This window comes from Equus przewalskii, chromosome 15 (assembly GCF_037783145.1).
Source record: "Equus przewalskii isolate Varuska chromosome 15, EquPr2, whole genome shotgun sequence".
NCBI classification, from domain to species: domain Eukaryota; kingdom Metazoa; phylum Chordata; class Mammalia; order Perissodactyla; family Equidae; genus Equus; species Equus przewalskii.
Genome location: NC_091845.1, coordinates 84,867,271 through 84,973,127, shown reverse-complemented (window position 1 = coordinate 84,973,127; position 105,857 = coordinate 84,867,271). Strand labels below are relative to the sequence as shown.

At 47.4% G+C, this 105,857-nt stretch overlaps 2 protein-coding genes and 2 long non-coding RNA genes across 5 annotated transcripts; 2 read left to right on the top strand and 2 right to left on the bottom strand.

The window, feature by feature from the left end:
• Window positions 1-11,897: 11,897 nt before the first annotated feature.
• LOC139076028 (uncharacterized) lies at window positions 11,898-15,523 on the bottom strand. The gene is made up of 4 exons (XR_011527247.1): window positions 15,290-15,523; window positions 15,142-15,195; window positions 13,670-13,796; window positions 11,898-12,682 (listed from the first exon to the last, which is right to left on the bottom strand). It is a non-coding gene; the product is annotated as an uncharacterized lncRNA (long non-coding RNA).
• Window positions 15,524-18,927: 3,404 nt separating this feature from the next.
• Window positions 18,928-35,377, top strand: SIAH2 (siah E3 ubiquitin protein ligase 2). The gene is made up of 2 exons (XM_008521467.2): window positions 18,928-19,483; window positions 34,759-35,377. The coding sequence occupies exons 1-2, from the start codon at window positions 19,067-19,069 to the stop codon at window positions 35,314-35,316; spliced, it is 975 nt and encodes a 324-aa protein (XP_008519689.2). The 5' UTR covers window positions 18,928-19,066; the 3' UTR covers window positions 35,317-35,377.
• Window positions 24,642-71,431, bottom strand: LOC139076027 (uncharacterized). Its single transcript, XR_011527246.1, has 2 exons — window positions 71,175-71,431; window positions 24,642-25,109 (listed from the first exon to the last, which is right to left on the bottom strand). It is a non-coding gene; the product is annotated as an uncharacterized lncRNA (long non-coding RNA).
• Window positions 71,432-75,429: 3,998 nt separating this feature from the next.
• Window positions 75,430-105,572, top strand: ERICH6 (glutamate rich 6). Of its 2 annotated transcripts, XM_070576338.1 has the most exons (14): window positions 75,430-75,739; window positions 76,268-76,325; window positions 80,412-80,503; window positions 83,214-83,276; window positions 83,578-83,633; window positions 83,740-83,856; window positions 86,552-86,665; window positions 87,598-87,755; window positions 88,400-88,470; window positions 89,344-89,489; window positions 95,380-95,465; window positions 96,895-97,050; window positions 99,493-99,721; window positions 105,243-105,572. In XM_070576338.1, the coding sequence occupies exons 1-14, from the start codon at window positions 75,469-75,471 to the stop codon at window positions 105,504-105,506; spliced, it is 1,881 nt and encodes a 626-aa protein (XP_070432439.1). In that variant the 5' UTR covers window positions 75,430-75,468; the 3' UTR covers window positions 105,507-105,572. The 2 variants fall into 2 exon arrangements, with proteins under 2 accessions (XP_070432439.1, XP_008519677.1); XM_008521455.2 differs by lacking the exon at window positions 75,430-75,739 and having other exon boundaries at window positions 76,268-80,310; window positions 105,243-105,568.
• The last annotated feature ends 285 nt before the right edge of the window (window positions 105,573-105,857 follow it).

The following is a 105,857-nucleotide window of genomic DNA, read 5'->3' as shown; positions in this document are numbered from 1 at the left end:
GCTATTAGTACAAATTGAAGAGTTAGCCAGTATGAGCCCAAATAACACATTTTTATGAACTATAAAGGTATTTTTCCTTGAGTCTTTAGGAGATATTAAAGCAGTGAGCTGGGTCAACCCTTCCAGCACACAAGACCATCCACTGCTGAAATGTAAGGAATAATGCTATATAGAAACTATAACACTATGTAGACACCTCTATAGTGAGATGGGAATAACCCTCAGTGGCCAACCCACAGTGTCTTCCAAAACAGCTCCCGAGATAAGCTTCTTAGTTGTCAAAGAGGGAATCTTGTCTTCCACTCTTGACGCTTCTTCCTTCCATACGAAAGAAGTTTCACTAGAGCAGCAGTTCTCAAATTTTTGGTCTCAGGATCCCTTTAAATTCTTAAAAATTATCAAGGATCCCAAAGAGCTTTTGTTCATCTGGGTTATACCTACGGCTATTTCCCACACTAGAAGTCAATAGTGATGAATTTTTAATTATTTATATATGAATTCATTTGAAAATAATAATAGTTTATTATCATTTACAAAACCCTGCTCATAGCATTTTAATTGCACAGTTGATCTCTTTGGGGAACAAGCTGCTTACAGCAGTGACCCTGGACCAGCAGGGGACATCTGACCCAATCTCAGACAATCGGATGCTCTTCCCTGGGAATCTGACACAGGTCTGGTTGAATCCTCTCCCCTAAACAGTAGACACCTGTCTTAGCTGCTTGACCAATCTGTCTGGGGAAGCAGGCCCTCCCGGAACAAAGGGAAAGTCTGCCTGGGGCGATGCCTTCTTGGCGGTGCGCCCCCATCTTCTGGAATCAGCGTCAGAATTTGGGTTTGACCATCCAGCCCATGGCAGGCAGTCATGGTGGGACTGCCAGTCAAGGTGCACTTCCTCCCAGGCGTGAGTGAGAGACCTGTTAGAAACTCAAATATTCTTCCTTAGAATCCGCACCTTGAGCTGAGTGACTCTGAGGCTGAAGTTGAATGATCATTCACCCTAAACGCAATCCCAAAGAGACGGCCTGGTAGTTCTTGCCACCTGCTTCCTCGTTCTATCAAAGACCACAGTTCATCCGTTTTTATTCCTGTTCTCTAAGCTACCCCATATCCTCCAAAAAAAATCCCTTTTGCTGAAACCAGTTCCTGTTGCTTGCACCAAATGACTCTCATTGATGTAACCCCAAAGACAAACTTGTGGTTCTACCCTAGGAAGCATGAACTGCTTACAACTCCCCAAATCACAATTTTCCAGCCTTGAAAATGTTAGGATCCATCAGGCGCCCATTATACTTCATTGAGGCCCAGGATGTGTGACTTGCGCATATTTTCAGGGCCGCTGCATTTACTTCCATACCACCCGCTGTTAGCCACCATGGGAAATCTTTCCACAGCCATTTCCTGGGGAAGCCATGATATTTCCCAAATGCCTGAGACATAACCTTTTAATTATTGTTGGACAGAGGAAACATTGTTTGCTGGATTTTTATATCATGCTTTTAGCACAGAATATGCTGGGAAAATGAGCATTTATGCTTTGGTGCCATGGCTGACCGAAGCCATGTAAATCCACTAAGTTATTTACATATGGTGGAGAGCGGAAGCCGGAGAAGTCTGAGCCACGACACGCATGTTGAGTTTACTATCCTGCTGACTGCACGGGCCAGTCTCTGCATGGGCCACGAAGTCTGTATTGTTTCTCCACAGTCAGCATCATCAAGCTTCTCATCACTGAACAGCGCTTGATGCAGTAGGGATTGAAAACGCACTATACAGCGTTCAGGGTCAGGTGAATATCCCATATGCTGGGGGCACAACCCCAGATGGCTAAGGAATCAGGCATGTAGCAAAGCTGAAACTAGCAGGCTGGTGGGGACAGTGAGCAAGTGAAGAGCTCATGCCTCATTTCAAGGGAGGAGGCTGACACGCCACTCCAGATAGCTGGAGGCTGTCCTAAAAAGGGATCTGTCAGCTTTGCGACCATAGGCAAGTCTCGCATCTTCACTGCATTCTGCTTTTCACATCATGGAGTGGGGACAGAAACAGAGTTGCTTTGAAGTTCAAATGAGATAAGAGTATTGAAACACGCTTTGTAAAACGTTGACAAGGATGGGTTACTGTAACTGTCTAGGTCATAGTAAAATTTAACAGCAAAGTTTATAGGCCCTCGGTGTAATTACTGAGTAACACAGGGATGAAAGTTGCCATGGAATTCTGCTCTGTAAACAGAAGACACTCTGCAACTTTGATGGGTAACAGAACTAAGAAAGTCAAAAGTGTTAGCACAGTCACACCCAGGCAGGGGGACGGAGGGTCAAGTCTGCAATATGAAAACAATGGCCCGATGGTGATGCCTGTGCTATAGACCTGGCATAGCCATTTCATAAGCAGTCTGTTACCATTATTATTATTTCCTTCAAATGTTACATTACTGGCTACAGTTACAACGAAGTACATCCTGAGACACAGCCAGGTCAGGGTTAGCAAAGGCAAGAAGACTGAAGCTCCTCTGGGACAGCTGCCCTGCATGCGCATGCTCAGTCTTGAGAGTAAGCAGAATGGTGGAGGGCAGGCCGAAACCCAGGAGAAAAAGTCAAAACAAAAATTTCCGCCCCCCCCCCCCCCCGCCCCGCCCCAAGGAAGATTAGCCCTGAGCTAACATCCGTGCCCATTTTCCTCTACTTTATATGTGGGACGCCTGCCACAGCATGGCTTGACAAGTGGTGCAGAGGTCCACACTCGGGATCCAATCCGGCAAACCCTGGGCTGCTGAAGCAGAGCGCACGAACTTAACCACTGCACCACCGGGTGGGCCCCACAAAAAAATTCTTTTAAAAAAGGATTTATGTCTTAAAAGTTCTCATCACAAGAAAAAAAAATTACAACTAGGTGTGGTGATGGATGTGAACTTCTTGTGGCGATCATTTCACAACACAGTCATGCACCATGTAACGACATTTCAGTCGATGACAGATGGAACATACAACAGTGTTCCCCTAAGATTAGTACCACATAGCCTAGGTGTGTAGTAGGCTATATACCATCTCTGTGTGTGTAAGTACACTCTGTGATGTTCGCACAATGACAAAATCACCTAATGATGCATTTCTCAAAATATATCCTTGTCATTAAGAAATGGGTGACTGTGTAAACAAATATCGAATTATTATGTTGTACACCTGAAACTAATATATGTTATATGTCAATTATGTCTCAATTTAAAAAGAAAAAGGATTTGTGGGCTGGATTTGACTTGCGAGCACTCCCTTTACAACCGTTGGTCCAAAGGTTGTCTGCACAGAGCACACACAAGGACTGCATTTCTGAACTAAATGCCGGGTGTATTTGCATGCCTTGCTAAATGCCTCCTCTCGTCCAACACTCACAATGATCCTACTAAATAGGTAAGAGTATCCTGACTTGCACTTACAAGAAACATAAGGTTCAGGCATCTTAAGTATGTCCCCCAGGTTACATAGCCAATTAGTGGTTTTGCTGAACTTTGTTCCCAGGAGTGTCTAAAGCCCTTGTTTTTTCCATGAAACACCAATGGCCTACACATCCACGTTGCACAGATACTAGATGTTATGTTCAGCCCACGAAGCTTTAAAAAGGTTGAATTCATTACAAACATTCAACAATCAAGAATTTTCATGTAAAAATCTGGATTTCCAGGGGCCAACCTAGTGGCACAGGGGTTAAGTTTCCACGTTCTGCTTCGGCGGCCCAAGGTTCACTGGTTCAGATCCCAGGTGCAGACATGGAACTGCCTGTCAAGTCATGCTGTGGCAGGCGTCCACATATAAAGTAGAGGAAGATGGGCACAGATGTTAGCTCAGGGCCAACCTTCCTCAGCAAAAAGAAGAGGATTGGTGGCAGATGTTAGCTCAGGGCGAATCTTCCTTAAAAAAAAAAAGAAAAATCTGGATTTCCAGCTTTAGGGGAGAGAAAATACTGCACTCTCTGGCAACTGTGGCCATGCTGGAATATCTGGCAACCTTGATGTACGGCTGTCGTCGGCCCTGTCCACAGGGCTGGTTGGGGGCCTTCCCCCTTTGAAGTGCCAGGCCTGCCCCATCATATCCTACTGACTCAGAGCAGCTGGCTTCATTTGCTGACTCAACTTGCCTGCCCTCGTGGACACAGCAGTTGGTCCCATCCCCCTTCCATCCAGCATGTGTTTCCATCCCAGACAAGGGGAAGCTGGTCCTTCTCCTCTAGTATCCCTGGCAGGAAGTGTGAGAAGTGCTGTGAAGCACACACTGCCATATAAAGTACAGCTAACTGGCTGCGGGGTTCATTTGAGCTGTGTGTCCATGGCAATGTTTAGGGTCTGAATGCTGCTTTCATCAAGGTCTATGAAATCAGTATGTCCTTCCCTTTGCATTCTGACCATAAAGGAACGTGCATCTTTATTCAGACTTTAGTCTTGCAAATGGCCATTTTACTCCAAGACTCACCAGAGGAGGCACAGAACTAAATCTGTGGGACACATGACTTTTCTGAGTTTGAAGCCGGCACACAGAACCTCCTCAAGGGCACTCATCAACGGCCAGCGAAACCAACACTGCCTCTTGACCAACTGCAAATTCTAAAAGCCAGTAAGGTCCCTCCAATGATGTTGTCGACTGAAATAAAGAGTCGGGGTGATATTAGCGAGGAGTTTATTCAATAATCTGCACGAGGGGTTTGAACCCCGGGAAACAGTTTAACAGCGTGCTCTGATGGAGCTGCTCCGAGGGGCATGAGGTTAAGTGCAGCTTATGTGTCTTTCACAAAACAGTGTACGTTCAGGGAAGAGAAAAAAAAACTTAGAGTTCATATACGTTAAAAAAAAAACAACACACAAAGGATAGAGTACCTCTGGGCTTTTCTCTAGATTATACATTGAAGGTAACATAAACAAGAATTCCTTGGTTATACATCAAAGTTCGAAGATGCTAGCGCTGTCTACGTGTGGAGGGAGGCATGGACCACTGTCATTCATTATTCCCGCAATCTCTAACAAACGCAGAGGGGAAATGCGAGAGCCCGATACCTTTATCTCTTCCCGCTGTGGATCTGTCCAGCTGGTGTCTTCAGCCATGAGATGCGGGGCTGCAGGGTCATTTGAAACCGGCTGACGATGGCCTGCACGGCTGCCTCACAGGACAGCACAGGTCTTATTGTACTGACGTAAAGCCTATGCAATTTGCTTCTTAGATTCGCCCGTCAGACCAGGGGGAGGGGTCCCCCAGATCTGTCCACGATACCTAATATCCCACGTTTGAATCTTAGAGTGCCAAGAATCATTTTGATCTACACAGGTCAATGGACGTACAGGCCAAAAAAATACATAGACGTATATAAACACACACGCACATACATACATACAAACACATACACATATGCATACACACACAGACACACAGACACACACAAATGTGATCAAATGACATAATTCACTGGCGACTGGTTTTGCCTTGCTTCTCCGAAGTCTTCCCTGACGAATGCAATCTCGCCTGCAAGCCGTGCCCTCTCAGCAGCCAGGGGCTCAGTCTGAATTCCATTACTCCGTACTTGTTGAATGCTTAGCTCTCGGAACTGAAGTGCAGAATTTAAGTGCTGAAGGGAACTTAAAGATCATTTAATTCAGGCCTTTCATTTTATAGATGAAGAAACTGAAACTCAGAAAATTTAAGTGATTTGCCAAGGTCACAAAGATAGCTGAAAAAGGGCATCCTTGACCCATTCCATGGTCTTTCCACTCCGACATGCATCCATGTCCTACGCAACCTCCCAAGTACGCTCTGGAAATGGTGTGGCCCGGTCATGACGTCTGGAATTTACTTTTGGATACCTCAGCTCAGACAGTGGCACATAAATGTGTTTGCTGGTCTTGATGTACACTCCAGGGACAGCTGGCTGCCCTAATCAAGAACTCACAGCCAGCATTTAATCAACATGGCTCACACCCCAGAGGAGCATCACAAGACTGCAGCTGCCTTCAATCAGCACCAGAGGCTTTGCTAATTCCAGTAAGTGTTACTAATAGGCTTTCAGTGGTGAAATTAGTGACTCATTTGTTAGCATCATGGGCACTATAAATGGGTTGCCACTGGTGAAACTGGTGCTGTTCACGACAAAGTGTTTTGGAGGTACTCCTCACCTTTCACAATCCAGGTAAATCCTTCACCTCGGCCATAAGGTTGGACCCCCGAGCTAGAATCAGGAATGGCCCATGTCCAGCCCTGACTTCAGAGCACTCTGGTTGGCTGATGCCACTATAGGGTTACCTGAATTCCACCCCAGCTGGGGCATCTGCCTCAGATGAAACCTTCATACAAGGTGTGGTTAGAGTCCCTGTGGAGGAGAGAACTGGGACTTCCTGAGGCTACAGAACAGGTGATGTGAACGGTTCCTGAGCCTACTTCCTAACACATCTTTCTTAAATAAATGTCTATTTGTGTGTAGAACTTGACTGAAGATTGCTTTGAATATAAACTAGTTGGACTGTCAGGAAGTATCCACTGTCACTTACCTCTAAGATTGGTGGCTACTGACACCTATCAGAAAGAATCTAACAGTTGTGAATGACTATTATGAGTTGACTGCGTCCTTGAAAAACTCATATGTTGAAGTCTGAACCCCTGCCACCTCAGAATGTGACCTTATTTGGAAATAGGATCTTCACAGAGGTAATCAAGTTGAAATGAAATCATTAGGATGGGCTCTAATCTAATATGACTGGTGTCCTTATAAAAAGGGGAAACTTGGAGACCGGCACAGACACAGGGAGAACACCATATGACATGAAGGCAGAGATCAGGGTGATGTGTCTATAAGCAAGGAACACAAAGATTGCCAGCCATCCACCAGAGGCTGAGGGGAGGCATGGAACAGATTCTGTCTCACAGCCCTCAGAAGGAACCAGCCCTGCCAATACCTTGATCTTGGACTTCCAGCCTCCAGAACTGAGACAACTGTGAGACTGTCGTTGAAGGCACCCATTGGGGGGTACTTTTTTACAGAAGTTCCCACAAACTAATACAATGAACAATTAAGCTTAGGTCTGTTTGTAGAAAGGCTCCAAAAATTGTTGGACTGATGAGTCAAATTTAACAAGGGTTACAAATAGCTACTCACTGGGCAATTCCCAAAACATCTGATTGCATTAAATTGTACCCCTACTTAAAAATCTACCGAAGAAACTTGATAATGGAAGGATGAGGTTGACTCCACCTACACCCGCTGTTAATGCTCTCTACCCAAAGTCAACCAGAAACACAGCTGCAGTCAAAGTTGTTAGTCTCGTTGCAACAAGGGAGAACGCACACCAAAGGGAGCCGTGGAGGTCTCAGTGAGAGGGTGCTAGAAAGGCCTTATAAGATCTGGGCTTGGTGATGATCTGGGGGTAGTTCAAGGAAACGGGCTTTGCTGTTAATTGGATGCTGTCAGGAAGCAGGCTGATTCTATTATTCAGTATTTTAGTAATTCTCATCTAAGAGGAAGGAACAGAGTGAAGTGAGAGCTGTAACTGGTAAAGGAGCAACAGCCACTCATACTAGCCCATAAAGGGGGGAGTTTTGTGGTTTGGACAAGGTCCTTTTTTCGTAGATGTTCAGACATGATTATGGGGTCGTTGTGTTTTTCTCCTGCTCCATTGCGGTCACAGAGTGGCCTGCATGATGCTGGTGTTCTGTGACATTGTTGATGTCCGACAGGAGAACACCGAGGTTTCAGCCGTGAGTGCCAGGCCCACTCCCGTCACGACCTGGTCACCCCTGATCAATCTTACCATCACTAACAGTCGTGCAGCTGGATAAGGTGTCTGCAGAGGGAACGCAAGAAGAGGTATACCACATCATCTCGGAAGCACTCTTGTCAAAAAAGAAAAAAACTCATCTGAATCTAATTGAGCCTCTAGACCAGCACTATCCAGTAGAACATAATACAAGCTATAAATGTGTTTTAAAATTTTGGGGGCCGGCCCGGTGGCGCAGCAGTTAAGTTCACATGTTCTGCTTCTCCGCGGCCCTGGGTTCGCCGGTTCGGATCCCAGGTGCGGACATGGCACTGCTTGGCACACCATGCTGTGGTAGGCGTCCCACATATAAAGTAGAGGAAGATGGGCACGATGCTAGCTCAGGGCCAGTCTTCGTCAGCAAAAAGAGGAGGCCTGGCAGTAGTTAGCTCAGGGCTAATCTTCCTCAAAAAAATTTTCAGTGGCCACATTTTAAAAAGCAAAAAATAAAGAGGTGAAAATAATGTTTAAATGTATTTTATTTAGCTAATATATCCTAACTATTATCATTTTAATATGTAACTAATAGAAAAATATCAATAAAATATTCTACATTCTTTTTGACTGAAGACCTGCTTTGAAATATGATGTGCGCTTTACACTGAGCATGTTTCAATTCAGATGAACCACATTGAAAATGCCAGTCACCACAGGCGGCCAGGGGGTGCCACATGGACAGCAGCTCCAGACCTACTCAGAGTTTTGTGGAAATGTGAGAAATAGAGGAACGCCTGTGTCCACCAGAGAATAACCAGTCTAATGTAGAACCGGTGAAATTCTATGTGAAGGACTCAGTTTCTCCAACAAATAAATGGTAAGGGAAAATAAAAGGAGGGGGGAGACTCATAGATGAGAGGGTTCTCACGGGACATATTAACCAAATGCAATCTGTGGACCCTGTTTGAATGTGGATTTGAAAAAACAAACTGGAAAAAGACATTTTTGTAGTCATTTTGGGAAAGTGAATACCAGAGACTGTCTTTCAGATGATATCAAAAAATGGTTGTTAATTTTGTTGGATGTGATGATGTTATTGCGGTTATATTAAAGAAAAGTCCTCATGTGTTAAAGATATACACTGAAGTATTTACGTGTAAAATAATATCATATCTGGAGTTTGCTTTAAAATACTCCAGCAAAATAAAAAAAGGAGGAAGGAGGTAAACGAAACAAAAATGGCAGAATGTTGATATGATGGGCGATGGGTACCTGGGAGTTTATTATACTATTTTCTCTATTATTGTGTATGGTTTAATATTTCCATAGTAAAATGTTAAAAATCAGTGTAACAAAAGGAAAAATAATCTACCTTTAGGTTTATTATCTTAGTTGTGGTAAAGTTTCACTGCTGCATACATAGGTCAAAAAGTGTCAAATTGCACACTTTAAACATGTGTGGTTTATTGTACGTCGATTAAACCTCAATAAAGTTGTTCAATAAAACAGTCTGTTATAGAAACACACTTACGCGGGAGCCCCAGACAGAAGTTTTCACATACACTACCTCAATTGATAAGGAAGACAACTTGTTAGAATTTTACTGTTACAAGTGACAGAATCTTGATTCTTTCTGGTTTAAGAAACAAAAATGCAGAGCGGATTATTGTCAAGTCTGGTATTAATTTTACTCTACTTACAAGCTAATAAGTCAGCCTGTCACTATTTTATGGAGGCTGGCAGAAGACACAAGACTCCTGGATCAGAGACAAAGGGCTTCACCACTCAGGGCACAACGATCAGCATGTGCATCAGCATGTTTACTTTGGTCCCTGACTGAGCCCTTCAGGGGACACAATAGGGCTCAGATGGAGGCTCTGCACACAGCAGCTTTGCATCACAGTTGAGGAACACTGAGCTTGGGAACTCCATCACTTTTCTAGCAAGCAATAAGAAAGCCTACTCTTTGTGCTAGAGGCAGACATCACGTCATCCTTCAAGATTGTTTGCTGCAAACATATCTACGAGAAATGGCCCAGTCAAAATTAGTCAGGTCAGTTCTTTGCACACCCAGCAAGACATATAGGAGTGAGAGGGACCCATGGAGGACCATCTCTCTCAACAATTATTTGAGAACATAACTGAAAAACTCCAGAAAGAACTCTACAGCTTCAGGCATGGCTGGATCAAGTAGCTCATATGATGCATTTATGCTTCTCTCTGGCTCTCAGTTCTTGTCTCTGCTGTGTTGGCATTACTTTGAGGCAGACTATTTTATGTGGTACAACTACCTCCCATTGGCCTGGATTGGGTCACTTCCCCTTCCTCATCTGTGGCCAGGGGTAGACTACTTTTAGTTGGCCAAGGTCAGACCAGCTTTGTACAGTTGGGCAGGTTATGTGGTACAGAAAACACCACATACAGTATACCAGATATCATAGATCTATATATGAGTTACAACAATTTCCAGCAGATGGAAGTAAAGTGTCCTGAGGAGGGTGCCGTGCAGGTGGCCCTGGCCAGAACCTTATGTCCCTCCCTGAGCTGGGAGGTGCGGCTGATCCTATCCAACCCACACAGAGTGGTCGCTCAGTGACACCAAGGAGCATTTACCAGGAGCAGGAACGGATGCTGGGCAGATGAAAACAACAGATGCCCACTGCAGGCCAGTAGTAGTATTCCTATTTTCTAGATGAGGATAACGGGATTCTGCACTTAAGGGACCGGCCCAAGTCACATAAACCACAGGAAGAGACAGACTCAAATCCAGGTGTGTGTGATCCAGAACACACTCAGTTTCCACTCAACCATGACAATTCCTCATCCTTAACGAGTCAAGTCTAAGCTTTTTTATTTGGGGTTCAAACCCTCCAATGACTGTTCCCACTCTACCCACCAATCTCAACTCTCATCACTCAAAACGGAAGCTGCTCTGAGAAGGAGAGACTTCACCGCCCTCACTCATTCCTGCTGGGAACCAACGACCCTTCTGTCCTTCTCATTTGAAGTAACCATTCTCTCCCAAACCCAAAGCCTTATGATTCCTTAAAGACGAGATCAATACGTCCATCCTGAACGCCAAGTGTTTTCCACAAAACAAAGATTTCACTTTTGTTTGAAGTAACCTCAACTCACCACTCAATTTCCCCGGTGGGGCTTAAGTGCTGAGAAGCCAGAGGTCATGTCTTTTCTTACAACACATAACAGATAACTTGTGGAGCGTCTGGGCAGCCCCAAACTCCCCTTCTCTGAATTCTTTCCACCCCCAACAACGGTGGGCAATTAGCAGCCATGTTTGCACCGAGCGAGCCAGCCAGCCTGGCCTTAGCTGACTGGACCGACAACTAAGACCTGGGCTTGAAGCTGAGATCTGGCTGAGCCCCATCCCTCGAGGAGGGAGCTGGAATAGAGAGGACCATAAACTCAAGATGTGCGGCTGACTAGACTTGACCCTGGGCCCTGGCAAGCAGTGAGAGCCAGTTTTCAGAAACAGGAAGGAAAATAGACTCCCTCCGAGGAAGAATTGGAGAGCACAAGTCGCCTCTTCCTGCAGGCTTTCTGGTTCCTCATTACAATGTCAAGGCCTGCTAGCACTGCCGACCCTTGTTTTCCATGTGAGACCCCCTGGATTAGTCTGAAATAAGTCCCATCTTCTGTAATCCAAAGGGCCTAGGCAGACCTAACCCAAGGAAGCACTCACTTTTACACTTGGTAAATGCAACAATAAGGTAAACAGTTTACATGTTATTACTCATTATACCGTATCCAGCCATTCACTTGCCAGAGTTACTTTGTACTTCAGAGGTGGCAGAAGAGGTGCTGGAGGAGGAAGGCTGGTGACAGGGTGGCGGAGGCCCCAGGTGACTTAAGCAGGGCCCCCGTAAAGGCAGGGCAGCAGGAATGGCAGGGAAGGGCAGGACGTGGGATGCCGAGGGGGCAGAACTCAGCCAAGCCAGTGGGAGGGAGAAGTGGGGATGGCTCCACGAGTCCCAGCCAGGTAAACGGGCAGTAATGTGGCCACTCACCAAGTCCAAGGAAACATAAGGGAAAGGAGCAGGTCTGTGGGGAAATGGGAGGAACTGGGGAGAAAGGTACAAGCACAGGTTTTTCCACCTGTTCTGCATTTCTGTAGCACAGATAGCTGGAGAAACCAATTTTAAAGGTCACCTGCTTTCTATTATGGAGTCAGAATCTCCTTTTTATTATCATCTCTTTTCTCAGGTTCAATGACAGCCTGTTATTGGATTTTTAATCTGAAGAAATTGATGTTGAAGGAGAGGAATGTATTATTTGAGGCCTCAGGTGATGTCAATTTTGCTGGTTCTCAGTGATCCACACTCTGCGTAGTGTTGGGCCCTACACAGATGAAGTTCTGGGAGATCCTAGATCATGCCTAGGGATGGGGGGGGGGGGGGGGGAAGTACTCAAGGCCCTCCTCTCTGCCTTTCCTCAGTTTCCACTGAGGACTAAAGGGTGTCTGTCCTGCTCAGGGAAAGATTTGAGAACAGACAGTCCCGGGAAAGGGGCCCGGCAGGGAACACCACCTCAACAGCCAGTTCAGAGGGGGCACAACAGAGGTCTGATGTGGGGCTGCACAAAGGTTAGAGGACAACAGACTCCTGGGTGGATGTAGGGGCACCAGCCTCCGTGCCCTGTAAGAGCCATGCATCCTTGAAGCCCCTTGTCTGGGCTGCAGGCCAGCACTCACAGTAACAGTCCAGGGCTTGGCCGATCCAGCTGTTTTCTCGTGGGAGGGTTGCCATAAAGACCGGCGTGGTCTGAGACAACATGGAGGCCCTCTGGGGGAGCTCTGGTCCTTAGAATGCAGGTCATGCAGGGAGAACCCCCCCTTGGCAAGCACGCAGCCTTTGTTCCTCTGCCGACTTAAGCAAACTTCTCCCAGGGGACAGCAGTGGTGTACTCTTCCGTCAGCTGCCGCCACTGGACCTTCCCTGTAAGAAACTGCCCAATAAATCCATATGTCTCGTTTGCCATCTCCAGGTCTTCTCTTTGGTCTCTTGGCAACCTATCCTGTACTGTGTATCCAGCTGGGCGTGTGCCGGAACAGTAGATAACAGCTGTAAGAGCCTCATGCCTCCCTGTGAACCACCCCTCCTCCTTCATGTGCCCTCCCCTTTGTGCAAGCTGCCCTTGCCCGCCTCCCTTCCTGTGCCCTCCCTCTCCTGTCCACGGCCCTCCCACACTGCATTCCCTACCCCTCTTTGCTTAGCACACTCCTACTCTTGCTTCAAGACCCAATTCAAATAATGTCCCTTTATCTTAACATCTTCCTCTTACTTGTCCAGGAAGCACTAGTTTCACCCTCCTTTCTTCCCAACTCTATTATGGCATTTATCACACTGCATTAGACTTTCAAAAGGATTTCTGGCAGGATAGCCAAGTGGTTAAGAGCACAGACACCACAGCTGAAACCATCTGGAGCCAAATCCTGGTTCTGCCACGTGTCAGCAGTGTGACCTGGGGCAACGGATTAAATCTCCAAAATCCATCCTTTCTTCATCTAAAAAATCAGATAAAAGTACATGCCTCATAGTGTTCTCATAAGGACTGGATGTACCATGCTTGAAAGGGTATCTGACGTGCAGCAAGTGCCGTGTAAGAGCGAGCGATCATTAATATCACCCCCCTTCTGGGCCACTAACTCCCCAAGACATCAAGCCTGGGTTTGACTTTACCCTTGGCCTCCAAACCTGACACTATCGCCTGCATAAATCTTTGTACTTGGGCAGTGACCAGGGGCCACAACTACCTGGCTCACAGCTTCACTCTCCCTTCTGCCCCAGGACAGAATTTCTTCTTGTCCCAGGAAGCATTCCGGGCTCACCAGGCCCCCAAGCCTGTCTCTTTCCTTCTCTCCAGGTCTCCAAGTTCTATTCGCACACTGCCTTTGAGCTACTCTTTATTAAAGTACCAATTTCAGTAAGTCACCTCCCAGATCCAAAGATGGGACTGAAGCTCTCGGTCTTTCCACGACGGAGCCAGGACCACCTCTGCTGGCCGGCTGATCTATGTATCACTCCTTTGGCACCGACCCTCCAGCTAAATAAATGCCACACTAAAATAAACCAGAAAAGCAAGGACAACACTTTTTTTAAATTACACAAGAAACATATTAATAAATTCTCATTGTGGAAAAAGAGAGAAGAAAAAACAAAAGGAGAAAAAACTGCAGAAATATAGGAAATACAAAGCAAAAGCTCCTGACGTCCACTCATACTCCGCCCCAGAAACCGGCACTGTCATCAGTCCACTGTGCCCTTCCAGATCTTTCTAGTCCCTGTTAAGCAAGTAAAGAAATACTAGTTTTGTTTTGCATGGTTCTTTTTTACATAAATGGGATTGTTTGGGGGTTTCTGGTTTGCAACTTGCTTTTTTCATATAGCACTTTGTCTCAGAGACCTTTTCCAAGTTGCAGAGGATTTTGTAGGATGGCTTTAAATAGCTCATTTTCCTCTTGATGGACATCAAGGTTGTTTCCAAAATAAACGACTATTTCATTTTAGTACATCTTCCATCACATGAAATTACCACTTTAAAAATAGGAATATCAAAATAAGAAATAAAAACATGAATTCTGGATTTTTTGGTATTCTAATTTCTTCTGCTTTTATAGCTATATACAATAATCACAAAAACCTTTCTCCTAGGTTGTTTCTATATAGTTAAGTGGCATTACAATAGAAATAACTTAAGAGAAAAAAATAGAGGGTCTATACTTTGCATTTCTTTTTACACACAAGCTTTTGGACCTTGGACAAGTGTACTAGTTACATATTGCTGTGTAACAAATTACCCCTAAACTTAGGGGTTTGAAACAACAAACATTTATTGTCTCACAGTTTCTGTCTGTCGGCTTAGCTGGGTCCTCCGGCTCAGGGTCTCATAGGGGCAATCAAACTATCTGCCAGGCCTGGGGTCTTGGCTGGACGTTGCCCACAAACATCAGTTCCTTGCAGCTTGGGCCTTTTCATAGAGCTGCGCACAGCGTGGCAGGTGGCTTCACCCACGGACAGGGCTCAGAGAGGGACAGGCAGAGATAGAGAGCTGGACAGAAGTCTTAGTCCTTTTGTAACCTAATCTGGACAGTGACATTCTATCTCTGTGGCTGTATTCTATTCATTTAAAGCGAGTTGGGAGGTCCAGCTGTCACGTGAACAGAGGAGATTACACAGGGGGCAGGCGCCAGGGGCAGGGACCATCACAGCCATCATAAAAGCTACTTACTACAACCAACTTGGCCTCTCTGTTGCTCCGTTTTGTCATCTGTAAAGATTTACCTCATAAGAGACATAGTGAGGATTAAAAGAATTAAACGTGTAAAGTGCTCAGAACAGTACTTGGCACACAGTGTGAGAGAAATAGTAGCTAAGTCCGGGCACAAAAATAATGCAAGTACATACACCTACTCGGTGCCATAGACAGTCCCAACTCCGTGGCGATTATTCAAGAAACACCTGCATTAAATGACACACAGTTACTCAAAAGAAGGTTGAGCATGTGGAAATTACCCCCGAAACAAAAGTTCTTGATAAAAGTAAAAGTTCCTACCATGATTAGCAGGGGGCCTCTCAGTCACCTCTGAATTTCCCACAAGCTTTCCCCTTAGCAGAAATTTCCACGCAGCAAGCTCTGGGGCACCCCTGAGTCATCTCTAAACCTAAACAGAAAGAGCTGACCACACTCTGCTCTGAAAATGCACACCATTCGCCCGAAAGCAGAAGTTGCCCCATGCGCAAAACTGCACTATTCCTAAGTTAGAGAAAGGAGGGTGAGAGCTTGTCTGCCAGGCTGGGGCAGTCCGCACCGTGCTCAGCAGCTTAGGGGAGAGGAGTGCCCCACCTGCGAGCTTTGTTTAACAAGACTCACCCTGATTTTGAAGGAAAGAAAAATGACTCAGTACACCCCTAGCCTTTAAAGGATGGCACAGAGCAGGAGATGGGGTAAGGAGAGGTGTCCTTTCGTACCATCCCAGATGCCCAGGGGTGGGGGACAGGTGCCAACCTGTCATGCAGCAGATGTGGTAAATGAGTCATGAGCCAGGAGATAATGCAGGCTAGACCTCCCCCCCGCCCTCACCCCCAGGCCACAAAGTCACCCATTAAACACAAGCCCAGCAAAGCAGCAATCCCAAGGGCAAATAAACATCACACGACTCAACTCTGCACCCATGACCCCTGATAGAGATGCTCTGGCTCACGCGCCCAGGGTACAAAGGCTGCCTTGCTCTGATGCAATAGCCTCAGGAAGGAGGAAGAGAGAAAGGGGACTGGAAAGGCCAGTCTGGCAGCCTGGAGAGGTCAGTGATGTGGGTCAGCCAGCAGGCCTGTCCACCCACCTTCAGCAACTGCCCAGAGCGGTGTCATTTTCTTTAATCACCCTGGTCGACTTAATCAGGAGAGCAGTGATGTGAAGGAGGAACCAAGGAGAAATTTCGCCACACCATAGGGGCGTTTGCCAGCCTAAGAGTAGATGGGTCAGCTGTACTTTTAGAAAAATAAGGCAAATTCTCTCTGCAGAGAATTGCTTTTCCTGTTCTTTGTTTCAACACCTCTGAAACCAAATTGCTCTCTGAACGACCAGGGCCTAGCTGGCTGGAACACCGAAAGCTCACGTCAATACGGCAAGGGTGGGGACCCTGTGCTCCAGTGAGAGCTGGCGAGCCCTGCGAATGGGAGGGGCACCCGCACTGAGAGGCCAGAGGCGGAGGGAAAGAAAATAAATTCTGGTAATAAATTCCACTTGCTTGGGTTTTAAATTAAAAGTGGAAAACATTCTATTTTCTCCAATAAAAGTGAAACTGTGGGTGATTTCTTTCTGTTGTTGTCAGTATGATGTTCTTTTTGCTATAAAAAGGTAAAAATGGAATAAGTGGAATACAATTTAACTTTTTTCCTCTCAAGACAAGCTCAGGAAAGAATTTATGTAAAGCGTGCCCACAAAATTCAGGGCTTTCTTACAGGCTGTGCCCCTGTGTTCTGACTGTGGCGCCCACTAACCCTGATGCCTTAACCAGCCTGTAAGGAGGCTCGGGCTCGCTGAAGGGGATAGAGACGAGTGGTTACGACGGACGGCTGTGGAGCCTTTTCCAACATTATCAGCTCTGCAATCTTGAGCAAATTAATCTCCCCGTGTCTTAGTTTCCTCAACTACAAAATGGAGATAACAACAATAGTACCCATAGTGTAGGGTTGTTGTGAAGTCCTTAGAAGCAGCCATGCCCAGCAGAGTGGACATTCAATAAACATTAGTGACCATTTTGGATTCCTCCAGACACCCTTCTACAAACTCAGATTCAGCCATGCAGTAGTGCTTTTCAAAAACCTAAAGTGGAGACCCCTGGTCATTGAGTTAATGGTCTTCTCAGGCAGACTGGGGTTCCCACGCGACACCCCACTCCCCAAGTCCCAGTGCCCTCCCGAATGCATTCTCACTGCGCTTTATCTCCTGCTACAGTGTGTCCCCCCACCCCTGCCCCACCTAACCTCCAAAATCCTCTCCCACCAGGGTTTGGTTACAGCTCTGCTCCCTCACTAGAATGGAGACTGCAGAAGAGCCATTCTCAGGGCCCAAACATGGCTGTACAGGCCGAATGCCGGGAAACACCTGCTGAATGACTCAACGACATCACTTCTATTAATTATTTTCAAGATTTAGATCAAATTCACCAATTCCATGCGTACCGTCTTTCTAGATGCCCTAAGATTAAACTTCTTCTGGGCTCTAACAGCATATTTCTTGGACAGTGTTTATTCACTGATATTCATTAACATTAATATTAAACATTCAATAATGATATTTCTTAAAAGATAACAGCTAACGTTTAAGCAGTGCTTACGATGAGCCAGGTTCTTGGCATTTATCATCCCACCTATAAAATAGATACTGTTTTTATCCCACTTTTACAGATGAGGAAACTGAGGCGTAGACAAATTAAAGAACTGGCCCAGAGTCACACAGTCGGCAAGCGGAGGGCACCGTTCTTCACCTAGTCTCGACTGTGGTTCCCTCCCACCGTCTCTCCTGCAAAGAAGCATGCGATTCCCTCTAGGTAGCCCCTTCCCCAATTCCAGCGCCAGTGGCTCCAAGTGTGCAGAAAAGTAATTTAGCTGAGAGCACACAGCACACATTAAATTAACATGTGATTCTCTCCGGGCTGTCACCCCTCTCCAGGGCGTCCACTGGGGTGCAGGGCGAGCGCCCACACGTCGCATCAAAGCCTTGGACTTCGGCGGGATCTCAAAGAGGAGGACGCGGCGCGCCGTATTGGAGGGTCACCCACTGTCTTCCCGGGGCCTCACGACCCAGCCCACATTTCTGTCATTCCTAGGCGATCTCGAACTCTCCTTTTGGCAGGCGCTGTCCATGAACTCCCTCCCCGGCCTGCTCTGCAAGTCAGAGGCGCTCACCCACCGAAGCCTTCGGCAGGTCCACTGAGAATGGAATAAAGACTTGACGCCCCACCCCGCACCGGGAGCAGGACCGAGGGGTGGCCCGAACACACCCCGAACAGCCCGGCACACGGTCCCGTGCCCGCTGCGGACCAACCGAGCCCCGACCCCACTCCGGCCCGAAGCCCCGCGTCCCGACCCCGCGATCCCAACCGCGAGCCGGGGCGGCCCCCTCGCGCGCCAGGGACCCCCCCACAACCCGGGGGGAGGAGATCGGGTTTTCCGAGCCGTCCAGGGGGCCCGCGCCCCGCCCCGCCTCAACTCGGCCTTCTGGTTGGCGCCCGGGACGCGTCGGCGCGGCTCCCCGGGGTGTGGCCGGGGCACTGGGGCGACGCCTCGGCGAGGGGCGGCCGCGCCCCGCCCCGGAACAGCCGCCCCGCGCGGCCGCGGCGCCGGGCATGCTCACTGGGCGGCCGGCCCGCCGCCCGCAGGAAGCGCCGGCGCAGGGCGGTCCCCCGCGCCGCCAGCCGGAGTCGGGCGGAGCCGGCGCCCGGCGCAGGGTGGCTCTGCCAGTCCCCGCCGCCCGGGCGGCCGCACACGTGTCCAGGCGTCACGTCCGCGCGCGCCCCCGGGGCTTGCGTCAGCGGCCGCTCCGGAGGCGGGGGCCGGGGCTCTGCGCTCCGCTCGCTCGGGCCCGCGACGCCGCCGGCAGGAGGGCTCCGCGCGCGGAGGGGCACCGGGCACGCGGGGCCGAGAGCGGCGGCGCGGCCCAGCCCCATCCCCAGCCCCGGCCCCGGCCCCGGCGCGCCGTCCCCCGCCGGCCCGGCTGGGCGCGGTGGCGTGGCCCCGGAGCCCGGCGCCCGCGGGCGCACCGCCTTGACCCCGGCGGCCCCGCGGCAGGCAGGCGCCCGCAGTTCCATGGTGGGCTCGGAGCGCGATGAGCCGCCCGTCCTCCACCGGCCCCAGCGCTAACAAACCCTGCAGCAAGCCGCCGCCGCCGCCGCAGCCCCAGCACGCCCCGTCCCCGGCTGCGCCCCCGGCCGCCGCCACCATCTCGGCTGCGGGCCCCGGCTCGTCCGCGGTGCCCGCCGCGGCGGCGGTGATCTCGGGCCCCGGCGGCGGCGGGGCTGGCCCGGTGTCCCCGCAGCACCACGAGCTGACTTCGCTCTTCGAGTGCCCGGTCTGCTTTGACTATGTCCTGCCCCCCATCCTGCAGTGCCAGGCCGGGCACCTGGTGTGTAACCAATGCCGCCAGAAGTTGAGCTGCTGCCCGACGTGCAGGGGCGCCCTGACGCCCAGCATCAGGAACCTGGCTATGGAGAAGGTGGCCTCGGCGGTCCTGTTTCCCTGCAAGGTAAGCCCAGGTGCCCTCCGCGCGACTCCGCCCGGTCACCTCCCGGAACTCCTGCGTCCTCCAGCCCACCCGCAGGCGCTGAGAGGCAGGTGACATATCTTTTATTTAAAAAAAAAAAAAAAGTGTACCCGTTGTCCGCCCTTCCCCATGCCCACCTGTCCGCTTTGGGAGTAGCCCTGGGCTGACGGTTGCCCGAGCGCTGACCCCAGACTAATGGGCACGCGCTCGTGGTTAGAACGCATCCCCACTCTCCCCGCGCGGTGCCCGCGGCCTCTGCAGACGTGTACTCGGCTGTGCTCGGCAGGGCTGGGCCGCTCAACTACAACTTGGACTGGGAAGCTGACTCTCTATGGGGGTTTGAGGCGGGAGGAAATGGGCGAGATAAACGCTCCCTTTACCAGCGCTCAGCTTAGAAGGGTTGGTCCTGGATTCTTCCTGCTCCCTGCGCCTGCCGTCTGCGCACCCCTGACACGTGGGAGCCCTCGGGAGGGTAGCTAAAAGGAGGGCGCCTAAAGCCTGTTTTTCTCCAGCACAAGAAAACCCTGCAAGCCACGCCTTTCCCTCTCCTAGCCTTCCAAGGACTGGCGAGTTGTGTGTTTTGCTCAGTAGGGTGAAAACAAGAGTTGACCAAGGATTTCACAGGAAGGGCACGCGGGAGCTGTTGTTACGGTTCTTGAAATCCCATCACTTTATTTTTTATGTAGTTTAAAAAGTTATAGATGCTCCTGCAAAAAATGCAAACCACTAAGACAAGAAAAGTCAAGGGAAAGAGCAAGCCATCTGGCCTCCTTCCGCTGTTGTTAGGGTCCGTGTGCATCTTTATAGGGGTTTCTAAACACAGGTAGATACAGCCTCACAGCTGAGTATAGAGTCGTAGATGTCAGCATATGTCTGGAAGGTTTATATATCCACTCGCATAGATATAAGTTGTTCTCCAAAAATGGCTTCTGCAACTTGCTGTTTTAAATTCATGTTATCACACCTATTTTTCTGTGTCTGAAACCGAGCTGTACCTCATGGTATCTTAACTGGCTACACGGTATTACATCATGTGGTCATATTATAACTCTGTCTCTTAAAAATCTTCAGGAGCAGTGTCAGAGACATACCTGTCTAGATCACCTCTTAGAACCTAGGGCTATACCATGAAGTTCGTTTTCTAAAGTTGGAAATGGGAATAATGTCACTAATACTTTCAAGTTTGTTGAGAGGAGCCTCCCTGCCTTTTGGGCTGTTTGGGCTGTCCTGCATTTCTCCTTGGTGCTGCTTACTTTTATAGGGCAACAGCTTATTTTTAAATTAAAAATAATCCACCAGAGAACTGAGCTTGGGACTCAAGTCAGTAAAATGAGTGATTTAATTTGGTCTGTGCCCTGCCACAAATCAGTTTTAAAATAGCATATTCAAATAAGGGTTTGAATCCATGTTTGGGCTGCGGGTTTCAGGCAGTCTTAATAAATGACTCTGCCTTCAGGCAGTCCTCATCTAATGTTTACTAATTCCCCCAGCCCAGGAGTTGTTTCTCATACAATTTAGACAAAATAGTTCCATAATTTTCTTAGGGTCAGGAAGAAGGTGGCAGCCTGGTGACAGCTGAGCTAAGAGTGGATATCTGATGTTTGAGGTATATTGTGGGGGTGGGGGATGCCCCACAGGGTTTCTGGGGAGCCATCTCCTCAGCCCTTCACTTCCCCCCAAACCTTCCGTGGCCAATAGAAGAAATGGCTTCAGGTGAATTACCATTCACAAATGAGCATTTGATATCAGTCAGTATTCCATAACTTATTTTTAAAAAGCAATCTTGTAAGCGCATTGTGTTGCTCCCAAGAGAAAGAGAAGGAAGCAGTTACTCTGTGTGAAGTGTGAGGTTTCACCTTCAGGATCTGGATTCTGGTTCCTGTTGAAGCGTATGTTCTTTCCTAACGGGTAACGTGCTAGTGAAGTCTTTCGGGAAGACTAGTTCTCTTGGGAACCAGGGGTTCCCAGCATTTCTGTACATGTCAATGATGTCCCAAGACGCTGTTCTGTAGGGATGCACTTGGGCAAAGCCATCACTTTGCAAGCTGAAATTCAACAGGGCCAGCCGTTCCCCTACAGACCAGGAACCGAGAAAGTGATCTTGGGGTCCCTTCTGTGTGTGTGCATGTGGGTGAGAGTTATAAAGCTGAAGTATGCATGTCCCAGCTTTGGCTGGCTAGTAATCCAAACTGTGGACAGGGCGGCTCGGCCAGTTCGTTTGGATAAACCAAACCTGGATGTATTCAGAGGCCCAGCAGGCAACCCAGCTATGTCAGCTGGGGAGGATGAGAGCAATCGGGAGCGGTAAGGCCTATGTCAGCTTCAACAAAACAGGTCTGTGTAGCTGGCCCTGTGGCCTGCACTTGCTACTGGAGATCATAGGGACTTCCCTGTCACTGCCCCTGCCTGCCCTCAGATCTCTCCCATGGGCTGGCTCATGTGAGAAAACCAGTGTTGGGTAGAGTACCAGAGCCCAGGTCTGCAGAGTTGTATGGAGCCGCCATTGCTTGCCTGGGAGACCACCTCTGGGGGCCTGGATTCCTCCTCTGTAAATGACGAGATCGGACTGCCCGACTTCCAAGGACCTGTAGCCTCTAGCATTCCATGAAAAGAAGGGAGGCTGGGTGGGCTGCTTCCGCGGCGCCCTCAAGGGGCCAGCCCCTCTGCTGGGTTGACTGTTAGTAGATTGCCTTTCTTCTTTCCAGGTGAGGAAACAAACGTCTATGGAGAGGTTAAGTGTTGAGTGACTTGTCAAGGTCACGCAGTGGCCAGTCCATGCACCTGCACCCCACAGGCACACATCACACCTTTGTACTGCTCACTACGTGGGGATTTTTGAATGTGAGCTCATACTCCAAGGGTGTACATCATAACTGAAGGCTGACAACAGTGACAAAACCCTCTGACTGACGAGTTCCCCAGATGGGCCTCTGATGGGAAAATCCCAGCGAGACAACATAAATTCACTGTAAAATTCATTGGTGGGAATTTTGTAGGGCCTGTGGGTTGGGAAGATGGGGGGAAGTAGGCTACAAACCTCATTTTGGGGGGATTTCATCACGGCTCTGAACTGCTCCTGCTTCAGTCGGCCCCACAGTGGCGGTGCTGTCGGATGGCTTCCTTACTTAGGTGTGGGGCCCCTGGGTTACAGGCTTGAGTGCTGCCAGCTCCTCTTTCATGTAGAGGGCACCACATGCACTAGTAGCTCTGGTCCCCTTTTAAAAAAAAGGGTCTCTATCAGGGCAGGGCTGTCTTCCACTTGTGGTATTTTTAGTCCATTCTACAGCTTCTTGCACGCCTGAGGAGTTTTGACATCCTGTCCCTGTATCTCAAACCCCCCGTCTCAGTGGAGTGTGGGTGGAGGAGAGAAGGGAAGGCTGACACACGTGCCCCTGCTCAGCAGTGCATTTTAGCATCGGCCAGGCACTTCTCTCCACAACGGTGGGAAATGCTGACCCACTGCAGCCCACTCAGGCTATGATACGTTTTCCTTCCGTTTTCTCTCTGTCTTCTCTGCAAGTTTCCCGTAGCATATCTCCAGGTGGCTCTTGAACTGGAAAGCCTCGGTGAGATGAGTCTTCCCAGCAGTGGGACCGTGACAGTGTTGTTTTGTTCCTTAACCACAAAAAGGCAAGTCAGATAACCCAGTGGAAAGCTAAAAGCTCCTCAGTGTGGACTCATCTTGTGCAGTGGAGACAAACTCAGAACACCAGCAGGGACAGGTGTGCAGGGGGTGTGGCCTCTGACCCGTGGCCTCCGGGGTTCAGGAGACCTCGAGAGCAGAGGAGACGGTTGGGCGCTGGGGACCCCGGGCCGCCTGCGAGCGGGCAGCTTCGGCTCAGCTCTGGCTGACTGGCCCAGGTCGGAATGTGGATGCAGCCATGCCACACCTTTGAATTTTTTCAAGAAAAGCCATAAGTCTAGATTTTTAAAATGCTAAATATCTCAATTTTTTCTTTCTTTCTTTTTTTTTTCTTTTTCTAACATTGGCCAAATTCAAATTTAAAGCCAGCACTTGCAGGCCAACCCAAGCATGTCTGGAGACCAAATTCCACCCGCCCCTGTGCAGCCCCTGATCTGGGGCTCTTGTGGGGAGCGGTCACGAGTGGAAGTTCTTGCTGAGCTCTTCCCATACGTGAACTCGGGAACCCCAGGAGGCTCCAGCTGTAGGTGAGGTTACAGCTCATTTTCTTCTCCTCTCTATTTTGCCGAGGGACGATTTCCTTTGGCCTTTGGGAGACCTGAACTGTTGTCTTGTGACTAGATGTTTGACTTTGTAAAGTCAGTTTATTTCTTTGTACCCAAGTGTCTTTAAGAGAAAGAGTTGGGGGGGGGGCTGCCCCGGTGGCCCAGTGGTTAAGTTCGCATGTTCCACTTTGGCGGCCCGGGGTTTACCAGTTCAGATCTCGGGTAAGGACATGGCACCACTTGGCAAGCCATGCTGTGGCAGGCGTCCCACATATAAAGTAGAGGAAGATGGGCACGGATGTTAGCTCAGGGCCAGTCTTCCTCAGCAAAAAGAGGAGGATTGGTGGCAGATGTTAGCTCAAGGCTAATCTTCCCCAAAAAAAGAAAAAGAGAGAGAGAAAGAGTTGGGCTCAATGATTATACCAAGGATCTTTTTTGCCCTGAGATTGCGCAGTCTAGTAAGCTGTCCCAGGGAAAAGATCGGAGGCAAGGGACAGGACAGGGTCCTCCCCCTGGCTCTGGAGGCCCGCCGTCCAGTCCTCCCTGAGCCTGTTCTTCGGTTAAGGAGAATGGAGGTGATGCCCAGCTGGGGGGGCGCTCTGAGGTCAGGTCGGAAGTGCTGCAGGGGGCTTTTGCTTCCCCAGATCAGCTGGCGGATGGCTGGTATTGGGGTGGTTGCTAGGTGAGGGGTGATCAATCACCTAGAAGCCTGGGGGGATAGCCGATTTGCCAAAACCACTTCAAAGATCTCTTTTTAACCTCAAAAATTGTCCTAAGACACAAATCATTTCCTTTGGAACTTGTCCCCGCGGTCTTCACTACTGGCTGGAGCTGAGTGGGTTGTCTCATAAAAGCTGCGCTGGCTGCAGCCAAGCCCGCGAGATCGTCGAGAACGAAATTGACAGGACAGCTTTTGAGTGTAAAATAGGAACAGAAGCGCCGGAATGCCAGGTAGGAGGACTGAAGTTTAATGCTGACTCTACACATAGTTGGCCAAAGATTTTTCACAAGTTACCACGGCCTGGAACTGGAGCAAATCATTGTTACTTAAGGTTGATCTTTAGGACAGTTAGAATGGAGGCGAACCAAAGGAACAGCAGGTGTGGCCTGGGAAGTCCCCAGTCTGAGACTGATTAAATTCTCCTGTTCTGTGTGAGAGCCCTCCGGAAGCCCCATATGAAGTGTGACGTACTAGGACCATAGTAAGACCTCCTGCAAAATGTCTGTAGAACCAGACTTACACATCTGACAAAATTTGTGAATGGCATTTCTCCTTTAAACCCATAATGTCACCACTCCTTGAAAGGCGCACATAGTAGGTACACATTTGCTGAAGTGAGTGCCGGCATGTGTATTGCGGTGAGTTGTGCAGAGCGTGGTCATACACGGGGCGTTGGAGTGTGACTCCACTCCGGACATCCTGAAAAGGAAAATAAGAAAGCTAAGACGTTTTCCTGATCAAATGTATCTTTACATTAAATCTTAGAGTGTGCTTTCTAAGGCTTAGGAGAGATACTGAAAATTCTCTAGCAGAATTTCATCAACTTTCCCCAGATGCCCATCTTTCTCCATTAATTTCTTAAAAATTGGGAAACTTGTCATTCTCGTTTCCAGTTGGGTAAAGACTGTAGGTGATGAATATTAGACTGTATGTTGTCTGTGAGACAAAAGGTTACCCTTCCAGTGTTAGCCACAGACGCTGTGGAGATGGGTGGAAGGTACACCTGTGTTAAGTGTGTGGGCCTGGGCCCAATGTCACAACCTTGAGTCAACAAAGGAAGTGTCTTTGGGTCACTCCTCCCCCAGATTACCTCTTCCTCAGCTAGTGTTGAGGGCAGGCCTTTCTCAAGTCTCCTGGTCAGATCCCCATCTGTCCCCACTGTGACAAACTGGTGACCTCTCCCAGCCTCAGTGGCTCATTGGTAAAATGGGGAGATGATTAGCTTGTTCAGAGGATCAAACTCAGCATTAATTCATGTGAAGCGCCACACACAGCCCAGCACAGAGTGAACCCTGAATAAATGTCACGGCGAGAGGCTGACAGAGAGCACATGGCCAATGTCTGAGGTCAGGCCCAGGCATTAACTTTAAAAAGAAAAACTGGAATCTTGCTAATTTTCTTCCGTGGATTCCCTCTCCGAGATTCTCTTCCCCGCTCCCGATGGGGGAGGGTTTCCTCGAGCCGGCTGAGGTGGCCCCGGCATTGGTGTCCAGTGCTGAGACGTTTTATCGTTTCTTCAATGCTTTTAGAAGGGAAAGCCAGTTAGACTAGGCAGCACTTTTTAATTGTGTATTTTATTTTACACATTATAAAATATGTTTTTTAAAGTCATGATCTTTAGTTTTAAATGTCGAACATATAGAAAGTAATAAAAAATTAAGATCTCCTGTAATCCCCCACCTGGAAATAACCCCTATACCATTTTTGTGTATGTCCTTGCAAACTTACCTCTACATCAATGGAGTTTTCACTCAAAACAAAGCAGGTAGGACAGGAAATCCACAGGCTATTTCATAACCTGCTTTTTCATCTGACACATCATGACTGCTTCTCCACATTGTTAAATAGTCTTTAAGGTCATGTTTAAGAACTGTGTAGTCTTAAAATTCCACAATGGTATCAGAGTTATTTATTCAAGCTCCTGTTTGTGGTCATTTAAGTCATTCTGTCTTCTTAGTGTGATTAAAAAAAAAAAGGTACTGCTAAACTGAATCCTCGTGCATAAGAAAATAATTATTTCCTAATGACAGATTCCTAGCAGTTGAGTGGTGGGGCCACAGGGTGTATGCAGAAGTGCAGAGCTTCTGATAGTAGAGCCAGATTGCCTTCTCCCTGGGAGTCATTGACAAGTGCGGCCCACTCTCTCAGCACCCCACAGTGGGTGTTGGCATGCTTGTTTCTTGTGCTCCTGCCTGCTGCTTCTCCCCGAAGTAACCTCAGGCCACAGTTGGCTCCTCCTCATTACCCACTCACTTTTCATCTGCCTTGGATCTCCGGCAGCCCCGAGCCCGCTCCTTCCTACACACCATCTGCCTAGCCAGCCATTGCCTCCCGTCCGCCCTCGTCCTTCTGAAACTCTGAGTCTCTCGGTGGAGAGAGAGGTGCCAGTAGAGCCCTTCTGAAGTCGGGGGAGCAGAGTGGCCTGGAGACCTGCTTGCAGAGGTGGTGTTGGAGCGGCATTATGAAGGATGAGCGGCAGGTTGCTGGTGAAGAAGGATGATCCCGATGGGGTGAGGTGGGGAGGCCAGTGGAGCTGCTCAAGAGGACGTTGTTTACCTGTCTGAACTAGGTGTACTATCTCATGTTATCCTGCTAATTACTCTGAAGAGGAAATAGGACACGGTTGGTATCCCTCCCCAAGAGACTGGCCCACACTCATGCAGCTTGTGAGTGTGGGGAGCAGAAGCTCCAGAATGGCCTTGTAATGACATGTACGGTGTCTCCCACCTCGGCCTCCCACCGTGTCTGCTGCCCACTCCACCCTGCTGAGGAACAGTGAGCCCCAGACTCACGTGGTGGCTTTGGCAGGGACAGCAGTGGTACCAGAAGAGCACTCTTTATTAGGATTGCCAGGTAGAATACAGGATGCCCAGTTAAATTTGAATTTCAGATAAACAAATAATTTTTTTGGTGTAAGTGTAACCCAAATATTGCCTGGGACACACTGGGCATCTTGTATTTTTATTTGCTAAATCTGGCAACCCTACCACTTAAGTCTTCTGGGGAATTGGACTGCTTCAGTTGAGGAATAAAGACTGCTGAGGGATGTGGCACTGTGAAGAGTGGTCAGGGCCGTCAGTGTGATGACGCAGGTGGAGGCCTGGCATGGACGGGTGAGGGCAAATCGAGAAGGTGGCCAGGGTGCTGGTAGCATGGCATAAAGCCACTCACTCTGAAGGGACTTAGAACTGGTTCTCCAAGACAGTGTGTGGCCACCTGCTAACTCTGGCTATGGTCAGATGAGAAGCAGACTTGGTCAACTCAACTTTTGTTTAAAGTTTCTAAGATTTAAAATAAAGCCTTGCCAGCTCAGGGGGTCTTCATAAGGCCACACGCCACCACCCCCAACAGCAGGATGTTCTCAGATCACTGCAAAGTGGGGTTTGTCAACTTTCTCTTAAGCAAAAAGGAGGAATTTTTGAGCCTGAGATTTTCATTGGAATTGCCTTCTCCAGAACAAAGTTGATAAAGTCCAGTGTCAGTATTTTTTTAGTCTCACCACTGTTGGACAGTCCTGGTACTGAGTGACATTGTCTTCTCATTTAATTATCTGTGGAACCCTTACTGCACTATTGGTTGATAAATATCTCTTTGCGCTACTTCACAGCATACGTGAGGAATCTGCCATTTGAGTTAAGTGAAAATTCGCTAAGATTCTGAGAGGAAAGATACTAGACAGATACAGGTTAAGTACGAGTCACAAGAAGAGCTTTCACTTTGTCCTGTTGTCCAAGCCTGAACTTCTCCATGGCTCATGATACTCAAGGCATGAGTTGTAGGCAGTTTTACAGACCCACTCAGAAGTGACATGGTAGGCTCAGTTCAAGGTCACACAGGACACTGGGCACTTGAGTTCTAATCATAGCTATTCGACCAGTGATCATAAACACATTTTTAGCAAGAGGGACATAGAGCTGTCAAAATGACAACAGTGTCATCATTTCCCCATCTGTGTAAGGTTTCAGAAAAGCTATAAACACCCCCACCCCAAATAGTTTATGTAAATAAAATGTGTGAAATGCCTTTATCAAAAATTATAAAACAAACCCATAGTGACTGAAGTCTAAAATAAGCATTTTGCCTTGCATGATCTCAAGGTGTATTGAATCTTTTTTTTTTAATTCTAAGTTCCACAGTAAAACTTTTAATTACAGTAAAATTAACATGGTGGAGAACAATCATCCTCTGCAGATAAACCTCATATTTATTCATTTACCAACAAATATTGGGTGGGTGGGAAGCAGACAATAAATCAATAAACCAATTAACAAACTTAATAGGCCCATAAATTAACTGGAAAATAACCTGCGATCATTCAGTGATATTTTGAGGGCAGATAAACACATTTTTAGTAACAAAAGAGCTAACTTGAATTGCTAGAAGTCCTTTTAAGAAGTGGTAAAATTTAACTGCTGGTTAAAATGTAAGCTTTGCCCTGATTTTGGGTCTAAACCAGGTATAGCTACAACTCCTATTTGAACAAGTCTAAAGAATGTTGAGGAGAGAGCCTCCAACCAGTAGGTCCCTATTGTACATAAAAAGTTATCCAGCCAGGAAGTCATCCTTCCAGCTGGACTCACAAGCTCTGATTCCATCTCTGGGTTCACCTCTACCGTTGTAGAGGACAGAGGCGTGGGCAAGTCATTGCTGGAGCTCCTCTTCAGATGTGGTCCGCCGTCAAATAGGAGTTCTCCTTGGACCACTCAGGGTGGTGGGTGAGGAAACCGCGGAGCCTGGAAACCATAGTCCAGGGCCCCAGATTTGTCAGGTGCCCACAGACCTTCAGAAGGATCAGAGGAGCAGTGGAGAAGACTTTGTCTTCTGTGGAGGTGAAAGAAGAGTTGGTTATTGCACCAACTGACGTCTGCACTGCACAGCTATTGGTTCACTAAAATGTGTCCCAAGAGCTAGAAAAAGAAAAACTACTAACTTAGTTGTATTTCCATGTGGATGTGGAGTTGAAAGTAGGTTTTCTTTAAAAAAAAACAAAACACTATTATAATAAAACTTAATTCATTCAACCAACTTTGCAAAAGGAATCTCTGTCCCATAAGGATAAATATGCCAACTCAACCCCTGGATTCTTTAATGTTTTTATTTTTATATGATTTCAAATTTACATAACAACTGCAATAATAGTACCAAAAATACCCATATACGCTCTATCCAGATTCACCATTGTCTCCTTTTTGTCCCATTTGCCTTACCACTTGTGTGCTCTCCATTAGTACGAGTGTTTTTTAAACCATTTGAATGTAAATTGCAGGCATGCTGCCCCTTGACCCACTGTGTTTCTCCTAACAACGACAAGGACATTTTCTTACTCATTATGGTACAGGAAGTGCGACCTGCAGGAGACACTATTGCCTAATCCTCAGGCCATATGCAGATTTCGGTGGTTGCCCCAGTAACGCCCTTTGTAGCCACTTTGGTTTCCAGTCCAGGGTCCTGCGTTGCCTACCGACCGGTGCGCATTTTGGATCTTGACAGCTCATGCAGACTGAAGGAAAGTGCGGTTTGCTTTTTTGCTTACTCCAAGACCAGGGCATTTCTTGGATCTAATTCAAAAGTTTATGAGCATCAACAACAAAATATCAATTGTGCTTTGTTTTTCTTGAGACATTCTCACTTGGGGCGCTGGCAGACACTTAGCTAACACTTTTCACTGTTTCCCGGGAGGTGAGCAGGTGGCAGCGGGAGGTGACCTCAGTCCCCCGAGGGACCTGCTTCTGCACGGAGCTCACAGCGCCCCCATGGGGCGGGGTTTGGCAAATTGTTCTTGAATCACAGAGAGTCAAATTTAATTAAATAGGTTAAGTGACTTGTTCTAAACCAGTCACAGGACCCATGACCTTCACAGCACCGTGGCTAAGAAGGGTTATTCTGTTTATATGGTCATACATAAACAAGTATAATGTGACTGTGGTTGTTAGGTAACTAACAGCTGTGTAGTATTTGACTGTGTTTCTGACCTATCTTGTCATGTTTATTTGTGAGTAAAGGGGTTTCTGTGTCAAAAAGGGAAAAACCCTGTCCAAATTCCAGCTTAAATATAGCCTTCAAACCCCATGCCGAGGAAAAGCACTGGCACTATTTACTGCTCTCTTCAAGGACTTAGAATGAGGCCCCAGGTCACACATTGCCTTTCGTGGCAGGACACGTTTGCACAAGACTTCTGAGCCCCTGCAACGCGGAAAGCTTCCAGAGAGAAGTCACAAATGTTATTTCAACCTTTCTTTGTTTCTCCTTCTGCTGGGCCATCTTCCCTGCCCTCCTTTCATTAGCTTTGGGCTTCTGTGTGTGGTTGTGTCCCTCTCACCAGCTGCCCTCCCCCCCAGAGGTTTACTTACAGCGAATTCCCATTGCGCCCCACCCCGGGGACAGGAGCAGAATTTCCCTGCGGAGAAGCTCGTCCGCGGCTGTGGGCCATCCCGGAGACAAGGCAGCCCTCCTCGAACAGCCCGAGCAAGAGTGGGCAGCGGAGGGCCGGGCGGCTCCTTGGCCCCTGCACGCCTGGTGGCGAGCCCTTTCAGGCTGTGCAAAGTGGAGCCTCAGGACCTCCTTCGAGAAGCCAGAGAAGGCGGGGAGGGCTCCCTGGGGGTTATTTATTTGTGAGGCGCTGCTGCCCCGTTCCTGAGGGAGAGGCTGTTTTTCTCGTGGCAAACCCAGGAAGAAGTTAATATTAGAAGGCTGTGGGCCCTGGGTTTTCCAGGCGCTGGGTTGGGGTCAGGGGGTCACGGCAGATGTAAATTGTTTCTTTTTCTCAAAACATTGATTCTTTGTTTGACTCTTAAGCAGTTGGTGCAGTGAGGGAGCCCGAGGAGGAGCGGGGACGGCCGCAGGCTCTACCCCTGGCGTGGCCACGAGTGACCTGTCACTCTGTAAAACTGGCCGAACCAGCTCCCTGGCCACCTCCGTGCTCCAGTGTCTTGGGCCATCCTGGGAGTGCACATGGGGTGGCAGTGACCGGCCGGGGGAGGGGGGCAGGACGGCGCTCCGCCAGCTGTGGTTGTATGGCCTGGCCAGGTTTTGTCATTCATTGAAAAACTAGTGGCTCTCCACCAGGGTGATTTTGCCCCCCCAGGAGACGTTCAGCCATGCCTGGTGACATTTCTGGTTGTCATAACGGGGGGTGGGGGGTTGGCACTTGCTACTGGCATCTAGCGGGTAGAGGCCAGATATGCTGCTAAACATCCTACAGTGCACAGCAGAGCCCCCAGCACACAGAATTATCTGGTCTAAAATGTCAGTAGTGTCACTGTGGAGAAGCTCTGACGTAAACTAAACTGTCAGTCAAGGCCCTGGCAGTCTAGGCCTGCCTTCCCAGTTAGGTCTTATCCCCACCCAGCCTGTGCTAGACAGAGAGAACCACTCCACCCACACTCCACTCCGTCCAGTGAAAGCTTCCTTCCCCTCCTCACTGTCCCCACTGTGAAATCACCTGTGCCCCTGGTCTTCCTTGGTTCTCTGTATTTTGCTGTATTTGAGCTGTCTGTGGTTGCACACAGGCAACACAAGGGTGGGATCTCGGGCTGATCTGGAATCTCTGTGTCCTAGGATGGAGAGTCACAGCCCTTAGTAACCCCTGGAGCTTGTCAGGACAACACCGGCCCAGGGGCCAGCGCAGTCTGTGTCGCTGCTCAGAGGCCCCTGGCCATACGGTCTCAGGGAATTCACAGGCCCCGAAGCCTGCCCTCTGATCTCTCCGATGACAGCCCCTATTGTAGGCGACAAGAACACCCACCATGCTGTGGAATGTCATTCCAGGAATGCTGAGACTGTTACCAGTTTGAAGTGTGGCAGCAGCGTGTGTGTGTGTGTGCATGCACGTGTGTAAAGTCTAGATCCTTTCAGAGATCATCTCTAGTCCAGCCGTCATAAAGCGGCCCCAGTGGTGATGAAGACACGCCCTCCCTCAGGATGGACAAGGGAAGGAACAGATTGACGTTAAAGTTCAGCTTTAGAACAAGCAGAGCAAAGCAGTCACCTGGCACTGCAACAGTATGTTTGTTTGAGCTCACAGAGGCTCGGCAAGGTCTCTTTCACAAGGTCGCCGTCCACACAGACGCTAGGTGATCCCTTTCCTATTGGTGTAGTCTGCGACGGTTCCCTGCCCTCTAGACTTGAGTTGAAGGGAGAGGGTGTGACTTCTAAGGCAAACCAAATACAACTCAGAATCTAAATATTCTACTGGAGTTACTCAAGGAAAAGTTCTAAAATGACTGCTAGACGATAAATATTTGCGTACGCTGGAGCTCGTGAACGTGGAGTGGTCGGGAGACGGGGGTGGTGCTCCTCCGGCCTCGCTGCCAAAGTTCATCTCGTTCCCGGAACTATCCCTGGGCAGCTGTGGGAAGCAGCCCATTCTGAGAGGTCCTCAGATCCAAATACTGATGGCCTGTTTCAGCCAGAGGATCTGCCAGGCTCTGGGCTAATTCTTGCTATTTTTATGGTGCATGTGTGTGTTTTTAAACTCTGGGCAGAAATGCCTCACCGTCACTCACAGAAGAACATCGGGAGGCTCTGTGTTCTTAGCTGCGCCCGAGACTTCAAACACAGTTAACAAGAATGAGTGTTTTAGGGCCTTATTCTTGTCAGGAACACAAAGCATCAATATATATGGATAAATAAATAAATTTGTTTTGCCTTCTGATTAAGTTTTTTACACCTATGCTTTTAAAATTAGTCCATGGTTAAAAAAGATGAATAAGCAATTCCTTTGGGCAAAGTAAGTAACAGTGAGATGGTTCTGCCAGTTTCTGTTGAAGATTACTGTGACCCGCTTTAGGTACGGGCGAGGAGCGAGCTGCATTTCCTTCTCTAAGCCACTCTCTTCTTCCTTATTAGGGAGACTCATCTCCCTAGGAGTGGAGACTGGCTTCGTTGCTCCTGCCCTCTCAGAGACTCGAGCTTCGGGTCTCCTATGGAGAAGGTGCTCGGCGCCTGCATGTTGCTAGTGATAAATTCAGCCGCACAGGTTAGAATTGGACCCGCTGGAAGTCCGTAAGGGGTTTATCCCCGAAGGCAGGGTAGGGAGAAGCAACAAGAGCTGTGGGGTTGCTTGGTTTTGTTAGTAATTGGACACTTGGACATTTTTCTTAGAAAAATGACCTGGCCCTGCTCTCCTTTGGTGTCCTCATGTCTCAGGAGGGGGTGGGGGAGTCCAGGTGGGGCACGCAGACAGCAGTTTACCTGCCACTGTGTGCTCGAGGGGATGAGGCTGACATCTGGTTTCAGCCAAAAAAGGTGATTCAGGTTTCCTTCTTCTTTACAAGACGCCAGCGTTATGCGCTGGGCAAGTGTCTACTTGTGGCTGATTCTCCCCCGGCACCTGGGACTTCACACGGTCGTTCCTGTGGGCTTTCCACGATGGGTGTGATTTATCCACTGGGCACGTCATTCCGGGTGCTAAGGGGAAAAAGGGGTTGTTGCTACCCTGTTAAGGCAGCATTTGAGGGGCTGACTGACCATGTCCGAAAACTCATCTCGGACAGGCGCCCACTGTGGGGCGCACTCTGGTTCCCCTTCCTCCTGGGCCTGCCATGAGGCCCTGACATCCCTGGTCATGAAGCGAGGTGCACTGGACTTGAGGGAGCGGCCTGGGCAACGTCCAGCGGGCTCAGGCCGTTCGCACTTTAACCTCCACTGGCTGGAGGCAAACTGGCCGCAGTCTCCTGAGTTGGTCAAGTAGCTCTTGGATGTGATTTCCTTTTACCCAAAAAGTATGTTTAAAGCCCCTGGTGGGGGAGGGTTTAAAAGGTGAGGAAGCTGAGGTGATACTTTAGCCATGTCAGGGGCCTCCAGCCCTCTTCTTTCCTGGGGGGTCCAGAGGGCAGCCTTCCCCACACTCGGCCTGCCAGTCACCACTTGAAGCCGGGAAGAAGTGCAGAGGACAACCAAGAGGAGTTAGGCTATTTTCAAAATGGTCTTAGGTGAGAACTAGTCTGGAGATAACCCACATTCCTTGCCCAGCCTCAGCCCTAAGCAATTTTAAATTGCTTAAAAAATTCTTTAAACTCACAGAAAATAAGGGGGCAGGTCAGGCTTTCCAGGGCTGGCTCAGCGATGTTGTCTGAAGTGTTTATAGTATGAGCACTTTAGTTCTCACATTTTTAATGCACGAATGGGGGGCATGGAATGCAGTACCTTGCTGGCTCAGGAGATGCCCCTGATTTCATGTCTGGCAATACTGATGGTGAATAGGAACTGAGACTTTTATGTATTTAACTCATCTGGAGCAAAAGTAGCTGACATGAGAATACAGGTTAAGCCCCGGAAGCCTGAGGTCTGCACCTGTGGAGGCTCTGAGGCGGCCCGATGGCTCAGTGTGTCTCTTTCCTCCTTGCAGTATGCCACCACGGGCTGCTCCCTGACCCTGCACCACACGGAGAAGCCGGAACACGAAGACATCTGTGAATACCGGCCCTACTCCTGCCCTTGTCCTGGTGCTTCCTGCAAGTGGCAGGGCTCCCTGGAAGCCGTGATGTCCCATCTCATGCACGCCCACAAGAGCATCACCACCCTCCAGGGAGAAGACATCGTCTTCCTGGCTACAGACATTAACCTGCCGGGGGCCGTCGACTGGGTGATGATGCAGTCGTGCTTCGGCCACCACTTCATGCTGGTGCTGGAGAAGCAGGAGAAGTACGAAGGCCACCAGCAATTCTTCGCCATTGTCCTGCTCATCGGCACCCGCAAGCAGGCCGAGAACTTTGCCTACAGACTGGAGCTGAACGGGAACCGGCGGAGACTGACCTGGGAGGCCACGCCCCGGTCCATCCACGACGGCGTGGCCGCAGCCATCATGAACAGCGACTGCCTTGTGTTTGACACAGCCATAGCACACCTTTTTGCGGATAATGGGAACCTTGGAATCAATGTGACTATTTCTACATGTTGTCCCTGATGCCCTGAAATCATTCGGGCATCGTGCTCTCTGGTTAATAAAGGTTTTTATAGATGTTTTATTCACTATGTCTTCACACCTCGGGACCCAGTTACCCTGTGTTCTGTCTGAACAGCAGCTTCCCGTCTGGCATCGGCCCAACAGAGTTCATTAAACTGGGATGAATGGGGTTGGCCTGTTAGTCATTCGGAGGCTGCCTTGTGAGCTAAAATCAACTTGATTATTCACTTTTATTTACTTGCTGAACAGCACTTGACAGGTTGCTCAGGGCTCCTGTAGACCAGTCTGTCGGGAATCGGAGGCTCCTGCCCCCCTATGTTGGTCCCTCCAAGTTGACAAAAGCACAGTGACTGTCAGCAGATTCTTTAACTTTACTTTTATCTTGTTTTTAGGGGCTAGGGATTGTTTGAATGCATTTTAAACGGTGTTTCTCAAACTGGATGACTAACCAGCGTGCACAGAAGCACCGGAGTACCCATCTTCAATAGGAGGGTTTGTGGGGCCTGTGAATTCGACAGTCCCATCAGGTGATTCTTTCACAACAGAAGAGTTTGAGAATTGCTGGGTTAAATTGTGGAAAAGGGTCCAGATTTTAAAGGTGCTTAAAGATTGCCCTCTACTGACACTGTCTGTCTACTGTTTGATCCCCTGACCGCCCCCACCCCCACATTAAAACCAGAACTACAGCCCCGGGACACATGCCTGAGGTTGGTCACTCTCTTGTGTTTGGGGCGGATTGCCTAGGAAGGTGAGTCATGTGGCCACTGACAGTGCTCACGTCATGAGGTTTTGCTCCTCACGAGTACCGATGACCTGTTCACACGTGGCTCCCTTGGAGGCCCTCCTTGACTGTAGAGGTTGGGAGAGACTAGATCAGTAGAGTTGAAAACGCTTTATAACCAGTGTCATATGCTTGCTATTTAAAGGTTTGTGTTGGGTTTTTTTTTTGCCACATTCACTTTAGTTTTTTAATAAATATTTTCCAAAAATGAATGGCGTGCTTCCTTTTGTGACCTGAACGATGTATATTAACTGGGTGCCTACTGTGTGCAGGTGCAGCAAAGCTCCCCCACCACGTGGGCTTGGAGCCTCCCTTTTTCCGCCCGAGCACACAGTCCTTCGTCCAAGCTTGGAGCGCAGGTCAGCGCAGCACTGGGCTCCAGACTCGCTCCTCTGGACGATGGAGTGTCGCTGGTCTCCCTGGAGCTGCCCGTGCTGTCTGAGTGTGCTAGCGCGGGGGAGAGAAGAGTATTTCTCCTGCCCTGCAGACTCAGAAGGAAGAGACTTGGCTAAGCTGATGTCCTGAGTACTGGGTTTGAGCCAGGATGACCCACTCCCTCAGTCCCAACCCCAAACTCTCAAAAGAATTCTGAATATTAGCGCAAATGCTCAGTGAGGACTGAAGACTCGACCTTAGCGGCCGGATGGCACTGGAAGAGTGCCAGGTGGAAGATGGCATTACAGTCGTTTTGGATTTTTAGGTGAGATAATGTGTTGAGGCTGTTTTTGCCTTTTTTTAAGATTGGCACCTGAGCTAACAACTGTTGCCAATCTTTTTTTTTTTCTGCTTTTTCTCCCCAAATCCCCCCAGTACATCAGTGTATATTTTAGTTGTGAGTTCTAGTTGTGGCATGTGGGATGCCGCCCCAGCATGGCTTGACGAGTGGTGCCATGTCCGTGCCCAGGATCCGAACCAGCGAAACCCTGGGCCGCCGAAGCCAAGCTCACGAACTTAACCGCTGTGCCACGGGGCCGGCCCCTGTGTTGAGTTTTTAGCCAGGACAGAGTTCTGGCAGTTAAGGAATTGCTAAAGCAACTTATCTTCTAGGATATTCTTCAAATAAAGCTGAAAAATAGTGTCCTAAACAAAAAAAGGTATTTATAATATGTTTGGTAAAAGAAATGAAAACCACAACTCTTGGCACCACAACAGTCACGTGTCAAGCCGGTATCTAGCGGGAGCCATGGGGGTGAAACCAGGATCCAGGAGCAGGTGGACTTGGAGCCCCAGGGGCAGAGCTGGTCCTGTGTGCGCAGGACACCCAGCAATGGGTTGTGTGCATAAAGAAGCCTGTCATCTACCATTCGTGTTATATGTGATGGGGAATCAGGACCCATTAGTACACGAGGTACAAAGGGAAAAGCCATAATCAAAAGACCGTGAAGATGGAGATAGTGGAATCACATTATTCTAAAAGCCCAAAAGGTTCGATTTTCAGCCCCAAGAGGTAAAGCGATGGGCCAGCAGCCATACAGTGCGTGGGTGGCAGCACTGATTCTAGAATTCAGGCTTCCTGACTCTCAATTCAAAAATATTTCTAGAATTTAACAAATGAAAATATAGTTTTAGGCAACAAAACTCTGAACTTTTACTTTCCACAATTATTCAGCTCCCTTTTATCTCTCACTGGAAAATCTGTAAACTTAACTTTTACTCTGTGGCTTTTTTCAAACTAAGCATTTTCTGCCAGAAAACAAATAAAAACCCCCCAGGTTATTCCCTGTTTTAAGAGGAAGTGAAAACAGCAAAAAAAAAAAAAAAAGAAAGAAAGGTTATGTAAATTAAAATGTCTTTTTATGTAGTTCCAGTTGCAAATGCAATTTAAAACACAGCCATAGGCATTTGTCAAAACTCATCCCACAGTCCACTCAGGTACCATATTTTTAATAAAACAAATTTTTCTTTCCTATCCTACTTCTATATTCTGATTTGACAGAAATCTGGCTGATCAAGCAAGACGGTAGATTCCCCCTGTGTCTTACGATGCCTGAGCCATTCTAAAGAAAAAAAGATTCTCAAAATACCTTGGGAGAAAAGATTACTAGTCATTAATTCTGGGTGGCAGGAAGCTACATGGGTGTATGTTCGACTCGTATGTGCATTATTCTGTATTTTCAGAAGTTTTCTAAGCCAATCAACCTTGAGATCAGGGGTTCCCAACCTTTCTGTAAAGAGGAACTGGCCTTGGTTTCCCTGCATCCTTAAGACGGTAGAGGATTAAGAGGGTGGAGTCCTCGCAGCGAATTGTCCGTTGCCAACTACGGGACCTTCAAAGGAGAAGTCACTGAGGCCTCTGTCATCTCACAACTCCTCCCCGAGCAGAACCCGGAACTTCAACAGATTCAAACTCATGGCTGAGTGACTCTGTCTTAGCAGCAGAATCCTGCAACTCCCTTATGAGACCATCCCAAGGACGTTTTCCTTGTACCTAACTGCAGGTTCTTGGGACTTGCCACGCAGCCAGCAGTGTGACCTCAGGTTGATCACTTGACCTCTCTGGTCCCAAGTTTCCTCCCCTGCAATATCTGAAGGTTTATTTTCTAGATGTTTTTACTGGAGTACTAACTTCTGTGAGACAACTGAGCTATCTAAATTTAAAGTCCAGGTAAAGAGGTCATTCCAGCCAGGCTTCGAAGGAGGCGGTTCTGAGAAAGGTGTGGCCCAGCCTGCGTCAGTCGGCGTTAGCAGGTGGATCATGCTCCGCTGCCTCTCAGATGCCCATGGCTTAGAGCTGCGATGGTGCCTGGGCATCAGCACCAGGTTCGCCCTGTAGTTCTGGCTTGAGGGCCCTGCGGCCTTCGCCTTTCCTGACTCACGCATTCTGTGCTGGAAGGATGATTATAACTTCACTGACCCGTGCTGGCCGGGAAGAAAGGGAGTCAAGAGTTCTTAAAGCTCACTGTATTGTTAAATCTTTGGCTTCTGCTACTAATTTGAAGCTTAAAATTTCTTATCGGCGAATACTTTTAATTTGTGCTGGAGTCCCCAAATAACAGGGCAAAGAAGAATGTTAGACCCTGTTGACACCAACACCGGCTACCACCACCACTATTTTACAGAATGAAGAATGAATGAATGAATGAATGAATGAAAAGGCCAACAGAGGGAACACCATTGGCCCAAAACCACATAGCCGGTTAGAATTTTTGGTGATGATGACATACTGTCTTCTGTATCAAGTAAAAGGCGGGGAATTATACACCCTGACACTTCATGATAATTAAGCAAATGAAGGGCATTTGCTCCCAGTTTTGATTCCACCAACTTCTCCCCAGCTCCCCGCCACCACCCGGGCCCGGGCCACCATGAGAGCCCCTGTCTGTCCTCCTCCGTCTCGCCCTGCTCCAGCCCAGTCCACACAGTGGCATCTGTCAGAAGGCGCTTCTTAATGGAAGTTGATGGTGTCACAAGCTCTTAATATTCTCTTTCAGGGTACCCTGTCGTTTTCCTTCGTCGCACTTTCCACAATTGCAATTGTGTCTTTTATTTGTTCAACATTGACCCCCCACTCAACAAACTCCAGGGTGACAGAGACTGAGAAGTTTTTCATCCCTGTGTCCTGGCACCTGGGCACCCGATGAATATCTGATTGAATAAACGACCACCGATGGTCGGTCTGAAAACAGCACTGAAGCCAACACCTTACGAGTTAATGTTCTCTGTTTTTATACCAAAACTCACTGGGGAATCTGCCGCAGGTAGGCAGGGAGGAGCCATGGGGAGATAATGTGACAATCCAGAGAAGGGAGGAAATGAAAAGTTCCTCCATCGCTGTCATTCTCAAGGCAAGGACAGAGACGCTGGCCTGAAGGCTCTGGGCCCTGAAATTCCTTATGTCGGAGAGTCACCTGACATTCAGACCAAAGGCAGACTTTGCTCTGTGCTTGGTGATCCTTGCAGAGGGCACAGATCAAGGTTCCTCTGACCTGCAGAGAACTGGATGACAAGATGAGATCAGCTGCAAAGTTTACCAGGATGACAGCACTGGCCGTTTATTAGGCACCTTTTGGTTCAAAGTCCTTTGTCTATATTAACCCAGTTCATCCTCCTGATATCCCAAGACACTAAGGGTTTATGATCCTCAATTTGAAGTTGAGGAAATTAAGGCTCAGAGAGATTAAGTAACTTGCCTAAACTCACACAGTTGATAAGCAACAGACCTGGCATATGAACCCACTGCACATCCACGCCCATTCACTCTGTCCCATGATCCACCGTTACTGGCGTTTGGCTTTCACATATTTTGTCCATCAACAGAAATACTGCTTATGCATAGCAGATAAGGATGAAGAGGCTACAGCAATGCGGGACGCTCGGTGGACACAGAACCTGTGCTTCAGAACAGCTTTCTCCATCGTCACCGCATGTTGGAAGGGGACAGAAACCTAGAGATCATTCAGACCCTCGCTACTCAGCATCACCTGGGAGCTCGTTACAAGTGCAGCATCTCAGGCCACACCACAGACGTACTGGATCAGAATCCGCATTTTAGCACAATCCCAGGGGCTGTGGATGCAGTGCAAGCATCAGAAGCCCTGCTCCAGACCAGGGGGCTCTCAACCCACTGCCCTTTCGAATCACCTGGGGAGTTTTAAAGCACACCGGGAGCTGAGTTCGAGTCCTTGGCAGTAGGCCGAGCGTCTGTTCTTTTCAAAGCTCCCCAGGAGAGCTGGACATGCAGCCGGAGCTGAGAAACACTGAGCTAGTCCAAGCCCACTGCCTAATTTTATTTTTCCCTTGTTTTGACCTGCAGTTGAAACAGGTGAAGTGACCTACCAGGTAAGATGAAAAGAGCGTGACTGTAGAGAGGAAACAGATCGAGGTCTGGATCCTGAGGCTGCTGCTTATTAGCAGTGGGGCTCTAGGCGCATCACCAGCCCCACTGGGCCTCAGTTTCCACATTTATCAACTGGGGATGATAACCCCTCCTAGACACTCCCTGGGAGAAACACACAAAGCAGGAGGAAAGCACGTCTGCGCGAGGTGGTACCCTGATAAATGGGGGCTCCCCCATCCTCCTGAGGTGGATCACGTGGGGCAGGTGGCGTGGGAGGCGCAGGCGGCGTGGGAGGCGCAGGACCACAGCATCACAGGGCCTGCCCAGCGTGTTCTCCAAGATGGAGCCTGCGGTTGAGACCATGGCCATGAGATGCAGGAAGAACCAGTTGAGAGCAAGGTCCACAGAGAAGGGAGTCAAAGGGGACTCCTGTTCCATGCCCCACCTCCAGCCCCTGCGCCCCGCCCTGGCTGCTCCGCCGGCCCCAACTTGCTGCCCTGATGGTAGACCCAGCTGGTGACAGTGGTCAAAGATGGATAATCACTGTTAGCATTTTAAAAACATATAAACAAAAAACACTTTCCATACCACATTTTGACTTGCACTTACTAGAACAGCGAAATCAACACAGGCAGAAATAGCCCCTTTGGAGAAATGCCTTCACTATGGCTGAAACTACACAAAAACACAAAATGTGACTTTGCACCTTTACCTGAGAGAGCCCAGGGCTCAGCGGGCTGGGGAGGGAAAGAGGAGTTCTCTCTCTCCTTTTAGCAGGGTTTTTCTTCAACATTTTTTTTTTTTAGTAAAATATACTTAACACACAATTACCATTTTAACCATTTTTAAGTGTATGGTTCAGTGGTTAAGTACATTCACACAGTTGTGCATCCTTGTAATAGTTTTATTCGCATACTTCCTTTTCTTCTTGCACACACGGACACGGATGCGTACACAGCATCTTCAGTATCTTCATAATTTTGCGGCTTTGGAATGTTTCACATTTAAAATTAGAAGTGATCTGCAAAGAGGTCCCAGGGAGCCATGCATTTTCTGCTCATAGGAAGGAAACTGATCTGGTGAGTGACTGTCATGTGTCAGGTGCTTTCCTTTATTTATTCCTTTATTCCTAACAACCCTGTAAGGGAGGGAGGAGGTGTCACACCCCTTCTTTACAGAGAAGGAAGCGGCGTGGACACAGACACAGAAAGGACTGCAGCGAGCCCTCCCACCCGCCTCCGTGAGACTCCAATGGCCATGCTCTTTTTTTCTTAAGAAAATTTTTTTCATATTATAGAAGTAATATATGAGTTATTCTTTAAAAAAAAACTTTTTAATACGGAAAAATGTAAAGAAAAAAATAAAAGCCACTCACAAACTGCTCTCTCAGAAATAGTGACTGATGCCCAGTGAGACAGTGAGGTCTCCTTGTCCAATTCTGCGCATACACCAGTACATTTACTGTACTGTCACAGGGTCCCACTGACAGTGGCACAGGAGAGGGGACGCTGGGGGCATGGGACGCAGAACTTGCATGTGTTTTTTCTCTATATTTGTGTGTTGCTTGAATCTTTTTTTTTTCTTTTAAAGATTGGCACCTGAGCTTACATCTGTTGCCAATCTTCTTTTTTCTTCTTCTTCTTCTCCCCAAAGCCCCCCAGTACATAGTTGCATATTCCAGTTGTAGGTCCTTCTGGTTGTGTTATGTGGGACACCCCCTCAGCATGGCCTGATGAGCGGTGCCAGGTCCACACCCAGGATCCAAACCGGTGAAACCCTGGGCTGCCAAAGCAGAGCGCTCAAACTTAACCACTTGGCCATGGGCCGGCCCCCTGCTTGAATCTTTCACAGCAAAATGTATTCACATATTAGTTGTATGGTCAAAGAATAGAAAATAACTGCAAGTAAAATCCAGAGAGAGAAAAATCATGTGCTGATCAAACAGGGAGAACTGTCAACCCCAGAAACACGGAAAAACGAGAGTCCAACAGGCAGACTGGCTCCTAACCAAGAGCTCTTTAGGATACAGCATAGGCTCAAGCTGACCTGTGTTTCTAATATGAGGACAGGAGCGTGAGGCTTCCAAAGCAGGATGCCATTAAACCTCCCTATCACCTCGTCAGCCTCTCGTAGGTGGGGTCTAATCCTGTGCCTCCTGACAAATTTCTGTATTCAATGTAACTCCCCATGTAGTTTGCTTACAGGGTGCGAATGTTCTGGGCAGACAACTGCAAATGTTCTAACTATCTGATAGTTAGACCTTTCTGCTAATTTTGGTTTTCAAACATTTCTTCATTCTCTAAGAGCTCTGTTGGTCAGTCAGCATCACTAAGTTATGTCGACCCAGGACACTGTCAGTGTGAACTTTCCAAATCTGTAAGTCTGGACTCTGGATTATGGGAAAGGTGAATTTAATGCCATTTCATGGAGTCCGTTCTCGGGTGAGGAGTGAGAGGGCTGAGCAGACACCCCTGGGCTGGCACATCCAAGATGTACCAGAAAATGCCGTCGTCAGCACCACTGCTAACACTCCTCTTGTCATGTGCTGGGACGGGGCCAGCCTTGGGCCATTTAACAGCAATGCAATGTGGTGGTGGGGCGGGGCAGATTCTGAGGCACAGACGCAGCCACAGACGCTGGGGGAAAGCCCATCCAGCAAGCAGACGATGGTATCTGGCTCAGGCAGTAACGGAAGATGCTACCAGTTTTAGCATGTGTGCGGCCTCAGTCAGTGCAGGCAGGAGTGAGGCATCGTGAGGGCTGAGGAGAGCAGTGGTAGAAGAGAATCTAAGAGGTAAGTGACCCGGGCAGGTGTTGACCTCAGGTGAGTCCATCTGCAGGCATCAATACCTGGTACCTGGCCACTAGGCTAGGTTTCTTTCATTCATTCATTCAACAAACATCTACCATACACCTCTTGGGAGACACCCCTCCATGGGACTCTCATGCTCCTACACACCTTGCTGAGTATGCCAAGGATACAAGGCCTGACTGCTCTTTACCTGGGCCATTTCTCAGGGTAGCGTTGTCAGCAAGCAACCTTGAAGGATGAGGTCATGTCTCCTCTGGGGACAAAGAGCAGGCTTGCTTACTGCTTACTAGAAAAGTCGTGGGTTCCCCAGGCTCAGCGTTCCTCACCTGCAGCACGAACTCGCTACACGCACAGCCTCCATGTGGCCTGTCTCCCGCCTCCCCCGTGAGAGCCGGAGGCCAGGGGAACCTGATGCAAACAGCTGATGCTCAGGCTGCTTACTGTCCTGGGAGTAACAACGTCCTTTGTTTCTGACCCTGGGGTCTCACGTCTCTGCCATTATCCATGGAATAGTAATAGACTAACTTACTAGCTTGAAAGTTGGGTGGAATCAAACTCAGACCTGACAGCACCCAGTGTGTGCGAAGCCCCATATAGGGTCTCGAGGATAAAGCAGGGCACAAAGACAGACCCTGGTCTCATGGAACGTACGTTCACGTGGAGGAGACAAACAAACATCAGAGAGTAAGAAGTGCTCTGCAGAGAACATAAATGGGGTCACGTGCTAGAGATGAGCAGGCAGCTACTTTAGACGGCCAGAGAAGGCCAAGGAATGCAAAGAATGCAGACAGCACCTGGAAGGAGGCACTGCGGCAAGAACTACAAGTGAGGCGGCCTGAGGCGGAACCAGCAGCACGGAGGCGCCCGAGCCGGGACGTGGGGAGGATAGTTGGAGGGGAGGTCAGTAAGGAGCAAGTCCTCTCTCTGTGAGGCCAAAGCAAAGGGTTTGGATTTCTTTTCAGGTGCAAGGGGAAGCGACTGGAGAATTTTTTTTTTTATGTGACTGCAGAATTTTAAGAGGGAACGTAAATGATCTGATCTAGATTTTTTTTTAAGATTTAATTTTTTTCCTTTTTCTCCCCAAAGCCCCCCCACCCCGTACATAGTTGTATATCCTAGTTGTGGGTCCTTCTAGTTGTGGCACGTGGGACGCCACCTCAGCATGGCCCAATGAGCAGTGCCACATCCGTGCCCAGGATCCAAACCAGGAAACCCTGGGCCGCCAAAGTGGAGTGCACGAACTTAACCACTCGGCCATGGGGCCGGCCCCTGATTGAGATTTTTAAAACCAGCTCTAGCTGCTCAGTGGAGAGGGGTGACTGTAGTGGGCACGAGTGGAAGCATGCAGGAGTCTGTCGCATTAGTTCAGCTGAAACATGATCGCGGCTTGGACAAGGACATGTGGAGGAGAGCTACACAGAAGTGGGCAGACTTGGGCTGTGTTTAAAGGCGGCATTGACCAGAATTGCTAAAGGACTGGATGGGGAGCCGGCGAGGAATGCTGGTTATAGGAGTAAGAAAAAGGAAGAAGCACAGGCGACCATTCCTGGGAGTATACCCAGAGTGACCAGGTCAGTTCCACCTACTGAAGGGAAAGAGAAGAGACAAAGCCGGTTTAGGGGAGAAATCCAGAGAGACACTGGGCTGAAGGCAGCAACCAGACAGTTGTTTGCTTGAGTCCGGAGTCCCAAGGAGAGGCCGGCTGCAGGGCCCTCCCAGGGCCATCACCACATGTGTCAATCTAGGCTGTGGGGTGGGACTCGGCCTGTGTCCCAGGACTGCCAACCTTGTAGGGCCTGGACACGAGGCTGGGGAGGGGCTGTCACGGTGGGGGAGCTCCTCAAGAACGCCCAAGACATCGGGTTCAAGGAGAGAGAGGGTGGGCTGTGACAGCTGCTCAGAAGCCTGTTGGACTCCATTTCCCCAGAGACCAGCCCCGAGCACAGCTCCCAGTCCCCGGACGGGGACACCAGGACAGTGACACCAGGGAAGCAGCAAGCTGCAGCTCAGCAGGCAGTTTCCATTACGCCAGACGAGTGCTGGGGCTGCCGAGTCCTAGAGTTACAGTGGCTTCTGCTGACAACACAGAGAGAGGTCCCGTCCAGCGTGTGGCATGCTGTCGGGCTGTCCATCCCCTAGCCAGCTACACTCTTGCTTGTCCCCTGAGGGATGGGGGCACACCTCCGTGACACACTTTTCTTTCCCTCATCTCTCTGGCTGTGCTAATGCTCCTTGCCAAGACCTAACTCGTTTCTTCTCATTCAACACACATCGCTCTGTGCATGGTCCTATGCTTGTACATCCTTGATATAATCTCAGCCTCAGAAAACACTTTGAGGTGAGTGTTATCATTCCCAGGAACAAATGAAGAAAGTGAGGCTCAGAGAAGCTAAGTAACTTGCTTAAAGACACGCAGCTTGCAAGTGGTGGAAATGGGATTCAAACCCAGGACTGTAGCTCTTCCAATAGCCCTGCTGCCTGCAAACGTGGCTGGGATCCAGACTCTACAGTCTAGCAGAAGTCTGAAAGCATAAGACAAAGAAGCAAATTACAATAACACACAATATGCAACTACGACTACATAAACCATGTCATTACAAAGTAAGGTAAGAAGACAGACAAATTGCTGCGGGGTTCAAAGCGGGATCAGAGGGGGCTGCAGGAGGCGGTGCTGTGTGCAGTGGGCCTTGAGAGGGGGAGAGGATTTTGCAGGCTGAGGCGGTTGGGAGGACGTGCAGAGAGAAAGCAGCAGGCCCTCCCTGACCACCCCTAGTCCACCCGGTGCATGATGCAGCCTTGTCCCCTCACCGTCCCCTTCGCAGCCTCCTCCCTCTCTCACGTTTCCATTCTCCCTACGTCCCAGCGCCCAACCCAAGGTCAGAGACACAGAAGGTGCCTCGTGACCATCTGAGTCCTGCAGTGCCCTGTCTGGCCTCCTAAGGCTGGGGTCTCCTTTCTCGAATCCATCCCTGTAAGAGCTCGGTTTCACGGCCAACCCCGCCCACAATTAAACCTACTCCCAGAGAATCTTCGTGGCCCATAGTTTCTGGAAAACTTCATGCAAACCCCAATAATTCACACACCCCCAAACTCACAAGGCAGGCCATCGCCGATATGACCTAGCTCAAGGCCACCTGTTCAGTGGTGAGCAGCGACCAACCATGGTCTCTTGAGAGAGTGGAAGAATGGTCGCCTGTGCTTCTTCCTTTTTCTTACTCCTATAACCAGCATTCCTCGCCGGCTCCCCATCCAGTCCTTTAGCAATTCTGGTCAACGCCGCCTTTAAACACAGCCCAAGTCTGCCCACTTCTGTGTAGCTCTCCTCCACATGTCCTTGTCCAAGCCGCGATCATGTTTCAGCTGAACTAATGCGACAGACTCCTGCATGCTTCCACTCGTGCCCACTACAGACAGACAGTGGTGGGCACTGGGCCACCTGACCTGCCGCCCCAGGAAGTCAGGACTGTACCAAGATGAGAGAACAAGCGAGCACGGGAAGCAGGGCCGGGGAGCAGGAGGCCTGAGAGGTGCGGGGAGCAGCCGCACTGCCGCCTTCCAGGTCCCAGTCCCACCCACGAGGCCCAGCGACCCTTTTCCAGTTGTGAGGGGTCAGGAGACGGCCTGCTGGGCCCTCCCAATTAATGCCTGTTACTCTTCCCCATTCTCAATTTTAGCCGGTAACTCCACCATCAAAGCTGAAGAAAGTAACACACTTACGCTTTCTCCTTCTTTCTGACTTTAATTCTGTGGTTATAGTTGTCAAGATTTATAATGTTTTTAAAAAATCTTTCATTATGTCAATTCTCAAAAGTAGGAAGGGAAAATAATGTGATGCATTTGACGGGCCATCGCAACTCCCGACAATTATCGGCTCTTGGCCCATCTGCTTCATCTCTGCCTTCACCTCACCACACGTGGATTTCCAAAATCAAGGCCCAGGCATCGTACCATTTCATCTCTATATGTTTCAGTATGGAACATCCAAAGATTAGGACTTTAAAGTATATGACAGTACTGTTATCACACCTATAGAAATTAATACTAACGCCTTAATATAATCAAACATCCAGTCAGTGTCCATATTTCCCTGGTTGATGTATATTCTGTTTGTTTGAATTGGGATTCAGGTAAGATCCTTACAGTATGGGGCCGGCCCCGTGACCAAATGGTTAAGTTTGCACACTCTTCCTTCGCAGCCCAGGGTGCACACCTAGCACTGGTCATTAAGCCATGCTGAGGCGGCGTCCTATAGAGCAGAACTAGAAGGACCTACAACTAGGATATACAACTATGTACTGGGGGGCTTTGGGGAGGAAAAAAAAAGAGGAAGATTGGCAACAGATGTTAGCTCAGGGCCAATCTTCCTCACCAAAAAAAAAAAAAAAAAACCCCACACACCTACTCTTTGACCCAGAAATTCCATTTAAAAAATAAAAATACGAAAGATCCTTACATTACTACTGATGAAATGGTTACATCTCTGTTAATGTAAAGATTCTCTCTCCATTTCTTTTCTTTCCCTGAAATTATTTATTCAAGAACCCAGGTTTCCAAAGCAGAGTTTCCTATAGTTACACTGCATTCCCAGAAAATCACTTAAAATGCTCCTCTGCCCCTTGTATTTCTTTGAAATTAGTCATTAGGACAAGAGGCTTGATCAGATTTGATTTTCTTTTCTTTCTTCCTAACAAGGCTGCTTCACAGGTGGTGGGGTGTTGTGTCCTTCTGTAACAGGAAGGACAGAATCGTCCCCTCTCTCTCCATTTTGGTGACATAACCAGCCACTCATGTCCGTATTCATTTACTAGTGATTACAGAATGATCTTCCAAACCTATCATTCCTTCTGTATTACCTGGGAAACTTCCATAGTGAGAAACCTCCCCTTTTCAACTATTTGTTACCCTGAGGTACCTTTTACAAGGGAAAAGTAAGAGAAAGGCTTGCTTTTTTCCTTCATCAGTTTACAAAATAATGAGGCGATTTCTTGGGATCCTCCAAAAGTCAGCAATGAAGTCACATTTTTTCAAATATTATTATGAATCATGAATTTAAACATTTTTTATGTATTTCAATCCATTGCAATTATTATCCTTATTGATATTCAGACCATTCCATCCAGGTCTGGTGAATGCTCACTCACTTGGGTCCAGGGTCCTTCGGACGTGACCACAGATAATAGTCTTTGATGGTCCAGGCTCATCTTGTTCTTTTCCTGCCCTCAACCTAGAATCAACTATGTCTCCAAGGAAACTTGGTTTCTTTTAGTTTCTTTTAGGAAATGATGACTCAAGATCACAGTCTAATATTCATTACAGCATTATTTACAACAGCCAATACACAGAAACAACCTAAATGTCCATCGATGGATATGGATAAAGAAAATGTGGTAATATAGTAGAATATTATTCAGCCATAAAAAAGAATGAAATCTTGCCATTTGCAACAACGTGGATGGATCTTGAGGGCATTATGCTAAGTGAAATAAGTCAGACAGAGACAGACAAATACTGTATGACCTCACTTATATGTGGAATCTTAAAAAAAAAATCCTAGCTCATAGATACAGAGAACAGATTGGTGGTTGCCAGAGGTGGAGCTCAAGGGCAGGTCAGCAAAATGGGTGAAGAGAGTCAAAAGGCATACATTTCCAGTTATAAAATAAGTAAGCCCTGGAGATGTAATCTATACCATGGTGACATAGTTAATATTGTATTGCATATTTGAAAGTTATGAATAGAGTAAATCTTAAAAGTTCTCATCACAAAAAAATTTTTGTAACTATGTATGGTGATGGTGTCAACTAGACTTATTGTGGTGATCATTTCACAATGTATACAAATATTGAAACATTACCTTGTACGCCTGAAACTCATGTAATGTTAAATGTCACATAACTCAGTTAAAAAAAAAAAAGCTAAATCATAAAAAAAAAAATCACAGTCTAGGCATTAGGAGCATTCTCTTTACTCTTAAACCAGGTGGAATGGATTTCTGCCTTATACGTAAGCAGACTTTGACTAGAATTCTCAATGCTCCCACCAAAATAAATCACAAAGAAGCAAATCTGATCACACAAATCTGATTTAAAATTTCCCCATTTTAGACAAGGGTGCCAAGACAATTCAGTGGGGGAAAGAAGAGCTTTTTCAACAAATGGTGCTGGGACAACTGGATATTTATATGCAAAAGAATGAAGTTGGATCCCTACCTCACACCATATATTACAATTAACTCAAAATTAATCAAAGACCTAAATGTAAGAGCTAAAACTATAAAACTCTTAGAAGAAAACCTAGGCGTAAATCTTTATGGCTTTGGGTTAGGTGATTGTTTCTTAGGTATGACACCAAACACTTAAGCAACAAAAGAAAACTGAGGTAAATTGGACATCAAAGTTAAAAAGGTTTGTGCTTCAAAGGACACCATCAAGAAAGCTAAACAGCCCACAAAATTTTTTGCAAATTATACATCTACTAAGGGTCTAGTATTTAAAATATATAAAGAATTCTTACAACTAACAAAAAGACAACCCAAATTTAAAAATTGACAAGGGATCCTCCAAAGAAAGATATACATATGGTCAATAAGTGCATGAAAAGATGCTCCACGTCATTAACCAGCAAAGAAATACAAATCAAATTCACAAAGAAATATTTCATACCTCCTAGGATGGCATAAGAAAGAAAGATACAAGAATTGATGAGGATGTGGAGAAACTGGAAATTCATACATTGCTGGTGGGCAGTTCTCCAAAATGTTAAAGATAGAGTGTCATATGACCCAGCAACTCTACTCCTAGGTACATATCCCAGAGAAATGGAGACAGATGCCCACACACACACTGTACACGGACGTTCACAGCAGCATGACTCCTTATAGTCAAAAAGCAGAAACAACCCAAATGTACGTCAACTGATGGATGCATAAAATGTGCTATATCCATATAACGGAGCACGATCCATCAATATAAAGAAATAAAGTACTAATACGTGCTATAACATAGATGAACCTTGAAAACATTCTGCTAAGTGAAAGCAGCCAGATACAAAAGGTCACGTATTGTATGATTCCATTTATATGAAGTGCACAGAACAGGCAAATCTGCAGAGACAGAAAGCAAATGCATGGCTGCCTAGGGCTGGGCTGGGGCGGGGACGCGGGGTGGGAAGCAATGAGAGTGACTGCTAATCGGCACGGGGCTCGTTTTAGAGCAATGGAAATGTGCTAAAATTGGTATTAGTGATGGTGCACAACACCGAGTACACTAAAACTATTGCACTGTACGCTCCAAATGGGTGAGCTGTATGATACATGAATTATATTTCAATAAAGCTGTTTTATACATATATTTAAATCTCCCTGGTAACCTGCTACCTCCAGGACTCGAGGCAACATTCATTCATTCATCCGTTTAGTCAACACGTATTTACTGGGCATCTACTATTCAGTCATTCATTTACTCAACAAAAATATATTGACTACCTACCCTGTGCCAGGCACTGTTCTATACACAGAGGATCCAGCAAAACATACAAAAAAATCTAGACTTTGTGTCGCTTCCATTCTCATCAATGAAAACATGTAATAAACAAAATACATACAAAGATTCTCTACAGTGTAACACACTGAAAGTGATGGATGCTATGGGGAAAACGAGGCAGGGAAAAGGATGTCGTGGGGTAATGGGGGGGTGCAGTTATAAACAGGGGGGCAGGGAAGGCCTCACTGAGGAGGGGCCATCAAGGCATAGACATGGAGGAGGCGAGGGAGTGAACCACGCAGAACCTGGAGGAAGAGAAAATAGCAAGCGCCAAGGTCCTGAGGTGGACAAGCCTGGTGAGCTCAAGGACTTTCTAGGGAGCAGAGGCAGGAAGAAGGAAAGTGGAGGAGATGGAGTTAGAGAACGAAGGGGAGACACAGACTGCTATTCTGTCGAGGGAGAGCACATCTAAGAACAGCAGAGATCACTCTGGACGCTGGCTCCATGTGGGGCATATGCAGCTTGCCTGGCTCCAAGACGAGGCCACGATCACTGGGGGCTGAGCTCACACGTACAAGTCGTAAGAGAACTGTTGAGGAATCCGGAGATCCAGGGGATAAACACAGCTATTATTAAATATGAAATTATATAAATTTACAATTAAACAAATGGTATGAAATACACCTCCTGGATGATTTTGCCACATTTCACGAGTATCTGGCCGTGCAGGTTATTTATGTCGATCGCATCCATAAGGCGGAAACACTTTAAAAGGTGAGCTGCTGCACTTCTCTGCCCCACTCTGCATCCCTCTCAGGGACGTCCCCTCGTCCCCTCGGTAACCTGAAACGGGCCAGGGCAGGAGGATTCACCACAGAAACTGGCAAATGCTATAAATTGGGTCTTGACTTACTGTTTTGTTTGTCGTCTGCACTTAAAGTGAAGGAGAAAATGTTAATAGTGCAGCTTTAACTTAAAAGCGTGTCCTATCTCGAATCATTGCATTGCAAACACAACAAAAAAGAGAGGAAATACTTCTGCAGTGCTCAAAAACCATGACCCAGTGCAGCAAAGAAGTCATCACATCACGGATGACACTGACGAACTCGTGAAATCCTGACAAACATCTTTGCTGGTCCACGTGGTTACCTCGCTGGAATCAACCAGCATCCACGTCCCAGCCACACACCTTCCTCAGTTTCCCCCACAGGTGGCTACGGATAGGTGTGTTCACCAAAAGCAACGAAAACGTTCCGAGGGAATCAATGGGCTCTAGGAAGTTACAATAAAGAGTACTTCTCGTTTGTAAATTTGTGCCGCAGGTCATGGCATCAGTAAGATTTATATTAAATTTGTGTGTGCGCATACGTGTGTGTGTACATCGGGAGCTGGCTGTTAAACCTTGACCAGCCACAATCCAATCTCAAACCAGCTTTTCTAGATCTTAGGGCCCAGGGAGACAGGGGGAGAGAGGCTGCCAGCCCACTGAAAGGGGTGCAGTGAATTCAGAATCGTTCTGCTGGAGAACTCAGAGTCGGCCCGGCTGGAGGCGGGAATCCAGTTTCTACGGATGGCCCCTTACGGATGGCGGGTGAGTCCAGCTCTGCATTCACGGTGCTGATACAGCTTCGTTTCAAACCCAGCTGTTCAAAGTACAGAGAAAGTCTATTTCAAAATAGATAGATAGATAGATATTCGGTAAATGATAATACAGGTAGGTAACACAGAGGCAGCACACTTTCCGATGCCGGCCTGCGATGAGCACGCTCTGGGGACGCCGAGTCAGAGAGCACCGGCCTCGGAAGACGCCCGCGGGGCTGAGTCCACCAGGCCAGGGCCGCTGGCTTGGCCGCAGCTTCCTCTCCCGACAACGGCGCGCCACCCACCCCACGGGCCGCCTGAGGGTCGGGGTCAGGGCACAAACCGGCGGACTATGGAGGGACCTGCGAACAGCCTGGGCCTAGCCTCCTCCCAGCCAGGCACCGCCTCCAACTTCCACCCTCGGACCGTGTCAACTGCAGACTTTCACAGCAGCGGTGACGGTGTGACGGCGACCGTGATGGCAGCCCCACCGCAGCACGGCGCAGCCGCCCCATCCCAGGAGCAGCCGGTTCTGCGGGAGGCTAGCCCTCCCCCGACCTCCCATCCCCCCCATCCCCATCCTCGCCCCACATCCCATACTTTCCTCATCCCCATCCTCCCCCCACATCCCATCCCCCCTCATCCCCATCCTCCCCCCACATCCCATCCCCCCTCATCCCCATCCTCCCCCCACATCCCATACTTTCCTCATCCCCATCCTCCCCCCACATCCCATACCCCCTCATCCCCATCCTCCCCCCACATCCCATCCCCCCTTATCCCCATCCTCCCCCCATCCCATACCCCCCTCATCCCCATCCTCCCCCCACATCCCATCCCCCCTCATCCCCATCCTCCCCCATCCCATACCCCCCTCATCCCCATCCTCCCCCCACATCCCATACCCCCTCATCCCCATCCTCCCCCCATCCCATACCCCCCTCATCCCCATCCTCCCCCCACATCCCATCCCCCCTCATCCCCATCCTCCCCCCACATCCCATATCCCCATCCTCCCCCCACATCCCATACTTTCCTCATCCCCATCCTCCTCCCACATCCCATACCCCTCATCCCCATCCTCCCCCCACATCCCATACCCCCTCATCCCCATCCTCCCCCCACATCCCATACCCCTCATCCCCATCCTCCCCCCACATCCCATACCCCCTCATCCCCATCCTCCCCCCACATCCCATCCCCCCTCATCCCCATCCTCCCCCCACATCCCATACCCCCTCATCCCCATCCTCCCCCCACATCCCATACCCCCCTCATCCCCATCCTCCTCCCACATCCCATACCCCCCTCATCCCCATCCTCCCCCCACATCCCATACCCCCTCATCCCCATCGTCCCCCCACATCCCATACTTTCCTCATCCCCATCCTCCTCCCACATCCCATACCCCTCATCCCCATCCTCCCCCCACATCCCATACCCCCTCATCCCCATCCTCCCCCCACATCCCATACCCCCTCATCCCCATCCTCCCCCCACATCCCATACCCCCATCATCCTCCCATCCTCCCCCCACATCCCATACCCCCCTCATCCCCATCCTCCCCCCACATCCCATACTTTCCTCATCCCCATCCTCCTCCCACATCCCATCCCCCCTCATCCCCATCCTCCCCCCACATCCCATACCCCCTCATCCCCATCCTCCCCCCACATCCCATACCCCCATCATCCTCCCATCCTCCCCCCATCCCACCCCCACACCCCAGCCGACAGCAGAGAGGAAACCCACTCAGCAGAGAGGAAACCCATTGCTTTAGCCACCATTGATTATGTGGGTTTTGCTCTTTTAATCTTTTTTTTACTTCCCCCAGGGGGCTTAAAGGGCACTTTCTGAGGAGGTAAAATAAACTTGCATAGACACATACAGTGAAACATTGGTTGTGAGCGTCTTCACCCCTCTCGATTGGCTTTAGGGCGAACCACACAGTGTGCATTTAAATAAAAAGGCCTGAGCCTCTTGCAGGTTCCTTCAGCTCTGGCCCCACAGAGCCCTGGGGGCCGTTCCTGCTCCTGTGCTGGGCGCTCGGGATACGAAGCAGAAAGGGCCCCTGTCCCTGCCCGCACAGTCTGACCAGCCAGTGAGGGAGAGCAGCGGGCACAGCCCAGGGGGCCCCACGGCTCCCCCCCGTGTCCTCTCTGATTGCTGGCCTCCCTGTTGGGCCACTTTGCTTGTAGGAACGGAGACCAGTCAAATCCTAAGTGGCTGGCATTTACTGTGACAATCACATTGGCAGCAGCCACACCAGCTGGCATTCCTGCTGGGGAGGATCCCCCGTCTGCCCCCCCCCCACCCGCCCCCCGCACCTGCTCTGGGCCCCAGGCACTGACCTCTGTGCAGGTACCAGCCCCAGGGGCCCCACCATCCTTTGTCAGTGTCCCTGGGTCTTACCCATACCTTTGCAAATGGTCCCTTACTCTCCTCAAGCACCCACCTGAGTGTCCCGTCCAGGCCCAGAGGCTGTGGTTCTAGAGAGCTTACCACGTGCCAGGGGCTTCTCTGCACCTTATATCCACAAACCCACTCGGTCATCACTGCAGCCCTGGGAGGGACACTCCAGAATTAGTCCGGTTTACAAATGAGGAGACCGAAGCACAGAGAGGTCAATTACTTGCCCAAGTTCACACAGTAGTGAGTGGCAGAGCTAGCATTCAGACCCAGGCTGTGCAGCTCCTGGCACTATTCCGTGTTGGATATGTAAGGAACAGGGAAGCGGATGTGTCTCTTTTTGCTTCCTGGGCGCGCAGGCCCAGCCCTGGACATAGGCGCCTGGAGTCTGGACTGCAGTGCGGAAGGATCCTCCAGGCACTCGAGGACCCCTCGCTCTCTCACAGCTCCTGTGCCGCCGCGGCACCGTGGCTCGGCCATCTCCTCTCCACCTGTCCTGGCCCCAGCACCCCACTTCTCTGCTCTCCTCTCTCGTCTTCAGTGCTTCTGCCTGGTGCCTTCTCGGTGTGTCCTGTAATGTCTACCCTCCACCGACTGTTGCTGACTCAACATCCCCAAGAGACGGTCTGCTTGATTGGGCCGGCCCCCAGTTGGTCTGCCCCGCTCTGGAAGTCACTGGACTCAGGTCCCTGAGTCGGAAGCTGCCTGGCTACCACAGGACAGGGGTCAGTGGAAAGACACCAACAGCCCCACTGCTGTGAGTTTGCTTCACAGCAGAGAAAACAGAAACAGACACGGTCTGCTCCAGGGCAGAGGGACAGGTGCTCCCCAGGGGGTGCAGGACAGACCCTCCCCCCGCTTCCCGGCTGTTCCGGAGACCCCAACTGCATGCTGGCCCTCCCCAAGAGCAAGAACCTGATGCAGACCAGTCCTCGCACATCCCTGTGACCTGGGTTTCCCAGGAGCACCCGCAGCAGACTCAGGCCTCAGGCCGGTCCCCAGTCCCTCCCCGCAGACATCCACCCTGGGAAGAGCTGCAGCCAGGTGGGAAGGCCACCTAGCACAGAAGGACAGAAGCAGACGGCGACACATAGAAGCCACCGAGGCCCGTCTCTGGCCTCCCGGGGTGTGGCCGGCACCCAGATCTCGCAGACTCCTGCACGCCCACTCCTCGGCGCCCTCCTCTCCAGCCTCCCTGAGCTTCCCACAGTTTCCAAACACCGTGTCCTGGACCGTCTCTGCCCAGGTCATTCTCTCAGCCCACAAAGTCCTTCTCCACTCTCCTCCAGTAAATGGCTTCCCACTCGGAAAGTCCCCGCGATCCCCGCCCGATCAGGTGTCCCGAAGCCCACGTCCCCCTTCTTGGTTCTCTGGGATCATGCTCGCCTCATCCCGGTTCTCAGCTGTCTCCTCGTAAACCACGAGCTCCTCAAGAACGAGGCCTGGGTCGGGTTCCCTTTCACATGTCAGGGCCCTTCCCCAGACCAGGAGCATCCTAGCTGGTCCCCAAGTGAGTCTTCAAGAAATGCACAGATGGAGGGGCCCGCCCCGTGGCCGAGCGGTTAAGTTCGCACGCTCTGCTTCGGCGGCCCAGGGTTTCACTGCTTTGGATCCTGGGCGCAGACATGGCACAGCTCATCAGGCCATGCTGAGGTGGCATCCCACATGCCACAACTTGAAGGACCCACAAGTAAAAATGCACAACTATGTACTGGGGGGCTTTGGGGAGAAAAAGAAAAAATAAAATCTTTAAAAAAAAATGCACAGATGGAACATCAGAAAGTGGCAGACAGGACGGGGACAGTTGCTTCCCCGCAGAAGGCGCAGCGTGAGAAGATGCTGAGATGCAGAGTGGGTGGGATGGTGATCCCAGGGGACGGGGTGAGGGAAGGCCAGCACAGGGTGTGTTAGCTGGTCTGGGGGCTTCTGAGGAGCTTGTAGAAGGGCCTCAGAAATGCCCACCTGGCACACAGAACAGGGGGTCTCATCCCTGGTTTGTCAAAGGCTGCCCCATAGCACAGTAAGTCCCGGGCACGTCCAGAAGGCCACCAGGAAGCAAGTGTGTTCACACTGCAGGGTCAGGGAGACGTGAGGCAGAAAGTGAGCGATTCCCAGTACACCTAGAGCGAGAGCTGTCAGGCCACGTACGCATGAAGCTGGTTGCCACAGCAGTGGTGACAGTGGCTGGGCCAAAGGACACAGGTCTGCGTGGGGGGGGGCGGGTGCTTTAAGGCTGAGACAGCAGAGGGCCTGGACTATCCACCCAAAGCTGGTCACCAGGAGCCACTGCGGACTCCCGTGCAATGCAGCCACATACATGGCAGCACCGGCGGGTGGCCTGAGTTAATTCAGTCCCCTCCCCCATAAACCAATCAGGTCTTCACTAACACCTCTCCAAGGAAAATGCAATCTTAGTAAACCGAGAGCAAGCCCTCTACCCCACTCCCCTCTCCCAACGGCCACGCCGGAGCCCCTCTGTGGAGAAATACGAAGCCCCGGTGGGTACGGCTGTCTCTCTCTCCCCTTCCACAAAGAAATTCCATGAATATATCTTTAAAGGTTTAGCTGTTCCTTAGTGTGTGTCTGTAAGACCTAAAGAAAGAGGAGCTTGGGAACCTTTAAGAAAGATGCCAGTTAAGAGGGACGTCCTTGTTGCAACCCATAAGAGTCTTCAGATGATGGGGAAGCAGTTCCATTCTAATTTCCAAGAAGGCTTTGAAAACTGAGGGGTGAAAGAAAAAAAAAACACCTTCAAATTGGAAAAGAATCCAGAGGGATGGCCCTAGAGAGCACACGTGGTGCAGTGACACTGCTTTTTAAGCAATTCCACCAGGACACAGACAACGAGAGCTGCCGTGGGGCTCCCCGCCGTAGGCTCTGATGACTGCCTGCTCCAATCCGCATGGGAAGCGGTTCTCTGCCCTCCTGACTCGGGTGGCGCACTCATATGAATATCCTCCAGGGTCGCTGTGTCCTTTCATGGTAAATTAGACTTTCCTGAACAGCCCAAGATCAAAGGCAAGATGAGAGATGAGATTTAGTTTCCTGTGTGAGTCATTGCCTGGATCACCAAACACGGAGTTCACCAAGTGTTCTGAGCGGTGACGACACTACGGAGACAAGACCACAGAGTCTGGTGTGATGTTTAATTAAGAATTTTCATCTGATCAAAGGCACTGTCACTGTTGGTGACACTGTGAATTACCCGTCACCCAGAATTCTGCTTCTGGGAATTTATCCTGAGGAACTAATAAAAAACGTGGGGCAAGATTTAGCTACAAGGATCTTCACCACACTGCTCTTCAAAAGAGCAAAAAATTAGAAACAGCCTCAACTCCCAGAAGAGGAGGATTGGTTAAGTAAAGAAAGTGCCATCACGTGACGGAGCGCTATGTCCCACGCTGGCATAAATGTGAACACTGTACCTACATGTACCCACACGCCTTCACATGCTATGCTCGACAGACACAAGGGGAAACAATCTGTGCATTCCCCAGGTCTGGGTGGATGGGATTTTGAGTATTTTTAAGGTTCTTTCTGCTTGCTTTTCCCATTATGAGCTGCTTTTGTAACATAAAAGAAATAATTAAGGAAACTTCACTGGGGGAGCCCCTTCTCATGCACAAGCTGGTCGTAATTTTCCTTTTTCCAGCTTCCACCCATGCAGCCGTTTAGTCCAGGAGACAGTTCTCCAGCTTCCCCACGACATGCCAAGCAGGGCAAACTTGTGGGGACACAGTGGTGAAGACAGGGTACAGTCCGTGCCCTTGATGGACTCGTGTGAAATGGGGACACACACACCCTAACAGAAACCCCTCAGCAATGTCAGGGAAGCCCAGGGTTTGAAGCACACTGGGCCTCCCAGAGACAGAATACTATCTTATAGTGCTGAGAGGCAGCGCGGTACTAAGGCGGGGTCCCCGATGCCTGCGGTCAGGGGACCAGCTCACCAGAGAAGCCGCGCTCAGCAGAACGCACCAAGAGGGCAGCTGCGAGCAAAGCGTAGATGCCCTTCTTACAGCACTCAGGTGCGGCAGAATCTGAGCGATGCTGCAGGCATCCTTGCGGAAGCACACCCCTCTGGCGAAGCAGTATTTCCCTCCTATAGGAAAACACTACAAGACACGATATTAAAGGAAGACATTTCACTTTCCTCTGATACTAGACATTTTATATCTTCTGGTCTGAGTTTCAAGTGTGCTGACTTTTTTTATTGCAAATGCATGCTGCCCCCTAGTGTTCATCTACATTATTCCACCCTGTTGTCACAGGCGAGGATGGAGTGGAGGTGGGTCTGTGCCCCTCAACTTCCCAGAAGGGGAAAAATAAATGTACTGAATATGTGAAAGAACTTTCAAAAGTACACAAACAACAGCCCTTTAAATGGAAAAACATAAGCCATGGCTCTCTTTTTTCTTTAACATTAAAAATGTTGCTAATTTGTGGTCAGGATAATAACAACAGGTAATATTTAGAGGACACTCACCATAGCCAGGCACAGTGCAAAGGGCATGGCATACGTCAGCTCAGGACGACAATCCCAAGAGGGGAGAGCTGCCAGCCGCTCTGAGTTTGTGCACTGCCTCGCAGTTCAAGGGAGGGGACGGATACAAAATGTCCAGCAAACACAGCAAGGGGCCCGTGGTCTGCAGAGAGGACACTGAAAGGAAGACCCACATGTGGACGGCGGGGCCAGGGCTCCACCGTTGTCACGTCAGCCGTTGTTTATCATGTCCAGGTGGGGCGCTTTCAGTTTACCCTCAAAAGTAAACCACCTTTTTTAAACAGCTGTATGGAGATATAATTCACATACCATACAATTCACCCACTTATAGTGTACAATTCAGTGGCGTTTAGAATGTTCACAGAGATGTGAACCGACACCACAATCCATTTTAGGTCATTTTCACCACCCATAAAAGAAACCACGCGCCCATTGGCAATCACTCCCCATTTCCCCATTTTCCTAGACAACCGCGAGCCTACTTTCTGTCTCTACAGATTTGCCTATTTTGCCTCTTCTACAGTTCATAAAAATGGAATCACACAATACACGGTCCTTTGTGACTGGCTTCTTCCGCCCAGCATAATATTTCTAAGGTTCATCCATGTTTCAGTGTATATCACTACTTCATTTCTTTTTATGGCTGAATAATATTCCATTGTATGGATACAGCACATTTTAACTATCCATTTATCAGTTTATGAACGTTTGGATTGTTTCCAGTTTTTGACGATTATGAATAATGCTGATACGAACAGAGGTTTTCATTTCTCTTGGGCATATGCCTAGGAGTGGAATTGCTGGCTCATATGGGGACGCCATGTTTAACATATCAAGGACCCGCCACACGGTCTTCCAAAGTACCTGCACCATTGTGCATTCCCAGCAGCAGTATATGAGAATTTCAATTTCTCCACATTCTTCCCAGCATGGCTTTTTTACTGTAGCCATCTTAGTGAGTGTGACGTTAATATCTCACTGTGGTTTTGTTGTGTAGGTCTCTGATGGCTAATGATATTGATTGTATAAAACCACTTATTTGGGGCCAGCCCCATGGCATAGTGGTTAAGTTCGCATGTTCTGCTTTGGCGGCTGAGGGTTTGTCAGTTTGGATCCTGGGTGTGGACCTATGCACCACTTGGCAAGCCATGCTGTGGGAGGCATCCCACATATAAAGTAGAGGAAGATGGGCACAGATGTTAGCTCAGGGCCAGTCTCCCTCAGCAAAAAGAGGAGGACGGGTGGCAGATGTTAGCTCAGGGCTGATCTTCCTCAAAAAAACAAAAAAAACACTTCTTTTTGATTCCAGTGATACAGTAACCACAGAGGCCAACTTAACATAATCTAGTCTTACTTTTATTAACAGTCTAACATGTCAGACAAAATATGAGAAAGAGGGGCCTGCCCAGTGGTGTAGCAGTTAAGTTCTCACACTCCACTTTGGCGGCAGGGGGTTCGTGGGTTCAGATCCCAGGTATGGACCTACACACCACTCATCAAGCCACGCTGTGGCAGCATCCCACACACAAAATAGAGGAAGATTGGCACAGATGTTAGCTCAGCAACAATCTTCCTCAAGCAAAAAGAGGAAGATTGGCAACAGATGTTAGTTCAGGGCCAAACTTCCTCACTAAAAAAAAAGAAATATATATATATCTATATATGAGTAAGGAACAATCAGAAGAGATAGATGAAAATTCTGAAGATGGCAAGTCATCAATTTATTCATTTATTTGAGTCCCTGTTAGAGACAAGAGACTGTTCTGGGTGCTGGGAACAGGGCAGATAGCCACACAGAGGCAGTCTCTGCCCTCATGGAGCTTAACATTCCGTCACAGGAGACTGACTAAGCAACTATTTACATAACGAAAGAATTACAGTCATGAAAAGCCCTGTAATCCATCTAACAGCAGCAGCATACACATTCTTCTCAAGAACACGTGAAATATTCTCCAGGAGAGATCACACGTTAGGCCACCAAACAAGGCTTAACAAATTTAAGAAGACTGAAATCATATCAAGCATCTTTTCTAATCACAGTGGTATGAAACTAGAAATCAACTACAAGAAGAAAACTGAAAAATTCACAAATATGTGGAGATTAAACAACATGCTACTGAACAACCAATGGGTCAAAGAAGAAATCAAAAGAGAAATCAAAAAATACCTTGAGACAAATGAAAACGGAAATACAACATACCAAAACTTATGGGATACAGCAAAAGCAGTTGTAAGAGGGATGTTCAGAGTGATAAATGCCTATACCAATAAACAAGAAAAATCTCAACTAAACAACCTAACTTTACACCTCAAGAAACGAGAAAAAGAAGAACAAATGAAGCCCAAAGTTAGTAGAAGGAAGGAAATAAGAAAGATAGGGGCCAGCCCCATGGCCAAGTGGTTAAGTTCGAGTGCTCTGCTTCAGCGGCCCAGGGTTTGCCCAGTTCAGATCCTGGGCGCAGACATAGCACCACTCATCAAGCCATGCTGAGGCCGCGTCTGACATGCCACAGCTAGAAGGGCCCACAACTAAAATATACAACTATGTACTGGGGGGCTTTGGGGAGAAAAAGAAAGATCAGAGTGGAAATAAATGAAATGGAGACTAAAAAGACAACAAAAAAGATTAGTGAAACTTAGAGCTGGTTCTGTGAAATGATAAACAAAACAGACAAACATTTAAGCTAGACTCACCAAAAAGAAGTGAGTAGTCAAATAAATAAAATCAGAAATGAAAGAGGCATTACAACTGATAGCACAGAAATACAAAGGATCATTAAGAGAATACTATGAACAACTATATACAAACAAATTTGACAACCCAGAAGAGATATGGATAAATTCCTATAAACATACAACATAAACATACCAAGACTGAATCATGAGAAATAGAAAATCTAAACAGACTATTAGTAAATAAATTGAATCAGTAATCAAAAATCTCCCAAGAAACAAAAGTCCAGGACCAGATGGCTTCACTGGTGAATTCTACCAAACATTTGAAGAAGAATTAATACCAAACCTTTTCAACCTCTTCCAAAAAAAGAAAAGAGGAAACACTTCCAAACTCATTTTACAAGGTCAGCATTACCCTGAAACCAAAACCAGATAAGGACACGACAAGAAAAGAAAATTACAGGCCAATATCCCTGATGAAATTGGATGAAAAAGTCCTCAACAAAATATATGCAAACCAAATTCAGCAATACATTAAAAGGATCAAGTGGGATTTATTCTAGGGGTGCAAGGCTGGTTCAACATCTGCAAATCAATCCATGTGATGTACCAAGTTAACAAAATGAAGGATAAAAATCACATGATCATCTCAACAGATGCAAGAAAAGCATTTAATAAATTCAACATCCTTTTATGATAAAAACTCTCAAAAAAGTGCGTATAGAGGAGACATCCCTCAACATAATAAACGCCACATATGACAAGCCCTCAGCTAATGTAATACTCAATGGTGAAAAGCTTAAAGCTTTTCCTTTAAGATCAGGAAGAAGACAAAGATGCACACTCTCGCCACTTTTATTCAACATAGTATTGGAAGTCCTAGCCAGAGCAATTGGGCAAGAAAAAGAAATAAAAGGGATTCAAAATGGAAAGGAAGAAGTAAAACTGTCACATTTGCAGAAGACATGATATTATATAGAGAAAACCCTAAAGAATCCACCAAAAAACTGTTAGAACTAATAAATGATTTCAGTAAAGTTGCAGGATAAAAAAAATAAAAAAACAAATAGCTGTTGCATTTCTATGCATTGATAACAAACTATCAGAAAGAGGAATTAAGAAAACAATCCCAGTTACAACTGCATCAAAAAGAATAAAATACTGAGAAGTAATTTTAACCAAGGAGGTAAAAGACGTGTACACTGAAAACTATGACATTAATGAAAGAAATTGAAGAAAACTCAAATAAATGGAAAGATATTCTGAGCTCATGGATTGAAAGAATTAATATTGTTAAAATGTCCATACCACAGCAATCTATAAATTCAAACAATCCTATCAGCATTCCAATGGCATTTTTCACAGAAATAGAACAAACAATCCTAAAATTTGTATGGGACCATAAAAAACTCTGAATAGCCAGAGCAATCTTGAGAAAGAAGAACAAAGCTGGATGTTCTGGAACAATGCGTGATACACTCTGATTTCAAATATATTACAAAGCTGGAGTAATCAGAACAGTACGGTATTGGCACAAAAACAGACATATAGATCAATGGAACAGAATAGAGAATCCAGAAATAAACCCACACATATATGGTCAGTTAATTTATGACAAATTAGCCAAGAATATAGAATGGGGAAAGGACAGTCGCTTTAATAAATGGTGTTGGGAAAACTGGACAGCCACATGCAGAAGAATGAAATTGGACCACTATCTTATACCATACACAAAAATTAACTCAAAATGGGTTAAAGACACGAACATAAGACCTGGAACCATAAAACTCCTAGAAGAAAACACAGGCATTGTGCTCCTTGATATTGGTCTTGGTGATGATTTTTTGGATTTGACACCAAAAGCCAAGGCAACCAAAGTAAAAACAAACAAATGGGACTACATCAAACTAAAAAGCTTCGGCACAGCAAAGAAAATCATCAACAAAATGAAAAAGGAGAAAATATTTGCAAATTATATGTCCAATAAGGATCTAATATCCAAAATGCATAAAGAACTCATACAACTTAATAGCAAAAAAAATCCAAACAATCCAATTAAAAAATGGGCATGGGGCCAGCCCAGTGGCGCAGCAGTTAAGTTCGCACATTCTGATTCTTGGCGGCCCGGGGTTCACCGGTTCGGATCCCAGGTGCAGACATGGCCCCGCTTGGCAAAAGCCATGCTGTGGTAGGCGTCCCACATATAAAGTAGAGGAAGATGGGCACGAATGTTAGCTCAGGGCCAGTCTTCCTCAGCGAAAAGAGGAGGATTGGCAGTAGTTAGCTCAGAGCTAATCTTCCTCAAAAAAAAAGAAAAAAGGGCAAAGGATCTGAATAGACATTTTTCCAAGTGAGACATACAGATGCTCAACAGGTACATGAAAAGATGCTCAACATCACTAATCATCAGGGAAATACAAATCAAAACCACATTAAGATATCACCTCACACTGGTTAGAATGGCCTCTGTTAAAATGACAAGAAATAACAAGTGTTGGCAAGGATGTGGAGAGAAGGGAACCCTTGTGCACTGTTGATGGAAATGCAAACTGGTGCAGCCACTATCAAAAACGGTATGGAGGATCCCGAAAAATCAAAAATAGAACTACCATATGATCCAGCAATTCCACTTCTTGGTATTTATTTAAAGAAAATGAAAACACTAACGAAAAGATATCTGCAGCCCCACGTTCACAGCGGCATCATTTACAACAGCCAGACATGGGAACAACCTAACTGTCACTGATGGATGAATCCATAAAGAAAATCTGGTAGGTAGATAGGTAGGTAGGTAGGTAGATAGATAGACAGATACATAGATAGATAGATAGACAGACAGACAGATATAAGAATGAATTCTTGCCTTTTGCAACAACATAGATGGCCCTTGAGGGCATTATGGTAAATGAAATGTCAGACAGACGAACACAAATACCGAACACAAATACCGTATAATGTCACTTTTATGTGGAATCTAAAAAAACAGATCTCACAGATACAGAGAACAGATTGGTAGTTGTCAGAGGGAGGGAGTAGGAGGTAGGCAAAAGGGGTCAAGAGGATCAAAAGTATACTTATTTATATTTATAAAATAAGTCCTGGGGATATATTATGCAGCATGGTGACTACAGTTAATAATACTGTATTGCATATTTGAAAGCTGCTAAGAGAGTAAATCTTAAAAGTTCTCATCACAAGATAAAAATATTTTTGTAACTACATACAGTGATGGATGTTAAGTGTCGTGGTGATCGTTTTGCAATATATACAAATATCACTATGTTGCACACCTGAAACTAATATAACGTTACATGTCAGTTATATGTCAATTAAAAAAAAATTTGTTTAAACATATAATAGAGGGTCCTGTCTTCATCTGAAGGTGAAGGGAGGTTTCAACGGACGTTTCAGAGAAGGGACGTTTGAGTGGAGATCTGCAGGATGAGTTCGGCGTCAAAGAGGGGGCGGTGGCAAGAGAAGTCACTGAGTGGTGGGGGTGCGGGAGCTGAACAGATGCGAGGGATTGATAGTTGGTGGGTGCGGCTGCAGTGCAGACACCAAGGAAAGGAGGGGCTGGCAATGCAAACCAGATCATGCATGGCAGGACAACTTGTGTTGAGTTTTGACTCATTTCCCGAGAACAATAAGAAGCCACTGTTTACAGGGTTTTAAGTTGGGGAGCTGGGTGATAGGATCAGATTTTCACTTTTAAACATCCCTCTGCCTGCGATTTGGAGAATGCAGCGATAAGAGGGAACTAAGCAGACCTTTCCGGAAGCGATATTAACGAGTCCGGGCCACAAAGGTAATTTACGTGTAGGGGTGAGGATGGTAAAGAGACTTGCGAGATAATTAGGTGAAATTTGAAGAAACTTAGTGAATGCTTAGATTTGGGGGCTAGGAAGTGGAAGACGTCAAGGATGACTCTGCAAGTGCATAGATGATGGTGTCACAGACTTCATACTGGGAACCCCAGGCAAGGAGCAGGGTGGGGATGGTGGAGATTATGAGTTCACTCCTGAGAAGCTAAATTTAGGTGCCCAAGAAACACCAAGCAGAGAGATGGAGTGGGCAGTTTGATACACAAGTTTGGAACTCCTAGAAAAGATCCAAGCTAGAGGTACACATGTGGGATGCTCAGAGAGTAGATGGTGAATGTGGTCTTGGGTGGAGATGAGCTTATTTAGGGAAAAAGTACGGAATTAGAAGAGAAGGAGCCCAGGGATGAGGCAGGAGTCACTGCAAGGTTTAAAGGTGATATAGCGGAGGAGCCTGAGGCAAGATTAAAGAGAGAGGATGAGAACTGGGAAAGTCATTCAAGTCAAGAGATAAGAGCGTTTCAAGGAGGGAGCGATGGCAATCCTGATGAGAGATGTTCACCATGATGACCATTGGATTTAGCAGCAGAGAGGTCACGGTGACCTGAGCAAGATCTAATGAGGTTGAGTGGTCAGGGCTGAAGTCAGGCTGGAGCCAAGTGAGGAGAGTGGGTGAGGTGAGGAAACAGAGAGGAGGCCAGAGGCAACTCCTTCAAGAACTAGGGAGGGAAAGGGCAGATGAGGGGCAAGCACCTGGAAGGAGGCTGTGGTCACGCGAGAGGGGAATTTAAGCGCACAAGATGAGGCCTGTTCAAATGTGGATGAGATGGATCTGCCCTGCGGGTGGAGGTGGAGGACGAGGACACGGAGGCAAGAGAGCTGAGCGACAAAGGCCTCAGCTCCCGGGGCCAGACCACCTGGGTTCAATTCTGGTTCCTCCACCTGCTGCCTTTGTGGTTTTGTCACCCAGAGAAGTCCCTAAAACATTTTCCACGTCTAATGCTTTGTTTTTAGTTATGCTTGCTTAGAGGAACCAAGGCAGAACACTGCCAGATGGCCAAACCGCAGACCCGATCCAAACCAGAAAGGTCCAAAGCGGCCATGGGGTGCCGTGCACAAAAGGAAACGTGCAAAAGGTGCCGTGTGCAAGAAGGGAAGATCGGCGCATGCCTCAAATGCGCCACCCCGAGCAATGACATGGAGACGCCCCCCAGCCTTCACATCCCATAAGAACCCTGCCGACTTCCCTTCCGGAAGATGGTGTTTTAGATCAGGAGCTCTGCCTCCTCCACTCACTGATCAGTGAATGATGCTTCTCCTCTGCTGTTCTGAACCCAGTCTCGCTCTATTGGTGTAACTGACTCTGGGCAGAAGGACCCACTTGCAAGTCACTGGTCCCTTAGGGCTCGGTGACAGTTTGAGGCAGGATATCTGGCCTCTCTGTGCCTCAGTTTCCTCATCTGTAAAATGGAGAAAAAGCAGAACTGCTATTGGGAGGGTTAAAGAAGAGAATGTGTGGGAAGGGCTGAGCGTTGATCGAGCCGCTTTGCCAATGCAGGAGTCCAAAGCCACATGGCCCATTGGCACCTGTCCTCTGAGCTCTGCCCTTAGAGACCCCGTCTGAGCCCCTTTAACTCCTCACACAACTACCAGACAATCCTGGCTCAAATGGGGTGTTGGGGACAGGAAGCTATTTCTACAACTAAAAATAAGGTACCAACAGAATGTGGTGTATGTTCTCCAAAAGTCACAAACAAGACGGTTCGCAGCAGCGTGACTCATGATGGCTTCACACTGGAAGCTGCCCAAATACCCATCAACAGAATAATGACAAATAAACTGGTATTTTCAGACAATGAATACCACACAGCAATGACAGCGCAGAATTCACAGCCACACGCAGCAGCAATGGCCACAGAATCCAGACACCAAAGAGTATATGTTGTACGATTCTATTTAGATGAAGGACAAAAACAGACAAAACTCATCCATGCTGCCAGCTGTCAGGACAGGGATTCCCCTTGGGGGTGGGTGGCGACTGGAAGAGGGCAGGGTTGGACAAACGGGGAGTTTCCTGAAGGGCTGCTGATACATACTCTAATAATCATTTTTAAGAAAATATTAAATAAAGAATATATTTGAAAAAAATGCTTGATACTCCCCACAGCCGTCTTTCAAATTCAAGTTCTTTTATCAGGCCAGAGAAGTGAACACAGACATTTCGAAATGCAAAGCAACAACAGGTTTTTGCATTGTTCCTGCAAAGGCAACGACCCCAGACTCCATAAAAGGTGTTTAAGAGGCACCGCTATTCAGAGGAAAAGACACGGTTTCTCGGGATCTGAGGTCTTCCTAACTCAGGACATGCTGGACGGGGAGCTTTAAAGGCAGCGTCTTCCTCACTCAGCCTGGGTGACCACAAAGCCTCAGCCCCAGGAGTGTCCGTTGGTCAGCCGGGCAGCGTCAGCTACCTGTGGGAAACTGCGTGGACCTCCCAGCAGCTGCCCTGACCCTCCACGGCACACTTGCCCGGAAATCCAGTGCAGCCTCAGTGGGCAGTTCTCCCCATCGACGTCTGAATCCTGGACTGCTTCCGACATGGTGTCAGGCGCAGCCAGAGTCCTACCCGACCTCCTCTCGCCCGGGTCTCTTGACCTGATTTTTCTCTCCATCAGAGTCTTCTTGTCTGGATTTCTGACAGAATGATCCGAGTAACCCAGCTCTGAACCAAAAAGCAAGATGTTTGCCAAACTTCCTCTGCAGATCTACCGCAGCTTGTTTCCACCATGTTGGATTCCCCGCGACTGGAGAAAACCAGACCTGCCCGTTGCCCGGGGTGAGCCGCACGCCGCCTGGGCCGGACCTGCATGGCGCTTAAGCACCTTCTCCTAGACTGCTATGGAAGAGAGAAGTAAACACACTGATTTTGTGTGAACTACTGTATCTCTCTTTGCTACAACCGAGCCTGCACCACCTTTCAGAGGGCAGAGCTTCCTTCCTAGAGCTTCAATCCTATTTCCCTTCCTAACGCTGAGATTTCATGTACTCATTCCCATAAATCCACCTTGTATATCTATTCCCACCCAAGACAGTAGCCACTTTACATAAAGGACTTCTACTCCTAGAAATGATGGGCCAGATTCTCCGGACCAACTTTGCCAGTGAGGACCTCTACAGAAGCCGGACAAACGTCCTTAACTGAAAAAATTTACTCAAAGGCAGTGAGGAGCTGGGGAGGCAGTTAAAGTAACTAAGCTAAGCTAACGGAGAAGAGGGGCGTGTGGGCTTGCTCTTTTCCTGGGCACCTGCCAATTCTAGAAGAGGCAATTGGGAGGCTGAGCAAGATTGTTGACAGCCTTGAAGGGGCTAAGGGGGAAAAAAGTGAGAGTCAAAGCCCCCCAGGTATGGGAGAGAGGGGCTGGTACCCCCGCAGTGGGACTGGGACCCTGGAGGATGCATTCTAAGCACGGTGGGAGGTGGAAGACGCAGCCTTGCAGGGACTCCATCCAGCTCAGAATCAGGTCATCACTGAAACTGGGGTAAGGTGGGCCTGGATGACCAGCACGCCTAGGCTCCTTCCAGGAGCAAAGGTAAGTCTCTCCACAGATGATATAAGCCCAAACTTCCAATCACTTCCACAATTTTTTCAAATAACAGTGTCTGGCACGCATGAAAAATAACCAGGTGACTAGACTACAGGAACAATAACAGAATGAGCAGAAAAATAGACAACGCTGATACTGGCTTAAAACAACTCTGTTTACAGTGGGAAAGGACACAAAAGACAAGACTGAACATTTCAATTAGAAAACACTCAAAAGGACAAAGCAGATTTTCCATATATATATATATATTCTATTTGTATATAATTTCCCAGTAGAAATTCCAGAATCAGGAAACCAAGCACTGACCCCTGATTATGGAGAGAGGTCCTGAGAGGTCATCCTCATCTGGATCCCACAGAATGGGTCCTCCATAGGAGAGAGGAGTAGAGAGAAGAAAGGCTGGACAACCAAACACAGTCCCTGTCCGCCTGGGGGCTTTCTAACTACGAGAAGAGAGAGAGTGGACAGCTAATGAAATTAAACAAGGAAAAATGTCAACTTTCAGAGAGTTCCCAAAGAGAACTCATCCCTGTAGAGAAAGTCGGCTCCCAGATTCTGTGCCTTCCTCCACGGCCCTCTGCTGCTCCCTGTGTGTCTCTGGAAATGGCAGGCTGCACCTGCCTACAACTTTCTTCTCTGCTCCGGAGATGCAGCTCCCTCAGCGTTCCACTGAGTCATCCAGCGAGTAAGCAAACGGGCTGATGGGCCAGGCCAGGCCAGGCCCCTGGGCTCTGCCCCCGAAGACAGGCTATTTCTTCACCTCGGAAACCACAGAACCTGTTTCTCCCCCACCTTCTCTCCCCCACCCCACACCCACCACTCACCTCCTCCCACCAGCAGAGGCAGGGGTCAAAGGGCGCAGAGCGCTCCCTGGTTGCTGGGAGGCCTACCACATTTTCTCCCCTCCTGAGAGAAGGGAAACCCCACAGCGCTGTGGTGTGGGGAGATGGGGACCTAGACCTCCGGGCCACAAGCCGGGGACACGATGGAAGCTCCTCAGCATGATGTGGGTATTTATTTAACTTTAAGAACAACTCAGGTAATACTGTAAATATGTATTTTTTGCAAGAATGTCTGTATAGAGGTGTACACAGAGCTGAAGTTAAAGGACTTCCTCACGGCCCTGACCCCAACTCATTCCCACTCCCAGAGGTATTCATCTTTAACAGTGAAAACTCAAGCCCGCTCTCGTGTGCATGTGTCCACGTGTGTGTGTGTGTGTGTGTGTGTGTGTGTGTGTCTCCATCTGTATCTGGTGCCGCCCTACCTGAGGGGTTCCTAATGTGTGTTCTTTAGAAAAGGTCCAGCCCCTGCAGGATCTAGGCTGGAACAGAAAACCACTTTAACTCGGCCATCTATTGCCATGTAACTAACACCCCAAAACTGAGTGTTAAAAACAAACAAAACGCTCACCGTTCTATTTGGTTTACAGTTCTGTAGTTCCGCTGGGCAGTCCTCCTGCGGCCAGTCGGTGGGTGGGCTGGAGCGCTCACTCCATCAAGCTGGTTGGCACACTGGTGGGTGCAAGGCCGTCAGGTGCAACAGCGGGTCCCCGCGTCCTCCAGCAGACCAGCCCAGGCTTCACCACAGGGAACCCCAGGCTCCCAGCAGCAAAAGCAAGAATCCCCCCCTCCGCGTGAGTGCTCTGGGGCTTCCGCTTACGTCACATCTACTAACGCCCCATTGGCCAAAGCAAATCACGTGACCAAACCCATCTTCCAGGAGTGGAGAAATAGATTGCGCCTCTTGATGGGAGAAGGAGCAAAGTTGCATTGCAAAGGACTGTACCTATAGGGAGGGGAGGACAGGAAGTCAGGGAGGGGAGAGCAGGAGGACTCAGGGACCTTGGGCGGACAAGAGTGCTTGCTACAAGGCCTTTTCGCAAGGCCGTCTCTGCTGGCTGCATAGCAGTCGGAGAGAGGGCTCCAGATAGAATAATTAGGGAAGGCTAAAGTGGATGTCACTGCTAATTAACAGGCAGTAAACGTGCTTTCAGAAATCATCTTCTGAAAGGAGTTGTGGGAAAGGAGGGAAATCTGACATTTGGAAAGAGGCTCCTCTTAGCTAAATGCTATGGTGTGAATGTTTGTATGCCCCCTGAAGTCATGTGTTGAAATCCAAACACCCAATGAGATGGTGTTGGCACGTGGGGCCTTTGGGAGGTGTTTAGGCCCTGAGGGTGAAGCCCTCATGAATGGGATTAGTGTTCCTATAACAGAGATCCCACAGAACTCCCCAGCCCCTTCCACCACGTGAGGACAGAGCAAAAAGAGGTCTATGAAGGAGGCTCTCACCAGACACCAATTTGCCACCACCTTGATCTTGGACTTCCCAGCCTTTAGAACTGTAAGAAATAAATTCCTGCTGTTTGTAAGCTACCCGGTGTCCGGTATTTTGTTACGTCACACTGAATGGACTAAGACCCCACTGCAGCCAGGCCCATTCTTAGTGGGCCCTCATCAAGGCAGCGTCCTCTGCTATTGCTCTTCCACTGTGGGGGGGATGAGAGCAATGCTTAGCAAAGGCATTCTGCGGAGACCCTGTGCTTTCCTCCTGAACAGAGAGCCACCCACAGCGTGCTCAAAATATTCTGCATGCAAATAGAAGTGTGCACTGGGCGAAAATTCATTCTTGCCTTTCTCAAAGCGGTGTGTTCATGGAAGTCTTTACAGGGAAAGCGGTAAACAGAAAAGAAACAAATACCAAAGGATGACAGTGGAGAACAGTTACACAATACTTTATACTTTGATAAGAAAAACATGTTTCTTAAAAATCCGCTTACATTGGAAGCACCTAAAACATTATTTTACAGACTAGAGAAGTAACATTATTTCCTAAACAAACTATGTGGTCCTAGAAAATAAAAGAAAAAATACAAGATCAGTTGTCAATAAGAAAATAAAAATATAACATATATATTTATAAGATAATAAAAATAAAAATAAAATTTTATCTCAAAATAGCCATATGAAGTAGGCAAATCAGGGGTCTCAGAGGAGGGAACGAGGCTCAACAAGCTCAAAGTCACAGTTAGTGAGGGGGGTGCCTGGCCCTCAGATCCCAAGCCCCCCAACTCCACTGAGGCCCTGGGCATGGGGGAGGGGAAGCGCTAAATGGCCCAGCATCAGCTGGTCTCTGAATGGCTAAAACACGATAGTGATTCTATTATGGGGAAAGAAGAAATGGTTCTTTGTGGAGTAAGTAGATCCGAGGGAACGAGCTTTCCTAAGACTTTCAAAAAGGCCTTCATGCCGGCTCTAAATAAGGGTTACCTTAAAAACCTAGCTCACCATGCAATTAATAAAATGCTGAACCAGTCACAGAACGGAGCTGGGGGCAGGCCACTCAGAATAGGCACTTTACCCTTCTCTCTCCCAGCCCCCATCTCACACTCGCCTGCATCCTGACTTCCATTCCACTAAAGACCATGGGAACAAACTTGCCGCCTCGAAAATAAGTCACTTCCCCTATGTAGAAGTGGCTGGTTGAGTTTCATGACCTCTAAGACTCCTTCCAGCATCAAAATGCTTTTATTGCCCAGAATAGGGGTGGGCTGTTTATTTTTTTAAATTCCACTTATCTTATTCGCACCTCATCTCTACCCAGCTCGCCTTTGCTGGCCCTGTTTCCTGCCCTGAGCCTGTTGGACTCCATGCATTTTCCCTCTGACCCCCTGGAGCGCACGGGCAGTTTTGTGCCTCTCACTGGTAGCTTGCCGGGCGCAGGCGCTGTGGTCGGGTAGTGAGGGCAGGGACCACATCTCTCTTCGTCGTGGCCACGGCCCAGCACCAGGAGAGGGCTGGCTCACAGTGCTCAATAAAGACTGCTTTCATTTGACAGTCATAAAATATTGCTTAGTGACTCTAGTCACCTAACTTCTCTCTTCCCATTGACGGCCCTGTTAGGTCAAGTCCCCTGGGCTGGAGAGCTCATGGCTGGAAGTCTCTGACACCAGCAACTGACCTGAAGGTCACAGCTTCACCTCAAGGTTATTACAAGCTGAGCTGACACTCACAGCCGGGCCATTTCGTTTTCCTGTTGGACGTAAACATTCTCAAAGAGCAACAACTGCACACAAGGTGCTACAGACTGAATGTTTGTGTCCCCTTAAAATTCATCCGTTGAAACCTCGAGGTGGGGCCTTTTAGAGGTGATTCGGTCCTGAATGCCGAGCGCTCTCGAACGGATAGGTGCCCTTATAAAAGCAGCCCCAGAGAGCTCACTCACCCCTCCTGCCACGTGAGGACAGAGCCAAAAGACAGGGGTCTGTGAACCAGGAATCGGGCTTCACCAGACGCCAAACCTGCTGCCACCTTGATCGTGGACTTCCCAGCCTCCAGAAAGGTGAGAAATAAATTTCTGTTGTTTATAAGCGACCCAGTTTACGGTATTTTATCATAGCAGCCCAAACGGAGTAAGACACAAAGTTACTCCGACACTGATAAAATGAAAAAAAACAAAGCCACTTCACCATTCTGTTTAAGCACAGACAAAAGTAAGGTCACTGTGCCACCACAAAATAGCCATCACAGAATCGCCCCGCTTCCTGACATCATCCAGTGCAGAGCAAAACTCTGCTTCCTCAGACCCTCTCCCAAATCACGTGACCAAAGCCCAAATCCTGTAGGTTCTTTCTCACATCCTCTTACCAAGGCGCCTGGCTGCAACAAGTGATACACCCAACTTACTTAACTACACGTATGTTCCTGGTGGTCCCCGGCCGAAATGCGCTCACAGGTGTAGGCAGTCATTTCACTTTCACTGATATGCACCAACATCTTATGGGTAAGGACTGGTATTCCCAGTTTACACCCAGAGAAACGGAGGCTGAGTGGGAAGGTGATTTAACAGAGACCACACAAGGGGACTTCGAGGCCTCACCCTGGTCACCTAATGCAAGGGTCAGTCCAGGCCCTTTTCACAACACCCAGATGGCCTCAGCCACGTGGAATAACGCTGTCTTTACCTTAGAGGTGAAGGCAAACAGCAGGAACACGATCCCTCCCACCAGGAGCATCTCTCAGTCTTAAGGGGCTTTTAGAAGGAAGCTGAACTCCACAGTGAAGGTGTATGTTCCAATCTGGGGAGTCAGTAAACGGATGGCCATTATATTATTCTGTATACCTGTGGGTATACAAACACTTCATAGAAATTTTAGTAAGGACAGTGAACTGAAAACAAAGCCCAGAAAGACGCCGGTCGTGCCTAGATGGCCAGCCGCCTCCGGCCTTTCCACCTGCAGGGCGGATGGATGGATGGAGCATCAGCAAGCAGGACCCCGACTAGAGCGAGGCACTTGTCCGGGGCGCAAAATTTACGGGGCGCCAAAAATCTCACTAACCAAGATAGCTATGATTTAGGGCAATATTTTAAAACATCAAATCAGCAAATTACGACCTAAGGGCCGGTGCCCTGTTTTGGTAAATAAAGTTGTGTCGTTAAGTCCAATCAGCATGTATCCACACAAAAACCAGACTCGAGCGTCCGCAATCCCGCGGCCCCACGGCGTCCACTGCGCAGAGGAAAGGGGGCGCCTCTCGCCCCCGGCCGCAGGCCCGGCGCAGCCCCAGGCCCCCGCCCCTCCTCCCCCGAGGGGCCCGCGCCACCCCAGGGCCCGCGCCCCACCCTGGCCCGCGCCAGCCCCGGAGCCCAGGCGGCCCGCGCGTTGCCCGGGAGACGGACGCGCAGCCGGACCGCAGCCGCCGCCATGGCCGACCCGCCCGCGCACCGCAGCTTTGAGAAGCCCAGGAGGGAGGAGGAGGAGCAGGAGGAGGAGAAGGCGGGGGACAGGGAGGCCGAGGGCTCGCACGGCGACGAGGACTTCTGGAAGGCCCTGGACTGGAGCGACACCCTCGACGACGAGCCGAAGGCCCTCCGGCCCCGCCTGACCAGCGTGGTCAGCCCCAGCCTGAGCCCCACGCCCTCGCCCGGCTTCACGCCCCGCGCCAGCTCCTCCTCGAGCGTCTCCTCGCAGAGAAGTAGCGCCCCCCGCCCCGCCCCGGCCCTGGGTCCCGGGCGCGGGCTAGGACGTCGCGCGCAGAGCCCGAGCCGGGCGGCGCTGTGCCACGGGCTGGTTCTCACGACCCTCTGCGTGCATTCGCGCAGCGCTCGCGCACACGCACGTGCCACTCCTGGAGGAGGAGCGGTGCCTTAAGGGTGCTGTGCGCTGAAACAGTCCTGCACAAAGCACCTCACCTCTGTGTCTAACTTCCTGTGCTGGAACCACTCCAGTCACTCCTTTAAAAGAGAGGCAGGTCCTCAGTCTCCCAGTAGTGACATTCCGGGCGGGACCATTCCTTGTTGGGGCGGGGGGCGGTTTTCCCCCACATTGGAGGATGTTGGCAGCTTCGCTGGCCTCTGGCTATGCCGTTAGCCCCTACCCTCCTTTGTGTCAATCAGAAATGTCTTCAGACATTGCCAAATGTCTCCTGGGGGGCCGAAACCGCCCTTTTGAGAACCGTTGATTGAGAGGGAGTGGCTAAATTTTTTAATGTTTCATTCAACAGGTTTTCCTAAAATATTTCAGACATTTAAGAAAGACGTGTCTAAAAGGAGTTTAGATGGGTAAGAAAATGTTTTCAGTTTTCTTTTTTTTTTTTTGAAGCTGATGATGTTTACATTTTGTATAAATGTCAGGAAGTAGACTAAAATCATCCAGGGCATTTGCAACTAATTCATTCAAACATTCAAAAAGGTTTTTTTTAAAAAAAAAAAAAGTCTACACTGTTAGACACTGGAGGAGAGAGAGACCAGGGCCCCTGCTGGTCTCCAGCCTATTACCCACTTTTGAGACGACCTGTCACTGGTTACCATAACATGAGATACACCTGTGCGCCGTGTGCACAATGGTAAGTGCTGTGAACTTTTAAAGTCTTAAGCATAAGGAGAATTGTTCTGTCCCATTACATGTTTTTATTTATCCTTTTAGTTTAATGTTTTAGTAAAAGATAATATATGCACATGATTAAAACATTAAAAATATACAAAGGTATAAAATTAAAAATCACCACGCCCTCCTCCACCCCTGCTCCACTCCCCAGAGTTCACACACTCTTAACAGTTTTGTTTCCAGGATAATTTTAAATCGCATATTTTCATTCCTTGATTTATCAATTTTTGATACAACTACTGACTTCCTCCCGCGAAAGATGAGGAATGTAGCTCATGCTACAGCCCCACCCTCTCCATTTTTGGTCATTGTATTACTTTTAGTTTAGGACCTTTATTTTAACCTCTAGGATTTTAAAGTATTTAAACCTCTACTTCTTGATTTATCAATTTTAGTGACTATCTATTAACTCTATTATGAAAAGTTAACACATTAATGCATTTCTACTTCCTTCTAGCTCTCCTCACTCTTCCTCTCCCAATTAACAATGAATTATATATATTATATAACAAACTATATTGAAATATGTGGTATATATTCATATAAAGTCATATTACTTTGCCAAGTTTTCTTATGTTTGTATTTTGTTTCATAATTATAATGAACTCAGTGCTTTGGGTACAGATTGATTCTAAAAATTGAAAACCAATAAACAACATTTGTAATTTCATGCTAAAGAACCCAAAAGTGTGACTGAATTCATGCACAAGAAAAGGAAATCCTATGTCTGCAAGACTTGGCTCCCGAAGGAAGAACTGTTCAACTCTCCTGCTGTTTTCAGTTGTCTTCGATCTTTCTGAGTTGGGCCCAATGACCACACTTTCTTGATTCCCATATTGCTTTCTTTCTTTAATTCCTTTTTTTTTTTTCTGGAGAAACTCTGCAGAAATTATTTCATGTAGATCTAATGGGTAGTCAAATTTCTGAGTTCTTGCTATCTGGAAATTTCTTCATTTTGCCTCCATACTTTGTTAATAATACAACATGGCATAAAAACATAGGTTTACCACCATTTTCCCCCAGGGCCATTGCTCCATTGTCTTCTAGAATCCAGTACTGCTTAGGCTGATTCCCAAACACTTCTGAGATTTGATTATTTCCTCCCCTCAGTGTCTGTAGTTTCTTCTGAGCCTCCTGCTGCATGGCCGTTGGACCTCTTGGATATGGTCAAGATTTTTGGTGTTCACATGCGACCGTGCAGCCCTTGCACAGCACTTTTTATTTCAGGATTCATATTTGTAATTTCCAAGAAGGTTCTTGTTCACTGATTGTTGCTGTTCAAATAGTTGGGTTTTGTCTTTGAAATCTCTTTAAGGGTACTCATAATATACTACAGTTCTCCTCTGTTCTGTGTATTTCTTCCTTTTTCTCTCGGGATCTGGTGTTCCGTTTGTTTATCTTGGTCCTTTCCTTCCACGCTCCTGGTTCTCCTCCAGCGACTGGTAATCCTTGGTTATCCATTTGTATTTATAAATGAATGAATGGTAGCTAGAACGGAGGCCTTCCACAGCTGAGAGGTTCCCCTTCCCGAAGGGCTGCCTGGAGGGTTGACTGAGGGGGTGGGGCCCATGTCAGAGCCAGCTTCCTGGGGGCTGTCGGCGGGAGCAGGCAAGCTGGGCGACCCACATAACTAGAGTTAGGATAAGGACACTTCACTGGGGGTTGGAGTTCTCTAGGCATTTCTTTCCCAGGTGGAATGTCACTTCCCCCTTTCTTATCCAAGCCTGCTGGGCAGGGCCCGAGAAACTTCAGACTGCGCTCTGCTTCCCTGAGAGGCCTCAAACCTCCCCGGAAGGCTGCCCACCCTTTTTAGAAAGCGGTTCTTTGGGCTTCCTCTACAAATACAGACAACTGCTGCCAAGTGCCCTGGAGCAGGGGACAAGAAGGGGCTGCCGGCCACCTGTTCCAGCCTCACCCCGTGAACTCCTCTGGTGACAGTCCTGGACCCCTCCTCTCTGCATCCAGCTGAGTCTGAGCTAGCAGCTTCTCCTGAGTTCCCTTCAAGAACTTACTCTCCTCTCTCATCTTGAGCTACGATGTTCTCCCTTCTGTTTTCTATCAGCCTAAGGCCATTTATTTTCTTCCTTTTAAGGTCGTCTTCAATATTACTTGTCTACTGATGACGCCTGTCTTGTCTTCTAGGGCTATTTTTCCTGGTTGGTTCGTTTTTAAGTGTTCGTTATTTCAGCAAGACATGGAAAAGAAGGGAAGGAGGGTTGTGAGCTCGGCTGCCATCTTGACCTGGACTTCCTATTATCTGGGAACCTCTCTTTTCTAGATCAGGTTCTTAATTTCTCCTCATAAATCTTCCTAAGAAGATGCCTCTTTTATATTTCGAAGCGTTCTCTGGTGAATTTGGTGAGAGAGTGTTTTTAAGAAGATCTATCCTAAAAAGTCATAAAAATGCAACCGATATTGATTCAACTTCTATTTTTAATTGCCCTGTTACTATTCTAGTTGCAAATGGGGCAAACTGGAGGAGGCAGATGCCTGTGGAGAAGCACAGGTTTTGGAGCTGAGCAGGTCCGGGTTCCGTCTGCGTGGGCCGCGCGTGACTCGAGCTTCCCTGGACCCTCAGTTTCCTGGCCTGTAGAAAGGGAATACTGTCACCTGCCTTGAGGGGCTTTTGTAAAGATAAAGGAAATGATGGGAGTAAAGCAACTACTGTGTACCTACTACCACACAGTCAGTTCTCAGTAAACATTCCCTTTGTTATTGTCCTTGGTCGTCTGCCATCTTTACACAGAATTTTGGAAACCATCTTTAGAGCTGGTTTAAGGAAAGCAGAGAGACCTAGATGAATAGCATACTGACCGTGTTAACTGTTGAATTGGAAACAGCAAGCATTAAGTGTTGTCTGGGAACTGCTCTGTCATGTTCCCTTCCTCCTGGTCCCTGTCACACGTCTCTCTGGGAGCCTGGATAGACAGCGCTCCCTCAGAGACTTCACAGGTGGCTTCGGCAGATAGTTCTTCGCGTGTTACAGGACACGGTCGTTCCAGAATTAGAACACCCCACTGCCGCAGTGTGCCAGGGAACGAAGCATCCAAAAGGGGAGGTGGAGACAGCAGAGAACTGAGAAGCGTGAAAAAGTGACAATCCTGAAATTGACTACATTATTTGGAAAACTTTTGTTTGATGATTTTAGAAGATCCAGCAAATTATTACCAAAATATTGAAATTCAAAGCGGTAAAGGAACTTGAAAAGCACTAGTTATTGCTCACTTGTTGCCCGTGACAGTCATCTTCACTGGTAGAAGTCAGTAAGTTCCTGCCTTCCCATCGTGTTGATGATAACTCAACTCGTTAAACCACTTGTAGAAAGAATCCCGACTGTTTAGCTACAGTGCATTCAACTTCAGCCCTGGAGAAAGAGTTTGGATTGTGTTTAACCTATTTAAAATGAACAATATGTTCTCGTTTAGATTCAAGTAAATGTTTAAACACACACACCATCACTGCCACCACCACCATCACACATGCGCAGACAGAGTGGTAGTAATTTACTCCCTGAGGGAAATAATACAGGATTGGGAGCCCCTGGGATTCAGAAAGGAGTATTTTCCAGAGAACAGATATGATGTAAACACACTGGGCCTGAATATACTGAGGAGATATGAACGGAAGAAAATATTTCAAAGAAACAGAAATCCGGATCTGGTATGTATATTTGTTAATTGACTGTTAAATGTACTATATTTCGAGGAACTGCTGACAACTATATAGGGGTCCTCAAATCTAACATTTTGTCTAAATTTCAGGAGTATCTTTCCCAGTTTTTATTCAAGAATTCCGATATCAGTACAAACAGAAGAAAGCTGGCTTCGAGAATTGTCTAGCAAAAGGCAGCAGAGTGAGTGCTTCGCTCCCTTAGCTCCTGCTGGGAGGTGGGGTTGCTCAGTGGAAAGAGCACGGTGGGTGGCCGGGGAGGGGGCTCGGTTGGAGTCCCAGCCCCACACCAGCCAAGGCTGTGACGACTGGGCAAGGGCCTTCACCTTCCTGAGCCTTGGTTGCTTCCTCTGTTGGCAATTATAGTACTTCCATCCCCGGATTGTTATGAAGGTCAAAGCGAGATGAAATATTTAAACTCCTTGGCGCTTGATCTTTAATAAATGGTAGCATTTATGTTCACGTCAAGAAATAATCTACCATTATGTTTTGATACATTATCTTTATTTTTTATTATAGAAGTAATATATGTATGCTGTTTTTCAAATGTCAAAACATTAAGAAACATATAGTGTAAACATTAAAATTTTAACTAATCCCAGCATATTCCTCAGAAGTAATCATTATGAATAGCCTTTCCTTTCAACTTTGACCTTTTTTGTGTGTTGTATCACTTCTCCATCAGGTGGTCGCTGAGAACCTCTCATAGGCCAAGCTCTGTTCTAAGAAACAGCAAACAAAACAGACAAAACGCTCGTCTCAGTGATCTTCTGTGGAATGGAGGGAGGTGGAGGTGATGGGGAGTAAATGGCACACAAAATAAGTCAATATGTAATACATCTGGTGATGTACGTGCTCGGGACAAAAAGCGGGGAAAGAGACGGAAAATGCTGGGCGGAGGAGGTGTGAGCTACACAGGTCTCTGGGAAGTCTTCACGGGGAGGCTGGGCTGTCTGAGCAGAGACCTGCAGGAGGCAGAGAGCGAGCCACGATGGTCTCTGGGGGAAGAGTGTCCCACGCACGGCGCACAGCAAGAGCCTCATTCTAGAACAAGGAGGCGGCTAGTGTGGCTGCACTGGAGTAAGTGAGGAGGTGCATCCTGGGGGATGAGGTCAAAGAGTCAGTGAGGACCAGATCTCTTTCAATGGGAATGAAGTGGGAAGTCACTGGAAGGTTTGCCCAGAGGAGTGACAAAATCCAACATAAAAGTGGACCAGAGATTAAAAAGATGCTAATTAATCTGTTGAGTCAGTGTAATTCCGATGGGTTTTTTCGATGGAATTGACAAATTGAATCTTTGGTCTTGCTTTGCAGTGTTAAAAGATAAACTGAGGCATTTGCAAATTTTTAAGAGTTTATTCGAGTGAACACGGTTTGGAATCAGGCAGCACCAGAAAGGAAGTGGTTGGGGCGCTCCACCGACGAGAACTAGGGCAGTGGTTTTGGTAGAATAGACGCAGGAGCCCAGCAAGGAAATTATTTGATTGGCTATGGCTTCAGCGCTTGCTTCATTTGGGAAAGGCTCGCCAGCTGTTTGTAACGGCCGCTCCTCCTCTGGCCCCGAGGCGTCTGCAGGAATGGACGCCAGCCTGGGCTTCACTTTGCTCTTCAGGCCTCCGAGCACTGGAGGCACCTCGTCTGTGACAGCAGGAACCTAGCAAACCTGTCCATTGTCTTCAGATCTTCTTTTATGGTGTTTTTTTTTTCATATAGGACTCATCTGCAGCTCTTATTAGTTTATTCCTGGGTATTTTATAGTCTTTTCTTGATGTAAAAATTGGGATCTTTTTTTCCTGTTATATTTTCTAATTGGTTATTGTCAGTGTGTAGGAAAACTATTGATTTCTATGTATTAATCTTGTATCAGAACCCCTTGCTGACTTTCTAATTAATTCTAATAGTTTGCCAGTTGAAAGTCTGCTGGACAATCACATTTCCAGTGAATAATGGCAGTTTTCTCTCTCCTTTAGTGATTTTCCTTAGCAGCATATCATGGATGTCTTTCCATGTCAGGAGAGATCGGTCTAATTCTTTGAGACGACTCTGTAGTATTACATGCAGTCACTGTCACTCAAGTAATAACCTGATGCCTAGATATTGCAGGGTTGGTGGGTTGGCTTGGTTTTGTGTTTTGAGCTCTTCTCTGTAACAAACAATGCCTTAGTGAAAATCTTTGTGCATTCATCTTTTTATACTTGTGCTAGCGTTTCTGTTGGACACAATGCCTCCAACGTATTTAAAATGTTTTCAGATAGTCCACGTGGGAAGAGCATCATCTTCTGAAGCCTCTCTCTTTCTCCTACAGCAGTCCTTGCTGCTCCAGGCTGTGCTGGGGAAATGGGGCAGCCCCTCCCTTCGGCTCTGCCCCGTTGCCTGTTTCTCTGATTGGTTTTTCATCATTCCAGTCTTACTCACTGAAATCTTCTAGACATTTACTCAGAGTTGCTGGTGTGTTGACGGCTGCCTTGCCCATTTCCGGTGTGGCCCTGGAATAGTCCCGGTGGTTTAGGTCACTGTCTTGAAATGGAACCCCCGCACCCTTGCACCTGAACACTCTTTTCCAGAATGACAGACACCAGGTGGAAAGAATAGTACTTTAAAAAAGCAGAAAACAAAAGGGTCTGCAAACCGTGGTTTGATCAGGTAGAAGATGCGTGCGTGCCGTGTTCCAGGAGCGGGAAGGAACACGGAAAGATTTTAAATGTGATACATCAGTGGCATTTCCTCTCTTGGTTCCTTATTGTTGATAAAATGTCGTTTGGGAAAGGCAAAACATGAAAAGATAAAACCAACACTGTAAAGGTACTTATTTTTCCAAGAGGCATATTTTCTTTTATATTAAACTTCTTTCCTACTTTGTCAGGATTGATGACAAACGTACACACTTTTCACAGGGAAGAAACTGCCCTCTGTGATGAGGGAGCCTGAACCTGAAAACCCACCTGCTCAGATAAGAGGTAAATAGGTGTTTGGAGGCCTCCTCTCTGCTACCAAAGGCAGCCCGCCCACCCGAGGGACCCGCCTGCACTTGGCCGGGCCACCCCCTGAGAATGTGTGCAAGGAGGTGGTGAGAAGTGGGGTTTCAGGGCATTTGAACAGCGTGTGCGTGCGCGTGCGTGTGTGTGTGTGTGTGTGTGTGTGTAAGAGAGAGAGAGAGAGAGAGAGAGCAAGACGGGTTAGGATCTCTCAACTAGAGAAAATGCAATACTCTGCACAAAGTTTTTCACTTTCCCTCTAAATCTATCCTTTTCTCTTCAGGAAAATGGGTAATTAATCCAGAAGAGCCAAATCTAAATATTTTATGTGAGCTGGAGGTAAGAAATGTTTATCAGTTCAGGAAGACCCTGTGCTCATAGTAAAAAAAAAAAAAAAATCACTTGTTCAATCTTCAATTTTCTCTCTCTCTCTTTCTAAATTTAGTTTGAGGAAGACTTTATAAGACTGTTCGAGCCTTCTCTGAGAACACTGCCCAGCATCGGGCCTCCGTCCATTCTGGCATTCAAACGGGAGACTTCCAATTTAGACATTAAGTTCAAGGTGATTTTAATTCATATTTTTTTTACTTTTACTGTAACAAATGATGTGAAAAGCCACATGACGATTTGTACAAAAGACAGTGAACATACTAAAAAGAGAAAAAAAAAACAAGCAAAGAGCTCGTTACTTGGAAGAGCGCTGAGGTGGCTGTGTGAGGCCCCTGGGGCTGCTGTAATGAGGGACTGCAGACTGAGAGCTTAAGATGACAGAAACCTGGTGTCTCGGGGTTCTGGAGGCTGGAAGCCCCAAATCAAGGTGTCAGCAAGCCCACCTGCAGGGCGCGTCCTCCCGCTCCTCCTGGCCTGGTCCTGGTCCTCGATCCTGGGCTTGCAGCTGCATCACTCCAGTCTCTGCCTCAGATGTGCCAGCATTCTCTGTGCCTCTGCATCCAAATGTCCCTGTACTCCAAAGACACCAGCCATACGGGATTAGGGCCCACCCCAACTGACCTCATGGGAACGTGATTACGTCTGCAGAGACCCCGTTTCTAAAGAATGCCACATTCACGAGCACCAGGGTTAGGACTTAAACATTTATTTTGGGGGGACCCAACTTACCCCGTAACAGCGGCCATAAAGCCTGGAAGCCTAGGTGAACGTTTGCCGTGTCTGATCGGGTTAAGTTACCAATTAATGCCTGTGCCGGATGGGCAAGGGAAAGGTCACCTTAGGGCTTGCAGCAGGATGGCACATCCCTGGGGCCCGGAGTGGCGGGGGAATGCCTGGGGTGTGATGATTTCCACTCTTGGACAGCACGGCCGTGGGGGGTGCTGCCCACTCCCCTGGTCAGGACCCCCGGATTGCTTCCTCTAAAGGCGCAGCCTCTCCCCTGAAAAGGAGACGCCGGCCGAGGGAGGAGGCGTGACACACGGTGCGCAGCGGCTGGTGGCAGTGCTGTGCGGCGTGCTGAGCTGGTCGGCGTTCATTGCCATTTTCTGCTGCACGTGGAACTCTGCAGTTCTAACGTGGGCCACCCCGTAAACACATCGTGTAATGTAATACAAGTCGACACTGACAGTTTATGTTCGCCCGGGGTTCTAAACTTTACGGCCACCTCATAGACTCTTCAGGCTGAAGGGCTTTCTTTATTCAAACACACCACCTTCCTTTTTCTGAACCACAAAGGCTTCTATCGGGGCCGTTTCTTGAGCTTTCTTCCCCTGACACCCAGAGATGGGCCTGAACATGGGGAAGGCCTTGTGGCCTTTCTTCCGGGGAATGGTCCCTGCACTGGCAGCAGGCAGGGCTGGGTCCTCCTGCACCGCATCTCGGGCAGATCCTTCGGGTCCCCTGAGATGAGGCCTCACACTAGAATAGTTCGGGGGCTGGCCAGCCCTCCTCTCCAGCCACGCCCTCTTCAGGGGCACATTCCACCCCACTCAGGGTCTTTTGAAGCATCTCCACCTTGCTTCACACCCCGCCCCCCGCCCACCATCCGCCAGGGAAGGGCTGAAGACACCATGGGCTGAGGAGTTCATTACTAAGACCCTCGTATGGAACAGGGGGGAGACAGGCTGGCGTTGCCGAGCCCGCTTTCTGCCGTGCCCCGTCGTTTGGTAGCCATCCTAGATCCCTCACCACCGTCTCTCCATGGCAAGGCTTTCCTCCCCAAGTGTCCTGCTTCCAGTGCTAGGCACTACTTACCATCATGTGTTTCAAGGGCCTAAAGATGCTGCACATTACTCTGGGGTGGTGAGTGCCTGGCTGCACTGGCCACCTCAGTCGCTCTTTGTCCCCACAGTGGCCAATTTGCCAGTCCCAGAGGATGGGCTCCATGGCAAACAGGTGCCCTGGTAGCATTCATGACCTGCAAGTCATGTGCCATCTGGGTCTTTCCCTGGAGGCCTGTGCCGAGGCCTGGCCGCTCTCCAGCCCAGGGGCCTTTGCAGTCACAGCCACTCCTCCAGTCACAACGTGGTCCTAGCACATCAACCCCGCACGGAGTCGCCCAAGCCCCCAGCTCCCGGTCTCCCTCTTGTTTCTCCTGCTCTCCCCACACCCCACCTGAGTTGCCTTCACAGCAAGACAGGAGAACTCAGAGCCCCAACCTGGGCTTCCCCTTGAGAAAGGACTCCACCTTCCTTTAGAAGTTGGTCATTGTAAATGGTGGCCTACATAGAAACTTGAGACCTTTTCTTACCTGCCACTTCTTAGAGAGTTTATGTCCTCAAACCCCTTAGACCATTTGCATAGTGTCTAGTGTGTGTGATCCTTTCTCTTGCATCTGGTTACACACTGTGCATCCCCCCATCCCACAAGGAACTCTAGGGTCAACAGTAAAGTCATTTCTGCAACTTTCTCCTTGCACTGAGGAGGCACCCCAAGGACTCACGCAGCTCCTGAAGGGCTCAGCTGTGTCCTGTGAACTGTACCCACAGAGACCCTCAAAACACCACCTCAGCCCCCTCGGGCCTCCCCAGCCCTTGGATAGCTGGGATATCTCATTCCTGGAGTCTACAGTTCTTGCTGGCGTGGTGCCTTTCCACAGAGGCTCTCAGCCCCCCAAAATTCCCCACCAGCTATTGGGGAGCCCCCTGGGGGTCTGAAGGAGTTCTCAAGCAGGTTTGCCCACCCCCCAACCCCAGCCCCCGCCGTCCTGCTGGACGCTTGCTGGCCCTGCCAGAGCCCGGCTCCTGCCGCTCAGAGGCTCTGGGCCTCCTTGCGGGCACGCCTTCACTGTCTGCCCCTCTCTGAAGGAAGAAGACGAAGAGCTGTCGCCCAAGTGTGAATTCTGTGGGAGCGATCTAAGAACCTTTCTTTCCAATGTGGACGTCTCCGCCGACAACAGTGGCTCTGAGTGGACAGAACATGTAAGTTCCTGAGCAGGCTTACTGAGGAAAGAGTGTCATTTTTAACCGCTGCTTTTAAACATAGCCGGTATTTCTCCCTGCATCTTTCCCATGCGTTGCCATTCTGAAAAGAGCTGTGCTAGCCGTGGGGGAAATGCAGATCACAACAACAGCGAGACACCACTTCGCACCCCCTGTCACAAAGACAAATGATGACCAGTGTCGGCAAGGACCTAGAGACCCTGGAACCCTCATCACTACTGAAGGAGAAGACAAAAAAGTATGGGCGCTCTGGAAAACAGCCTGGCGGGTCCTCAAAAAGCTACCCCAGCAGTTCCATCGCAGGTGTATGCCTAAGAGAATTGAAAACTATGTCCACACAAAAACTTGTACACAAACGTTCATAGCAGCCAAAAAGTGAAAACGACCCCAAATGTCCCTCAGCTGATGAACAGGTACATAAATGTGGTGTATCCACACAATGGGATATGATCCAGCCATAAAAAGAAACGAAATACTGACATGCTACAACATAGAGGAACCTTGAAAACATTATGCTCAGTGCAAGAAGCCAGTCGTGAAGTGCCACATGTTGTAGGATCCTGCTTATAGGAACTGTCAGAATAGGCAAATCTATAGAGACAGAAAATAGGTTAGGCTCTGCCAGGGGCTGGGCAAGAGGGGGATAAGGAGCAACTGTTAATGGGTACAGGTTTCATGTTCTGAAATTGACTGTGGTGATGGTTGCATAACTCTGCGATATGCTAAAAACCATTGAACTGTACACTTGAAATGGGAGAATCATATGGTACGTGAATTATGTCTCAATAAAGCTGTTACCAAAAAAATTATGATAGGTTGTTATCCAGACCCCGTTAGCCGCTTTTGGTTTTTTTTCTTCAGTTATCTTCACCTGGGACTGATGAGATGAAAAGAACCTCCCTGTTTTTCAGGCCTCCTGTTGCGATTACTTCCAAAACCTGCTGGACTACATCTATGAGGAAAAACAAAACATCCCAAGCTCTGAAGCCGAGTTGATCTGCATCAACCCTCATGCAGCCCATGGCAGTGAGACGGACAGGCTCAAAGCAAAGGAGAAAGCCCTGCGGAGGTAACTGGCGCCTTCGGCCCTGAGACTCAGAGGGCCCCCTGCAGCAGAGAGCCTTTTGTGAAATGAGCCTTGTTTTCTCAAAATGTATCATTTTGAACATTTGTTCCCAGTGAAGAAATAAAAATTGGCCAAAGCCAACCTATTACAATTCCTGGTGGATGTTATGAGATTCGGAAACTCAGTGAATACACTGATTTAAAGTATAAATTTACCGGGGCCAGCCCAGTGGCGTAGTGGTTAGGTTTGCACTCTCTACTTCAGCGGCCCGGGGTTCGCAGGTTCGGATCCTGGGCACTGACCTACACATCGCTCATCAAACCATGCTGTGGCGGCATCCCATATGCAAAATAGAGGAAGACTGGCACAGATGTTAGCTCAGGGCCAATCTTCCTCACAAAAAAATAAATAAGTGAAGTGTAAATTTACCAATCCAAAATTCCCAGGGCAATTCAGAATTCCTAAATCAGAACAATTTGTCCGCTAAACAGAGCAGCAACCCAGGCACACTTCTTCCATGACTGATTCACAGGTCCTAACAGATGCAAATAACAAGGGATGGCATTTAAATAGTTAAAATTTATAGTATGCTGTTTTAAGCTTCAAACACATTTCAGATTTATGTATCCTACTTTTTAATTTTGTAGAAAACAGGAGCGACAAATGGCCAAACATCTTTCAATAATAGCAACTCAACAGCCGAATGTCCCTGAAGACGGTAAGTTCGTCAGCGCTGATGTGATAGACGGGTTGTACATCAGAAAGCTCCTATGTTTGACCAAGATCTCAAATTGGCATATTTTAAAAATAATATTTAAAATTTTCATTTCAGTCAATGCGTCAGTCAAAGTGGCTCAGAAAATCCGGTGTTTCAGTCATCTGGCTTTTGAAGCTTTTAGTCTTCAGCTCATTATTGTTATTGATTGAAATAAACACCAACATCTAGAGAGCACTTTCCAGATGGCTGCCAAGAGTTTTGAGTTCATTGTCTTGTCTCACTAAACACACATTCCGTTTTGTTTCCAAGCTGGAATGTGGAAAATCTGTCAAAAATGAATCAGATGCCTTTCTTCACCCATAGGTTCCATCAGCTGGCTGGCCAGTCTAGCTATGGTACTGGTACAACTGAGGGAGCATGGATTTTAGAATCAGAAGTTCCAGATTTCTACCCTTGGTTTTCTCCTTTATAGGTTGTCTGATTTGGGGTAAATTGCTTGCGCTTCCTGAACACTGGGCTCCTCCTCTACCACTCAGAGCTACTGAAAAAATGCAGAGGGAAGATACATTTATACATATTTTTCTCAAACTAAATCCTAGTATCAAGTTCCTTGATATTCAACTGTTTCCTACTAAACATAAGGCCAGAAAACTCCACTTAATGAAAATCATCATTTTTCTTCTAACAAAGGAATGTTCTCATATTTTAACAAAAGAAGGCCTTCACTTTGAGGAAGATCCTCATTTTTCTCCCATTAAAAAAATGTCTGATGAATCAATGCGTTTGTAATAGGGTGTGAAATTTCATTTTAGAAGAGAGGTTTTAGAAAATTTAAAACATATATTTACTTTCCTGTGATTCTTTTCCCATTAGATCCAAAGCACTTAAAAACAATTTCTTATCAACTTTCCGCGGATATTCCAGAAAAAAAGCCAAGTGATGACAGACTATTTGATTTCCAACTAGACCAAAAAGACGTATCCATTGTTTGTTGTGATTCCAGGATAGCGTGTGGAAAGGTAAGGAGCTTGTCATTTTTTCAATTGCTACTCTTTAAAGATGAGTTTTACCTAAAATTATAAAAGCTGTCATAATGAGTATAACAGTTTTGCTACAGGACACATTTAACCATTTGTCAAAAAGAATGGGTACAGACTTGGCCTTTTAACTTCTACTGGACTTTCTAACAATGCTGTACATACGTTTTATGGGGGGCTATTTTGGTTAAAGCCTTTTTACTTTACAATGGGATAATTGTACATTAAGGAACATTTGGGACTCTTGGAAAACTAAAAAGAAGGAGAGAAAATCACCAAAAGTCTAAAGCACTTCCCCAGAATTACTACTAATATTTCAATATTTTCTAGATCTGCACTACCCAATATGGTAGCAACTACTACACATGGCTATCTAAATATAAAATAATTAAAATTAAATAAAATTTAAAATGTAATTCTTTAGTTACGCTCACCACATTTCAAGTGCTAAATAGCTGTGTGTGACTAATGGTCACCATCTTGCAGTACAGATATAGAACATTTTTATGGTCACTAAAAGTTCTGTCAGCACTGTTCTGGTCTTTTTTTATGCATGTGTTTTTGTTAACACACTTCTAGTTATATTATATATGTAATTTTTATCTTTCTTAACTTAATTATAAAAATATTTTCTATGATATTATATAGCTTACATTAACATCATTTTAATATCTATGTGCTTTTTCATTTGGTTTGTTTAACCGTTCCCCTTTTATTGGACATACAGGTTATTAACAATTTTTTTGTTAATACCAAATAATATTGCTTTGAGTATCTTTATGTATAAATTTATTTTTATATAAGTATAGCTTCTCAGAATAGATTCTTAGAAGTTAACTTACTGAGACCAGGCTTGTTTCTCTTGGTGATACAGAATTTAAGGGGTGGCAGTGAACTGAGGTGCCTGATGAAATAAAATCCAAACCGTGTCTAGAGGAAGGTCACTCATCTAGCCCTCAGATTACTCCTACAAATTATCTTTCAAGTTCAATTCCAGCACATGGTGAAAAATAATCAAGAACACAAGGAAACTCAGACACAACTGAAAACCAAGAGGAATGATATCCAATAAGACCTGCAAAGACTTTGAAAATTGAAGTAATCTAACTATGTTTATGAAAATAAAAGATCAGCTTGAAGATATATGGAGGGAACAGAAAATTATAAAGTGATATAACAGGTGTTAAAAGAAAAAAAATGAACTTATAGAGGTGAAAAGAAAACAACTGAAATTAAAAACTTAGAAGATGAGAGTTAAATGCAAATTAGACCAACTAAAGAGAGAACTAATGACTTGGAAGAAATGTAAAAAAAATTATCAAAATTCACCATGGGGGCAAAAAAAGGTTAGGAATATAGAAGAGAGTGTATGAAATGGGGAGTCTAAAATGTATTTACTCAAAACCCCAGAAGGAGAGAAGAAGGATAATCAGGCAGAGGCAATATCTGAAGAGATAATGGATAGTAATTTCCTAGAACAGATATGAGAGACCAATCCACAGATTGAAGAAGCCCACTGAATCCCAAGCAGGGTGAATTAAAAAGGAAAAAACCCTAAACATATCATAATCAAACTGCAGAACACCAAAGACAAAAAGAAAATCTCAAAAGCAGCAGAGAATGGAAGGTTCCATTTACACTTAAAGGAGAAGAATTAGACCATCCGATGACCTCCCAACAGCAACAATGGAAGCCAGGAGGTGGTGGAATGTCTTCCTTGTGCTGAAAGAAAATAGTCAATCTAGAAATCTACGCCCACTTAAAATATCTTTCAAGAAAATGTGCCCCAAAAAGACATTGTCTGGCAAAAACAAAGAGAGTTTATCAACAGTAGCCCCTCACTAAAGGAAATTTTAAAGACTGTGGTTTATGTAGTTGGACAGTCTGAGATTCTAGAAAGGTGAAGAGCAAAGAAAGTGGTATGTGGTATATATGGATTAAACTAAAAGTTGGCTGATAAAACAGTAATAATTATAATAATAATGGCCCATGGGGTTTCAAAAAGCAGTCTAGAACAAAATTGCATGACAGAATAGTACAGAATGGGAAGGAGGCTAAATGCGGTTTCTGTTTTCTAAAGTCCTTGGTTTGGAAAAAGGGCAAATACATAGCTTAACTTCAGACTTTGATAAATTAAGTTTGCTTGCTCAAATTTCTAGGGTAGCCAGAAAAATAACAGGAGCAGAGAATATAACTTCCAAGCTAGTAAAGATAGAGCAAAAAATAGAATAACATTTTAAATCCCCCCCCCCAAAAGACAGGAAAGGATAAAGGAAAAGAAAAACATATAAGAGGGGACAAATGGAAAACATCAAGGAATGTCAGTAACTATATTAAGTGTAAACAGACTAAATACACCAGTTAATAAAGACTATCGGACAATTTTTTTTTAAAAGAAAAAATTCCGTGGCCGGCTCCGTGGCCAAGTGGTTAAGTTCGCGCACTCCGCTGCGGCGGCCCAGGGTTCGGATCCTGGGCGCGGACATGGCACCGCTCGTCAGGCCACGTTGAGGCGGCATCCCACATCCCACAACTAGAAGGACATGAAACTAGGATATACAATTGTGTACAGGGGGGGTCTGGGGAGATAAAGCAGAAAAAAAAAAAAGATTGGCAACAGTTGTTAGCCCAGGTGCCAATCCTTAAAAAGAAAAAAAAAAGAAGAAGAAAAAATTCCAACCATATACTGTTTACAAGAGACATGTCTAAAATATAAGGATTCAAAAAGATTAAATGTAAATAAATAAAAGTGATATATCCTGAAAATTCTAAAGAGCAGCACTGGAAAAAAAGAGGACCACTTTACAGAGATAAAGGTTAACCCACCAGGAAGATAGAACATTACAGAATTTTTCCATATTAACATAGCCTCAAAATATATAAAGCAAAATTTCACCAAAGTAAAAGGAAAATATTTAAAATCCATAATCATAATGGGATACTTTAGCCTACCTTTCTCAATAACTAGAAGGATTATTAGACCAAAAAGAAAGCAATAATACAATAGAATATTTGAACATCACATTGAACAAATTTGACCTAATAATGGTCCTGGAGTGGAAGATTAAATATTTTAAAGATGACGTTCTTCCCAAATTGATCTATAGATCCAATGCAATTGTAATTAAAGTTAAGATTGTATATTTGTGTTTGTTGGGGGAAGGGAGGTCCTGACAAGTCGATTCTAAAATTTACGTGGAAATATAAAGAATGTAAATTGCCCAGATGTTCTCAAAGAAGACGACGGGGGGGAGGGGATCATGTCCTACCAGACATTAAGATCTTTTACAAACTGTAGTAATTAAGACAGTGTAACGTTGAGGCGGGGATAAACAAAGAAATCCATGACACAGAATAGAGGCCAGACTCAGACTCATGCATACAGAAACAGCTGACTTATGACAGCAGTGGCACTGCACAGTAATGGAGAAAGGGAAATCTTTTCAACACAGCGTGCTGGGATAACAGGGTATCTATATTTTTTTTTAATGAAATTGGAACCACTACCTCCTTGTATGTAAAAATCAGTTCCAAGTGGATTAAAGACCTAAACGTGAACTGCAAAACTACAAAGATTTCTTTGATCTAGGAGAATAGCTTTATTATCTCAGGTTAGGGAAAGATTTACTAACCAACAAAACAAAAGCAGTATCGGGGCCAGCCCTGTGGCCGAGTGGTGAGGTTCCCGCACTCCTCTTCGGCGGCCCAGGGTTTCACAGGTTCGGATCCTGGGCGCAGACATGGCACTACTCATCAGGCCATGCTGAGGCAGCATCCCACACACCTCAACTAGAAGGACCCACAACTAAAAATATACAAATATGTACCAGGGAGCTTTGGGGAGAAAAAGGAAAAAGTAAAATCTTTAAAAAAAAAAAACAGTATCCATAAAGGATTTGATAAATTAAAATTAAAACTGTGAAAGACAAACCAAGAAAGGAGAAATATTTGCAGCACATATGACATGCAAAGGTCTTGTATCCTAAATGTATAAAGAATTTTTATAGATCAGCATAAAAAAAATTCTACCTAAGGGGCCAGCCTGGTGGCATAGTCGTCAAGTTTGCGTGATCTGCTTTGGCGACCCAGAGTTTGCGGGTTTGGATCCTGGGTGTGCACCTAGCACCGCTCATCAAGCCATGCTGTGGCAGCATCCCACATAAAACAGAGGAAGACTGTCATGGACGTTAGTTCAGCGACAATCTTCCTTAAGCAAAAAGAGGAGGATTGGCAACAGATGTTAGCTCAAGGCCAATCTTCCTCACACACACATACACACAAACAAAAGTCTACCTAATAGAAAAATGGGCCAAAAAAACTTGGACACTTCTCAAAGGAGAAAATTCAAATGGTCAATAAACACATGAAAAGGTGCTCAACCTCATTAGTAACCTGGGAAAGAAAAAGTAAAACCACAAGTAGAGATCCATGCGTACCTACCATATCGGCAAAAAAAAAAAAAAAATGTAAAGTCTGCTGGAGCTGAGCATTGGAAAGGATCAGAGCAACAGTCGCTGCTACGCCTCCAGTGGGAGACAGGCATCTCTTGGAATGCAGCAGTTCCACCTCTGGGTATAATATCGAGAGGAACTGGGTACCAGCATACGTGCATAAGAATGTTCACAGTATCATTTTTTATAATAGCCCCTAACTGGAAACCACCCAAATATCCATTCACAATAGAATGGTTAAAAGAATAGTGATAAATTCCTACAATGGACTACTATACGCAAATGAAAGTTATTGGACTACAACCACGCACTGGGACGTGTGTGAATCTTACAAACATAATGTTGACAGAAAGAAACGAAATACATAATGTACGATTCTATTAATGTAAAATGCAAAATGGGAAAAATTAAACTGTATTGTTTAGAAATTTAAAAAATGTAAAGAAATATGAAATCAGGCCAGCGGCTGTGTCTGGGCAGGAAGGAGATTGACTTTGGGATCGACGCGCAGAGGCTTCTAGAGTGTCAGCATCGCTCTTTCTCGACCCAGATGGGGATGACAACGGTGTGCACTTTACAATTACTCCTAACAAAACAGCATGTTTTAGCACTTACCTGAATGTATTTCATATTTCATAATTTTTAGAAGTGAAACAATGTATTATCTTCCAAAATAAATGGCAACATTTACATGACGATTTAAACTGTCTCACTGTTTAGCCCTAGGATTTCTTGTATCCATTTTATTACAATTCAAGATTAGGAATAAGTAGAATTAAATTGAATCTCCAGCTTACTGTACAACATTACTGGGTACCAATTCCTCTCCCTCTTGAGCATTACATATAAAGCAGTTACACTGGGAGCCGTGAGAAGGCATCTCTCCCGCGCGTCTCTCTTCCTCCTCCTGCGCTCCACTCCTGTTCGGCTCAAATGAACTTCAGGGGCTTCCTTGTAGAAACATCAGATACTGCAGCTTCTACTCGCGTTTATTGCATTATAATTTACATACCGCAAAATTCACCTTTTTTAGATGGACAGTTCTATGAATTTTGACGGAGTTATGTAACCACCACTACAATCAGGATATAGGGTATTTCCATTCTCCTGGGGCTGGTTTTTATCTTCTTTTGTTTTTATAATAATATGTGTATAAACTAAAAATAAATAAATTTTTTAAAAAACCCTTCAAACAGACATGTAATGTCAGATTTCTTCTGGAAAGTTTTTATCAAGTTATCTGCAGGGGTTAGCGACCATCATTAACGATTCCTAAGGATTGTTCCCTGTCGCTGAAGCAAGGCCCCAGATTTAAATTAGGAGCTGGTTTGCATCACTGTCTAGCAAGCAAAGGATGTGTGTTGTCCTTAGTGTGTTGCATCCAAAATAGTTAGTGTCCTTTTATGTTCTGTGGTGTGTAGATCGTGAGGAATGAGCTTTTAGAGAAGAATTACAAACATGGGAGCAAGTTTCTGACTTCGTTTCCAGATGGGACAACGCAGATATTGTATCCTTTCTTTCAACAAGTTATTCCTGTCAGGGTTATTTCTTCACAAAAAGATAAAGGAAAAATACGTAGGAAAACATAAAGAAAAAATAGATATTACCCACAAACCCTACCACCCAGAGAAAAGCTGTTAACACCTTTCATGTATCTTTCCTTCCTTTTTTTCTATGAGCATGTATATATATATATATAACTTTTTACAAATCAATTCTTCAACTAGTTATTAATAGTTTTTAACTTTCCCACTTTACATGATAGCGTTATACAATAAATATATATATTATATATGTGTATATATATTGTATATATCTTGTATATAACATGCAATAAGTATAGAGATATTTGCGGACGGAATTATTTTCTTAATTTCATTTTCAGAATGTTCACTGCTAGTGTATAGAAATACAATTTATTTTTATATATTGACCTTATCGCCTACGACTCTTCTGAGCTCTTTTGTTAGTTCTAGAATGTTGTTTTGTGGCCTCCTTGGGATTTTCTATGTACAAGAGCTTGTCATCTGCAAAAAGAGAGAGTTTTACTTGTTCCCTTTCCAGTCTGGATGCCTTTCATTTCTTTTTCTTTCACAAAATTTCCCTGCCTAGACCCTCCAGTGCAATGTTGCAGAGAAGTGGGGAGAGTGGACGTTTTGTTTCGTTCCTCATCTTCGAGGGGAAACCTTCAGTCTCTCCTCGTTAAGAATGATGTCAGCTGTGGGTTTTTCCCAGACACTTTATCAGGCTGAGAGTGTTCCTTCTATTGCTAGTTCTTTGAGTCATTTATCATGAAAAAGTATTGGATCTTGTCAAGTGCTTTTTCTGTGTCTGTTGAGATGATCAGGTGTTTTGCTCCTTATTCTATCAATATTATTATTTATTTTTTTTAGGAAGATTAGCCCTGAGCTAACATCCCCACCAACCCTCCTCTTTTTGCTGAGGAAGACTGGTCCTGAGCTAACATCTGTGCCCATCTTCCCTTACTTTATATGTGGGATGCAGCCACAGCATGGCTTGACAAGCAGTGCATAGGTCCACACCCAGGATCTGAACCGGCGAACCCCGGGCCACCAAAGCGGAACGTGCGACCTTAACCACTGCGCCACCAGGCTTGCCCCACAATATAATATGTTTCATGAATTGATTTTCAGATGTTAAACTGACCTTGTATTTCTGGGATAAACTCCACTTTGCCATGGAACATAATCCTTTTTATATGTTGCTAGATTCCATTTGCTAGTATTTTGTTAAGGATTTTTGCGTCTCATGAATATATTTTGATCCACACAAAAAACATAAAATGCTCTTATAATATCAGTACCTCCCATTTTCAGAATACTTTATAGTTTCAGAGGACTCTCTCATAAATTAAATTTATTCCCAGAGTAGTCAAGGACCATTAGAACAACTCAAATGACCTTATCTGACCTCAGCTATCCATCTGGAAACCTGGCCATCATTCGAGTGCCCAACAAGACAAATGGTTTCACTTGTATAGTCCAAGAAGACATGCCCACTAACCCCGCGATCCTGGCAGTGCTGGATTCTTCTGGCAGAAGTTCCTGCTATCATCCCAATGGAAATGTCTGGTAGGCCTCAATGTTTCTCCTGCTGCCATTTTGTTTTTTGGGTTTTGCGAAATTTTATTTTTCCTTTTATTTTTCTCCAACTTTATTGAGATATAATTGACATATGACATTGTGTAAGTTGAAGATGTACAATGAGTTGATTTGATACACTTGTATATTGAAAATGATCACCACCATAGCTGTCGCTAACACCTGCATCATGTCACACCATTACCATCTCCTTTTTGTGTTGAGAACAGTTAAGGTCTACTCTCTTAGCAACTTTCAAGTATATAACATAGATTATTAACCAAAATCACTATGCTGTACATTCGATCCCCAGAGCTTATTCATCTTATAACTGGAAGCTTTATTTTTCCTTTTAAGTGATAAAAATGGCTTTAAGAAGATTTATTTAAGTTAGTGGTTTTTAAATGGTAATGTTCAACTCAGAGAAATTTGTGATTTATGCTATTCCATATGCTTCTCAGTGGGAAAATCTCAGGCAACCCTACAAAACAAAGCTCATCATATTCTTTCTGTAAACAGCAAGAAAATATAAACTATACAATTTCAATGTTAGAAAAAAGATCTTTCAATAAATTGCATGGTCCCCCTGGGAGTTTGGGGTCTGAGCCTGGGGTCTCTGTAGAGCCCGTGCCCTGAGCGTGTTATTCCGCCTTGTCTGCGGAAGCGATTTGCGGCGGCCGCTGCTGCACTGCGTGGTTGTCGTTTGAGATGTACTCCTAACGAGTGAGCTCCCTGGAGCCACAACCAACAGCAATGACAGACACACAAAATCCCTAGAGAGCTCAGGATCCTAAGCCCACTTTGATCTACCCACCCCTACCCTCTGTGACTTTGTATTATTTCACTTAGCCCGCGGAAGGACGATTTGGGTTCTAACTTCAAATACAATGTAAACTTTTGGGGCTTTTCAGAAAGAGATATTCACTCCCTTTAAATTATTTACAGGTATAACAATCTCATCTGGAGAAACTCTGGCAATAACCGCCAAAGTGTGGACACTCTGCCAGTACTGGAGAGAGTTAGCACACAGGGAGCTATCTGTGTTTTTTAGACCAAAGCAGTAGTCAAATCTTTAGCCCCATGGATATTGGAGAATTTCTGCTAATGCCTTAGGGTTCAATGGCAATTCTGTATTACATTTGATGGGGCACTACATTAATTGTCACCAGATGCTCATTGGCTTCTAGAACTTTCCCTTTTCCAGTGAAGCCCCGTGACCCTCCAGCTGAACTCCTGGGCCCTCTGAGACGACTCCTTGATACGCTCACAGCCCCTTCTGGCTGCCTCTTGTCTAGCGAGCCCGTCTCCCCCGCTGGACTGAAGTTCCCTGAAGGCTCACCCTGAATCTTCGCCACTACATGGCATGTCTCTGTACGTGGTATACACTCAAAGAATGCTTATTAAATAAACCATTTATCTAAGTAATTTTAGCCAAATGTTATTGTCACCCACGTGTCAAGATAAAACTAACTTTCCCTCTCCCCAGTTACGATAGGATAATCCCCTCAATTTCTCATTTGTCCTTGTGCTATTAGTTTACTGCCACTAACACTGGGAAATAGAGGTCAGTCATCTTACTTTGGGGGCCTCATGGCCCATGCATCCAGCTTTAAAGAAACACTTCACTATCAAACTAAGGCAACTGTCTATATACCTGGAACTGTTCCTATTCTCTGTCCTCAAGAAAGAGATGGAGATCCAAGCTGGAAAAGGATGAGAGAGCAGGACAAGGAGATAACTGAGTGGAATGGCAGTCATTGCTGCCCCTGGATCTCAGACCATGCACGGCTGAATGGTGTGCAATGTAGCAAAATGTGGCCTTGGCGATGCTCAGACACTGGGCACGCCGGGTGGTCTAAGCTCCACCTTCTGCTCCGTCGCAGAGCTCTTCTCCACCCGTGACCTCAGAGCTGCCCCCGAGCCTCTCCTCGCACACCCAGCCCTGACAAGAGGCCTCCTAGAAGGAGTCCTGGAGCCCGGTTGCTGGGTGCTGTTAGAAACCAGCCCTCTTATCCTGAGGCCAGGTCGGCCTCCCCCAGAATTTACACCCGCTGGTCATCGTTTTGACACGAGGCCAGTCCAAGCCCTGGTCTTCTCCCCTCTTTAGGGGATAGCCTGCTCTCCTGTGTTTCTTCTTGTCCACACTAAACCTCCCCGGCTTCCTCGGCATCCTTCTCAGCACATAATTTTCCAGACTCCTTTATTACCTGGTTCCATCCCTTGGACCCATGTTGGTTTATCAACAGGTCTTGAATTGCACCCAGTACCTCAAATTAGTAGAGGATTCAGTCACAGTGTTTTTACTCCTAAGACTTCCTGAGGTTTTCCACCATCCGCACGCTGTTGGCCAGCCTAAACAGTGAGTGGCGGGGCCAGTTTCAAGGTTGACTTGTAATGTTACTGTTGATGGTTTCCAATTTCGTTTCTGCCCAGGGTGTACATCAATATCTTGGGAGGTCAATATTCGGATCAAGCTGGCAACAGAGTGAGGGCTTGGAACTGGTCCAGTGCTGTCGCTTCCTCCCACTTCGTCTCATTTAAACCCGTCTTTCTGGCTCTGAACCACTATGTCGGCGTTCGCATCTTAGAACAAGACAAGGTTTCCATCACTTTTCTAGCGATGGGCCAACAGGCAAGAATCAGCGTCGGCACCAAAGTGAAGGTAGGTGCGTCTTGCCTTAAGCAACTTAAAGCATTTAGAATAATAAGAGTAACATAACTTCTGTTAGTGTTATTACCGGTCGATTATATTTGTGTGTAAGCTACCGTCCACAAAGAATTTTGGAGTCCAAGGAAAAAACAAACCCATAGTGCATTTCATATGTAGTTGAGGCAGCCCTATGAATTGTTTCTTCTTCCTCAGATATTCCTGTTAGTTCAGTCCTGGATCCGGGTCACATTCTCTGAGTGTTTACTCGGTGGCTGAGGAGTGCTGCTTTGGGGGTTTGGCTGCAGGATTTTATATTGCGTTTGTTTTCTCCATGCCACAGTAGAAAGCCCTGGGTTCTAAGCATGTTGAAGACCAAGCATACGTCTAACCATGTTCAAGACCAAGCATACAGGGCCAGCCCGGTGGCGCAGTGGTTAAGTTTGCGCACTCTGCTTCGGCGGTGCAGGCTTTGCAGGTTCAGATCCCAGGGACAGACATACACACAACTTATCAAGCCGTGCTGTGGTAGGCGTCCCACATATAAATAGAGGAACATGGGCACAGATGTTAGCTCAGGGCTAATCTTCCTCAAAAAAAAGACCAAGCATAAGCCCCATCTTCTTGGAGACACTTCTTGGACCTCAGAGCCCTCGGCCCAGTTTCTCCCGGCTGTCTGTGTACTCCCCCTCTCTGTGCTTGCTGAAGCCTGCAGCCTTCCTTGCCCTCATGGCTGCCTCCCTTACTGGAGGGTGAGCCCCTGCGGCCAGAGCCTCTGACTCCTCTGCCCGCCAGGACGCGGCCCAGAGTGCACTCTGCGTGACGGCGGCCCTGCACGATGGTTAAGAGCACGGGCTTCAGCTCTCAGAGAGGTAGCTCGGCCCCTCAGCCCTGCCACTCAGCTCAACGGTGAACTTGACTTCCCCCGACTATGAAATGGGGCTCAGGATGCCCACCATGGGGACTGCTGTGACGATTCAGTGAGAATGTACAGCACTTAGCATGGCGCTCAAGCCGACTGAGTACTCAGGAAAGGATGGCTCAGTGTGGACGTAGAGTCTGTCAACTAGACCTCAGTAGAGCTGAAATACAGAGAGATGTAGAGAGAGAGATAAACAGAGACCTGTGTGTCCCCATAGAGCACACAGACAGCATATCTAGTGTGTGGCTTTGAACAAGCCCCTTCCACTCTGAGGACCTTCATTTCATCATCACTATTATCATTATTTATCTTCTCCCAAAAGCCCCCCAGTACATAGTTGTATCTTTTTTAGCTGTGGGCCCTTCTAGTTGCGGCATGTGGGATGCCGCCTCAGCGTGGCCTGATGAACGGTGCCGTGTCCACGCCCAGGATCCGAACGATGGAAAACCTGGGCCACGGAAGTGGAGTGCACGAACTTAACCACTCGGCCACGGGGCCGGCTCCACATCACTTATTAAAGAAAGAGACCGCTCCAAAGTTGAAGGTGTCTTCACGCTCTAAAAAGTCTATACTTTCAGTAAGAGGAAATCTGACCTCCATATGCAGCATGGGCAGGAGTGTCTCATAAACGCCAAACAAAAGGGAGACTGCGGGTTTGGCCACGGTCGTGAGGGTCCACCATGTGCCCCGCTCTGGTTGAGCTGCTTTCCGCCAGTCTGGCCACTGCAGTCAGCTGGTTAGGCTCCAGACAAGCTTCTTTGTCAGTTAGAAATATGCAAGATAGCCTCCTTTGGATACATTACACTCACGATAAATGCATTCTTACCAAAAATGCAAAAAATGCTCTCTCCACCCTTCCCTCCTTAGAAATGAATTCTAATCAGAAAAAGAGCATTTTGATGCAAAAGAAAGAATTTGTTAAGTTTTTACTTTTCTCATTGTCCTTGTCCTCATGATCACCCTTTGAGTTTTTTAAAACTAAAAAGTGACATGTGATCACATTGTCATATTTGAAGATTCAAATCATATAGAAAAATAAAGAGTAAAACAATGAGATTCCACCTTCAATTCTGCCCCCTCTCCAAAGGAAATCACCACCCAAAATGTATTGTGTATTTCTCTTTTCTTTGTTTTCATAAATTATTCACATACATCTTTCTTTTTCTTTTTCTTTTTCTTTTTTTTGGTGAGGAAGATTGGCCCTGAGCTAACATCTGTTGCCAGTCTTCCTCTTTTTGCTTGAGAAAGATTGTCACTGAGCTAACATCCATGCCAGGCCTCCTCTATTTTGTATGTGGGATGCCACCACAGTGGAGTGCACGAACTTAACCACTATGCAACCTGGCCAGCCCCCACATACATCTTTTTCAATAAAAATTGGATTATACTGTATTAATTGTACTGTTAGTAGGGTTCTATTTGTTTTTGTTTTCTACTTAACAAGTACTAAAGGTTTTTCCATTTATACATTTCCAAGCATATTTGTCCACTTTTTTTTTTTTGCTTAGGAAGATTAGCCCTGAGCTAACATCTGTGCCAGTCTTCCTCCACCTTACATGTGGGTCACCGCCACATCATGGCTGATGAGTGCTGTAGGTCTGCCCCCAGGATCCAAACCTGCAAACCTGGGCCACCAAAGCGGAGTGCACTGAACTTAACCACTATGCCATGGGGCCAGCCCCTGTCTACTTTATTTTTAATTGCTACCCAGTATTTCCAATGTCCCATAGCTAATTCATGCTGAATCCAGTGGCCTCTCGGCAGTCCTGGACCAGCTGCTCACTGCCTCCTCCTGGCAGCATTGCTTCCTTGCTCCCAGGACACTGCTCTCCCCCAATTTTCCTTGTACCTCGGGGCTGTTCCTTCTCGTTTTTCTCTGCAGGTTCCCTTCACTTCCCCTCTCCTCCCCGTGGAGGGGCCCAGGCTTCCTTGGGCTCCTCTCGTCTGTCTACACTCACTTCCAGGTGACCTCCCCGAGCCTCTGGTTCTTAAGCACTGTCCACATGCTGGTCACCTTTGTCTGCTCTCCCGGTGGGTCCTCCATGTACTCGACTTGTAAACCTCGGGTCCAACCCCACATCTCCATCTGGGTGTCTAAGAGGGCTTTAAAAACTTAACAGAGCAAAATCAGATCTGCGAGCTGGCACCACCCTCAGTCTTCTCCATCCCAGAGAACAGCAGCTGCCTCCTTTCAGGTGCTCAGGCCCACAACTTTGGAGTGGTCATCCTCCCGTCTATCACGACCCCACATCTATTATCTGCAGTGCTGCCAACTCTGCCTCCAGTGTATCACCAGACTCTGACACTCCTCACATCCTCCAAGCCTGTCAGCCTTGTCTGCCTCCTGTGCCTGCTCCCTCGCTCGTTTACACGAGCCTCCTAATGACTCTCCCTGCTTCTGCTCTTCCCTACGTCTATTCCAACACAATAGTTGGAGTGATACTTGACAACATAAGTCTGGTCAAAACCGCCCAGTGGCTTCCAGTCTTACTCAGCAGCGTAGAAGCCACGGTCCCATCCTGTGAAAACGGCAGCTCCATCCCCCCTCAGCCCTGGCCCTCGAGGGCCTTTGGCCTATGCCACAGGTTTTAATATGTAGCGTTCTGGTTTCCTCTCACCTCTAAACAGGTTATGATTTCTATTCTGATTTCTTCTACTCAGTAGTTACTGAATTTTCAAATAGGTAAAAAATGTACTATCCTTTTCTTGTTAATTTCTAAATGGTCATGGAGTACAGCTTGCATTTTTTCCTTGCTGCTTAAAATGTATTGATAGTTTCTTTGTGGTTGATTATATAATTTTTATGACTGTTCCATGTATATTTGACCCCCCCAAAAGTATATTATTGTCTATGGTTAATTGTTCCGTTCACACTTCTCTCTATATCCTTTTTATAGTGGTGGTTTATTCCTGAGAAATGTGTGAATGTTGCCCAATAAGATTGTGGATTTGTCTGTTTTTCCTACTGTTTCTATCGGTTTTGCTTTCTGTGTCTCGAAGCTCTGTGGTTAGGAAGCTAAAGAGGTCGGCAGTCTCTCCGTGAGCGGTTCCTTCCACGCCCGTGCCTGCTCCATCTCCTGCCTCCCTGACTGGCTCTTCAGCTGTGCCCATGATGTGACTCAGTGTATCACTGAGGGTTTTGGGTTTTGACAAAAAAATTAACATTATCAATTATGCATTATTCCAAATTTCTTTATTAATGGTCTTTGCTATTCCATCTGCTGTTAAATTGCTGCACCTGCTTTCTTGTAAAAGTTAGCATTTGCTAGGTACATTTTTTTATCCTTTCATTTTCAACCTTTTTACGTAATTTTGAGTTAGATGTGTCTCTTGCAAACAGCCTACCACTGGGTTCTGTTGCTTTCCTCAACCTCACAGACTCAATCTTTTAATACGTTATATTTTAATGGTTACTGTCAAACTGGTAACATATCTTTTTCTCTATATGCATAGAATTAACTTCCAAGTCTTCTAGTTATTTCTTTCCCTCGACAACAATAATTCTTTCAAATCCCTCAGAGAATGTTAACTATATTTTCTCAAGTCTTCCTCTGGCTGCCCATTCTGTTTCTGTGAGTGTTAGTGTCTCTGAGAGAGAACTCCAGGGCCTTTCTTCCAGGGCCTCAAATTCCCCCGGATATTTGGCGATTCTTGGTTGTGTGTTCACTTTTGTACTGAGAATCCCCGTTTTCCCGTGTGTTCTGCTCACTGACGTTGGTCTCGGATAACTGTGGAGAAGTGGCTGTGCTGGTGAGGGGAGGTGGCCAGCCCAGGGCCAGGCTTCCAGCCAGCCTGTGGGCAGCGGGCTCACAGAGGGCGGCGAGGGGCCTTCCCACCGGGTCCTGCTAATACTCACCTCGGGGGCCCTGCTGCTTCTCATTGCCCTTGACTGTGAGCTCAGAATGGGTGTGTTCGGGGTTTAGTGGTTTCATTTGGTCATTTCTCTACACGGATATAGCAGTCCCATCTGCTTTCTGATTTTTAGGAGTTCCTTAAGATTGTTCCTGCGGATAAAAATCTTTCCTATTTCCTAGAACCATTATTGATTTACTCTCCAAACAAGTTTTCTGTCATTTTATGGGATTTGGGATTGCAGGGAGGTTAAAAATGAGATCCATTCTTCGTTATCCATCCATCTCATATTCCTCCCCCCTTCCTCCCTCCCGATGGGAGGAGGGATGAAAGTGCAGAAGGATGCCGTGAGTTGCAGCTAGGTGGTCCCTCTGCTTGCGCAAGTAGTTCAGCTTGCCTTCCACCGGCCAGCACGCGCCACGCCTCCCCGACGGGCCTTTCCCAGGGCAGGGGCGGCGTTTGCAGCATCTTTGCGTGCCCTCAGGATGTGCGGGTTCAATTACTTAAGGAAACTATACGCGTTTGAAAGTAGCCAAATTCTGTTCGGGCTGGGCTGCTCTGGTCTCTCGGGTCTCCGCAGCATTTCGGCTCGTTCCCCGTTCAGGTTAGAGTAACACCACTGCCCGTTTGTAGATAGATAGACTCGAGAGGGAACCTGCCCCGAATCCGGCCGCCACTCGCAGCTCCCGCCTCCCCGGGGCCGCGGGCACCGTTTCCTCTCCCGGACCCTGAGCTTCCCCTCTCTCTGTCTTTGCTGGAAAGCTCCAGAACCCGGAGGAGATCCCGGTGCTCCGGTACCTGAACCAGGACGACCTGCTCCTGCTGGCCAGTCTCATCAAGATCCGGCGCCTGTTCCACAAGCTGGAGGGCTGCGCGCTCTTCCCCTCCAGCCAGGCGTGGGACAGGCTGCAGCAGCCTGCCTACCTCTCTTGCCTTGCTGTGAGACTCCTCGCCCTCTGCCACAACTCCGGCATGAGGCAGGACACCATAACCACCATAGCAGCTATAATAAACGAGAAGATTTAGCCAAGCACCGCGGCGCTTCCGTTTTTTCTTTTTTTGAGAGGGGATGTGGGAGACTTCAAGAAAAGCGGATGAAACGACTAGGAAACATCAAGAAATATGCTGCTATAAACATAAAGCACGTCCTGAGTTTGGTGGGAGAACTAAACCGCGCGCCCCCGGGACCCCGCGAGCGAGCACAGCGGCCGAGCGCCCAGGGCCCGCGACCCTCGGGACGGAGGCGGCCGGGGAGCCAGCGCGGGGGTGGCGGCCCGGGGGACCGCCGGCTGCCCGAATCCGGGGTGAAGGGAGAGAGGGGCCGTGGAGACGGGGGCTGCGGCCTCACAGCAGGGCGGGCGCGACGAGCGGCGCCGT

Excerpts from the sequence above, each read along its gene's own strand:
- SIAH2 (XM_008521467.2), top strand. The coding sequence starts at position 19,067 with ATGAGCCGCCCGTCCTCCACCGGCCCCAGCGCTAACAAACCCTGCAGC. Across the intron at positions 19,484-34,758 it reads CGGTCCTGTTTCCCTGCAAG|TATGCCACCACGGGCTGCTC; the intron begins GTAAGCCCAGGT and ends TCCTCCTTGCAG.
- ERICH6 (XM_070576338.1), top strand. The coding sequence starts at position 75,469 with ATGGCCGACCCGCCCGCGCACCGCAGCTTTGAGAAGCCCAGGAGGGAG. Across the intron at positions 83,634-83,739 it reads ATATTTTATGTGAGCTGGAG|TTTGAGGAAGACTTTATAAG; the intron begins GTAAGAAATGTT and ends TTCTAAATTTAG. Across the intron at positions 89,490-95,379 it reads CCAGGATAGCGTGTGGAAAG|ATCGTGAGGAATGAGCTTTT; the intron begins GTAAGGAGCTTG and ends TGTGGTGTGTAG.